The 139,850-nt window shown below is 55.6% G+C and overlaps 1 protein-coding gene and 1 long non-coding RNA gene across 5 annotated transcripts; both read left to right on the plus strand.

Annotated features, from left to right (window-relative positions):
• The first annotated feature begins 2,234 nt into the window (after positions 1-2,234).
• On the plus strand, positions 2,235-114,131 carry ZNF516 (zinc finger protein 516). 4 transcript variants are annotated; one of them, XM_032309158.1, is made up of 4 exons: positions 2,235-2,379; positions 47,931-49,862; positions 96,129-97,571; positions 110,107-114,131. In XM_032309158.1, the coding sequence occupies exons 2-4, from the start codon at positions 48,104-48,106 to the stop codon at positions 110,121-110,123; spliced, it is 3,219 nt and encodes a 1,072-aa protein (XP_032165049.1). In that variant the 5' UTR covers positions 2,235-2,379; positions 47,931-48,103; the 3' UTR covers positions 110,124-114,131. The 4 variants fall into 4 exon arrangements, with proteins under 4 accessions (XP_032165049.1, XP_032165050.1, XP_032165052.1 ...); XM_032309159.1 differs by lacking the exon at positions 2,235-2,379 and adding an exon at positions 2,801-2,887; XM_032309161.1 differs by lacking the exon at positions 2,235-2,379 and adding an exon at positions 5,862-6,015.
• LOC116571345 lies at positions 104,679-107,305 on the plus strand. The gene is made up of 2 exons (XR_004277849.1): positions 104,679-106,453; positions 106,505-107,305. It is a non-coding gene; the product is annotated as an uncharacterized LOC116571345 (long non-coding RNA).
• Positions 114,132-139,850: the final 25,719 nt, after the last annotated feature.

Here is a 139,850-nt window from a genome sequence, read left to right on the forward strand (position 1 = left end):
TATTTTATTTTTATACCTCCCCGTGCTCCCCCCACCCCCGCACAAGCTAAGAGTGCACTGACAAAGGGACCTCCGCCAGTGGCTTGGTGCACAAATAAAGTGAACACTATCTCCCCGGGCACTGTGGCACCCTCAGCAGCATCAAGACCTGCTGGCTGGCAAGCTGCTGTTTTTCCAGAATGTAACCCTGGCTTGTCTCTCGAATTACATTCTCAGATTCTGCATGCATTGTAGAGAAAGGGAGAAAGGAAATCTTTTAAAAGCACAGTATTATTGTAGAACTGGCTCTGCCCTGAGTGAAATCACATGTGGGTGATAAGCAGGCTACAGAAAGGAGGCGAGTCATGAAAATCACAATTATACGTGCAGGAGTTTGGAAGTTTTGCTGATCAACCGTCCCTTGATCTAACTCGTCAATTTTGAACACATGGAAGTTATGAGTGCAACACTGTAGTCTTAAATAGACCCAAGAATGCAGATTAACGAAGCGGGTTTTTACCATTGACTCAAATCCGTTCCCAAATATGACAAACACAATTATTAAAATTCCAAGTGTGCATATTATAATCTTTGGGTGTGCACACGTATAACACATGAGGATTTCTCTAAGTCTGTATACGCCATTTATATCCGTGGAATTAGTTCAGCTGGGGGGTACTTTCATTTGTGCATTGTCACAGGGTACTGTAATGAGTTGTGCTCCTTCAATACTTTTCTGTGAACCCGACTTAAATTTGATTAAGAATACAGGCCATTTAAGTACTTCCCCAAAACCTGCAACAATTGCCAAAGACCTTTACCTCTGTGCCTGCTATCCTAATTAATGCAGACCATTAATCACAAGGAGCTTATATTTTAGGATTCAAAGATCCTTCTCGCCAAGGTCCACCCCCTCTTGCTGCCCTCTTCCTCCACGGACACACACACACACACACACACACACGCACACGCACACATGTTCAGAATGGCCCCTGTGTCTGAGAGTCCAGCTTTGCAGGCACAAGCTCCTCCCTTTGGAGCTCGTCCTTAGTAGTTTCTGTTGTAAATGCCCTAAGTTGGAGAGGGCCCGAGCTGCATCAGCAGCCCAGTGTGAGCGAGTGCTGGGCGCCGAGAAATTGCCAGGGCGGACGGTGACGCCGGACTGCGGCGCTGATGGCGAAGCCCAGCTACGTCGGTGTCTTGGACGGAATCCATCTCCACTGCGGAGTTATCACGAGGAGAGCAGAACAATATGGCCAGGAGCCTGGTGGGAGAAGACAGCGCTCCCCTCCGCAGGCCAACTCCCTCGCTCTGCGTCACGCTGATTCAGGGGCGCGCCCCTTCTCTTTCTCCTTTCCCCTCTGCGCGTTCCTCCGCCCCTTCCCCGTCTGCGCCTCCCCCTCCCCCCGCCCCGTGTACCATGATTGCTTCTTGGAGTCAAATTGGGATTTCTATTCCCAGACTTAACTTGCTGCCATTAACTACGGCCCGCGGAGAGCAGCTGGGGTGAAGAAATGGGTTGAAAAACAGGAAAAAAAAATTAGAGTTGAACTTTCCAAGGATAAAAATAAAAATAAAAGCCCACGGTCGTTTCTAGATTGCCATACAGCACAGTCCTCGTTCTGAAGTCTCTCCCGATTGGGTCTGGACCCGGGACTTGATCTATCGAGCACCCCAACACCCTGAGCAGGAAGTTCAGTGAAACGCACACCCTGAGCCGTGTGGAATGCACACGCATCTGGGACCACCGCAGGGACACCCCGAAGAGGTCTGGACTCCTGGCTGGGTGCTCAGGTGCCCAGTCGGCTGAAAGCGCGTCCCGACACGTCTGCACGTATGGACGCGTGCGTGTGTGTCCGTGTGTGCGCGCGTAAACAGCTTCCCGTAACTGGGTCTGCGGCAGCGTCGGTCCTCGAGGAGAAGGGGCGACAACTAGCCGCTGGGATCGTGATTCAGTGCTATTAGGGGAAGGATTATCTGCGTCTGAGTCATCGCGAGCCTCCAGACTTTGCCCGCAGTGTGGTAGAACTTTGTGCTGATGAGACAATAGTGGAGCGTGTGCGTTTCCTACAGGGCAGACCATTCCGTGGCTGGGGGAAGCCTCGGGCCTGCGCCCGGCCGCGGGGTCCCGGCCCCCTCCCCCCGCCGCGCAGCCCCCCGAGCCCGGCCGGCGCCGGGGTCTCCGCGGGGCGGGCGCGTCCGGGGCGCGCGAGGGCGGCGCGGGGAGGGGGCCGGGCGCGTGGCGGGCCCCGCGCGCCCTCGCGCGTCCCCCGCGCCCGGGCGCAGCTGGCGCGGTCGATCTAGTGCAGCGCTCGGCTCCGCGCCTCGGGCGCTCGGCTTCACCTTCAGAGGCGCGGGGCGTGCGCGTCCTCTCCCCCCGGCCCGCCGCCTCCCGCCAAGGTAGGGGCCGAGGTGGGGTGGGGGCCGCCGCGGGGCCCGCAAGGGGCGGGGGCGCGGGGCCCGGGGCCTGGCGGTGCCCGGGACCCCGGTGTGCGCCGCGGGGGTGGGGGGCGGGGAGGGGCTCCGGGGCGCGGGGAGGGCGGCTTGGCTTCCCTGTGGGTAGTTGCTCGGCTCGGCGATTCCAGGAGAGGGAAGATGCAACTTCGGGCGGCGAGGCGAGCGCTGGGAGGTGGTTTTTACCGCAGTGGAGGGGCGGGGTGGGGGCCGGGTGGGAGCGCGGAAGAGGCTCTGGCTTTGTACACTTCGTCAAAGGCGACGCGGGAGGAGGGGAGCTCGGATGCGCTCTCCATCCATTAGGAGACAAAGAGCAAATTGCCTTACTTTAAAGTAAAACGCTCCGGCTAGTGAAGGTGGGTGATGGGGCTGCGGAGCCCGAGGAGCCGCTTCAATTATTAAGGGTTTGGCTGATGGGATCGATGCCTGTGGGCACGGAGCGCTGCTGCCTCGGGTACGTGTTGGCGTGTGTGTGTGTGGGGGGTTGCCTCCCCCTCCCCTGGCTGCATGCCCATTAGCTGGGGGCATATAAGTGACCCTAACATTAAAGAAGTGAGTGCGCCTGGAAGGGAAGTTAGGGCCGGGTGGGGGTGGGGGCGAAGGTTCTCTCAGTGACCGTGAGGGGTGGGGAGAGGGCCCAGGGTGGCAGGGGCTCCTCGCAGAGGCACCGAGCCTGGCGGGGGTCGGAGTGGGGGTTGGGGAGCCACCGATCGCGACATGTACCCGGGGATATAGGAGCAAAGGAGACTGCTGGGGGTGGGGGGTGTGTGGAAAAGCGCCTCGTCTGCCATTTCCAGGGAGAACTAACACACCGAATAGTTGCGATCAGTGTTTAGAATAAACCGCCTCGTCAAGTTTTAAAGAAACTTTGTATGAATAAGTTTGTTAAAAGCCAGTCGAGTTGGATATCGAAAACAGCGGTTTATGGAGGAGGTTGGTGTGGGCTGACAATCAGTGGTAGTGGGCAGGGAAGCCGCGGGAGCCTTGCAATTAGGGACCAGAGAGACCCAGCCTTTTACCCGAAAATGTGGGTCTGTAAGTCAGCCCCATTTATTATCCGCGTTAATAAGCTCCCCGCAGCAGACCGGGATCAGACCAGGACCTTCTGGGGTTTGTGTGTCTGCATCTTACTCATTCTGCTGGCTTACTGATAAAGAATTACTTGGTCTCCGGGTGTGCAAAGATCAACTTGCTCAGCCCTCTTTTTAAATATATTCATTCTGCGCCTTATTTAATCCAGATGCACAAAAAGCCATTTGCTGCTTCATTGTTGGTTTACATTTTTTGAAAAGGCGACTGGTGTAACCTGTGGAATTTGAAATGCAAATAGAAGCCTGTGGGAGTTGAGGCAGAACAAATCAGCATTTATAAAGTGAAAAAGATTTAATGTCTTTGAAATCATTGCAGAGGAAAAAAACTGGAGGGGGGGTGATTTTTCAGGGAGTGAATTGTGACGTCAGGTCTTTTTGGAAAAGATGTTATTTTTAAGGTCTGAAACCCGGGTATGTAAAGTGCTTACAGGAAAAACAGATTACAAGATTAACATCTGTTAACATGATCGTTTATCTCCAGCCAAAAATAGGTCAGTTCTTTCTTAAGGAAACACGATTGCTGGCGCAAGCTTAAATAATAAAATTAAAATAATGAGTGCATAAATTAGGACCGGCGTTTGTTACAATCTGATCTGTGAAAAACATTTTTTAATTTCGAGATCAATAAAGGTCAAAGTCTTTTTTGGGCGTTGAGAACAACTCTTCACTCCGCGTCCACCCCTCCGGATGACCCCCTCCTCCTCACTCCTAGCTCCTTCTCCGCCCCCACCCCGGATCGCTAATTTCCCTTTTCAGCCATTGTGGAAGAACAAAATATATTTAAATGGATATTGTCTGACGCCCACGTCGTTAAAGAAAGCAAACTCTCCGCGCAGATGGCTAACTTTCAGGGCTCTGCTGTTGTTTTACCATTAAATGAAACGGTAGGGAGGGAAGGGAAAAAGAAAAAAAAAAAGAAAAAAAAAAAAAGAAGGAAACAGCCTTGCGAAGTCTCCCTGCCCCCTGGGCGTGAGTGACGGCTCTGTCGGCCAATCCGCAGCGGCTTTCTCCATCCCGGAGGTAATTTGGAGTGTGCGTGAGCGCGCGCGCGTGCCCGCGCCCATGTGGACGCACCCGAGCCGCGCCGCCGGCCCCGCGCGCCCGCCGCTCCTGATGTGCACAGCCCCGTGCTGTAGACGTGGACACGCTGCTACCTGAGTCCGGGCACTAGATGGGCACGCGGCCGTCGCAGGGGGGCCTCGCCGCCGCCGAGGTCCTCCTGCGAAGATGGGCGTTCGAGAGCCGCTTTCGGATTCCAGTCGGAACCCGCAGAGCCGGCGGAAGACGGGACGGACGGGATCCCGCTTCCAGCGGCGGGGACCGCGCCGTGCGGCCCCCTCCGTCCCGTTCCCACGCGGCGGGCGCGGCCTCGCGCGCTCGGGGTCCGGGACGGAGCCCGCCCGCCAGGCGCAGAGCGCACGGAACGGGCGCCGGGCAAAGGGGTGCGAATCCGTGGCGAAGTGCGGACGCGGGCACCTCGCAACTTCTCGTGACGCGGTGGCGCTGGAAGTTCACCCCGAGGCCACGGCGGGTTCCGGAGCGCGGCTCGCGCGCGGTCGGGGGGCGCTGTGCTGCCCACCCGAGTCGGGAGCGCCGCGCGCCCGCCGGGTACCCCCCGCACAATGGGCACATTCACGGGCGGAGCGCGTCACGGGCCGCCCCACGCTTCGTGCCGGCCTGACCTGGCGCCAGCTCCCCCGGGGACGTCGGTCGCGGTGTGTGGACGCGTGCGGGCCGGACCCGGTCACGCAGCATCTCTGTCGCGAGGCGCCCGGTGCCGCGCGGCGTCGTGCGGGGCTGGGTGCCGCTGCCGCCGCGCGCCGGTCACGGACCCACGTGGGGCCCCTCCTGCCCCCGAGACCCCGCGAGGGAGGCCCCGAGGGGGGAATCCCGCGCCCCGCTCTCGTCCACGCGCGGGGTGCCCGTCTGCCCGGCCGCACCGGGGTTACCCCCGGGGCCCACGGGCGGCCCCAGGCGACCTCCGTCGTGCCCCCCTGCGAGAACCCAACTCAGTTACGAGGTAGTGTCCGACCCCATCCTCCCGCTCCGGCCATTTTCGGGCTCGAGTTCGACCCGACTCTGCTCCCCACCCCCGCCCCCACCCCGGTGAGCTCGCCGAGTGAGGAATGGGCAGCAGGGGGGAGGTGTGGCGGGATTAAATCATTCCTATTTATGTATCTCCCAGCGAGCGGCGCCGGGCCCGGGGCGCCGCTGGGGGGGCGGGGCGGGGGCGGGGCGGGGGCGGGGGGATTTACCTGCCCGCCCCGGGGGCGGGGGCGGCGGCCGCTTGTTGCTGGGCTGCCAGGGGGCGGGCTGTGGGCGGGGCGGGCAGAGCTGCGAGGTGGGGGAGGGCCCGGCCCGCGCCCCCGCCCCCCGGCGCCCGCCCCCCGCCCCCGTCATGTGGAGCGGACGTCACTCGCCTGCACTGTAACCCAAGAAGTGAAAGAGACGGGGACCCACGGCCCAACTTCGCACCGTAACAAAGGCGGGGGTCCGTGCGGGCCGGAGGGGGCCTAGCTGGGGCGGGAGCGGGCTGGAGGGAATGGGCCGGGGTGTGGGGGGGCCTGGCCGGGGCGGAGGTCTGCAGGGGGCGGGGGCGGGGAGTGGGGGGCCTGGCCCGGGGCGGGGGTCTCCGCTGGGCCCGACGGCCGGGGTCTTGGCGGGTGGGGGCGGGGAGAGGGGGGGTCTGGCCGGGGTGGGGGTGTGTGTGTGTGGGGGGGTGGGTCTCCGCGGGGCGTGGGGGGCCTGGCCGGCGCGGGGGGTGCTGCGCGGGCCGGGGGCGGGGATGAGGGGCCTGGCCCGGGCGGGGGGCGGTGGGGCGCGTGTCTCCGCGCAGCCGGGGGCGGGGGTCTGCGCGGCGGCGCGGGCCGCGCTCCGGGGGCCGAGGCGCGGCCGCGGCCAGGTAATTGGTTTCTATTTTAAACTTCACTTTGTTCTGGCGGAGGTGGGGCGCGGGCAAAGGCGTGGCCCCGAGGACGATTACATAAGTCTTCACACCTGATCCGGGCCGGCCGGCGCGCGGGTGGGCGGCGCGGGGGAGCCGCGGGCCCAGCGAGGGGCTGCGGCGCGTGGGTGTGGCGTCCTGCCTGCGTGGCCTCTGTCCGTCCCGCCGGCGCCGGCCCGCGTGGACGCGGGGGGCAGTTCCTGGAAGCCCAGATGTGCCCGAGGGCGTGGGGCCCGCCGGCGGGGTCCACTGCGTAACAAAGGGCAGGGGCTGCGGGACCCAACAGCAAGTCCCAAAAGGAACTTTAGAGGGTGGTGGTCTTCATGAAACATTAAACGTGCCCCGAAGGCCCCCCCCCCCCCCCCCCGTGAACCTGCCGTTAAGTCTGTGATCCTGATTCCAGATGATTCAGAAACGGGGGCTCCCGTCCTGTGGCCCTGTGGCCAAATGCACTGAAGCAGGGGCCGAGTGGGAGCAGGGCTGGCGACCCCCCAGCGGGATCCTGTCCAGATGATGCTCTAAGCCGCCCTATTAATATGAGGGAGTATTTTGGTTGAGGAATGTAAGGGCTACTTTAGGGACCGAGGCATGTGTGCTATGCGATAGGCTCCTGGTGCTGCCGCGTGGAGAGGCCGCCGGATCGCTTCTTCGCGGTGTGTTTCCTCCTCCTCTCCCTACATTCTCCGATTGTGGCCTCAAAACCGCCGCGCTGTCCTGCGGACGCCGACCCGCTGGAACTAAACCCACCGCAGGCCTCTGCCGCGCTCGGCTCGGAGCTTGCCCTCTCGGTGAGATCGGGCAGCGAGTGGCGCGAGCTGGCCCGGGCCTGGGTCTGGGCGCTGCTGACCCAGGAGGCCATCTTCAGTTTCCCTGCGCTCCGGGGCCTCTCGTGGGCCCCGCCAGAAGCAGCCAAGCCTCAGAGACTCGAGTCCTCCAGTTAGAATGGTGCCGGGCTGAGGCCCAAGCCTGTGGGTCCAGTCTAGTGTTTCTCTTAGTTCCTTAGGAGGACTTTGTTTCCTTCAGTTAGCGTCTTTGAATATACTGAAACATTCAGAGCATAGTAACATCCTAAAAAATATTCGCGGTCCCCAGGGATGTGTAGTAAAATGAGCAGGAAGAGTGGGAAAGCCTCCCTGGGAGGAAACAGAGCAATGCTTCAGAAGGCACGGTGCTCAGCAGTGCAGAGAGAGGGGAGTTTTGCTTGTTTTTATTTCTGGAAGTCTTCACCGGAGTCCTCTTCCAAATGGCCCGGGACCTGAAACGAACTAGAGCGGGAACTTGCCGTGTGTGCGGCTGTTCATCCTGGTGAGAAGAGCTGAGTACGTCGCCGTGTGTCCCGTTGTGACTGGTGAATGAAGGGGGCTGGACCCGCGCGGGATTCAGGGGTTCCTGGGCCTTTGAGGTCCTGTGTGTCTGACTCTGGAGGATGGCGACCCAGAGACTTTCAAGGAGGAAAGAGAGAGGTTTTTGAAAGCTGGTCAGTGGGGAAACCATGTTGTTTTCATGTCCATAACCTGAACTTTACTTTCATGGACCTTAGTTTCTCCTACATGGAGCTGTTTGAGTTTTATATTGATGAATTTGATGTGGATGTTGTGTCCCAACACTCACATGGAAAAGAAGAGAGACTTCTTTAGAGAATATTGGACAATGAGGTATGCTCTGTCTCCCAGACGGTGTTTTCAGTCTGACCAAATAGGGAAAAGTGGTAATGTGACCGGGGACGTGGAGTAGAGTTTCATCACGGACACTGTTCTTGAAAAACCAGCACTCAGTTAAAGGGGTTGTTGTGGATTTTTATGTATTCATTTTCCAGGATAGCTATTGGTCTTGTTTCTAGTGTACCAGAAGGAATCTTTTAAACAGGCATTTTGTGGGAGTGGCTGTAACTCTGGCAGGGCAGTGTGTGTAGAGTTTCAAGTGCATTATACCTTACTGTCCCAGGAACCGGACCCTGGAGTGGAGGCGGGTTACACTCAGAATGGAGGAGCTTGTCCGAAGGCCTGCGCTTGCCTTTTATAATGTGCTTGTGTTCAGTGTTCAAGACAGGGTGCTATTTTGGGTTTTATTCCATTTTCAACCTTGAAGAACAGGGCAGGTGTTAATTATATAATTAAAAGTGGTATTTTTGTTTGCAACTCGTTCTAACTGAATAAAGCATCTGTATTAAAGGTGCAGGAAACAGAGCTTTTTCGCTGGTGTCTGGAAGCCAAATTTAGCTGGAGACATCGAGACTTTTTCAAGGGCATGGATTGAAGCAGAAGTCAGGGACACAATGGAAGAAAGCAAAAGAAAGTTCCCTTGGTTTGATTACATATCCACGTTGTAGATATTTGAATATAGAAGTCACGTTCCTTCCTCGAAAGCGGTCTTCGGTGCTGGCAGTGTTTTTGCATCTCAGTGCTCCCGTGAGCTCTTCTCTCCTAAGTGCGTCTCTTCGCTGCCCTCAGCCCAACCCCTCAAAAGTTCTAGAGTCTGTGACAGAAGTTGAATTAGCTCCCCTCTTCCTGACCCAAGTCCAGAGAAAGCCAGGGCCGTGCCCCGCCCTCGCCGAGCCCAGCGTCCATGCCTTGCCCTGTCCCTTGGCGGACTCCTGCTCTGTACTTGAACTGACGGCCGAACCAGCAGCCAGTACTTGGACCTTCTGTGGGTTGCTTACCGCTTGGCTGCTTCGACCTGTGCTTCCAGAACTAGTGATGTGTAAACATGCACAGTGATTGTGTCGCCGGCTTCGGCTCCCAGACCGTGAATCTGTGGGTCGGGAAGGACGTGCCGTCTGGGTCTGCGTTTTTTAGGTGAAGTGCAGAGTTGGGGTGCAGGTGGTTCTGAGGCCTGAGCAGACGGCCTGCCTCTCCATGAATGTTTCGGGCTCCGGTGGCAGGCTGGGGCATCTAGAAGGCGGGGCGGGGGGATGTCGGCTGCAGGTGGGTCTTTGTGGGCTGCGCACCATTCAGTTTGCCCAGGACTTGGGGTACCAGCAATTTTTTGACTCCCTCTCTGTGTTTGACTTAGGGCTAACTGGTGGCCTGGGCCACCCGGTATGACAGAGACCCTCTTCTCCCTCCTGTCCTGTCCTGTCCTCCTCTGCGGCTGTCACCACCAACCTTTCCACCCAATGGCCAGCGGCCAGCAGTGTGTTGGCAGCAGCCTGTTACGGGTCTGAATGGGTCTCAGGGCCACGTGAGTTACAGCCTTTTTCAGATTCAAGCCTTGCCCTTAGTTCTCACTGGTCCCAGAAACAGGCGAGTTTGGGGTGGGACATGTGGGACATTTCTCTTTGATAGAGGGGTGACCTCTGCCTGAAGTGGGTTGAGACCTCCCCTCCCCACCTTTTAGGGTGGGTTGGGGTGGGTGGGGGTGCGGGACATCCTCTTCGTCATCGGGCTTTAGCCTGGCCTGTCTCAGAGTTCTCGGGAATATTGGTGGCTTGTCACAAACCCACTTCAAGGCAAGAATCACATCAAATGTTTAGGAAGAATTTACTAGTAAAAGTAACTTTAACTTTTGAAGAAGAATAAAGAAAAACATTCACTACGAATTAAAAATGTCTCATCCAGTTCTTGAAAGTGCATGTTTATTTTGAAATTAATTTTCTTCGACAGAGGACTATTTTTGGGGTGTGACTGTAACACCTGTGGGAGGATACATCTCCAGGCCCTATAAATGCGTCACTTAGATTTGGGATCTGTGCCCCCCACTGGGGATGTCAAGTATATTTTCGACGGACTGGTAAAAATGAGCAGTTGCAACTGTCCGTTTTGTGTATCCCTCCTCCCTTGCTTCTGGCTACACGTGATTTGAACAGCTGAAGCCTTTCTTTGCAAAGCTGGAGCTGGCTGTCATTATTTACGTCCAGAATGAGACGTGTCCCAGCGGCAGACATGCACAGTGTGAAGGAGTGTAATTTTGTGGCTCTCAACATTCCTTAAAAAAGCTCTGGCCTTTATTCTTCAGTTCCACTGGTGTGGAGCTCACAGAGCAGGAGTAATTAGAGATGCAACTACTTCGAGAATGTAAACATGTAAATATATGTAAAGTAATAAATAAGACACTGCACAGGGGAATAGAAAAGATAAATCATTTAGAGACTATATTGGGCTTAGATACATTTTGCTGTTTATTTCAAATGTGAGTTCGTTCTGGTAGACTTTTTTCTTTCTGGCTGTGTATGTGTATTTGGTCAAGAATTTAATCAAGTTGTTTAATCAAAATTTCAGGGATGGGTATTATATATGATTGTAAAGTTCAGACACTTCCTCAGTGGAGTGCGGAACGCAGGCAGAGATTTTTAATATATTTTATTTCAAGGCCAAATTAATCTGGCGTGTTATTCCTTCAGAAGCAGGTAGACCGGTCTCCCGAGGATCTGGCCCCCCCGGGGAGTTGCCGAGGGCCCCTCGGCCTTTGGATACAGCTGTCCTGTTATTTTCTTGCTCATTTAGGGGATGGTGAGCTTAGGCTAACATGTGGTGTTAGCTTTCAGGACATCGTTAAAGAGAGACGCTCAAAAATCGAGGTTCTCTGTTAAAACTCTAGTTTTCCCCAGATGGTTAAGGATTAAAATAGCTTTTGCAGCATTATTTAGTAACACTTGGAAACCCCTGTCTTCAGCTCTTCCCGTGTTGAAGTGAAGGATATTTGTTTAGGAATTTTCCCCTTTGTTTCAGAAAAGGGCAACATGTGTCTGCCTTTGCCATATGGCACTATTTAACCTATCTTGCTCGAGCTGACTTGGCATGGTGTTAGGCATTGATTGATTTCAGCGTTCCAGAATGTTCTTTGAAATTTAGTGCAGGGAAAGAATGCCTCCAGAGTGGGGGCGGGGCTGCTCGCGGCCGAGCCGCTTCCTGTTTCCCTGACGCTCCAGCGTCCTGAGCAAGCATCACTTGTCTCTTTCCTGCAGGAATTTTGGTGGGAAATAGTTTGATACTCAAGGTTGACTGATTGTGTTAATTCAGGGAACTACAGAGCCCAGTGCGAGTAGTTAAAACTTCTGTGGGTTGCGGATAGGCTGAGAGGCCCTGTTTAGCTCCCGATTATTTTAGTGATTTTAAGCTAGACCTGAAAAATGTGTTTTTTTCCCCCCCTTAAAGACTTGGCTGTTATTTTTTTTAAGTGAGCGGTCGAATCCCTGAGCAAACGCATGACCCCACCTCCCAGTTAAGCTTCGGTGGTGCTGTTCTGGAATTACGCAGAGGCGGAACAGAGATGCCCTCACGCAGTGACTTGTTTACACATACTGCTTTCGAATTTTTGGATGGTCTTGTGTGTAATTCACCAGAGTGGCTTCTTAGGCGACATCCCGGGAATTTACAAGCAGGGACCAGCACGGAGATGGCACTCCCATTGTTTGCGGCGGGAGCCAGGGCGTCTCCCCATACCCCTCGCGTTGATCTGCCTCTGTGGCTTCATCCTACCGGTTCTCCTGTTTTAACGGAAGAAGTAAACACATTTATACTCTGCGTGTGCGTGCACGCGCGTGTGTGCGGGGCATCTGTGGGCGGGAAGGCGGGCCTGGGTGTCTCATGGCATCGCAGCGATGTGCTCGAATGCCGCTCTTGGTGATGCATAATTTATATTGACATTATCAGTGACACGGAGAGAACGTTTTTATGCCACTTTGAGAAAATATCATCATTCACGTTGATAACCATATTCCCACCGGATTAGATTCATCATACCAAAGCTTTTCACGTCTTTAGCGTGACCATTAGCATAATGACGATAATTTGTGCCTTTGAGTAACACCCTGCGTAATTTACATTAGCGTTACTGTGCTGAGTACGGCCCAGCCCAGGTGTTCAGGGGCCGACCTGAGTCCAAAAAATGGCTTTTTACTTCTTAACGGAAGGGGCAAGGAAGAGGGTCTTATTCCTAAAGCCGACTTAAAAAACATGACTGGGAGTAAACGCGTGAATTCCTCACATAAAAGTCCTCGCCATAGCAACGTAAACTTGGGGACAGTTCTGTAGAGTCGTGGGATTAGTGGTTTAGCGGCAGGATTAAAATTGGCCTCAGTAAATTACCCTGGTGACAGAAAAGCAGAATCTGTTAATGGTTTTATGGGAAGATTGGCTCCTCCACTGGTTCTAGATTGACGACAGAGCACAGGCTGCGTAGACTCTGAAATTGTCAAAGGATGGTTAGTTTTTCTAACAGCTACCCAGTTTTCAGCATCTGGAGGAATTGGTTAAAAAAGGAGGTTCCTGCAGCTCGCATTTGGGCTGTGATTGGAGAAGAGGTACAGTCTGCGTTCGCTGTTCGGCTGCAGAGCGGCCGTCGTCCGCGTGTGCTTCCCGCTGTCCTCGTGTGAGGTCTGCCGACTGTCTCCTGTGGAAGGAAAGCCTCCAGCACACGCTAGAGGGGACGTTTTTACATTGGTTCTGATACTGGCTGTTTTTGTACAGGGTGTCACAACTGTTTTTTAACGTGAACAGTGTCTTCGGGTGTAGTCTTACAGCTGGTGATAGTGACTCTTGAAAGGTGGTTCTCGTGGGGAGGGTTTCAGAGAACCAGTGGGGTGAATGATAGCAGAGTCCAAAGCACCGAGACCTGGTTTTTTGAATCACCCTAAAAATGTGAACCAAGTGACTGCAGTACAGTTTCCCATTGTATTAGAAGTTTAACTTTTGTTACTAATGTCCTGTTATAGACCCGAATCCCCATTGGCGAAGGCCTGGATGAGCCCCACATAAGTAGCTCGTAAGTGCTCTGTCACCCCTTGTTTCCTTCCCACAGACATGGGTCCCACGCCCGTGGTGAGCACGGCAGTGCCCGCGTTCCGTATGGGTACCATTTGCTATTTCTAACCGTTAGGAGCTCGGGAGGCCTTTCTAGCCCCCCTGCCCCCGGGAGCATGCTGAGACCCATGCAGGGGACTTGGTCAAAGCCCTGTAGCTGGGCTCTCTATAGACCTCCTCTGGGCAGTCACCTTGAGTTTATGACCTTCCTCACGGTTGTTAGAAAGTGGAGTTAATGGGAGGGCCGGTCGGGGCACCTAGAGTTGAATCACCGTGCAGAGATCGTACTGTGGGGGACCCGTCTTCCCACTCTCCAAGCTCCTCTGCCTTTGCGATGGCTGGGGTCACCCAGGAGCCACCGCAGAGAAGCTGGGAGCCAGTGCACAGTCCCCTGAGTGGGAACCCATTGCCCGAGCCTTTGGGGGCTGGAATGTGCAGATGGTCCGTAGTCTTATCTCCTCTGAGGACAAGGATTCCGAGTCATCCATCAGGAAGGGTAAATGTAGAGGGTGGTCCAAGGATCTGAAGCAGGGGCCCTACGTTGGCCCCCAGCGGTCCGAGCCGGCTGGGGGGCTCGCCTCACCCTGGGCTCCTGGCCTTCCCCAGGAAGGTTTTGGAAAGGGAGGCGCCCCTGGAGCCCGAGGGGGATGGAGCCCACCCTCCCGAACTTTGGAAATGAGGGGTCTGTAGGGTCGGCGGGCTTTTTCTGTGAAGGGCCAGATACTAACCATTTCGGCCTCCGCGGGCCAGCCCTTTCTGTTGCAGCTGCTCTGCCTGACAGCACGGAAGCCGCCCGAGACAGCAAGTCAGCAAATAAAGCGGCTATATTTATGGACACCGAAACTTGAAATTCATAGAATTTTATGTGTCACAAAATGTTATTCTTTTTCTGTAATTTTTTTTCCAACCACTTAGGAATGTAAAACACATTCCTAGCTCCCAAGCCGTCCAGAGACAGGTGGTGGGCAGGGTTCGGCCCCCAGGCCGCCACGGCTCGGCCAGCTCTGCCCTGCGGAGTGTGAGCGCATCTGTCGCTTGAGTGTTCCCAGTGACCATGAGAGAAGGGCTAGAGAAATGGTTCAAGTCGTGTGAATTTCTTATGTAACCCAGTCTGCCCAAATTGTTACTCAGACATGTGAACGCCATAAACATTCTTACTGAGGTTTTGTTTTTGTTCTGCTTCTGCACCAGGTCTTGGAAATCGGGTGTGGATCTCACCCTTGCAGCGGGTCCCTGTTAGGCCACCACCTGGGCTGGGGCAGCTGTAGGGGCTTGAGGTGACACGCCCTAAACCAAGGCCGTCACCGAGGTGAGTCAGAGATCGTCCCTGGGAGAGCTCAGCTGTTTGCCGGCGAGGACGCTGCTCTGGGAATGTCTCTGCGGGACGCTGCTCTGGGAACGTCTCTGTGCGACGTTGGCAGCTGAACGGGAGGAGGAGGGGTGGTTGTCAGCACTTGCGAGACCTGGGCCCGGGACCGGTGCGGGCGGCCTGGGGGTGCCGGGGCTGAGCGGTGCGTCCCAGGGGAGGCAGCGAGGAAGGCCAGGAGGCGGGAGCCCGGCCCCACTGCGTGTGCCTCCGTCGTTCCCAGTGTGTCATTGAGTGTGCTCTGGGGGGACGATGTGCCGTGTGTGCGGATCGTCCCGTGTTCCTGCAGTTAGGACACCCCCACCCCCCGCCCCCGGGACCCAGCCCTCCTCATGCCGGCCAGTCTGGCATCACCGTTGTGGCGAAAGGAGTTTGAGTGTGAGGCAGTGAGGCCTCGCGTCCAGGATCCAGCAGTGACTTGGGGCCGGGACGGAGCCTGGGCGAGCCTTCACTGTGTCGTCTGGGAAGCGGGACGAGATGCCGGCCTTTCTGAGGGCCAGCGGGGCGCAGGCTCCGCTCCCGCGGCCGCTGGCCAGTCACAGAGGGACTGACTAGGGGATGAGCCCCGCTGACCCGGAGACTTCCGGTGACCGGAGGAGGATCGTGGCGGTTTGAGTTCCTTTTCGGTCTCATCGAGTGATAATTTGACATCCGACATAGAAGCTGTGTGAGCCACTTGGTGTCTCCTACTTTTCGTGCATTAAAAACATCATCCATTGTTTTTCCTTGCTTTCTTTTTTTTTTCCTAGGAAAGAGATAATTGTTTTTTTCCAATTAGGTAGATATTATTTGTATTGCCTTTCAGGAGTTAGGCCTGTCTTACCGCACTCTGCCCCATGTTAGTCTTGCTGGCCCCGCAGTTTAAAAGGCCGATGGACAGCGTGTGGCATGGACTCGCCCCTTGGGCCTCCAGGGCGTCGGGAGCGAGGCCCCGGGCGGAGCCCGTGTGTCGTGTTGCCCTTGACGGCCTGATGTCCCTTTCCTTCTCGCAGGCCCTGATGGGGGGGTCCGAGCGCTGGGGCCTGCACTGGAGCTTAGGAAACTGCGGTCAGGCGCCTCGTGAAGAGGCAGCAGCCTTTTCCTTTGGATCCGGGACAAGTATGTCTGATTAGTCCTTTTTAAACTGGTCATTTAAATATAGTAATGTGATGAATGAATGAATAATAATGAAGATGCATGTTTCCCCCTGAGATGGGTGACAGTGGCGGCTCCGCAGAGCTGTTCCTCAGAAGGAAGCTCGGCGGCGTCCTCTCGAAGCAAAGGAGCCTCGTCTCAGAGGATGCGGGTGAGACGCGGCGTCGGGAGTTTCTGGCCCGGCCTCCCCCCAGGGCCCTGGAGTCCGGTTGCTGGGCTGTGCCTGCGCCGAGAGGCCTGTCACGTCCCAGCCCTCAGGGACTGCACCGCGGGGGCATTGTGTGGGGCCTGGCAGGGCTGTTTTCGAGGGAGGGCAGAAGCGGGGGGGCTGACAAGCATATAGTTGCGGGGGGCAGTGGGCCTGCTCGTCATGGGCCACCTGTGTTGAGGAGAAGCCAGCCTTGTGTTGAGACAGAGCCAAGCCGGTCTTCATCCCCAGGTGTCCCAAGATGGCTGTTCGATCTGCGTCTTCAGTGTTGGTGCATTTTCAAGGGGACGCCTGGTTAGATGGCTTTGTCCTTCTGGGGCCGGTGCTGTTCTGTGTGGCTTACCTGCTGTCCTGCCTGGAAATCCAGACGTGCAGGTCAGCAAGTTCATTACTTGGACCGAGGGTCAAGTTCCATTTCTTGTCCCATCAGTCACAGAAATGCCTCTTCGACGGCTGAGTGTTGCTGACACACTGGGATTCTGTTCGCCGTCCTGCACGTGAATAGCAGCGTCTGAGTTAAGAAAACTCAGCACTTCAGGGCAGAGGACGCCTGCGGTCAGCGGGGTGACAGTCCGAGGTCGTGCCGTTGCACGGCAGTAGCGGCGCACTCTGCCTGTGCCCTGGGTCCACTTCCCGAGGCCCTGCAGCAGGGCCCTGCGGGCGGGCGCAGGTGCAGGCCAGGGGGCATCTCCGCTGGCCGGGGAAGTGTGGGCCGTCGCCGTCGGGGTCACCGCGTGCTCGTGTGCGCCGGAGACCCTCCACAGCGTTCGCGAACCCACGTGCGTCTCAGTGAGTTCCACTGTACAAGTGGGCCTTATTGGGAAAGGATTAAAGCCTCCATCGCTGGTCGCCCCCTCTTGGCCACACATCCGGGGGTGGGGGTCTCAGGAGCTTAGACACTTTCTGCCCAGCTACGTGGAATTTCGGGGCTTCACTTGCCTTAGGATCTGCTGGTTGGATGGAACCTCAGTGTCGCGGTAAAGCCTTCAGATTGAAACACCCTTTCACGGGTGAGCCGGGACTGCTTTTGGAGGCCAGGACTGTAGGCTCACATGGAGTCACTGAGGGCAGCGTTTCTTTCATATTTATTTGAAAGTCACTTTGTTTAATTCACTTTAAGAAGTCTGAGGTTAGAGCTAAGGATACGGGACTGCGTCCTTCCGGTCACTGGGCACCGTAGCGGCTGGGAACAGGTGCGGTTCCTTTCTCGAACCCTGGGATGGTGATAAGTTTCTACTGCAGAAGTTCCTTTGCTGGCCGTGCCTTGATCTGTCACTGTTCCAGGGAATTAATACAAAGCTACACAGGTTAATTATTTAATCACACAGAAATGTTGACAGCTGGTACCCAGTACCTTACACTGCCGATGTCTCTTGCATTAAGGGGTGAAGAGAGACGAAAGTGCTTTGCTTTCAAGAGATGCACAGAGATTTAAATAAATAAGTTACAGAGAAGTCCACAAAATGGCATGAAAATGCATACTTTCTCTTTAGTGCTGTGAAGGGGGCGTGGGGTGGGCGGTGTGGAATTCACAGCAGGTAACACATTACTTGATTTCTCACAACGTGTTTGAGCAATTTCGTTAGAGCCAAAAACGTAGGGTAGTGTTCTTGCCCAAATTAAACTATGTCTTTGAAGATAATTACCCAAAATGCATAGTTTGGAGACTACAGATTTTTCCTCATTTTTGCCTTTAGGATATTTACAACTTAAAGAGGAAATTGCATTTTGAGAAAAAAGAATATGTTAGACGTTTCACAACACACGTTAATTTTATCGCGTACGCCGGTTACTGTTTGTAGAGCGCCTTCTCTGTGCCCGTCGCAGTCTTAGGCATTGAAATACATGAGCTTAATAAATGTATTAAGATTTTTAATATGTAAACTTTAATTCAAAACATTAAAATGGGGCCATATGTGAGTTTTTCTGCAACTCATTTTTTTGGAGATGTATTTACTTAATTGAGAGAGAGAGTGAGAGCCCTTGTGTGCACAAGCTGGGGGAGGGGCAGAAGCAGACGGAGAGGGAGTCTTCGCGCAGACTCCCTGCTCAGCCCAGGGCCCGATGTGGGGCTCTGTCCCATGACCCTGAGATGATGACCTGAGCTGAAATCACGATTCCAACATGACCCGACTGAGTCACCCAGGCGCCCCTTCAGCTCATTTTGTGTGTGTGTGTGTGTGTGTGTGTGTGTGTGTGTAAAACATCACAACTTCTTCTTTTCAAGGGATGTGTAAAGTGCAGTTCTTTGCACACGCTGTAATGATTTCCCAAAGCCCAGCACCCAGTGCGGCCCAGCTCCGACCTGAGTGGGCTGTGGCCTGAGCAGCCAGTAGGGGCGGCCAGCACCCACCCGCTGGACGTCTGCCCCAGCAAGGTGCCCCCCTTCAACCTCTCCCTTCTTGCTGGACGTTTATGTCCCGCCCACTCCTTCCTCGGGGTGGCAAACCTCTCTGACACACAGTTCTCTGTACTTGGGGAAATATTTCTTTGGGAAGAGTTCCCTGAGGCGGAATTTTGGTCAAGAAGGGATATTTCATTTTTTTTTTTTTAAAGTAAGTTCTCTGACCACCTTGGGGCTTGAACTCACGACCCCAAGACCAAGAGTCGCGTGTTCTACTGAATGAACCAGCCAGGCACCCCAGGAAGGGGCGTTTGAACTGATGGATACGGCCAGATTTCTCAACAGCGGTATTGGAATGCCGTTTTCTGTCGGCGGGAGTGACGGCTCTCTCCGTCGGCGCTTGCTCTCATTGGTCCTTTAAGTCTTGGCCAGCGAATCAGGGAAATACTTTGTGTTAAATAATTTAAGCATTTCTTCATGTTTGCTGATCATTTCATTTCTCCTGTGACTTGCCTGCTTATTTTCTTGGTCAGTTTTCCACCCAGTTATCTGTACTTTGTTGCTTTCTTAGGACAGTGGCCTTGTGTTTGGTGCTGCAAGTATCTTTTTGTTTATCTCGTTTACAGCTTAAAATTTCTGTGAATTCCTTCGGTTCCGGCAGCGTTGAAATGGCTGCATCTGAGTCGTTTCTCAGAAGATGTGTGAGTTGGGTGGCTTTTTCGCATTGGACTCAGTCGCTGGAGGAATACAACAGATCTTCTGATTTCTTACGGGATTATTAGTCTGGTTACTTTTTCTGTCAATTCTGGAGTAAATGTTGAACCATTTATATTTTATTAGAAAATCCATCATTTCTTTCATCATTTCTTATCAAGTGTATTCAACCAGAGTTTGGAAAAACATTGCAGTATTTTAGTTTTCATTCTTTTGTTGGTCATTACACCTAATTCCCCCAAATCCTACCTTTTAAAAAATGTTTAAATTAGGCTGGCTAGTCTTTTAACTCCTTCATTGGGGCTTTCAAAGGGATAGTTAGCGATTTTATTTATCAGTTTTACTGTTTTTTTTTTTCTTATTTATTGCCACTTTTTAAAACGGATTTAAGAGGTTTCTTTGTTACTTTTTGAATTGAGTGTTTCATTTATGTTTTCTTTGTTTTTAATTGTTGGAGCTAACCTGCCAGCTCTCTTTGTGTCCTGTAGATTTTGACACAGATCAGTTGCAGGAGAGGTTTTGGGTTTGAGCTTTGATTGCGCCTGCCACAGGCGTTGCTACGGAGAATTTAACATTTTCCAAGTGGCTGAACTTCTGTGAGTTTTGGTTTTGTTCTTTCTTGCTAGCGTTTGCTGTCGTACTGTGTCATCATGGCGCTCATGGGCTCGGAGCTCCTTCTAGCCCTCTGTTATTTTTCCTTTTTGATCCGGGTTTTAGAGTGTTTCGCCATCTCTCCTGCATCTGTTTTCTCCCGCGGCTCTTCCCGTCCACTCACTGGGATGGGTGTTCTACATGTTTTGTTCTGTGTGGTTGGACATACAGCTTTAAGAACCACTGTTTTCTTTGTGATTTTTTTTTTTTTACCCTTAATAAATATGACTTTTGTGCCATGTAGTGCTTTTTAAACTGTGAATTAAACTTTTAATGATCTTTTCCTTTTCCCTGTTGCTTTTGTTTGCATTTTCCTGGTGTAGCTTGTCTCCGTGCCCGACTTTGTGCGTCCCTTAGCCTTCGGGGTCTCTTACAGGGAGCCCACAGCTAGACGTCTGTTTTTCCCCATCATGGAGTCTTCCTGGGTAAATTTGTACCTTTTGTAATTTTGCTGAAACAGATGTCCTCTTTCCTAATTAAAAATAAGTTTTATTTTCTTTACGCTTTCTTTCTTTTTCCCTTTATTTTCTGTTTATTGATCTATGGATTATGCTTCCTTTAAGTTTTGAAGTCAGAAGGTAGCCTGCGGAAAGTCCAGTGTTTTTAGTTATGCTGGTGGTTATATTTATAGCTTTTGCTTAAACTCGTGTTTCTCAATTTATCGGGTTCAGTAACCATATAATTCGACTTCCTCTTTGGGACCGGTGAAGAAATGAGTTACTTCTGTTACCTTCTTCGCTTTCTCCAGCTCCTCCCTCTCCCCGTGGCGCTCCTGCGATTCCTTTGTGGGAGGTTGTTTTCGTCTAGCGTACATTTATGATTTTTACGTTATATTTTACCGCAGGAAACACAAGCATTGCATGTTTATTTTCTGTGTAGATCGCGGGTGATTATATTTATACTTCTGTGCTTTCTGGGTGTAGTGATAATTGTCAGACTTCTTTCATTCTTGTTTTTTTCTGAGTTCTTTGAGTCATCTTTCACTTGGCCTAGTTGCCTTCCCGAGGAGATGGTAAAGGACCTGCTGGTGAGGGTGCTCCATCCCGGCGCAGGGAAGGGCGCTGGACAGGAACCACGCCTGGGAGAAGTTTGGTATTGCTGGAGCCTGGAGGTGTGCTTGTGTGTGCACCTGTGTGCATGCGTGTGTGTAAGCATGGGTGCACGCGCGTGTATGCATGTGCAAGCTTGGGTGCACACAGGTGTGTAAGCATGGGTGCATGTGTGTGTGTAAGCATGGGTGCGTGTGCGTGTGCAGGCATGTGTGATGGGCGGCAGGTAGCCGTTTCCGAGGTCATTGTGGGCAGTTAGTCATGACTCTGGATCGTCTGGAAGACTTTGGGCTCAGCGCGAAAGGCAGTGGAAGTTAGAGGCGCTGTCGCTGGTGAGTGGGACGTGCTCTGCATGACCCTCAGTGGCTGCGGCAGGGGGTTCCCCAGTGCGGAGACTGGAGGAGAGGCATGTTGAGGACCGATCCAAGGAGGCCGGTGCTTGGGGCTAGTCCAGAGGCTGCGAGGTGAGGGGAAGAGGGGTGAAAGCGAGTGGTTCCCATTGGAAGGTGAGGTTCTGGGGAGCTGGCCATGTGCTAGGTACTGTGAGGCTGGGGGAGGCCGGGTGGACCTCGGATCCCCACGTGTGTCTGTGGGGACAGTGATCCCCTCACCAGGTCGGTGGCCCTGTTGAAGGAGGCCACAGGCCGAGTTGTGGGCTCTGTAGGTGTGGTGAGTGTGGGGCTGGGAGACGCGGGCCTGGCATTCTGGGTTGGCCCCGGTGGAGGCCGTGCCTGGACGGGGGTGACGGTCCAGCCTCCAACACCTGGCAGGGGTGCCGGCTGCTGGACCAGCACTCGGGGAAGCCCTGGTGGACTTGGGGCTCTGCTTTGAACATCTGTCCAATGACAGAATTGAGGCCACGGAGCCGTTCCAGGAAGAGGCCTGGCGTGTGCCCCCAGCCCCCACGGAACGGGCTGTCCAGCCAGGGAAGCCCTTGCAGGCCTTTTGTTGCCAGGCGGTCACGTCCCCGCGGGAGCAGTACGGGCCTTGGATTCAGAGGACACGTCCGAGGCCATATGTCCAGTCCCAGGGTGTGGGAGTAAGGGCCCGGAGAGCTCCCGCCAGCCGTGACGGGAGAGATGCAGCTCGGCTCGTCGTGGCCCGGGCTGGCGGCCGGGGCTCCGTCCTTCCCAGTCCCGAGGGCTGAGGATTTGGTGAATGTGACAGTGTCTGCACGGACAATATGTCCTGTGTTCTGCTAACTTTTTCTTTAGTGAGAGTTTTTAATAGTGTTCTTTTTCCTCTTTCTTATTTCTTCTGGCCGATAGATTGATTAGGAATAATGTAAATCGTTATCTTTGTCATGGGTGGACACAGCTTTGGAAAGCTGTCTTTTCATTCACCAGCTTACAAAAATACTTTTAAAGAAGCACACTGCTCGGAAAAGTAAGGGTAGTAGAGGGAACTTCTGAAATCAGGTTTCTTGAGCTTTGCAGAAACACTTTCTGGGCAGAGTCGGCCTGGCAGTACGCAGGACTGATGGGAAATCATCGCTAAGACTTTCTTCATGTGACCTCAGTCAGAGCGGGAGCGCTTCTGGCCACGGTTGGCTGTGAAATATTTGTAGCAGAAAATGAAATGGATTAAAATTCTCCAAATCAGCTGGAAAGCACAGGATAGGATCCACATGGAATTTCTCGCAGGAAGAAGCGGGACGTTCCGAAGCCGCTCGAGAACAGGGCTCCTCGGGTCCGGAGGCCATGGAGCTGCTTAGACTCTGCATCTGAACTAACTTGGAATTTCCCAGCGGTGACAGCGGGTGTGGCACTGGGAACACACGTGGACGGGGAGACGCGCCCTCTCTGGAGCTCTCCTTTATGTTCTGTATGTGCGCCCTAGAACTGTGTCATGAGACTCCTGGCGTGTTCTAGAGCTCAGCTGCAAGTTGAGACACACAAAAAAAGCCATGGGTTTCTGTGAGCTTGCTGGCGCAGAGAGCCGACAGAGCACGTGCAGGGTGACGCGGCGCCCCCCAGACCGCCCGCTCCACATCTGGCGCACGAGAATTGACCTCGTGTAGGGAAAAAAATCTCATTTCAGGATTCTGGTGATGACCTCAGATGTCTACAGAGCTAATCATTTGGAATAATGGTGTTTCAAGATTAATATAATTCACGCACATATAACTGTAGATTACGTGCCTGTAAATAGTCTTCTGTTCTGTGTTGTGGTTTATTTTCTGGGAATAGAACATGAAGGCATTGTAGCTGACTTCAGGCTTATATGATCTCTGTGTTTTTATTTGTCACTTTTGATTGTGGCCAAGTAGATACGATGTAAAAATTGGCATTTGAGTGATGACTGAGTGTACACTTCAGTGCCTACATTGTTTTTTGTTTTGTTTTGTTTTGTTTTTAATAATTAATATCAGTTGAGAGAAACCTAAGTTGACCACGTCTGGTTTTCTGAGGACAGTGTGACTTAACCTGTCAGACTCGAGAGCTTTCAAGTGGAAGAAGATAAAATTAGGCCGTGAAGTCTCTGTGTCATCCCAACATTAAATTATGTTTTTAAAAACATTACGGTTTCTGGTCAGAAGACTCCCATCACCACCATTCCGTTTATCTGAAGAGTGAATGTCCTCCCTTGGCCCAGCCCGGTAATTTTTATTTAATTTCTTACTACCCTGAAAGAATGCACTTTTACCCTAAATGCAGTCGTGGAAACTATTACTAGGTTTTTGGTTATTTCAGTGTAGAAGGGAAAATATGTAACCAAAATTCATGAGTACTCTCTTGTAGCTGTCCACCGGGTACAATACACACATTCATAGATCTTTCCTGAAATTTATTTTTAAAGAACCCTCTAAATAGAACAGTGTTGCGCTCTCGGTCATACGAAAAGCAGGACGGCAGATCTGTAATAATGGGAAGTGGGGGTGTAGCTCTGGGCGAGTGACTTCGCCGGTCTGCATGGTCTCCTAATTTTACGTTTTGCTGGGAGAAGGCGGAGACGTTCTGCAGCACAGCCTGGAAGCGCCGCACAGCCGACGCAGACCACGTCCGGGATTTATACTCGGGCATCTAGGGCTGCACCTGTGGGAGCGCTCGGACCTCAGCGAGAACCCACGTTCAAGAGGGAGCTTCAGTGCCTCGGTGCGCGTTGTGGGAAGTGGGAGGCGATGTTCTCCCTCTGCGCCTCCGGTCGGCGTTGCCCTGTGGCTGCAGGACCCCCATGGCCGGGGAGACACCGGGATGCGTGATGGGGGTGGGGGGTGACCCGATCGGTTCAGCCAGGGAGGCTCATGGAGGACCACCCCAGAGAACTGGCCGGGGCGGGGGGTCCACGCGTTCCTTCCTCCCCTCGAGTGAGGGTCTCACTGCAGCGGGGGCTCCCAGGATGGCATTTCTTGCTCAGGGACCGCGGGCCTGCCCCACGTCCCAGACGCCGAAGGCCACTGCCAGTCTTCATCCTGCCGTCTCTTACTTCAGACAAACTTTGTTTCTGTGCAAGTTTCTGGACCTTTCTGCTTTCGGCCCGCCAGAGCGTTCTCCAGCCGGTCTCGTGGCTGCAGCGTCCCAGTGGTCCGAGGATGTGATGGCTGCCCTGTGGGGGACACAGGTGTGTCCGCATGGGCCCCCCGGCGGTGTGCGTCGGGCCCGCTGCTGCTGCCTCCGGGCCGGAGTTTGGGGTGCGCCGCCTGCCCGTCCTCTTGGGATGGCTGTCCGGCGCCGTGGGGCGAGTTCGAGATCTGCCCCTGCTGCCCGCCTTTCCTCCCTGAGGCCGCCTTGGGAGGCCGGGAGGCATGTGGTTCCTTCCTGCTTGGAAATGCATTTATCTGGTAACAGAAGAATCAGGAATTGAATGTACTTACAGTTGGAGCGTGTCTGCAAATGCAGGAAGTTGCCAAACTTCTGCTACAAAACCGAGGCTGCCCGGGCACGGTGCAGAAGGGCTTTGGGGCTCAGACTCTAAATTGATGCGATGAGCTGTGTCTTTCTCCAGATCATGGTGAGGGGTGCTCGAGACTTGGGCCATCACCCTGGGCTCCAGTTCCCAGCCTGTGTGTTGTGAGCCATGGGGTCACCTGCGGCCACCGGGGAGGACCCTGCTGTTCCTGCCCCTCTGGTGCTGACCGTCTCGGTGGGGCCAGGGAGGCAGTCACCTGACTGGGCCGTGGCCTCTCTCTTTTTGCCACCTTGCTGGTGCTCTGAGGCGGGAGGAGTGGGGTCAGCTGTCCTTAGGTTCGTCCCGGCTCTGAGCTTCGAGGAGATGGTCATCCCCAGACCCAGAGCTGCTGCTGGCTGACCACACATCCCGGGGCCCCGGCTCCAGGCCTCTGCCCAACGCCCCTGGTGTCAGGTGTCCCATGGGCCCTGAACTTAGTCTCTGTCCGTAATGCTTCCCTTGGAAGGGCCTGAGGTCCACGGCCCCGCCTCACGTCTCCCTGTCCCTGTCTTTGCTCTGGGGCTCTGGGGCAGGCTCTCTGGTTCTTTGTCACCTCCTCATGCCTAGACTTTGGGGGCTTCCCGTGTCATTTTGAGTCTGATGGCAGGCGGTCTCGGCAGTGATGGCCTTCCTCACGCTCACCTGGTTTGACTGTCCCCTAGCCTGTCTACCCGATCGTTCGTGACTCCGTTCTCCCTGTGTGCTTGGAGGGGTGGTGCGTGTCCCTGCAAGGAGACAAGGGACGCCGGCCCCGTCGCCCGGTTCAGAGTCCCCTCGGCCTTCCTGTGCTCTGCCTCTGCACTGGCCCCTCCCTGTCCCTGGATGTCCTGGAGCCCGCTCCAAGTGGATTGTCCTCTGCCTTTCCCCGGAACCCCGCGTGGGTGCACATGATCCCGATCGGTCCTCTGTGGGTGCTGCTGTGTGGCTGCGATGGGCGTTCTGAACCGTGTTCGTGTCCGGTACCTGCCCTCCCACGCTGGGACAGATCCCGGGCAGGAGAGAGGCCTCCACAGCGGACGCGGTCCCATGGGGCAGCCGGGCTGCACGACGGGCGACCTCCCTGGGAGCAGGTCACCGAACCCCGAGGGGATGAAGAGCCTGCGCGAACGTGCGCTTTTATGGCCTCCTGAAGTGACCCAGCAGCATCCGGGCAGGGGGAGGGCGGTGACACCTGCGACCTCTCCTGAGCCCTTGGGACTGAGCCGGCGTGTCCGCGGGGCCCTGATAGCTCAATGAGGACTAAAGGATCGTCGTCCTCGGGAAGACGGATTTCAGGAGCTGGAGTTAACATTCATTCCCACGGGACTTTGAGAGTTTCCGGCAGGGCTGGGTCAGCGGGACTGTGGAGAGCCAGAAGGGGAGTCGGTCCCCTGGGGACACGGGCTGGGGCGCAGGGCCTGGGCCCTCAGAGTTCCTGCCTGTGCCCCTCTTGGGTGGGAGTTGGGTGGTGCGGCGAGCAGAGGCGAGCGTGGGCCGAGGGAGGGGGCTTTGCATCTCTTCCTCCTCCTTGAGGACCCTGCGTTTCTGGTACGGCTCATCGTCCAGGGGCCTGTGCCTGCCGCTGGGTTTCCCCACTCTGCTCCATCCCCTCTGCAGGGTGGCGTCTGAAACGCCCGCATGCGGTGCGCCACCCTGCATCCTCCCTGGACAAGGGAGCCGTGCAAAAGCCCACCAGACTCCACATCATCGGTCAGAGGGGCTGAGCCCTAAACCCCGCTGCCCGGCCACCGGTGTGCTATGTGACATTCAGCAGTGCGTCTGCCCTCTCTGTGCCCGTTTCCTTGTTAGGAGGAGAGGGTGGGTGTGGTTCCTGCACCAGGGACGGGGCACGTTGAACGTGTGGCTCACAGATATGTGAGGGCACGCGGGGGGGCACCCTTCCCTGTGCGTCTGAGCCACAGCTGCCTGGAGGGGTGCCAGGGACTGCAGGGAATTCTGGAGGGAGGCCATCAGGGCCTGCATGTCCCCAGGCCAGGGACACCTCCATGTCTTTGTCTGGACGGCTCCACGGCATCACGTACCTTTGTTTGGGGACTGCTCTCTGCCCCTCACATGTTGGCCTTGTCTCTGTAGTTTTATTTCATTTACTTATTCTTTTCTTTTTTAGAGATTTTATTTATTTATTTATCTATCTATTTATTTATTTATTTTTGAGAGAGAGCGAGCACAAGTTGGGGGCAAAGGGAGAGGGAGAAGCAGGCTCCCCGATGAGCAGGGAGCTGGATGTGGGGCTGGATCCCAGGACCCTGAGATCACGACCTGAGCCGAAGGCAGATGCTCAACCGACTGAGCCACCCAGGCGCCCCTCGTTGACTTGTTCTTCACAGGCCAACACTGTTTTCTTTAAAGAAGGCAAAGAGGTCTTAGAGGAGCAGATCCCTGATGTCGTATTGTTTGGGTGATGCGGGGCTGTGTCCTTTCTCTGTAGTTTTGCAGTAAGTCTGCGTGGATGGAGTTCCCACAGCCCCTCGGCGCAGCGTCCCCTGCGCGAGCTGCGCGTTTGTCCGGTCTGGAAAGGTGGACATGTGTGCGGCAGCGTCTCTGCGCCCCAAGCCTTGCCTGTGTCCCTCCGCGCTTCTTGCTGTCCCGGGACCCAGACCCCCTCTGGCCGGGTGGTCCCCACAGACGTCCCTTGTTGTCCTTGCCCTGGAGGCGCGGCGGAGCCCCGGTCGGGTGTGCCGTGGTGCGTGTGTCTGTGGGAGGAAGGCGCGGACGTGAGCGGCTCTGCTCGCCGGCTCCGCCCGGCAGTTCTCGGGGTAACTGACCTGCGCGTTGGTCACTCCAGGTCCACTTCCTCCGTCTTTCGCGACTGCAGTGACGTCATGATGAGGAGGTGGGGGCGGCTCTCTCCGAGGCGCTGCCCTTGGGGTTCCGTCTCCTCTCGCATCTCACGGTTTGTTCTGGAACTTTTCTCCTGTGCGCCGTCTGGAAAGGGGCCCCATCAGAGCGTTTCTCTGATGGACGCGGGCTCCTTGGCCCACAGGGGATGGTAAATAGGGTTTTTCAAAGGCTTCTTTCTCCTCTGAGTTTCCTGCACTGAGGAACTGGTGCCAAAGAATAAAATCTTTTCTGTTTCTTCTTCCTCGTTCTGCCCGAGGTGTCCAGAGGCAGGAAATGGCCTCTCAGCGCCCTCACTGTGAAATGTCATTTCAGGCAAGGAAAAACTAAGTCAGAAAAAAATTAGTGCTTCAGTGAACAAACCCTAACGCGGGAGACCCGCGGTCGGCAGCAGTTTGCACGAGGTTGCCCAGGTTGTGCGTGGGGCTGTGGCGTCTGCCGGGAGCCTCGTGCCTGGAGGGCTCCAGGGCCGGGACTGTGCTGGGGTCACCTGACGCCTGTCCACCCCCGGCCCCGCCCCAGAGTCCCGAGGGATCCATGATGCAGTTCAGGCCTTAAACGACACATTGCTGAATAGTTTTTTAAAAATGGGAAAGAGAAAAGGAAATCTGTGAACCTTTCTGTAAGTGAAGTGACTGGGTGCGGAGTGCAGAAGAGGCCTTGCGTGCCCCAGCCCTGGCCCCGGGTCCCTGCTGGGACTCTGCACTCCTGGTCCCAGTGACCTGGTACCTCCTAGCCTTCCTCGAGAGCCCCCAGCTACCAGCATGAGACACGGCCAGGGGCTCCACGAACGTGCCGTAACGCCGGCAGGAGCTCTAGGTCCCGAGCCTGGACGTGAAGACATGTCGTGTGACCCCGTGGAGAAATCCAGCCTGAGCTCCGACTTGGGGGCAGCCCTGTCCGTGTCTTCCCGTTCTTAGAAAAATGCATGTCACTGGGGTGGAGAGGAAGGACCTCCATGCACTGTGTGTGGCTCGTGCTGCAGATGCGTTATATTTTAGGCTTGGAGAGATGTTTTAAGTGTCATTTTAAGTCTCACTGTCACCAGTATACGGATACCTTTCCGCTTGGATGATCACAGCGGCACCCGTGCTGAGTGCTCGAGAACCGAGGAAGCTGAGATTTAGATGATGGGCTTCCAGCGCTGGGCACGGCTGCTCCCGAGACGGGGGACCGGTCGGTCTGCTGGTCCCAGTCAGCCCTGATCCGAGGGTCTGTTCCGTGAATTCAGGCGGAGGTGGAGGTCCTGCTCCTCAGATCCATGGTCCAGGCAGAAGACAGAGCCGCCCATGGGGCCCGGCGCTCGGTGGCCAGCAGTGTGAGCCGTGGCAGAGCAGAGCACCGGCAGGAGAGCCCCGCGGCTGGTCTTCGGCGATGTGGCTGACCGGTGCCCAGGGCGGCCAGGCCCGCGGTTCGACGGCTGCTGTGAGAAGCCTCCCGTCCGTGCACCGGCGTCTCCCACGAGCTGCCCCGGGTGCCGTTGGGTCTCATGAAAACATCTGTGTCTGCATTTGCAGCAGTTAATTTTTTTCTAAAAAGCAATAGCAAACTTTTAAAAAAGTGTCACTTGAAAAAAAAACTTAATGAAAAACCAACAGTAAGTAAACTGGGGAAGAATAAACAATAACATCTCCAAGGGAAACGTGTGATCCGTTGAAACGGGCTTGCGGAGGGGTTTGGGCTCTGGGAGGGGCTGCGGGGGTTCGAGCTCCTTTCCTGGGGGGCTGTGGTGAGCGCGGTGCGCCGGGCGGGTCTGGTTGCTTCCCTGACTCCGTCTCAGCGAAGCCAGATTTGGGTCGACGCGGACACCTTCCTGTTCCATGCTCGGGACTTGTGTTTTGCAGACCTGGGGTTGAAAGTGCTTAAGAAAACAGTAGTTTCCCTCTGACCTCGGCGTTGGGTCGCTCTTCCTGCACAGCAGGGAGATGGTAACAGGCCTTTGAGGGCAAATTGGAAAGTAAGTGAACAAGAGCCCCGTTGGTCAGTAGACGGGGGTCAGGGCGAGGCAGAGCGCGAGCTCGCAAGACTTTTCCCGGCGCCCGGGCTGCGCGGGGCTTGTGGGGAGGACACTCTGCCGCGCCCTCCGGGCCTGTGATGCTCAGAGGATGCCGTGTGACGGGAGCGGGACGGACCGCTGCCCGCGCCTGCACTGCGTCCGCTGCGGGTGGTCGGGGCCGCGTGCTGGGGCCGGCGGGCGGCTGCGGGGCCCCTTCCGGGAGGCGCCGCTGTGGGCGTCGAGGACTCTGCGCTCGGTCCTTCCTTTCCTCCACCTCTTGCGGAGGAAGCAGCCGTCGGTGTCCGTGGGGGGCGATGTTTCCTTTTCCCTGGGCGGGTCTGCCATGCACCGCCCCGTCCCTGTCCTTGTCTGCCTGCCGTGGGTGGGACGTGCGTGGACTCCGGCCCCGCCGTGTCTGTGTTTTACCTACGGGACGTTCTGGAGGCGGGAGAGTGTTGGGCTCGCCTTCCTTATAAGGAGACGTGTGCAGCACAGACTCTTCTTTCCTTTTCTCCGGTGATCGTGTGGGTCGTCCTTTGGTTCACGTTGTGAAATGGTTTGATTTAAATTTGCTGGAAAGTGCCTCCAGGTTTGGAAAACTGAAGCCTGTGAGGTCCACCCCTGTGGGGACCCCAGGCCCACCACGGAAACACCAAAAGCTCTTCTGGGGCAAAAACACTTTGAAAATCACTTTAAAAGCCCGAAGAAAAATAGGAAATGTGATTTTAAGGTATTTTGATGCTACGTAGCGTAGAAAAAGAGCTCCGTAGGTTTTTATCTCTGGATCTGGGGAAAATCCTTTGGCCGGAGCGTCAGAGGAGGGATTTTCCTCAGCACCTCCACCCAGCGGGGTGAGGCCAGGCCCTCCCTGCGCAGCCGCCGGTGCCCAGGTCAGCGAGAGACCTGCCCAGCCGTGAGCAGCATGTGGGCCGCCCGGCCTGAGGGGGGCGCTTGGCGGTCATCTGCTGACCGTGTGCGGGACTGGACCTCGCATGAGGGCCTGGGACTCCCACGGCGGGGTTCCTTGTGGTCCCTGACATGACTACTGAATCTTGGAATTGGGGCCACACGGGGAAGGGACCCTCCCCTCGCTGAGTGCCCACCGGAGACCAGCACAGGCTTGAGGACTTTATGTACACTTTCTCACTCCGCGTTTGGAATGCAGGAAGGGGAAGCGTTCTCTGACTGCGTTTCTGACAACTGTAGAGACTGTGTGTGGCCAGTGACTCCCCCTAAATCTCCCATGGCCGCAAGAACATGGGGTGATCCAGGGCCCCTCAAACAGTGTGGTCACCAGGTGCCTTTGGCCCCCTTGGTGGTGAGGAGGCTGCGTGTGGTCTCGTCCGCTCGCCTCCGCGGATGTCCTGCTGGTGGTTTGCTGGGGCGCGGAGAGCCGGGACACGAAGGCAGACCCCGAGGATGCTGTCAGGGTTCGCCTGTTGCGTACAGAGATGGGGCCTGCTGGTGGTGGGGGCTATTGTCCTGCCGGGAAAGCTGCGTCTCCCTGGCTCTGTGCTTGTGGTGAGCCGTCACTGATGGTTCAGTGGGCTATAAAAATCGGTTCCTGTCCCTTCCAGAAAAATAAAGACAGAGAACCAGCCTCAGGAGCAGGTGTCTGGTTCCGCTTGCTGTCCTGAAGCCCCGGCCTCCAGCCCGAGTGTCCGGTGACCCATGCACGGGCCGTGGCCACCTCCGCCTCCAGAGGGTCCTTGGGGCTGGGGTCTCCGTGGGGAGCCCCTCTGTGAGAAGAGGCTCCTCAGGGCGCTGGCCTGTGCGGGTCAAGCCTCTGTGCCTGGAAGCTGGAGCGTGTCGCCCGTCTGTGCGCTGGTGGGAAAACCATGAACTTCTAGAAGAACGTGACTCAGGGGCTCTTCCTGCCAGTTTTTCCTCCCGAGAGGGCTTTTCTGGAAGAGCTCGGTCACGGCACGGCTGGGACCGCAAGCGGAGCTGAACGTGCGACGGTCCCATGCCCGCGGGAGGCCGCGGTGTGCGCCGGGCCGAGGCCAGCCCCCCGAGTGGGTGAGGAGCTTACCGTCCCGGAAGGACAGGGGTGTTTTCCACGTGTTTCCTCATGGAGCGGTGTTTTCAGAGTATGACCGGGGTGGGAATTACCCTGTTAGATGGCGAGACTCGATCCACAGGGCCTCTAGTGCAGGCCCCGAGTCAAAGCCTGTGTGTGCGTCTCTCCGGAAAGCAACACTGGCTCTTGGTCCTAGTTCCGAAGGGTCTCCCTTAGGAGATTTTAGAACTGGCTGGAGGAAGCTGTCGCTCCCTGAGAAAGCCCGTCCCGGTGTGCTGCTCTGAAATGCAGGCAGGTTCAGGTGAAGGAGGAAAAGACTAAGGCCGCAGACCAGTCTCCTGTGTGAGGACGTCCCGGGTGGGAGGTTAACACTCAAGCAACTCAGGCTGGTCTTTGTTCTCTGCCACACGCACGTGCTGGGACGCACGCTTACCTACACGGGCTTCCACGGAAGCATCATTTTGTTTGCCGTGTGTGCGGTCTTCCTGGCAGGGCCTCTGCGCGCGTCCCGCGAGCCCTGCCAGCGTCACTTGGTGCCGTGACGGAGGTGAAGCCCCGGGCGGCTGTTTTCCCTTGCTGTGGCTCGCGTCGCGGTAGTCCGCAGCCGGCACCACGGGCACCACCCGCCCAGCCTCCCTGCGCTGTGACCGGGCACCTTCCGGGCAACAGACCGAGTTTGGAAAAAATGTCAAAAACAAAACTCGGTGTAAATATAAGGAAATCAAAAGTAGTTTGCAGCGAGTGTGCGTTTGAGTGGCTCGGTCTGACTTGAAGCGCAGAGCGGAGAAACCGCATTTGTACTGAGGATTGGGGTCGCGCACCCCCTGCGGGGGATCAGTGGATGGTGCCTTTTCGTTGCAGCACACGGGCAAACCTGCGCGTTAGGGTTTGGTCGCGCGTCCGGCGACAATGTGCTGTGTGCACTTTCCTGGGCCGTGGGCCGTCCTCTGGAATTATGACGTCTGCTGACTACGTGGTGAGCGTTGAGAAGCTTCTGGTCAGTTCCCCTCTGCTGGGGGCGGTGCTGTCTCCGGAGGCACCAGGTGATGGGATTCTGCACTGGGAAGCTTGTTTGATTTTGTGCATGACCAGAATGTTCTCAGTTACCTGTGGGTCCAGAGAGGCGCGCTTTGGAGGGCTTTAGTCGAGGAAAGGCTCAGCTGTGCTCACTCCTTGGCCTGCGTTTCTCCAGCGGTAATCCAGGTTCCCCCCAGCGGTGCGGGTGCGTACCCCCTGGGTTCAGAAAGGCACAGAGGGTTGTGCATGCCCAGCGTCAGCGGCCCAGGGAGTGTGGTAGGCAGCAGAGCGAGAGTGAGCATCTGCTGTTTCCCGTGAGGGGAGAGGAGAGCCCGCTGTCCCTATCTGTGGGGACAGAGCGTGGGCTTTTCCGAGTACGTGCGTATCACGGCATCGCAGATGGATGGGCCCTGCCCTTCCTCCGGCAGGGAACGGTGGGCGCAGACAGGGTGGGGCCCTTCTGGGGGGAAGTCAGGGGATGCGGAGGTACAGGGGGCCTCTAGCCACTAACAGGGACCGTCCCGTGACGGGCTGGGAGCTCCTTCCAGTAGCTGAGTGGGAACATACTTCAGACCAGCTGTGTTTTGTTTTTGCAGGACGTGGTTGGTTGGGGGGTTCCGCTGTTCTCTCTCCCACGGAGGTCTGTGCTCACGAGAGACCCGGCCTGTGCACCGTCTTCCGGCATCTTGGCGACAGACTCCTGTAACCGTGGGTGTCGCGTGGCTGTTGGACAGTATGGTTACGTGTAACTGTTCCTTTCACCGAAGAGGCGTTTCTGGAGTTTGTCTCTGTAAACTCGGACTCCCGAGTGATGTTTGGGAACCAGCGGCCCCAGCTGGGATGTCACGGTCCCCAGAACTCCAGAGCAGCCCCCCAGGCCCTCGGTGCTCTAGCTCTGCCTGCTCCGAGCTATGCCCTGGGCTCCCACCTAGGCCCACGCAGCCCTTTGGAACCCTGGTCTGTCGCCTGGCCATTGCTGCCTGACCGCTCGCGGGCCTTGTGCTGAGCGCATGGAGGAGGCTTCTAGAGCTTTCTGCTGCCGTGTGCCGGGTGGCGGGAGGGACAGCGTTGACAGAATTAACACACACCTGATCGCACCAGCCCGCTGCCAGTTTGACTCTGGGTTTCGCTGTGTCTTTGCAGGAGGCTCTGGAGGTGGGCCCCGATTCCGCATCTGGGTCTCCTGGTTCTCGGACTCCGTTTGCAGCAGCCGGTGTGACTGCTGTGTCTCTGGGAGCCCGGGCAACGCTGCGCTCCTTCAGCAAAGCAGGAGGGCACTTCTGCATGCGCAGTCTCCCATCCCTCCCCGGGCCTGGGGGGCGGGCGCGGGGCCTGCGAGCTCTGAAACCCCAAAACCTGCTGTGTTGTATTTTGTGGTCACTTTCCCTCAGAGCTGTTGCCGGGTGAGACGTTTTGGCTTAGGAAACATCCCGCCCTCATTTCTGCGAGATCACTTACGATCGCTTCACATGCAGCGTTTCCCTGACTTTCGCCGCCGGATACACAATAACGTTCTTCCAGGGAGTGAGAGTGTGTTTATCCGTTTTTGTTCTTTGCAAGGAAGGTAGACGTGGTCTTTTATCTGCAGAAGTTAGGACTTGCAGGGATGTGTCATTAAGTGTGGTTGAAAATATATTTTTAGACAAGCAATGCGGGATAAATCCTGGGGCGATGTGACATCATGTTCTTGTCAAGAATTGCTCTTTGTAAACATTCTCTGATAGATCGCCCTCCGTAAGAGGCTGCAGCACCCAGCTGGCCTCGGAGGTGTTGTGTGCGCGAGTGGTAAACTAGGTCACGTTGCAGCAGTTACTGGCCGTAATGGGTCTGGAGCATTTAAACTGGTTATCCTGAATGTGCTGTAGATACGAAAGCATTTGGGGAAGATCTGTCCTTTTCTGATTTTGATCCTCTCAAAGTATTGATTGGTGTTTGTACAGGGGCCAAGAAAGTCTTCGATGATTTCTTACATGATATGCTTTTCAACTGTCCTGCCAAAATAAACTCCATTCAGGGTATCTTTACAGAAAATGTTTTGTGTGCAGTTACTTAGAATTCAGTAAAGTTGATCACCGAAGTTTATTTTTCCCGTGCGCTCTTAGTGAAGGGATTTTTGGGGGGCGGACTTCTGTGCTCAACAGTCCTACCTCGGAAGGTGACGTTTCACAGAATGTTTCATGGCTTGCCGCACAGAATCATCTCTCTTTGTATTCTTGGGCACAGTTCTTTATTTGAGCGTGGGGACTTCCAGGCTGTTCATGAAAAGCACAGAGGAAAGTGATAATGTCAGGTCTAGGTATTTACGGCCGTCTGTATTCTTACATGGGGAGAAATATATTTGTTTTAGGTAAAAGCCTGGAAAAGAGGTCACTGTTAGTGGTTTGGGGGGCAAATACTATCCTTTGTTCTTGGTTTACTTGGAGCAAAAGAGCTTATTTGTAGAAACGAATTTCTGTTGAAATATGTTTTACGATCAACTAATAAAATCTCAACAAGGTACGTCCAGTAGACCAGGGAGTGTGATGCAGCGAGAAAATGTGGCGAGTTTCTACACAGGGTTATTTTGTTTTCACTGTTGACAGTTTCTTTAAAAACACTGATATTAGGCACTGAATTGGTGATAATTTGCACACTCTGGAGGTCAAGCTGGATAAAAACTTACCAGCCACTTGTAAATGGGATTTCACCTGCACTTTATCTAGAGCCTTCGGATCTCCCATGTCTGTTTTAAAACTAGAAATTTATGAGTCTTGATTTTCCTTGGGGTTCTCCGGGTTTTCAGTATTTCTGGATTATTCGAAACTTAGGCTTTCCCCGTCTGGATGCAGCATGGGAAGACTGTCAGAGTGAAACCGGACGCTTTTGTGGCTCGTGGAATGAAGTGAGTGACTTGCTCTCTCTTTGTAAAACGCTGGGCAGCCTCTGGGGGCTGCAGACGTCACCCAGCGGCCCAGCTTGGGGGACGTGGGCTCTTAATGGAGATGTTGACTAGGTCATGAACTGTGCTGGCGGTTCCAGGGGCGCTGGGTGGACCCCCAGGCCCCCGCTCTTTGTGGCCGGCCGGGGGCCCCAGCAGGAAGTCTAGCCGCAGAACATTCCAGAGCAGCCTCTGACTTCTGTTCACTTTTCTTCTTTCCCCTCTTACCGTCTAATTCTTCTTCTTCTTTTTCCCCCCAGCTTAGAGAAGTTCACTTTTTTAGGAACAAAGAGCTTGATAACGTCACTTTGTAGTATAAGGCTTGGAAACGGTAAAGGGCCAGCAGGAGTGAGGCACTGATTTTGGAGAGCAAAGAAAGAAAAACTAGTGGCAGGACGCTGCTTTCCTGTGGATGGAAAACACCCGGCCCTGTTTGTTTGCACGTGGAGGCTTCTGGGTGAACGTCTCCAGGCCTACTTAGGATTTTTCTGGGTCTGTTACTAGTGACCGGGGAGGGAAAAGTCCCACGTCCTCCCTCGTCACTCCTGGTCGCTCCCGGATGTGACCGATAACGGGACGGCGCCTTCGTCTGCTTTGCTCATCCCCTGCAGGGGCAGGTTTGACTTCCCGCTCGTTCTGTTTTCGTCCCAGGACGTGCAGGCGGCTTTGATACTGATGTTAATTCATATTTTCTCTTGGAAATCCATCGACGTACGGTTGTTGCTGTTCGTCTGTTTCCGCCGTCTCTCTGGAGGTGAAAATGGAGGCTGTCCTTTCGGGGACCAGCAGCTCAGGCGCGCGTGTGGCAGAGCCTGGTCCGCAGCTCCCGCAGCGGCGCCTGCTCCCGTGGGCCCTCGGCCGTGGGTGGAGGCCAGACGGCAGCGGGTCTGCGCCAGCGCTGCCCGGAGACCGTGCCGTTCGCGCAGTGAAACCGTATTAGGCACAGTTGGTTACATTTGGGGTCCGTGAAAGTGGTGGCCCTCACTTGACGTTTTGGGCGTGGGGTGCTGAAGAACTTAAGGGAAACCTTTGCTGGAGAAAGTGGGATTTTGTCGCTGTTGCGTTGCTGTTTTTTTCTTCCACTTTGTGCTCTGAACAAAGCATTTTCGAGACTTTAAAGCGGGTGCCCTTGCACCATGGTCTGAGCACAGTGTTCCCGCTTGGAAATAGGGCCTGCTTCGCCCGTGGGCGGTTGTGTGCGCCTCCCTCCCTAGGATAGTGGGTTTCTGTGCTTTCTCCGCGCAGTGGGGCGGTGGGGTGGGGTTTCTTGTGAATGCTGCTGATTCTGGTGGCCTTTTATTCATGTCTTCTTATTAGAGTGGAAATGTAGTTTGCTCATAATGGATTATTGATTGGCCGGAGCCAGGCAGCCTCGAGGCCTTGTCAGCTTCGGTCCGCAACCGCCCAGCAGTGAAAGCATCAGTTCACAGAGTGACTCGGTGGCTGCGGACTATAAGCCTGGGATTGTTAATCTGGGGCAGATTGCTGTGTGCAGAGAGGAACTCCTCATTGTTGTTAGGAATTTCTCCCCGTTTGTTAAAAGAATAGGCTTTTTGTCTCCGCAGTAGATAAGCCTGTGCAGGATCTTAATGATGTATTTTAATTCAGGCCCATAATACTACAGTGTAACAAGCAAAGCCCATTTCATTGTCTGCAGGCGGACAGCCGGACAGTGACTGCGCCCCCGGGCCCAGCACCCACGGGGCCCGTGATCCTGGGCATGCCCTGTCGTGGGGGGGGGGCAGCCCCCTCTGCTCTGGGGACAAGCTTTCGGAAGTGTCCCACCAGGCCCTGCTGGAGAGTCAGTGTTTTTGTTCTGTGACTTGCCGGTTGGAGCCCTACCCCTCCCGTAATGCCCGAGCCTCCGTCCGCAGAGAGCTGAGGTCTCCTACGGGATTCTCCCGGCCTGCCAGACTCCAGATTCCGCAGATCTCCCATTGCCAGAGCCTTGCACAATAGGCAGGGGGAGCCCCTGCGGCTCCCTAGGAGGTGGCCAGGGGACACAGGAGGAGGCACCCCAGCTGCTGAGGAAAGCAGACCTACTTCTTGGTAGCGGGAGATGGTTAATGAATGAGCCAGAACTGCAAAAGTACCCCAGGGAGAGTTGTTTGACAGACAGGGCAGGCTTTAGCTTCTGCTTCCCTAAAACCGAAAGCTGGGCTCGGAGCAGGAAGTGCCCCCACCAGTGCTCCCGCAGCCCCGGGAGCCTGAGAGGCCGGGGCTCTCCCACTCTGGTTCGGGTCTGTTGGTTAGGCAAATTGCTCAAAATATTAGAGTTACTTCGGATTCCTTGTGCAGGAGCAGATGTCGATAGAGTGATCTTGGACCGTTTTGGGGAAAGGAGCAGAGTCGGCTTCTGCTCCGTGTCGGTTTCCTTCACAGAGCAGAAGACGGCGAGGTTTCCCGTAGATGCAGAGACAGGCCGACTGCTCAAACACGCAGGACGTTTTCCCCTTGGCGAGGCCGTATTTAACTGATTAGAAAATGATTGTTTGCAGTGTGGGAAAGAGACCTCAACTGCATGACCGCGTTTTTTTTTTCCCTTGGAAAGCCGCGGGTGGGGTCCCCGTGAGCCCCAGGAGCTAGCCCGGGCGGGCTCCTCTGGCTGGAGAAGGCCACTGCTGCCCGCGGCACGGCTGTGACCAAGCTCTGAGTGGATCCCGGGGCTTTTCTGCATTGAGCAGTCTCGTAAATACTGCTTCTCATGTGAACGGTTTACTAGTCAGATGATTTTTCTTTTTTCTTTTCTTTTCTGAATTTTGAAGACTGGAATTAACAAAAGATGATGTTCTTGAACCACATTCCTTGGAGCCTTCGGAGCTTCCTCCAGGCCTGGGAGGGGGGGAGGGGTTGGGAAGGGGGAGGTGGGGGGAGGGGCCCCCCAGGCCTCCCCAGAGCCCTGCTTTGAATTGTGTTCCTTCCTGAGGCTGCAGATGGGAGTTTTTTTGTTGTTGTTGTCGTTTGTTTTGTAAAAAGACTTCCAAAATCCATAAAAATTGGAAGAATGATAGACATACATACACTCACCATCTAGATTCAGCAACGAAGATTAAAAAATGTTGAGGTGTTTTATTTATATTAACTTATTTTTATTCACTTCCTTTTGACTGAATAACATACCAACATTCTGCTTTGTTTTTAATGAGGTGCACTTGGTACAGAACATTCTGCAGGCGTCAGGTGTGCAACAGTGTAATATGCCATCTGTATGCGCTACTGCGTGATCGCCACCAAAGACCAGACACCGCCTGTCCGCGCACAGGGACCCCCATTTCGCTCACCCTCTCCCCCTGGAGCAACCACTGATCTGTAGCTATGACTTTGTTTTAATACTGCTATTTTTTTTTTTTCCCAGATTCCACAGATGAGTGGAATCATACAGTACCTGCCTTCGTCTCTGTGACTGACTTCACTTGGCCTGATGCTGGCAGGGTCCCTCTGTGTCATCGCGTACGGCAAGATTCCGTTCTTCTTCGTGGCTGTGTAGTACTCCACCGCGTGTGTTTGTGTCTGCACACCTCGTCCTCTTGGCCTGTTCATCCTCTGGTGGACACTTAGGTTGCTTCCGTATCTTGATGAGTGTCAGGAGCGCTGCGTGAACGGGGGCGCGTGCAGGTCTCATTTGGAAATAGTGTTACAGTGTTTTTGTTTTCTTCAGGTAGATACCAGAAGTGGAATCAGGGGCATCGTATCGTGATTCGAGGAATCGCCGTACTGTTTTACATTCCATCAATGCTTGTTATTTCTTGTCTTTTTGATCATTGCTGTTCTGACTGGTGTGAGATGATCTCTTACTGTGCTTTGATTTATAATTATTAGTAATTTGTGATGTTGGGCACTGCTTCCCGCACTTGTTGTCCACATGGATGTCTTTGGAAAAATGCTGCTTCAGATCCTTCTCCCATTTTTTTAGTTGGGTGGCTTGTTTTTTTAATTGTCAAGCTGTAGGAGCTTCTATGTATTTTGGATATTAATAACCCCTTATTGGACATAGGATTTGCAAATATCTTCTCCTACTAGGTTACCTTTTTTGTTTTGATGGTGGTTTCCTTGACTGTGCAGAAGCTTCTTAGTTTGATGTAGTCCCATTGGTTTATTTTTGCTATTGTTTCCCTTGCCTTTTGAGTTGGGCTCAAACATACTGCTAAAACCGAGGACTCACAGGCTTTCTACCTACTTTTTCTTCTAAGAGTTTTATGGTTTCATGTCTCACACTCAAGTCTTTCATCCATTTTGAGTTAGTTTTGTGTATGGTAAGATAAGAGGCTTGTTCCATTCCCTTGCATGTGGCTGCCTAGTTTTCCCCACGTCATTTACTGAAGACACTGCTTTCACCATTGTGTGTTCTTGGCCCCTTTGTTGTAAATTAATGGTCTGTATACATGTGGGTTTATTATTAGACTCTCAGTTCTGTTCCTTTGATCAGTGTGTCTGTTTTTATGCCAACAGCATACTGTTTTGATGACTGTAGCTTTGTGGTACAGCCTGAAATCAGAGAGCCTGATGACTCCAGCCTAGTTCTTCTTGCTTTGGCTCTTTGGGGTCTTCCGGATGCCGTAGAGATTTTAGAGTTGTTTGTTCTAGTTCTGTGGAGAGTGCCACTGGATGTTGGGTAGGGATTGCGTTGAATCTGTAGGTTGCTTTCGGTAATATGGATGTTGTAGCAATACTAATTCTTGTAATGCGTGAGCACAGGATATCTTTTAATTTATTTGTGTCTAAACATTTGTAATTTTCAGTGTACAGGTCTTTCATCTTCTTGGTTCAGTGTATTCCTAGGTATTTTATTCTTTTTGATGCAATTACAAATGGCGTTGTTTTTTTTTTCTTTTTTTAAAGATACATTTATTTATGGAGCGCATGTGTGCGCATGCACAGATCGGGGGCAGAGGGAGAGAATCTCAAGTAGACTCTGTGGTGAGTGTGGGGCCCGACGTGGGGCTCGATCTCATGACCCGTGAGAGCGTGACCTGAGCCAAAACCAAGAGTTGGCCACCCGGGAGCCCCTGGGATTGCTTTCTCAGTTTAAATTCTGGTAGTTTGTTACTAATGTGTAGAGATGCCACAGATCTCTGTATGTTGATTTTGTATCCTTTGACGACTCCTGAATTTTTTTACTCTGTTTCTCGATGAGTGTTTAGGGTTTTCTGTATATGATATCATGTCATCTACAAATAGTGGTTTATTTTCTGTTTTTTTCTGTAACTGCTCTAACGAGGCCTTCCAGTAGTAGGTTGAATAAAGGTGTTGAGGCTGGATATCTTTGTCTTGTTCTTGATCTTAGGAGAAAAGCTCTTAGCTTTTTTCCCATTAAGTGTGATGTTGGTTGTGGGTTTGTCATATGTGACCTTTAATAAGTTGAAATACGGTCTCTCTATGGCTGCTCTGTTGTCTTATCATAAATGGATGTTGAATTTCGTCAAACCTTCTTTTTGCATCTGTTGAGATGATCATGTGATTTTTATCCTTCATTTGGTCTACATAGTGTACCACCCTGACTGCCTTGTGGACCTTGAGCCATCCTGGCGTTCCTGGGATAAATCCCACCTGATCACGGTGCAGGAACCTCTCAGGGTATCGTTGAATTCAGTTTGCTAATATCTTGAGGAAGAGTTGTGGGTCGCCGGTCGTCCAGGGTATTGGCTTGTAATTGTCTTTTTTTCGTGGCGTCCTTGTCTGGTTTTGGTATCAGACAAGCAAACACACCTGCATCTGCTGTCTACATCTAGCAGTCGTGGACATTTTGATATCTTTGCCTTTCCTTTTTTTTAAACCACCTCCAAATTACTTCATCCACATTTTCAAAAACTAAGACCATCCTCCTGTATTGCCAACCTAACAAAATAAGCAGTTCTCAAATATTAGTTAATATTTAGCCTGTGTTAAAGTTTAGTCTTTGTGAAGAGTTCGGGAGCTAGAATGTGTTTGAAGCACGTGTCCTGTGGAGGCTTGTAGCTGCTGAAGTCTTAATAGTTGTATTAAATGACCTTTTGTAGTAGTGAGGGCCCACGGAACGCACAAGGGTCCCTAGTGATTTCTCATTTAGTTTCCTAAACTTGTATTATTTTGTCCTTCTGAATTTATTTAACTAAATTACTGTCCCTCTCAGTGAGTAAGGTATCTTTGGGTCCTACACTGACCTTTCATTTACTTATTCAGCAGTTAATAATAATAATGTATAATGTCTTCAACATTTCCTGTGTGTTAAACATTGAACCTAGAATGCGTTACTTTAAACCTCACAGAATTACTCTACTGTAATTATCATAACCGTCATTTACATTTAAAAAGTGCAGTGGGCTGGGGACCAGAGAGGGGAAGATGGGTCACACAGCTGATCTGAGCCATGTGGCAGAACTTGGGTTTGATCTTGGGGAGTCTGACCTGGAAGCTTATGGGCCAGACCACCTCCCACAGCACCGTGATGCCCAACATGTGCTCGGCTCTGTGCTAGTGTGGAGACTCAGTGGGGAGAAGGCTTGTCCTCCAACACAGGAGGGGCAGGTGAAGAAGCCGTGCAGATGTGGGCTAGAGTGGGGCCATGGCCATGCGGAGAGCTGGCACAGCTCCTAGGGGTCAGCTGAGATGACAGGTGAGACCTCCTGTGTGTGGGTGGGGTGGGAACTGCTTGTGCGAGGCTCGAGATAAGAGTGAGTGTGTGTCTGCCTGGGCATGGAGCAGAGCTCACGGTCCTAGAGGGGGCCCGGGAGACTTGCCTGCAGCAGTGCGGGGGCTCAGGCGCTTGTAGGGGGAGTTTGGGCCTCATCTGCAGGGCACAGAGGCTGTGAAGGGTGGAAATCTCAGGCTGGCCCAGGTCTCTGTCTGGAATGCCCACTTCGGCTCGGGATAGGGGGTGCGTGGATTCAGGAGTGTATTGAGGGTGTGGGGGAAGGGGCTGGGTGTTGAGGAGGAGGGGAGAGTCGAGGGTGAGGCCGGCGGGATTTGTGGCTGGGTCTCCGCCCTCGGGGGAATCGCGCTCACCGAGGGTGCTGCCACATCCCCGTGTTCCGGACAGAGCCTCGAGCTCCCTAGAACACCGCGCCCGCTCTCGTCCATGAAGGTCACCACGTGCCTCCTTGTGCTTCTGGAAGCATCCTCCTGCTCTGCTGGTCCACTGCCAGGACATTGTTTTCTGTGTGTGGACGTGTTTCCCGTTGTGACTTCTGGGTGTCTCTAGCCCAAGCCTGCTTCGTTTCTTTGAGTTGTTAGGATCCAGTAAGTGGCCTGGTGCCCCATAAGCTCTCAGGAACTGGGATGAAACCTGTATTCAGTGGGACTCTGCTGGCCTGTGAGGCTGTCTGTGTGGTGCTCTCCCTGGCAGAGATGCAGGGGTGCACGTGGGTTCTTCTAGATCCCTTGGCTGTGCTCTCCCTTCCGGCTACCTGGCTGTCCAGCTGTCCGGCTGTCTAGCTGTCCGACTGACCAGCTGTCTGGCTTTCTGGCTGTCCGGCAGTCTGGTTCTCCATCCTGGGTGTTAGGTGTCCAGGTCTTGCCCCTACGGGACTCACTTAGGGCAGGAGGCTTGCACCCCCCTAGGTCCTCACAGGGAGCTGCTGCAGCAGGGCACGCTTCCGGAAGTGACTGTCCTGCTTTGTATGCGGTCACAGATGCAGACCCCAGGATCCTCACTTGGAGAAGGGATTTGTGAGTTGGAGCATTGACCCACAGAGTAAATTTGTCACAGATCCGGTAAGTTGTGGCATGCAGGCACAGGGAGTGTCTGAGAGGTGTGGCGGCAACCCCGCACCTCTGTGTTTACAGCTCGTGGGTCATTTATTTCTGTGTTCCCACGATTGCTTTGTAAAGTTTAGCTTCATACTATATTTTAGCAGCTTTTATATTGCCTCTTAAACCCTTCCCCACATCCCCTATAATGCATTTTGTACATTATGAATATGCGATTTTATTTTCTTAAAAACATTTTACCTTCACCACTTTTTTATCGATATGATCAAATTACCTTTTACAAAATCACATCTCAAAAAATGTAGAAGGCCTTTTTAAAGAGTAGCTTCAGACTGTTCTCTCTAGAGAAACACACACACATAGTGTTCCGTTGGAAATCTATTTTAAAACCCTCATCAGCAAGCCATTTTTATGCATAAACAATTAAATTATAATCTTGTCTGGCAAGTTCCCAGTTACAGCCTTGGACAAAGTTTGGGATACGGTGACAACAATACGGGTTCATTATGGGCAAACTGCGTTCAGATGGGGCCATCGTGTACGGATGTCCGTGGGGGTGGCGTGTTGTGCTGGGTCAGCAAAAGCACAGACGTGTGTTTGCTTTCCCCTCCACGCGCTGCCCGCTTCGTGCTCCTGCTGCTGGGACCCGACATGCTCTGGTCAGCACAAAGAGCTGACATTTATTCACACATTTTACAACACTAGTTATCTTTAGGTGGACGTGTTATTGTAGGGAAAGCTGGAGCAGCGAATCCCATGTGGTATGTGCTTGTCTGTCTGGGAGAGTCAAAGGCAGTTCGGGACAAAAGTGCATCTGCCTAGAGCAGAACAGTCTGTCGCCTTGTCCCACGGTGGTGTCCGCACGTGACCCGCTCCCCACTGGGGACCGAGAGGAGCGTGGAGAGACCGGCTGAGACCCTCTGGGCTCAGGGACGTGGGTGGGCGGAGGTTTTTCAAGGCGATTGCCAAGCCGGGGGGCCGGGGGGCCGCCCGCGGCTCCGCCAGCGGCTCTGCCAGCCTCCAACTGGGGCGGCCGCGTGGGGTGCATTTTTAAGTTCAGAGCTGCGATGACTGCATTCTTGTTCTTTTTTGGAAGAGAAGCAACGACCCTGTCTTAAATAGCAGTTTCTGCCTGCAGCTAAGAAGATCACAGAGCTCCGTGATGGGGCCGCAGATGGAGGAGGGCCAGTGGCTGGGACTCGCTCTCGGACCGTGGCTTTAGAGGTTCGCAGGAAACCCCGTTAGTGGACCGTGGGCGCCCAGAAGGGGCCGCTTCGTGGAACTTTCTCAAGTGGAGACCGTTTCGTTGACGCTAGGATTTCCTTAAGATAGCTGCGTTCAGGGCTTAAATAGTTACTACTGTTAGGGCATTTCCCCCGTTTCTGTGTTGATGTGTTTTCTCCTTGGTGATGGCTGTGCGGCTCTCCCCGGGACCTGGAGCAGGGCTGAGTTTTGAACGATGGGGCTGGGCGGAGAAGTGGAAAACAAAAGAGAAAGCGGAGCCTGTTCTGCTGACGGCAGCGCCTGTTCGCGTCCTGGCTTGCGAACTGCCCGGGCACGGCCGGGCCCTTTCGGCTTGGGTGAAGGCTTTCCGCTGGTTTCGGAGGGAGCCTGAGACGGAGACCTGTATGGTCTGGTTTTTGGGTTCTTGAGGGATGGCGCCCAGGCCTGCGCCCGGGCCGGGGGAGTGTGGGAACCGGGGCCCCCAGGAGTCCGGGTTGGGAGCAGGCACGCGGCCTGCTCAGCCGGCCCGGAGGGCTGCCTTGCTCGGTGTGCAGAGGCCGGAGCAGCCCCCGGAGAGAAAGGGGAGCGCGGTCCCCTCCCCGTGGACCGGCAGCCTCGCAGCCCGGCGCTCTGCGCACCCGGGACCCGCCGAACCCCTTCCTCCCGCCCGCGCTGGCGGCCCCGGCGGCGCACACGCCTGCTCCTCTCCGGGCAGCTCGCCGGGGCCCGCGGGCCACAGGGATGGCGCCGGCTGGTGTCCTGGACCGGGCAGCGGTTTGCGGTGTGCGGACGGCCGCACGGGTCTGGGGGCCGCTTCCCTGACCCTGGCCTCCTGGGTATGAGGAGAGGAGCCTGGGCTGGGAGGGTCGCCCCCCGAGAGCCACCTGGCTGGCTGACGGGGGACCAGGGCTCCTAATGGGGTGTCACCCCGGGCTCGTGCTGGGGCGCAGACCCCTGACCAGCCACGCCCCGCCCTCGGCGCCCGGGGGTGCTGAGCTCACGGTAGCGGAGCGCGAGGAGTGCAGCGGCCGCGGAGTGGGCACTGAGGGGGTCTGAACGAGTCTCCCCTGGAGGGGCTGCCTTCGTTTGCAGGTGACTGTGAGCTGCCACCTGCCGCCCCTACCTGGTGGAGCACCGGCGCTCCGTGGGCCCTTGCCTGTGTGGCGGCTTCGCGGCTGTCTCAGCCCCTCGGGCTGCAGAGCTGCCGACTCCGGTGGGCTTCGCCGACCGCCGGGAAGGCCAGTGGATGCTGTGGTTACTCAGAGCCTCCAATTTCCGGTGTTTTTTTCTTCGTAAAATTACTTATGATTCTTTGAACTCTAAGATCTTTATACCCAGATTAGATCCTTGAGCGAAATAGGAATACTAGGTTTCGTTCCGACTTCTCTACAGTGTTTCACATTCAGCGTCTTGCGGGGATGACATCAACCCGGGGTAGAGGGATGCACGCGGATCACTTGCCGTGTAACCCGTATATAGCAGCACATAGAGCCTTCCAGAGGTTGTGCCACGACCAAAACACCTTGAAAAGATGATTTAAATTATTTCAGTCGCCAGGAGGTGTTCTGGTTAACCTCATTTGTGCAATTTCACAGGCAGTTTTTATTTAGGCACTTTATTGGAGGCGTTGGTTTTGGGGGCTCTCTCGGCAGGGGATAACCCTGTGCCCCTGTTAGCCTCTAGAAGAAGGGTTACCTGCACATGGCTCTGCTTTCGGCCCGTTTCCAGACTTGGCTGCTCTGATCGTATTGGTTTCCTCCGGTGCCCTGTAACCCCACGACCACGGGGCTTTATCAAAAGGTGTTCCAAAATTTATAATTTTAAATAAGATTTCTACTAAACAAGATTTCTTCTAGATTTCTTTCTACTAAGCAAGATTTCTTCTTCTGTGGGAGGAGGTGTTTGGAGGAAGCAGGTGTGTCGTCTGTCCAGAGGGCATCTGTGACAGAGGGCTTCCGCACCCCTGCCTCTGAACCCCTCCTGGAGGGCAGGTTCTCCTGCGTTGTTCACTCTCCGTCCCGTTGTCAGCACCCTTCTCTGTGTCTCCTCCGGCGAAGGCATGTCAGGTTGCAGAACCCAGAGCAGACAAGGAGTTGCCGCCCAGGGTCTTTTGGGAGAGAACCTTTCATTTGGGAGCAGAAAATGTGTATTAGTACACTGCTTCAAAACCAGAAACCTATAGCTTCTTCATGTTTTATAAATTTTATAGTCCAGGTTCTTAATGTGTGTGAGGTTGTGAGTTTGTAAAAAGAGGGCTTCCTTTATATATGTCAGGGCTATTTTTAAAGAAAATCTGCCTATCTGGGTGCCTCTCGGTGCAAGTCTGAAGTCCTCCCCCCCTCCCCCCCAGGAAGACCCTCACAATCCCGGCTCCGTTTCTAATGCTCAGCGGTAAGAAGGCTCAGTAGACCATGTCCCAGGGAAGCTGTGGTGCCGCGTTGCTCCCTTTCTGACCCGCCGGAAGGCTGTTCTGGGAGATGCTCTCTCCCATCCTTTCTCATGGGCTCGCTGTTTTGCTTATTCTGCTTATCACAAGTCAGATGGAAATTCTTGTTTTTACTGCCAATAATTGCTTTCTGGTGTGTATCGTCTTGGGCCTCTCTGGCAGCTTCTAGGCATCGCGGTTGGCTTTCCCGACGCGTGGGTGATGGCTTGCCTGTGCCGGGCTCGGCGCTGGGCACCTCCCTTGTCCGGTTTGTCTCTGCCTGTGCACAGGGTGCCGGAAGCAGCCAGCCACCTGGAGGAGTGGCTCCGACAGGGCCCGCCCCTCGTCTCTGGAGCTGGGATGGGCATGAACCTGGCAGTGACGTGCATTGTGACGCCTGCTGTTGCCAGGGAGAGGTGTAGCCACCCTCCCTGGGAAGGCACCATGGGTATGTGACCTGTGCAGAGGGGTTGGGGGTGACTGCATGACACCCGGGGTCTAGAGGCTGTTCTGCCCTGGGACCCTCCAGCCGGAGCCGCGGTGCCCTTTGGGGGTTGGGCTGCGGTGGCGTTGCAGGAGCAAAAGCGTGGGACGGGGACGGGTGGTGGCGGGAGGGTCGGGCCTCTTCTAAGAGGTGGTGGTTCTGTGGCCCTGGGCACCGGCAGGCAGTGTCCGCAGGAGCCTCTGTGCTGGGCAGCCGGTCCTGAGCAGCGGGTTCCAGCCACAGACCTTGCACGAGCTTGGGGTGCGTCTGCCTCTGTCCCGAAGCCTTGTTTCCCCAACAGCTACACACGGCAGTATGTTTGCCAACTGCCTTTGGGGCTCACGTGTCCTGGGCACGGGCTGTGTCTCTGTGTCCCTTGCCACCCTCTCCCTGGTCCCTTCCCCGTGCTCCTCATTCGCACCCGCCCTCCGTGGTCTGTGCTGCTCACGCTGCCACAACCTCTTCTCCTCAGGGTCTCCCTACAGATGTGGGACCTTTCTGAGAAGAATGACTCTAGCATACGATCACATAAGGTTATTTATTGTAACGATTTAGCATACAGTTATCAATAATTGTTTAATTATCTCTCTTTCAGAGGAAAGCAGCTGCTGGTGTGCGTACTTGGATTTGTGTTGGTGTCTCCTTTGGGACTGGCTGGCTCTTTTTCAGGAGCGGGCCCGTCACTCTCCGTGGATGTTGCCGGGTCCCCGTGGGCACAGACAACCTCGTTCCTAAGATCTCTCGTGTCTTTTCTGTTCTAGGTGCTCTCCACTGCCTGCCATGGCTTCCAGGTAGGACATGCAGGTTGCCCTGGCAGGTGCATCTCTGCAGCTGGGAAGCAGAAGCCTCATCTGAAAATGGAGAGATAAGACAAGGTCCGGCCCGTGTGACAGAACGCCGCGCCTGCCCTGGCTGGGGAGCCCTGGTCCTGGAGATGGATCGCACTCGTGCGGCCGAGGTGGAGCTGAGAAGGGGCCCGAGCCCCACCGGGGCCAGCAGGAGCCCCGAGGTGGACGGAGACAAGGCCCTGAGCCACAGCTGCTGCATCTGTGGCAAGACCTTCCCCTTCCAGAGCTCCCTGTCACAGCACATGCGCAAGCACACGGGGGAGAAGCCCTACAAGTGTCCCTACTGTGACCACAGGGCTTCCCAGAAGGGCAACCTCAAGATCCACGTCCGCAGCCACCGCACGGGCTCCCTGACCCAGGGCCGCGAGCCTGAGGCCGGGGAGCTGCGTGCGTCCGAGGGCCTGGACGGCTGCACCAGCCCCACCAAGAGCACCTCCGCCTGCAACAAGATCCTCAACGGGGCCGCCCCGGTGGACGACAGCAAGATCCTGCTGCGCAGCAGCAAGAAGGAGGCTGAGGGGGCTGCCAGCGCCCCGGACGAGGGCAAGGCGGCCGCCCAGTGCTCCTTCTGCAAGTGCAAGTTTGAGCGCAAGAAGGACCTGGAGCAGCATGTGCACCAGGCCCACAAGCCCTTCCGGTGCCGGCTGTGCAGCTACATGACGTTGCGGGAGGAGTCCCTGCTGAGCCACATCGAGAAGGACCACATCACCGCGCAGGTGCCCAGCGGGGCCGAGGCCTACGTGGAGAACGGCAAGCCCGAGCTGACCCCCGGGGAGTTCCCCTGCGAGGTGTGCGGCCAGGCCTTCAGCCAGACCTGGTTCCTGAAGGCTCACATGAAGAAGCACAGGGGCTCCTTTGACCACGGCTGCCACATCTGTGGCCGGAGATTCAAGGAGCCGTGGTTCCTCAAGAACCACATGAAGGCGCACGGGCCCAAGACCGGGAGCAAGAGCAAACCCAGGAGCGAGCCGGACCCCATCGCCACCATCAACAACGTGGTGCAGGAGGAGATGATCGTGGCTGGCCTGTCCCTCTACGAAGTCTGCACCAAGTGCGGGAACCTGTTTACAAACCTGGACAGCTTGAACGCGCACAACGCCATCCACCGCAGGGTGGAAGCCGGCCGCTCGCGGGCCCCGGCAGGGGAGGGCGCGGTGCATGGCGGCGCCCCGGACCCCCAGCAGCTCTTCCTTCGGTGCCTCAACCTGCGGCCTGCGGTGGCCAGCGCGCCCGCCCGCGGGCAGGCGGGGCGGCGGGTGGCCGAGCTGGACCCGGTCAACAGCTACCAGGCCTGGCAGCTGGCCACGCGGGGCAAGGTGGCCGAGCCCGCCGAGTACCTCAAGTACGGGGCGTGGGACGAGGCGCTGGCAGGGGATGTGGCCTTCGACAAGGAGCGGCGCGAGTACATCCTGGTGAGCCAGGAGAAGCGCAAGCGCGAGCCGGAGCCGGGCGCGCAGGGGCCCCCACGCAAGCGGGCGGGTGTTCCCGGGGACCCCCTGCCCGGGCCCCTGGACCCCAGGCCGGCTGCCCGCCCCAGCCGCCGCGCCGCCGCCCCCGCGGGCCACGGCAAGTCGTCCGAGTGCTTCGAGTGCGGCAAGATCTTCCGCACGTATCACCAGATGGTCCTGCACTCGCGGGTGCACCGCCGCGCGCGCCGAGACCGCCACGGCCCTGGGGAGCGCGCGCCCCGTGCGCGCTGCGGCTCGCTCAGCGAGGGCGACTCGGCCTCGCAGCCCAGCAGCCCGGGCTCGGCCTGCGGGGCCGCCGCTGACTCCCCGGGCTCGGGCCTGGCCGACGAGGCTGCAGACGAGAGTGGAGAGGACGGGGCGGCGGACCCTGCGGCAGGTGAGCACGTGCACTGGGCTCAGAGAGTGAGGGCCCCAGGAGCTCCGTACCTGGGTGACCAGCGCCCAGGTAGCCCCGGCTCGGGAGCCCTGTGCCCAAGTGGTCCATGTCCGGATGTCCCGGAGCCCAGGGATCCCAGCCCCGGGAGCCCCACAACCAGGGAACACAGGTCCAGGTAGCTCTGTGCTCCCTTAGCCCTACCCAAAGTATCCCTGAACAGTGCCCAGGGAACCCGTGCCTACATAGGGGCCCTGGTGGCCCTCTGACCGGTAGCCCTCAGCCCAGGCGGCCCAGGCCCAGGAGACTCGCAGGGGGGTGGCCTTGGGTCCGGGTAGTACCCACATAACCCAGGCCCAGGCTCAGCCCTGCACCCTGGAGGTCTGGTTTCCCAGGCCCAGGTAGACCCTGCAGCCCGGGTGGCCCCCCGAGGTGTCAGGCAGCCGGTACATACTTCGAGCTCAGGCTGGTGGGTGCAGGCACAGGTGCCTGTCCACGCCACTTCACGTTCCTTTCTCGCTAATTTGCCCAGATGTGTTTGCATTAATTAACAACTTTGGTCTGCTGAATTCATGTTTTCTCTGGGATATCAGTCATTTCTGAGCAAAGAACAGGTGATGGGACACCAAGGCGTGCCCTCCTCTTTCTCCGCAGTCCCAGAGCCTGTGCCCTCCCCAGGCGGCACGCGCATGTGCGCATGCACACACACACACCCCCACACCCTTGCCTCTGCTCTTCTCCTTCGCACCAGGCAGCCGAGGAAAGGAGTAACTTCCAGTCGGTGTGCTCTTCTAATTAATCTCCTCGGGTTCAAGTAACCCTGTGGGTTTAGGGACGGCTCATTGGAACAGATGGCTTTCCAAACAGCAGCTCTGTAAATATTTAAAGATGCTTTGCTGACTTTGTTTTCGTCATTTTCCTACTTTTTAGACATCTTAAGCGTTTTGATATTTTAATTATTATTTTTTGTTTCGGGTAATTCTTTTTAGTAGAAAGGGTTGTTCCAGTGACAGAACTTGTGACTTTCCCTGCATCCCTGGGAGTGTTTTTCTCTTCTCCCTGGAGACCGGCTCGTGGGTGTTGCTTTTACCTGAAAGTCCTGTGGTGTAGAAACCCAGGAGCTTCAGGAGGGCTCTTTACAGTTGGTAGTGAAGAAAACAACACGCCTGCACTCCTCCAAAGCAAAATCTGCGTCCTTTTTTTCCTTCTGAGGGGCCGAGCCTGTTCTCTGGCACAGGGTTCATTATAGGTTTATCTGTGTGTCATGTGTGTCATATGAGAGTGTGCTGCTCAGATGTACCGAGTCAGTAACAGTGTGGAAGAGAGTTGTTTCTCGAGTCCTGTAGAGCAGCCCATGCCGACCCCTGCATACACCTCGTAAGGATCCGTCCGAGACGAGCAGTGGCACGCTGCACGCAGACCCTTGTTTCCCGTTTCATTTCTGACTAACCTGTGGGGAGGAGCAGAACACGCTCCTCTCTGAAAACAAACCACCGCTCCTTCTCCGAGTCGTCCTAAAACCTGGGCCACCCAGCTGCGACCTTTGGTTGGCGTTTTTGAAGATTAATTCTTGGTTTTTCTCTTTTAAAAGTTTTGAAAATAATGGATTCTACTGATGATATTCCAATAGCACTATAACTGTTTTTGGAGTGCGTTGGATGATACTAGGTTAGAACTAAGTCTTTTTTCTGGAGGTTGGTATTTTTAATATTTAAAAAAGCTCTTGAGCCTTTCCCTCATCTGTGGTGACGGTTACATGATTAATAATCTAATTCATTCGTCCTTTGAAAATGTTGGAAAGATTGAGTGATTTTCACTCGACATTGAAGTTCACTGTTTTCATCTTAGATTCATCAACTTTGAGATCATTGTTTCCCTCCTAATGACATTATATGTATTTTCTATATGTGATCTTTTTTTTTTTTTTTGAGAAACCTGATATATCAGATGTTTCTGTAACAAGTTCATGTGTTCATGTCCTAGTTCAACAAGTTGACAGTAGAATCAACAGAATGTTCTAGCTCCTTGAGAGACCAGAAACGGAAATTTAGGTCATGACAGTGGCATAAAGTGTTGAAGAACATTGTGGGTCTGCATGGGTACCTTTTGTGGCTCTGAGGAGCAGACTCTTTCCTCCAAAGACTACAGACTTGGCAAGCCCAGCAGGCCCTCAGTGGTCCAGTGTGGGCAGTAAACCACAGCTTCATGGGTGTTCTTTGAGGAGTGACACGTGCGTTACAGTCCACGTGAACCCCACAGACACTCCTGTTCTCGGGGTTTGGCTAAAGACTTCGGAAAAGCAAACGAGTATTTTGAATCCCGTTTCTCGATCTGCAGTGTGCCTTTGCTACTCCTAACAGAGGAATTACGTCTTACACATACAGGCACCGTACCATGCTTAAGAACTTCGGTGGGGTGGCCGGCCAAAATTGTTAGAGGAAATACATGGAGTGTGAGATCAGAGCCGCACACGGTAGGTCCCACAAGATGAATGTGCCTTCTGGTGGAAGCAAAGTCGACATTACGATTCTGTCTTCGTGACCCTTCGCAGCAAGCCCCCATTGTGCCGTAATTTTACCCAGAGATTTTTTTGACAACCAGGAATGGATTTGAATGCTGCTTTTGGCCCTGGAGAAACTGCATTATCAGATTAATTAAAAGAACTCCTCTCCCCATGAAAGCCATGTGCTTGTTTGAAAAGCTCTGTCACATTCCCTTTATTTCCATGGAAAACTGGGTCCTGGCAGCCCTCCTTACTGACCAAAAATGGTAGAAGAGCAACCTGTGAATAAAAATCAAGTATCAAATGTGTTCCTGAGCTGGATCTCAGCCCTCCACTGAGACAGTGACGTAGCCCTGGCAGAGAAGGGGCACTTTCGGAGCTCACGAAAAAAGGAAACCTTTGAGTTAGGGAAGAGAGAAGTGTTGAGACGGGAGGCAGTTCAGGTTTATAAAATGAGCGTTTCCAACACAAAGCAGAGTCCGGGCACTCTGAGGTCACTCTGGGGATGAGGAGTGCTGAACAAGACACCCAAGTGGGTTCTGCCCAAACAGCTTGGGGACAGCTCCAGAATGAGGGACCACTGTTGAGCGTGTCTTGGACAGGCTGGTTCACAGCCCGAGCCATCGTGAGGAGCACCTTTGGGTGGCCTCCCTTATCTGGGGCCATCACGGTGTGTCTTCCTGCCTTCGGGCAAAATGCCAAGGACCCCCATTCCCACCGTTTGCATATAGTTTCTGCGAAGACTTACGTGACTACCTACCTCTGTGTGGCCCACTTGGTGTTCTCCACACGGCTGTCACACCCAGCCCACCTTCTGGTGAGCCTGCCTCTCGGTACGTCTTCGCATACTCGGTGCAGCTGGACGGATGGCAAAACCACGCGTTCTAGATGAAGTCCTGTGAGATCGCACATCCTGGCTTCCGGCCCACTAAAGTGTCAGACCTGCTGCACGGAGAGAGGAACAGGGTCTTAGAACAAGGGCCACAGTGTGATGCGCAGTTCGGAGAATTGAGGAGAGCGTTCCCAGCACTGAGCGGTATCAGGGAATGGACAGACAGTTGAAAAAAGAACAGGATTTCCTTCCGGAAGCCCCGGTTGCCTGGCCCACTCTGCTGGTCGCCCCCCGCCCCCCGCAGGCCAACAGCCTCATGCATCGCGGCTCTGTCCTTTCCATCTTACGGCAGGAGGATGCCCCGTCTCTCCTGCACGCACGCCCCGACACTGTGCGACGGGCAGCCGCGGTGCTGCTGGGGCGGCGGAGGAGGCCCCCTGTGCTGGGGCAGAGGTCGGGGAGGAGGGCCCCCCTGTGCTCAGGGAGGGGCGGGGGAGGAGGGCCCCCCTGTGCTCGGGGAGGGGCGGGGGAGGAGGGCCCCCCTGTGCTCGGGGAGGGGCGGGGGAGGAGGGCCTGCTGTGCTGGGGCAGGGCCGCGGAGGTGCAGCAGGCGCTCTTTCCGCTTCTCAGAGCGCAGATGGTCCTCAGGACGGCTCGGGGAGAGCACGTTCTTGGCCGTCCACCCGTTGTCCCGGGGTTGCGGGAGAACCTAGCTAACCGGTGCTGGTCCGGGGCAGCTGGGCCTGCTGAGACGGGGAGCTCTGACGATCGCTTGTCTCAGGGTTTGCTTCAGTGCAGAGCAGAAGGAACTCACTGTGCTTCTGGCCAGATCCACTCGAGATGCGTGTCCTGAGCGGCGAAGCTGGGACCCGCGTTGCAGACCCCGCGTTTTCTGGCCACCACACGGACGGAGTGAGCGGGAGGGACCGTGGCATCGGCCCCACCCAGGGGCTGAGCGTGAGCCGGCGTGTCCGGGGTGGGGGTGTGGATGGGAAAAGGGAGAAAGGAGGGTGGACGGGAGCCCCAGGTACAGACCGGCGACAGGTTATTGTCTGCCTCTGCGGGGAGGGACAGCCAGTATGTCTGGGGATGCTTCCATCCTAGCATCACAGCCTTGCCGGACGGGGCTACAGCAGGTGGTCCTTCTGAGCGGGGGCCTGGCTGGTCGGCGCCCTCTGTCCTGGGTGAGCCCGCGGAACTGGTGACAGGACTCCTCCGGTCCAGCTCCTGAGCTGCGGGCAGGTCGCTCCGGTTTGCCTTGTCCAGGTTCTCTGCCGCTCCGGCGACCTAGGGGTTGCCATCAGCAGTACCAAATAAACGTCCACACGGGCCGATGCCCGGTCGGGAGGGCCCTGGGGCACGCCCCGCCGGGGGAGTCAGGTGCCAGGCCGGAAACCTGGGACGCGCTCTGCCGCGTGGCGGGTGCCGGGCCCTGTTCCCAGCAGTGCCGGGTCATTCCCTTCTCCCTGGAGCTGGAGACGATGGCAGAGCCGGGCTGTTGCGGGTTCCGGAAGAGCGTCCTGGAACGCCCGGCCGTTCCAGCTCCGTGGAGCAGAGGCAGCTCTCGTTGTTGGTGTCAGAGAACGGAGGTGGAGCTGGAAACCCTCCTCGTCATGTCTTGTCTGGTGGGAACACGCCGGGCAGGTCTTCGGAAAAGCGGCTCAGGTGTACTTGGCTGTTGGAAGCAGAGCGCCCTGTGGTCTCAGCCCGCGTCTTAGCGGCCAGGACCTGAGTGCATCAGCGCTGGTGACACGTCCACCCGCGAGGGGGCCTGTTCCCGCGCAGCCAGCACCCCGCTACGCGCTCCGAATTACTGGAGGACGTTGAGTTACGACGAGAGTACGGTTGTTGGTATTTTGATTTTTCCGATGTGGGTGTCTGCATGGCCTGTAGGCTGATGTCCGCTTGAGCAGAATGACGCGTCCCCTGACCTCCAGAGCGAATTTACTGCGGCGTGAACAGCGTCAGACTCTGGAGACGAGATGCTGGGGTTTTCTTCGTTTCACCGAGACACACATATGGGCACCCGGCCCCGGCGAACGTTTGGGTTTGCTGGCATCATTCACGCGCTTGGTTTCATCTCTCTCCTTTTACTTCGTCGTAGGAGACAGGATCGCAGGATTTTAGAGTCGGAAGGGAGTCTGTCCCGGTTTCGTCAGGGCAGGGACTGGGTTATAGGAATTATTCTGGTTTTCCAGAAGTGGGCAGCGTGTGTTGCGGAGGGCAGCCCGGTCGGCAGATGCCAGGTCGTGAGTCACCTTTGCACTCAGGGGCAGCGTGCTGTTCACTCTGGAGCTCCACAAGTGTCCAGTCCCCCAGTGGCCGTGGGGGGCCGCGATGTCCCCGCTCGGGCTGTCCTTGCCGCGCTCCTCGGGTGCCTGGCCTGTGGTCGGCGTCCTGTGGGCACGGCTCTTGTCGGCTCCTGATCCGAGCTGGGGCCTCAGCGTCCGGTTTCCAGCCTTGGAGAGGGTCCCTGTGCTGCCCTGTCGCTCGAGGCACAAGGTGGCCTGGACCCCATGCGGGGCTCTGGATCCCCAGTTCTGCCTGGAGGCTGGCTCCGAGGGTGGGGTGGGGTGGAGACCGGGCGTCTGTCACGCGGGAGCCTGTTTGGGGTGGGCACTCGGGGCGTCCTCTCCCGGCAGAATGATCTGCGTCCCTGCATTCTAATAAACATGGACGCGCTGGGTCTGTAGAGAGCCTTAGCTGATGTGTAACCACTTTTCCACCTCCTCTGCCTTTGGTTCACGTCCTGAATTCTGTTGTTTCAGTCCTTGTCCTGCGGGATGCAGTTTTTCTCGCTCTGCTGTAGGCATGATGCTGGCCGTGGTTTCTGGCACCATCCTGGGTTTCAGTGTCCTCTTTGTCATTTTGTCACGAAGAAGGGCTCTTGGTCTTCTCCGCTTCCGACTTGAGCTTGTTCCTCCTGACGTGAAGTGGAAGGGGCCCTCTTTATGGATTCTGTGCATCGACGGGATAGAAGTCCGTCCGGTTCTCCAACCCAGGCCCTGTGGGGGGTGGTCTGCGGGGAGGCCTGGGTCTCACCAGGTCTGGGAACATCCGCAGGGGGTCCGCGGGGAGGCCTGCATCGTGCCCAATCTGGGAGTGTCTGCCAAGCAGGCTGACCTGGTTTTGCTTCTGGACAATCCGCATTTGCTCATTGGGGTAAGGTAGTTCCAGGTCAGCTCTGTAGGAGGGGGTCACCCAGTCAGTGGGGGCGGCTTCTGCTGGCGTGGCATCGCCCTGAAGATGTTGCCTGTCGCAGGGCCGTCCTAGATGTGGGCCAGGCATTCCTGCTGCATCTGCACACCTGCCAGTTCCTTATCCTCTGAGGTGGTGATGTGGCACCTGTCACCGCGTCCCCTTCTTCACACGGTTTCCAGGTATTTGTTGGAGGCCGGGCGCCCGTCAGGTAGCTAGTGGAGGCACGCTGTTCTTGTGCAGGCCTTCTGGGACCACGGTCCGCTGTTGCTCCTTCGCCGCACCCCGCATGCCTCGTCCAGAACCCCCATGTGCCCTCTGTGTGGCCTGAGTGTGCCCTGGACCTGGGAAGCCCCTCTCGGCCCCCGTGGCCAGTCCTCCCGGAGCCCGCGTGCGTCACTCCCGCTCCGTACCAGGACCCTCCCGTACCCCGTGTCCTCTTTACCTCCCGTGCCTGCCGCTGTTGTGATCTCACTGAGGGTAAGGGTTTGCCTCGTTCAGCCCGGCTGCGCCATGGCCTGCACGACTCCAGCCGTGGCTGCCAGCCGCCCTGGACGGAGCAGGAGCGCCTCGGGTTTGCAGTGAGCGTCGCTGAGATCTGTCCCCCGTGGGGGAACGTGTGCTTGCCGGCTTCAAGAGGCCCGTGGCCCATGATGGTGGTGTGGACGGACAGTGGGGGTTCGGATGAGAGCGGATACTCATATCATCCTGTGCCTGAGCTTTGGAATCCTGTGCACATGGCCCAGCACACAGGCCTCTTGGCACGGCAGGAGTTGGCTGCTTCTGGGGCCACTTCCCAGCCAGTGCCAGACTTGGGATCAGCTTGGGACTTTGTGTCTCTCAGGACTCCCGGGAGTCGCTTGTATGCAGGGGAGCAGAAGTGGGCTGGGCCTGTCCCATCCCCAGTGCCGGAGGACACACAGCCCATGCTCCCCCAGACCCGGCATCTCAGGAAGCAGGGACTGAGGTCACCATGTGGTTCCCACCTCCCTGCTTGTGTCCCCAGCAGTTGCCAGTCAGCACAGTTGGTGGGCACAGCGCCCTTGGCCCGGCCCTTCCCGGGGCCATCCTGTGAGTGCAAGTGGTGACTCGTCAAAACACTGCTCACCCGTGTGGCCCGGGACAGGCAGGGCCCTCCCGTTCCCCCACGGTTCCACCAGGGAGCCACGGTTGTCTGGAAGGCCCCGGAAGAGGACGGCCCAGAGCCTGCGGCGGGGAGCCTGCCCGTGGGCCCTGGGTTCTCCCGTTCAGCCTTCTCCTTGGCAGTCTGAGCGCCCCGGGCAAGCTGAATTCCTCAGTGAGTTAGCCTCTCCTTCTCCAAGCACTTAGCCTTCATTTGGTGATTGTTTTGTATGCCCCTCTCTGGCACAGAATCATAATATTTCATTTATAAGTTTAGTTTTTTTCTTTCTTTTTGATGTTCCTTAATATCCTGTGTGCTGGACCTAATCTGAGGCCATTTCTGAGTGAAACCTTTGTGGGCTGCTGATAGCATCAGGATTTGCATAACCGATTTGCATAAGCCTTTGGGTCTTCAGGCAGACTGCGGTTTTAGATTTTTTTTTTTTTTTAAGATCTGTATTTTACTAGAATTAAAAAGTGAGGCATGGTCTTCTCCGGATGAAGGTCAGAAGGTCACAGTTTCCTTCCTGGGGTCCTACCTGATTCTGCGGGAGGCAAGGACAGTCCTTTCCATTTGCAGGATGTCTCTGCTCCAGTTGTATTTACAAAGGCAGGCTGTTGATTTGAGATGAGTATTTTCAGAGATTAGTAAGGCATTTGGAGTTCCAGTCTTGTAAAAGTGTGCCCCATCCGAGTCTTAATCGTGTTCTTTCTTCTGACTCAGAATACTTACTTCCAGCCCCGTCTGTGACCTCACCGGTTCTTCAGATCCCCGATGTAAAGGGGTCACTGAGTGGTCCCCTCTGAGGGGTCGGCCCTCCTCCCAGGATCTGGCGCGTGCGTGCCTGTGACACAGGCCCAGGGGCCGTCAGCTTCCTCCTGGGTCACAAGATGAGGCTGTTCGGCGCGTGAGCGGCGTGGGCATAGCTTGTTAATTGGATTGGACACCTGGAGAACGTTGTGATACGGAATGGATGATCATCTCCAGTCGTCCCTTCTGGTTACCGTAGTTCCTTTGATATAAGACTTGTTTAGGATATTGCTGGTTTTTGAAACACTGATGACAACACAGTCCATGGCATAGGACTTCTGCAGAGGGTTTTGGCCTCAGATTAGAAATTGATAGTGGGGTGGCTTGAACATTTCCACTTTAAGGAGACGTCAGGTACCGTGTTTTCAAAAATGATGCAGTGTGGTAGAAGGGTCGGCACTTGGAAACAAGGCGTAAACACTTAGGAGTCGTTTTTATCGCGAACCTCCTTCACGTGTGGTGAAGTTATCGGTGAGAGCCTCAGGGAGCAGTTCTGTGTGTCACCAAGAGACGACTCGCAGGGTTCCTGAAGTTTAGGTGTTAAGGGAATTGTGAAGTTCTGACAGCAGATTTTGGGAACTCTGAACAGGAAGGTTCTGGTTAGGTTCTCTGCAGAGTGTCTGCAGTTTCCATGGTGATAAGCCTACACACACAGCTTAGAAACAAATTCTTGATACTGTTTCGAAACCCAGTTATAAAAGGGCATCATGCTTGCAAGTTAGTTACGAACAGATAAAATTGCTTTTGCAGAACTGCCTGGCGAGCCCGCCACCCTTGGCAGACCTTAGAGTCTCGTACCTTCTCAGTAGCCTGTGCTCTGAACATTTCTTTTCCATTCTAGGTCAGGGTTGCATAGCCAACCTGCCTGCCTGCCTGCCTTGCTTCCTTCCTTCTCCCCCAATCTTGAGTTTAAGATTTTTTCCTTCGAATTTTGAGATCCAGTTTTAAGGGGGGGTGTTTGCTGTGGCACACCTGTGAGGGGCAGAGCACATCTGGGTGGGGTGGGGCCCTGGGGGGACCTTCCGTGGCCCACCAGCCCGCCGCTGCTGGTCTCCTTCCCTCGAGCTCTTTGCTCCTTTCCCCCTCCCCTTCCAGTCAGGCGGGTGAAGGGCCGTGTGGAAACCGGGCATCACATAACATCAAATAGGTGCCCCACACGGTGAGTCATGGTGCTGGGGAGCAGTGGACCCCGGGGCTGTGGGTCTGATCGCGGAGGACACCTGTGCTTGCCTTCTTTCTTCTGTCCCGGGGCTGAGACAGGATCCCAGGTTGCGGCCACTGGCCATAGAAACTCCAGGAATGGAGCGCCCTTTGAGCCTCCTCCTGGGAGAGCCCGTCCCTCTGCCCTGGATGCAAGATGAACTCCTCACGTCTCTGCTCCTCCTGGTGCCCTTGGTGGGGAGGAATATCTCTGGGGCAAGGTCAGGGACCCTGGACCTGGTTTTCTTGCCTTAGAACCGCTCACCCCACACTCCCCAGGCTCTCCCTCCTCCCGAGGCTGCCTCCCTGACCCTGTGTCCCTCCCGGGCCCAGCAGTGGGAGGTGGCGGAGGAGGAGCAAGCACACGGCCGGGGCCAGACCGTGCCAGGCCCATGCTGCTGAGTTTAAACTTCTGCCCCTCCTCCTCCTGAAAGTCGGCAGGTCTCACGAACGCTCGCCAAGTGCAGCTGATCCGCGGTGTCCGAACGTGCGCGTGAGAAACCGTCCTCCTCGACCGTCCTCCCTCGTGGGCTGGAGACACTTGGGTTCTTGTCCGCTTCAGACCCTTCAGGTGTGTTTACATGTGTCCGTAGATCCGCGTCTGTGCATGTTTCTTGTTTGGACACCTGATGAGATTATCCTGTTTGTTCTGTTCTGAAAGTTGCTTTTTCTATATAATGTCTCGGAAATCGTCCATGTGGATAAAGGAATCTGCTTCCCTCTCGAGCCATCTGAAAATGAAGTACGATCGTAATTCATTTGCCTGTTGACGGACCTTGACGTTGCTTCGTTACAAATAGCGTTGCTTGTAGCTGCCGGTAACAGGGACCGTTGAGAACGCTTGGGAGTTTGCCGAGACCTGTTTCGGTACCAGACGGCTGGTTTGGGGGTTTGCATGTGTTCTGTTTCTGTGGGTACCACCAGGCGGGCCCTGATTGTCCCCATGTCCACCGGCAGCTCGCGAGTATGGCCGTGGGCCCACGCCTTCCAGGGCGCCAGGATCATAAATCCCCTGCACTCGCCCAGCGGAAGGCAGAGAATGTTCTGCGTGTGTCTCTGCCGGACTTCACCTCTTCCCGGCTCCTGTGAGAGTGAGTGCGCTTGCAGGATCGCCGGCCGTTGGCATTTCTCGAGGGATTCACCTGTTCGTGCCCTTGGTCCATTTTTATAATGTGGTGTTTGTCCTTTTCTTATTAATTAACAGGAACTCGGTACATCGTGCGGATGAATCTTGTTTGGTTTACTTTCCTCTCACTTTGTGTTGGGCTGCGTGAAGTCTTCTGGCACACAAGCTCTAAAAAGTCAGAACTGTTCATTTTTCCATCATGGTTTTTACCCAGGACTTAGGCATTCCCGGCCCTACTGTTCGGATGTTCTCACCGAGTGAAGTGAGTTTGCTTTATTCCGTGTGCTTAGTCGATGTTGCATGAATCCACGTGGCACTTTCGGCAGATCCTGTGAGGTGTTTTTAATTTTTTCCGTTATTGCTATCCCGTTTCCCCAGCATCATTTTATTTCAGCGTCTTATTTCTGCTGATTTGAAGCAGCAGCCTCGCCACGTACAGGCCGTGGGCCAGCGTCTTCCCCCGGGCGCCGGAAGGCTGCAGATGTTCCTTTTCACATCCAGTCGAGGTTCCGAGGTTCCGAGGTTCAGGAGACTTTCATGCCGACAATCGTGTCAAAGCCAACCCGTGAGTCCTGGGTCAGTGCTGGTTCCGTTGCAGTGTTCGAGGGGGTCAGTGCTGGTTCCGTTGCAGTGTTCAGGAGGGGCAGTGCTGGTTCCGTTGCAGTGTTCAGGAGGGGCAGTGCTGGTTCCGTTGCAGTGTTCAGGTGGGTCAGTGCTGGTTCCGTTGCAGTGTTCGGGCGGGTCAGTGCTGGTTCCGTTGCAGTGTTCGGGAGGGTCAGTGCTGGTTCCGTTGCAGTGTTCGGGAGGGGCAGTGCTGGTTCCGTTGCAGTGTTCAGGCGGGTCAGTGCTGGTTCCGTTGCAGTGTTCGGGAGGGGCAGTGCTGGTTCCGTTGCAGTGTTCGGGAGGGGCAGTGCTGGTTCTCTTGCAGTGTTCGGGCGGGTCAGTGCTGGTTCCGTTGCAGTGTTCAGGAGGGGCAGTGCTGGTTCCGTTGCAGTGTTCGGGCGGGTCAGTGCTGGTTCCGTTGCAGTGTTCAGGAGGGGCAGTGCTGGTTCCATTGCAGTGTTCGGGCGGGTCAGTGCTGGTTCCGTTGCAGTGTTCAGGAGGGGCAGTGCTGGTTCCGTTGCAGTGTTCGGGCGGGTCAGTGCTGGTTCTGTTGCAGTGTTCAGGAGGGGCAGTGCTGGTTCCGTTGCAGTGTTCAGGAGGGGCAGTGCTGGTTCCGTTGCAGTGTTCAGGAGGGGCAGTGCTGGTTCCGTTGCAGTGTTCGGGCGGGTCAGTGCTGGTTCCGTTGCAGTGTTCGGGCGGGTCAGTGCTGGTTCCGTTGCAGTGTTCGGGCGGGGCAGGAAGCCGGGAGAGGAGAGGAGGAGAGAATGGGGCGTGCGCTGTGCACCCTCGAGCGGCGGCTGGGCTCTCTGGCGCCCGGGCAGTCCTGAGAAGTCCTGACCTTCCCCTTCATACCCACGCTGTGCTCCGGCTACTCCCCACCCTCACCCGCCTCAGGAGGGCCTCGAGCGGGGCTCAGGGAGGACCTCTCTGCAGCCTGCCCCGAGACGATGAAGGGAGCCCGGCCGGGTCCCGCAGGTGGACGGTTGCTCGCGTGCATGGGGCCTTCAGTGGCACAGGGTCCCAGAGGCCCCGTCCCGTGACCGCCTGCCATTATGGGCTTCTCCTGCATTGGCTGTGGAGAGTCTCCACTTGGCAGTGAATTAATGACGCTGCATATAAATGAAAAATAATTTTTCTCTCCGTGTGTGATGTTCACGTGTTCTTGCATCACTTACCTGTTCCAGGCCGGGGGTCTCACTCGCTCTGTGCTGCTTTTGAGGTAATTTATTCAGATCATGTGTTTCGCATAAGAGAATAAGTTGAGTCACTAGACTCGGTGAGTAAAAATAGGGGTCACCTGTTCGACATGCATTTGCGAGAAGCCGTGAATGGTACATTTTCGGTCTCCGTGTGTCCCGTGTAGTGCTGGAGACTCCCTTGTGCTAAGAATGACTTGTCGTGTATCTGAAGGAGGGTTACCTGATGCGCCGTGTTTCTCCTGGAGAGCGGCTCTGGGCTAAGTCTCCTGGGGCGGATGTCGCCCTCAGCACACGGGAGAAGTCCCGGCTCCCGGCCAGCGGGTCAGGCCGTTAGGCTGCGCCCCTGCTGCTGCCCTCGAGGCCCGGCCGCTGCTCACCCCCTCCATGTGCACCCAGGACTCACATGCTGCGGAAGAGAGGGGAGGCCCCCTCGGCGGGGTGTGCGCTCTCAACAGTTCCCGCTCGCCGGTGACTTCTCGTGTGTTCACACTCTTGAGGGTCACAGCAGTGCTTGCTGACAACGGGATTCGGGAGCAAATAAAACTACCTTCGTCTGTCGCTCGATGAACCGCACGGTCTCTGCCAAGCACGATTGTGTCAAGTTTCTCGAATCAGGACAGGCCCCCGCTTCCGAGTATGGCGTGTGGTGTGCTGGGATGTGGGGCTGCCCTGCAGGACCTGGTGTTGCCACCTCCCCCTCCCACACAGACATCCGTCCTCAGCTGGGAGGTTCTGACCTGTCGGGGACTTTGTAGGTGACATTTCGGAGCTGGGGCCCCACCGGCATACCTCGTGTCGGCACTGTTGTGGGGAATGTCAGGGTCCCTGGGGCAGCATACGCGCTGTAGCCTGTCCTGACTCAGGGTGTTGGCGAACCCTGTGCGGGGTGCATTGTTCCTGGAAGACCTGAGCCCTAAATGCTGAGCCTGAGGTCACATGGACGGGCTTCTCACATTAATTCAAAATAAAAAGAGACCCGAGAACCCCTTCCTTAGATCGTGCTTGACCCACGGAGGGCTGCTCTGTGGTCACAGCGGTCCCCACACTCTGGGCTGTGGTCTTCACAGTAGGGAATGACGGTCCAGGATCGACTCGCTGTCTCCCTGGTGTCGTCAGAGGACATCCGCACGCTCTGGCATTTTTAGGGTACATATTTCTTCTGGTTCTCAGTTGGTTTTATCTGTGTATGATCTGTCCTTTCTTAGTTTTGGTTTAATCAAACACTAAGTAAATATGTGTGGAAAAAAAAAATCTATGGCGAATCACTGTTCCCGTGGGAATTCCTTGTCCCTGGTTGAACTGTGACGAGTGACTGACACGAGCCGTGGGTTCCAGGGCACAGAGGCAACTTGGCGAAAACCAGGGGCTCCTCGTATGCCTCCAGCCTCTCAGGATATGCACAGAGATCTGGAGTTGGTTTTACAACGTTGGTCTGTCATTGAAATAGAAGGTGCTGGAAGCTGGTGTTCCTTTGAGATAAGGCCTGTGTGGGCTGGCGCCTGGTCCCTGTGTCACCTGAAGGCCCTTCCAGGCGAGCCGTCTTGCCTGTTGCCCTGTGTCCTGTCCCGCCGTGTCACACACGGGGGGTCCGAGGTCAGGTCCTTGCGCTTCGCACCCGTAGGGACTAGTGGAGACATGCGTGCCGTCCCGGCATTTGCTCTGGGCGACTTTTCCCTTTGGACCTTGTAAAAAAAAAATCCCACAGCTGCTTTCCTTCTGGGGACGTAGGCATCTCCTCCCTTGGAAAGACTGTGTGGAAATGCGGTCGCGGGCGTCGTGTTGTGACCGATCCCAGTCCCGTTGGTGCTGCGTGCTGGCGGGCACCTGCCACCCCCAGGATTCCCCGAGAGCCCCCGTGCTCGCGGCGGAAAGCAGGCTCCAGGCGGCTGGGCGGTGCGGCATATAGTGGTAGGAGTCAGTAGGATCGTGAGAGGACGTCTTGTCTTCTGCCAGTAGGTAAGACTCCGTGAACCAATCACAGGAATGAATTATCTTTGCTTTGTTAAAAGGATCCGCGCAGAGGAGAGTCGCTTTAGCTGGTTTTCTGACGTCTCTCAGTTCGTCACTTGGCGTGTATCACACGGCGAGCTTGCTTGTTCCCCTGCCCTGCCTGTGGCTGAAACCGCGTGGCTTGTCCCTTCCGCGGCGGAGCCGGGACCACGTCTCCTCTCTGCGCCCCGCGAGGTTGGTCCGCTCGTCCTTCTCGGCCCCCGGCCCCGCGCCCTCCACGTGTCTGGCTTGTCCACTGGGTATCCCTGCCCCGTGTGCCCCGGACGCCTGGAGCTCCTGCGGCCTTGGCCTGTCCCCCACTCATTACTTTAATTCGAGATTGTGTGTGCTTTAACCTTGCAGTGTCCTACACGTCTGGATCCTAGGTCTCCAAGAGAAGCGGCTCCCTGGCCATGCATTGTTGGGTCGGGCCCTGTTTCTGTGTGCTCCCCACTGTCTGAGGGCGTGGGCGGACGGTTGGGGCCCCACGAGCTGGGCCGGCCAGGGAGCACATGGCTTCACCCCTGCCTCCAGGGGAAGAGCTAGGACACAGCCCTGCAGGCAGAAGAGCGTCTTAGTGCAGCTGGGCCGAAGATGTGTCCGGCGCTCTGTCCTCATGTACCCCCAGGAGCAGCCCCCTCTGAGCCTCCTCTCGGGCACGCTCTGTGCGTCTCCAGTAAGTCACCGCGTTTGTGCCACTGAAGACCCACGTGGCTTTATTGGCACGTATAGTACGGCTGTGTTTTGCTTGCATTTTAGTATTTTGGCTGAATTTTGTTGGGATTTACTTTAAATTGCTCACGTAGTCTTAGCTTTACTTAAAATGACACCTATAATTGCTGACGGTCTGGTGTATTAACGAATTGTCACGATTCCAAAGGCCTCAAAGGGCCCGAGCGCTACAGTTTGACCCGTGTAGGACACAGAAAAGCCGTGGAACTCTCGTGTAACTAGATCCATGGGCATGTCTTGTCCTCGGAAACTCCTTCTTGCTCTGAAAGTGCAGCAGTCTGTGTGCGTTCTGACAGGGAGGGAAATAAGAGAAACGGGAAGTGTTGCCCCAACGTGAACAGTGTTTCACGCAGCTTCTTGTCGCTCCTCTGCCCGTGAGAAAGTGCGCTTGGGGGTCCCGGCAGCTCCAGGGAGGGTGTCGTTCGCCCCGTCCCGCGCTGGCCGGCCGGCGCTGTGGACACGTCGGCGGCATGGAGGGCGGGCCCGTGTGCCCACACACCCGTCTGGCCAACTGTTGGGCCGTCCGGCAGGTTCTTCTTGGGGCAGAGGTTTGCCGAGGGAGACCTTAGCTGGGGCTCAGGCTGCAGCCTGCCAGCCCAGGACAGAGTCCAGGGACACGTGACCTGCTTCTTACCACCCCCCAAAGTTCTGACCCAGGATGGACCAGCTTTGTCTCCACTGCCCGCAGGGGCCCCCGACTTTCTGCTTGGACGCAGGGACAGGTCATCTGTAGGGGTTGGCTGGGAGGGCCGCGACTGGCCAGAGCTGTCTTGTTGGCATGTCTGTGGCCCCCCTCTGTCATGTGGGGGTGACCTGAATGTCACCTCAGACTATAACTGCAGCTCCCTTTCCTGAGCTTTGTTCTTTTAAAGATGTTATTTATTTATCTTAGAGTGAGAGCAGGTTCGGAGTGGGGGGGAGATGGGAGAGGAGAGAATCTCAAGCAGACGCCTCGCCGAGTGCGGAGCCCAGTGCTGGCTGATCCCACCGCCCCGAGACCCCGACCGGAGCCAAAAGCGAGCGCTGGACGCTCCCCTGACCGAGTCCCCTGGGCGCCCCCTCCTGAGCTGCTTCTGACTCTCCTCCCTTCTGGAGCGTTTCTGCATCCGAGGTCGGCCCTGAATGTGGGTGGGGCCCGTGAGAAGAGCGGGGCCGATGCGTGCGGGTCCGGGGAAGGGGCACTGGGGGCGGTCAGATGCCCTCTGTGTCCTGCTGCTCCGGCCAGCGACGGACCGCTTGTGTAGTCTTGCCTCTTCGTTCTCGTCTGCGTATGGCACTTTGGGTCACCGGCGTGCACAACTTGTAAAACGAACCGTGTCGTGACCGTGACTGGGGTTTTCACAAGGTTGCCGTCTGTGGAGCTGTGGAGCCGTCTGTCGGTTTACTTTTGGGTGGTCACGTATCCGTCTGCGGACTTGTCTGGGAACTTAACGGCAGGGTATAAAATTTTCCGATAAAAAAACACATTTTTATTTTGCATAGCTAGCTTGTAAACGCTTTCTTGAGAAAAGAACGTAACGCGTTCGGGAGGCGCGACTACACGCACCTTCTGAGATGCTGTAAAGCCTGCGGAAGCAGAGACTTTGAAGGCGCAGGAGCTGACTTCGGGGCCGGGTTCTCGCCATCCTCTGTCAGGGACAGGACACTGCCGCAGGTGTCCGGATTTCCAGGATGTGATGGAACGCTCGTGCCCCGCCCCCCATCCAGTCCCCGCAGGGGTGCGTCCGCAGGTAAACTGAGAACCGCACGTGGCCGTGACGGGGCGGGTTCCTTCCGCAGGGGTCTGGCACTTTTCCGCCACTCAAGGCTCAGCAGGCTACCTTTCTGGAGCTCCGGCGTGTGGCCTGTGTCCTTCCAGCAGCGGGCGGGCCATGGTGCGGGGGCTCCAGCAGGAGCTCCGTGGCCGCTAAGGGGTGCCGCTGCTGACCTGCGTCCCCAGCACGTGTGCGGCAGCTCTAGCCCACCCATGCACATGTCAGGACGTGGGAGCAGGAACACTGACCACGGAGAAGCGGGGGCTGCACACATTCAGGGGTCGAACAGAGGAGGGAAGAGACCGTCGCAGCCCCTGGAGCCGGGTCGCGTCCCCGGTCCCCAGTCAGGCGGACCTTCACCGACAGCTCGGTTGTGCACCGGGCCTGGCGCCCAGCAGTGACGCCCCGGCATTGGGGTCAGGAACGACGGCGGACGGGTCAGGGTGTATGGGAGGACAGGCGGTTTTACCGTGCTTGCCCCATGGACGTCCCGTGACCCCGTAGTCGTGTGGGAGATGCGGATGAGGAAGGAGAAAGGCTTCCGCAGCTCAGAGATGATCGGGCTCGCTGCTCGGGTCCGGCTCTTCCTTCCCAGGCCTGTCCGTGGTCTGTCTCGTCCGCCTGTCGTGCGGCTTGTGTCTGCACTCACACCTGCGTGCATCTGGAGGGGGACGGTTTTACAGACCTTTCTCAAACTTGCTGCCTCACGAGCTTCTGTGCACAGCCCAGAGTGCAGCGCGGGACGCTGGCCCCCCGCGCTCTCGGGAAGCCGAGACGTCACTTGTCGGAGTGACAGAGTGGCGGCCGAGTTTGTGGGGCAGGATGGCGGCGACCGAGCGGCCACTTCTCCCAGAGGATGGCTGGGCTTTCATCGTGAGGCCCTGAGAGAGGCGCTTGGGTGGGGGCTGGGAAAGCGGGTGTCCGGGTCCCCACCATCCTCTGCCGCGCTCACATGCTTACAGTGTCCCTCGCCGGGAGGAAGGCACTTCCGTCCTCGCTCACCAGCAAACGGTCTGCCATTGCTTGGTCACTTTGGGCTCCCCAGCTGGTGTCTTTGTCTTGCTCAGCCCGTGCTGTAGGTTTCCAAGGGGAAAGCCGAGACAGATTACATCCAGACGAAGCTGTTGCTCCAAGATTTGTGTTTCCATCTTGGTTTTGTTCCACATACAAGGTGCATCCGGGAAACATAATCTTGTTCTGCTTTTCTTTTCGTATCTGAATTTAGTTTATTTTAATCCACGATCAGGGTGAGTTATTATTAGTGAAAGACCACATGCCCTGTGCTGAAATACTGGGGACAACCCTCTCCCAAAAGCACTGAGAAGAGAAATTTTAAAATACTGTATTTTACTGATACATTTATTTTACCAAGAAACTGTCTATAATTTGATTTTAAGAATTCACAGTCATAATTGACTGTTAGGCTGATTTGCATCTTGATAGCTAGCAAAACTGTAGGATTTCACATTTAATAGGTGACCACGCTTTTGTCTTTTGTGTATTTATATGTCACTGCTTCTCAGAGGTTGAGCTGGTGCACATTCTGACCAAGGAGTTTTTGATACTTCTGCAGAAAATCAGTGACATCAGTAATTCCATAAAAGGAACTGTGAACTTTTTTTAGGGCTAATAAATTGTTTAATGCAGTAGTCTCTCTAATTGAAGGTTATCAAGTTAATATAATTAGTTATATCAAAAAAAACAGTCATTTCCAGTTTTATTACTTCTTGGCTGAAAGCATCAAAAAAATCCAGTGATAAACCTTGAGGTAACAGAATGCAGCTAACCTCGGGTGATTGCTGAAGATAATGAAATCATCATCCTCTTACGCACGTATTTAAACTATTTGGACAAAGAACGTGGTGGAGAAATTGATACATTTTGCCGGCAGATCTGCTTGGCGACAACAAAAAGTCATGACTGTTTTCAGACTTTTGTGAAGACAGTTTTCAGAGTTTGAAAGTTTTTTGAGGTGCCTGGAGTCACCCTATGGCTCTGGTCTCCGTGTTTTCACAGGTTAATGAGACGTTGAAAGGGCTGGAAGCGTCACGTTAAAGGTTTAGGGCTAAATTTGTGACCCCTGACTGGTGCCCTTCGGGGACAAGGAGAGCCTGCTCTTTGACATTGGGGACGGGGACCAGACGACCCACACGGTCCTTGTTCCACGGGGGCGCATCCCGAGATCCAAGGCGCCTCGCAGAGAGCACGTCCCAAGTCCCGCCAAATGGTTTCCGCTGAGCAATGCTGGGAGAATCTGTGTGTTTCTCTGTATCACAGACTGTGCCGAGCCTGTATTCTCTGAGTTATTTATGGGGTCTTTCGGGCTGTTGGCTAAGCATGAAAAGGGCTGGAGGTTTCCTGGCAGCCGTAACTGAGATGGCAGCCCACCCCGCCTTACTCTGGAGACGGGGGCGTGGAGGAGCGAAGGGTGACGCCTGGGGTCCCCGTACGTGTGTTTGCAGGCAACCCAGGAAGGAGGCAGGATTTGAGAAAAGGAGGGAAACGCGTGTTTGCAAAGGTCCCCCACTCCCCCAACGATAAAGTTCTAGTTCATATGAGACTTTAAACCTCCTTCTCGGTTACAGTAGAGGTTCAGGTGTGTGGTTATGGCTTATTAAAGACAGCTTCCTGTTTACCGCTCAGGTGTGGGGATGTTTCAGGTGACATCTGTGAGGTCCACATTCGGGAACGCTCGGTTTCTCTTTCTTGAGGTCTACAGGAGAACTAATGTGCCGTGTTCTCACCTGGCATTGGGGCTTGGTTATGTTTGAGGATTTGAAACAGGATTGAATATTGGACTAAAACCCCAAAGCCTGCAAGCAGGAAGTTTGGATAATGGACAGTTCTGGTCTGTGGTCTTCGAGAGGGAAGTTTATGGCTCCTGACGTCACGTAAAACACAGCCCTCCACAATGGCTGTGCCCAGGGAACCCTGCGATGGCTGTGCCCGGGGAACCCCGTGACAGCCGTGCCCAGGGAACCCCGCGATGGCCGTGCCCAGGGATGGACGCACCGACCCGTGACCATGGATCTGGGTCAGCACATAGCTTTGCCCAAACAGAGAAGCAGTGGCGTGGTTCTTTTCTAAGGTGTGATCCGCGAGAACATGTTATTCCTGGGAAACCGGCCGCCTCTGCGTGACTCGGGTGCGGCTTCCTACTGTGACATTTTTGCTGCTTCCGCGGAAGGTCGTCCTGCAGAGCTGCCTTTCACTCTCCTGCATTGACGTTTGTCTTTTTCCAGAGTGTGTCCTTCCCTTTCGGGAAGGAGTAGCGGTTCAGTGTGCAACGCTAGAAGGTGACCTTTATTCAGAATAATCCCACATTGACTGGGGAAGGCTGTCGCGTGGGAAGGAGTCTGTTCTGTTCGTATAAATCGGTGAATTTAATTCACGGTTCTGGAAGAGGGTTGCTGCCGGTGTGTTACTGACTCGTTTGCAAGCTGACCCGGTTGATGGTTGGTCCCCAAACGGATGCTAAAAGCATACCTTCTCGGGCGGAAGGATGCTGGCTTTCCCAGAAGCGCTTTTGCTCAAGGATCCAGGTTCCGCTTCAGGTGTGGAGGCCGAGTCAGGAGAGTCTAGGCCGAGTCAGCGACTCTGAAGTGAACTTGGTCTTTGGGACAGAGAATGGATGTTCCCATGGCCCTTTCGGCCAGGTTCTCTGTGCAGTTGAAACGAGAGAAGTACGCTCCCGATACGCCCCCCTGAGGTGTTCCTTCCCGGGCGGGTGGTGGTCCCTGGCTCCAAGGGTCCGGAAGACTCTTCCTTTCACAGCGACTTTTCCTGACCAGCCTGACTCCTGCCACGGAAACCTTCCTCCGAGTCTGAGACCTCAGGAGCCGCGGCGCAGGACCCAGGGGACCCTCCGCAGACAGGTTTGCTGTCATCAGGGAGGCAGTGAGCATGGGGTGCGCCGGCCCCGCCCTCCCAGCTCAGACTCCTGCCTTTACCACCCGGGGCCAGTTTTGCTGTGTCCAAGTTCCACGTAGCTAAGCTCAAGTGCGTGTGGTCCTCGGTCACCAACGTGGTCCATGGTGGTGAAGCGTTTCAGAGCCTGTGTGTGTGTGTGTGTGCGTGTGTGTGTGTTAGAGCCTGTGTGTGTTAGCCTGTGTGTGTGTGTGTGTCAGCCTGTGTGTGTGAGAGAGCCTGTGTGTGTGTGAGCCTGTGTGTGTGAGAGCCTGTGTGTGTGTGCTTGTGTGTATGCGTGAGCCTGTGTGTGTGAACCTGTGTGTGTGTGAGAGCCTGTGTATGTGCATGTGCAGCAGGTGAGGATGATCATGATTATCTGTCCATATAAGTGTATATGTATCTGTCCATATACGTGTGTACGCAGGTTTGTACATGTGTGTGTGTGTACGTGTCATTTCACTTGAAGACTGAATTGAGGGCCTGACGCGTGGTGTGGTTCAGCACAGAATATTTGCTGGGAACGCCAAGAGTCCCGTGGTTCCCAGCGTCCTGTTCATCACACGTCGGCGAAAAATTAACGTGATTTAAAAGCAGACGTAGACTTCACTCCCTCCTCTGACCTTTCACGTAAGTACCCTGAGTAAGCCAGTTCGGCAAGAGGAAAGTCCTTCAGATGCTTCGGTGCTGTGAAGTAGGTGACCCTTCTCAGGTGAGACAAGTCGGAGAAGCCCCAGGGGCAGCTTTGTCGGTGAGACTCGGTCAGTCTGGGCCATCGGGACTCGGTCAGTCTGGGCTGTCGGGTGCGGCTCAAGCCCTGTGCCCTCTCGAGGTCACCAGATCACGAAGGCGGATGGTGCGCTTCCCCCGGGCCTCTGCTCTGCCGTCCGCAGGTAGACAGGGCGGGAGAGGGTGGGCTCTGGGATCAGCCAACTTTTAAAACCTTTCTTAAACTTTAAAAAAAATTCCCCAAGTGAGGAAAATCACTGTAGTGTGCTAGTATTCAAATCAGGTGATTTTTCAGTGAAATCTCACTTAAGTACGTGCTAGTGCGCGATCCCAGAAAGAGGCACGACAGCTGGTTTCAGAACAAGTAGGATTTTCACAGCAGGTTGGAAGCCACCGATCGGTAGTGCTGGCAGCCGGACAGCAGGGAATGAATGATTTACCTTCTTTAATTTAAATATTTAGCAATATGTGTCGACGTGCACGTGAGTCTTTACAACGCTGGGAGAAATAATTTTAAAGCGAATTTGTTCGGAGGAAAGGCAAGGGTAATATGGTTTTGACGGCATCGGGAGTTTCTCAAAAAAAACTTCGGTTTCAGTGTTTCATGTTTTCAGAAATAAAAGTTGATGTGAACTTCTTTAAGCGATTTGGTAGTTCTGTAAACTTCAATATTTTATCAGTCTGAGAAACCAGGTAATGAAGCCTTGTGAACAGCCCGACTCCCGTGGTTCCCAGTACATCAAGATTGTGTCGGAACATTTCTGTTCCCAGGGTTCCCGGACGCCTCGTGCTTGCGCACCGGTACCATGTGCTTGGGTCCTTCTTTAAAGACCGTTTCGGTTCTGGCTTTATCCGGTCACATGGACCTCATGCCAGAAGTGGGTCAGGTTGGGGAAGCGTTTTCTCTCTGGGCATAAAACCAGTCTGGGGGCGGCAGGGTGGGGACGGGGGACGTGGGTGGGTGGGTGGAGTATTTGAGTGGGTAAATCACACTCGCGTCACACGGAAGGATAAATAACCTGGAATGCCTCCAAAATGGTAGGAAATACAGGAAATCTCAAGGCAGTTAGAAATTACCGTCATAAATACAAAAAAAAAAAAAAAAAAAAAAAAAGAAAAGAAAAGAAAAAAAAAGAAAAAAGAAATTCCCGTCATCCTACAGTTCGGGTTTTTAGAAACTTGCCCTGTGTCTTGTTCACACAACCCTGAAAAGTGAGCTTAGCTCACCAGTGCCCGTGTGGTTGTGTGGAAAAGGGACTTTTCTCTTAACCCTGGTCCTAGGGTCTGCCTCTCAGTCCGTGGACGGATTGATCGCAGCCACCCCTCACCGGCCTTGGTGCTCTTTTAGGGTTCTAGCTGCTCTTCTGGCTTTGGCTCCTGAAAGCTCGTGTTCGCCGGAAGCCGTGTGCTCCGCTGGCTGATCCGCTGGGAGGGCCGGGAGTACAGCTGGACAGTGGCCTGAGCGCGGCCAGGCGGGCGGGAGGGAGCTGGCGCGGGGTGTCTGGGCGCCGGCCTGCTGCGTGGGTGTGAGCCCCGCACCGTCGCTGTCGGCGGGCGCTGAGCGAGCCTGTCCCGGAGCCCTGGGGGGAGAACCCCTCCTCACGGCCCGTCCTGACTCACACGGCCCAGGTGAGTGACTGCCGCGGCCGGGAGTGGGAGAGCTTCCCTTCTCTCCAAGCGAGCTGGAGCTTCCCGAGGCCTCGGGCTTTCCCTCCCCTGCGGACGAGGCGGTTTTAGCTGCCCGGCTTCGGGCCCCAGGAGCCGCCGTCCGTGTCTCAGGCAGGACACACGGAGAGCAGGGCTTATGGAATCCTTGGGGGGCCCGGCCGGGCTTCCTGGGGTGGCCCTCGGAACATTTCAGAATTGTCTCCCTGCAGAAAGAAGCCAGCATCCCCAGTCCTAAAACTGCTTTTGAAACCCTGGACGCAGGAGAATGGGTGCCTGGATCTGAGAGCGGGGGACTCTGGCCCTGTGGCCACTCCGGAGACAGCCAAGGGGCCGGCTGGGGGGCCCACGCGCCACGTCCTCACCGGCCGGCCTGCCCACGGAGCCGGCCACATGCTGTCTGTCCAGACCCAGGCGGGGCCCCTGACTGGAGGACGGGGGGCTCACACCGGCCCCACCGCTGGGCTGCCTGGGTGTTCCCGGAGTGGACGGAGGCTGAGCCCTGCTCCCCGTACAGCCAGCAGCAGGTGTCTCTGCCCCGCGGGGAGCAGCTGTGTCCTCCTGTCCCTGTCATGAATTCTGGGGCATGAATGCAGCGTTCCTGCTGGCACAGTCATCTTTCCTAAGGTGAAATTCAGGCGCCTCGTGTTTTGTTTCTTAGAATTAGCTTTGACTGTTTGCTTCAAAATAGTCTTCTTCGTTTTTTCCTTTTAAATTTCACTTGGTAGAAGTGTTGCGTGGGCAGTACGATTTCCTGCGGTCTTTTGGGCACAAGTTGAAGGTCGTAGGATTTTATTAATTTTGATAATGAAATATTCATCATTAATTAAATTTGACAGTGGAATGTTGGTCTTCCAAGGGTTTTATTCTGGGATTTCTGACCTTACAAAAATAGGGTTTTCATGGATTTACAGTACATACTCCTGCAGGGAACAAACACGGTAAGGACGGCGTTATTTTCGTGGACTCGTTTTTCTGGGCTGCCGTCTCCTGGCCGTGTGTGTGTGTGCGTGTGCATGCGTGTGCGTGTGTGTGTGCGCGTGTGTGTGTTGGGAGCGTGTATGTGTACACACGTCCACTGGCTGTATGCGTCCCGCAGATGATACCTTCTGTCAGCTTCACGTCACGCAGCTCTCTCTCCCGTCTGAAGTGAGGTGGGCCTGGTGTGTTGAGCTCGTGGGTTTGGCTTTGGCCAGTGGCCGGGAGGTGAGCCCTCTCTGAGCAGGGCTCTGTCTGGTGTCTCCGGGCCCACAGTTTTGTTGGGGTTTGTGAGCAGCTCCGCATCTGGCCTGGGGCTTGAACTCATGACCCCGAGATGGAGGGTCGCACATGCCACGGACTGAGCTGGCCCGGCGCCCTGGAGGCCCAGAGCTTAGGCTGACGTCGCTTCAAAGCATTGTAGATGTCGGCCCTACACCTGTCAGGAACGTTTGCACTGCTGGTGCCTCACGGGAAATCCCGGTGCGGCGTGCGGTGGCTTCCTGGGAGTGAGAGAGAACAGAGAACAGTCCCCACGGACTCCCGTGCATTTGCTAGTCTCGAAAGGCCCTGCTTCCACGTCCTGTGTGTCCTGACCCCGCTGTCTCGCTCTCCCGGAGTCACGGGGGCACCGCTGGGCACACCCTGGGGGGCAGCGTGCCGCCGCTTCCTGCTTGTGCCCAGGAGCGGGCGCGCTTCCCGCTGTGGGGTGTCCCGCGGGTCGGCTCCTTGCTGCCGGGGCTGCGCTCGGACTCTCGGTTGTCCCTGGCGGCGGGTGGCACGCACAATGACGGGTCCCAGGATGTGCATTGGTGTGGACCAGGGTCGAGGGGACGCGCTGCTTTGCCCCTGGCTCGGCCGCTGGCGCCTGCCTGACCCGAGCGGGGTCTCAGGAGTGCTCCCTCAGAGGACTTTGACTCTGCTTTGGTTTCATTTTCTGCGCCCACCCATGCTTTGTTTCACCGTCCAGAGGCCGCAAGTGTGAAGGGGGCACAGCCGCCGGCCTGGGGTGCCCTTTCCTGCCCGACGGCGGTATTCACGGGGCCGGGCTGTGTGCGGGGCTGGCAGTCCGGCGCTCTGTTGCGTTTTACTCTTGACGCAGCAGAGCGGGCTGTAACCTGTCTGGAGGGGCTCAGAGTTCACTAACCCGCCCTCCTCGCTTGCCCCGAGAGCACCAGGGTTCTGGCGGGTGTGTCTGCAGCTGGGAGACCCCCACCGCCGGCTTCTGCACCCGAGCCTGCGCCGGGCAGGTGCGAGACCCGGAACCCGTTTGCACACTCCCAGGTGTGCGCTGTGCCTCCGTCTCTAAGACGGAGACCCCGTTTGTTCCTGGATCATCAGTGAAACTGTTGGGACTCGCGTGAAGGGGAATGTGACTGTCTCCTGGGAATTAGCCCGTCTCGTGGGTATATGGAAAGCTGCTGGCCGACCCTGAGCCCTGACGGATGCAGGCGGGTTGGCAAAGCCGAGAAGGGTCATGTCGGAAGGGAAAGGCCAGCCAAGCCGGGAGAGCCGTCTGCACAGGCTTCTGGCGTGCCTTGGAGGCTTCGGAGGATGCAACAGCTTCGAGTTAGGTGGCGGCGGCGACGGCATCCGCGGGCACGGACGCTGTCACCATTCCTGCACATGTGCAGGTGATGCCTGCCCCGACAGAGGGGCCAGCACAGAGGGACAGGAGTGTCCTGCATCGGGTAGGCTTGCGCTAGAGGTGACCTCTCACTGGCTGCTTCTCACAGGACTGGGCTGCTAAGCAGATTCCAGTGCGTGATGCTGTCCAGCTCGAGTGGACACCACTCATCCGGATGGACCCCAAGCCCATCAGACGGACACGGCCCTCCACTGCCCGTCCCCCGCTGGGATTACAGCTGGGCATCCAAACCACGAGCCGTTGTCCTGTGAGCCTAGCTGAGCGGGGAGAGGGTCCACCATCATCCCCTGCCCCGGTGAGGACGAGGCACTGAAGTAAGACATGCGTGAGTCACACACCAACACGGGATTTCTGTGAAAACACAAGGGGTTTATGCCTGGGCTTGTCTGTGTTACCGAGGAAGCCTTCCCCGTGGTTTTAAATCCACTTTGTGCAGACCCAGACCTGCTGTTGGATCATCATAACATGCCTGAGTGTCCGGAAGATAAAAGGGGACCGAGAGCCCGTGGACGTCAGGCTGTCCCGGCTCCTCTAGCCGACCCCGCCCCACGCGTCGGGACACCTCGCCTGCCCTGCTCTCAGTGCGGCTGCCGGCCTCCTCGGTCCTCACGCCTCCCCTCCTGGTCTCCACGCCTCCGGGGACTGTCCCCTTCTGGTCCGCTGTTGGCCCACCCTCTTGGATGCTTGGAGAGTGTCTCACCACTCTTGGAGGCCTCGTGGGCCCCCTGTCCCCCATCAGCAGGCCAGCCTGCCTAGGACCACTTGAGCCTTTGCTGGGGCTCCTGTTCCGCAGGGAGTGCTGGGGCTGCCCAGGCGCTGGCCGGGGGATCTGGGCTCCAACTGAGGGCTTCTTAGCCTCATGCTGTTGACTTCTGAGCTGGTGGCTGTCCTGGGCTCTGAGGGGTGTTCTGCAGTGTCTCTGGTCTCCAACCCTAGAGGCCAGCAGCCCTCAATCCCAAAGACAACCCAGACTGTCTCCAGACGTTGCCAGATGGCTCCTGGGGGCTGGGTCATCTTCGAGACCCACCATGTGTGTATAGTAGCTTAAGACAGACCGCGCGGCAAGAGGTGGAGTAAAGGGACGCTGTGCTGTGCTCTTTCTTCCCTTGGAAGGTATCTCATTTGCCGCTTTGTAGACTCTTCGAGCACTTCGTAGTTTTACCCAAACCCCAGAGTGTCCCGTGGTTAGGCAGCGCCCATGCGCACACACTCTTTCAACAGATGAAGTGAGCCTTTTGGTCGCTGCTCACGTTTCAGCAGCACCGAGACCCCGTTGGAACGTGCTGAAAGGCTGTCCGGCAGGTGGGGGTCGGGCCTTGTGGTGTCCTTTGGCCTGTCGTGCCTCTGCAGACCCTGTTCTGTGGGACCCTTGTCCCCTGGGAGCTGCTGGCTTGTGTTGTGCCGTGGTGCAGGGAAGCCACTTCATGAGGTGCTTTCAAGGAAAGTTAGGATTGTTGATCCTGTTTCCTGCCCTGGATCCCCAAGCATCCAGGAACCTTCCAACCTGAGTGTGGAACCTTTGCAGGGCCCAGTGTGTTTCCTGGCTGCACAGAGGACTGGGATTTGCCGCCCGGGCACTGGGAGGGTGGGTGCAGCGTTCCCCGTGGCTCACCAGACTGTGCTCTGCTGGACGCCGTCATGTCTGTGCGCGGACACCCCCCGCCATGCACACGCACACACACACGCGCACACGCACGCATGCACGCACACTCACTCCGGTGATCAAAGACACGGGCTCGGTGGTGTTTGGAGGGAGGTGAGTCCGGACGGGGGGCCCGGCCCCCCCCAGACTGTGTTCCTCGCTCTTGGCTCTGTGGTGACGGAGGAGGGCGGCTTGCCTCAGTGGCCCTTACCTCGCTCCCTGCATCTGCTCAGCTGCTGTTCAGTAACTTACCTTCAGCGCCGAAAATTGGTATCTGGCCCCTGGGTGCTTTGCAGAAGCCCCTGGGGGGGTGGTGGCGTGGAAGGCCAAGGCCCTCGTTAATGTGACCACAGAGTGGAAACGTTGTGATTTCTGTCCCAGGGCTGGTGAGCTCCTGTGTGGGAACTTGCGAGCCGTTGGCCAGTCAGCCCCGCGGAGTGGAAGCCATCCAGGGAGGGCGCAGAGGGCCGCTCGGGACCCGTCTGGATGCCGGCCGGTTGGAGCTGTGGTTTTAAAGCAACAGGACAATTGCATGTGACTAGTAGAGTTTTAGCCAGATGCTAAAAATAAGCATTTCATTTTTTGCAGTTGCGTGTTTTAGTTGTGGTGTGGTGTGTTCTGTAAAACATTAAGTGGACAGAAGTCTGTGAACGAAGGTGGGAAGAGGCGACCTTGTATTTGGGGCCCTTAGGTCCTGGTGGCGCTGAAGGTCAGTCTCCTGATGGCCTTAAGGGGCTGGATTGATGATCTCAGTTTTTTAAAAAATGGCTTCAACACACGTTTTCTCCTTTTAAAGAATGGTGGGGTTTTCAGTTTTGGACTTTGTAATTGTGGGGACATGGCCACGTTCGCAGGACTCAGGGTCGCAGGTGTAATTATCAGGTTGGGTAGTTGCTGACCCCTGTGGTCCTCCTGACCTGGGCACGCTGTGGTTCTGCCGTGGAAAGTCGTGTGTGTGTGTGTGTGTGTGTGTGCGTGCGCGTGCGGTGTGCGAGTCGCCCTGTGACCGTGTGTGTGGGGAGCTCAGGGTGAGGACAGACAGGCAGACGCAGACACCGTGGGCAGAGGTCGGCTCCGGCTGGGCCTCGCAGAGCCTGGAGATCTCCAGGGTAGCGAAGGGATGACTCAGCAGGCCTGCGGGTAATTAACCTCCGTGAACACAGTCTATTTTTAGATGTGGCTTATGGCTCTCAACCCTATGGCTTCAACTCTGCCACCACGACCAGTGGATCTTTTTCGGGCCTGCATGGAACAGTGAGCTGCCAGCATTTTGAAAGAGAAGGAGCTTATAAATGGGGTGGGGGCATGGTAGCCAGAGAAAGGTGTTTTCCAGGCCAGGGAGACACAGCGGCTGACGGGGTGGGAGCTCGCTGTTCTCGGGGGACCTACAGCGGGATGGGGATGCTCGCATCCGTTCGCATTTGCAGTTGGCAGCTCGCCGTGCCCTGGGGAGGGTCTGCTTCTGCTGCATCTGTGGCCCCGTGGGGGCATCGGGGGTCACTTGGGACCCTGACCATGGGTCATAGACGTCATGGGACAGGTGAAGTGCAGGGAGCTGGTAGAACCTTCCATGCTCTGGAGGGCCACTCAGAGAGATCACGGCCGATCAAGGCAGCGTCTACGCTGCTAGTTCCCGTTTGTTCCGATCAGCTCCCATTGCCTGTGTAGGGACAGTGGTGTGTGCTTGGCTCACTCCTGAGTCCGTGGGGGATCTCCGGCGAGTCCCGAGCTGCTTATTTAAAGAGCAGATAAATTAGTTACTTAGTATTGACTTCCACGGTGTCTCTAGCAAATGGGAGCACGCGGCTGAGGGGTGACCCGTGCCCACAATGGATGTCCTCGGAGAAGCCCCCGGTTGCCCTTCTGCTCCCATGCGTGCACACAACACACACATGCACGTGCACCTGCACGCGTGCCGTGGACGATGTCTGGAAATTGCCTGCACAGAGGCAGGGCTCCAAAATACTGCTTTTCTGGGCGCCCGTGCAGAGCTGGCCGCGTTCCTGAATGTGGGAGCAGCTCGGTGGCGGTGTGCTGTTGACTGGGTGAGAAGCGGAGCCTGTTCTGTGTCTTGGCCTGCTTGCCCCTCCCCTTGGTCCCAGTAGCAGGCGTCCGCGCTGGGCCACGGTCTGGGCTGGCCCCCATGTGAGCCTGCCGCTGCGGGGCCTTCTCTGCGGGGGGACGCCAGGCAGAGTGGGGGACAGGCAGAGCTCAGGGCCTGTCCTTTTGGGTTCAGCCAGCAGAATTTGATGGCAAAGCTTTCCTTAGCTTTAAGAAAGTCTTAATTCATGGATTCGGGCCGCTGGCTTAGTCACCCAGCTCCTAGTAAACAATCTCAGAAATCCTATTTTGCAACTTCTTCTCAAAATAGCAGTAGGACTGAAATGGTAGAGGAAAATACATGGAGTGATCGGGGCTTTTCCGAGATCCTCTGAGCGGCGTTGCTCCCTCGAGCTTGGGACTCCGTCTTGACTCAAAAACTGTGCAGGTTGGCGAGAGCCGCCATTCGGGAGCGAAACTGAAGAGCCATAGGAGGGGGCGTAGTTCCCGCCTGTCACCAGAAACGAGAAAACACGAAAAGTCGGGGATGCAGAAGTTGAGGAAGGAGGAATGTGCATGAGCTCTTTTGTTCCTTTTTGCATTTTAACGAAGAACATTCTCCTGACGACCCCATGGTCACGACTCATCACGGGGCTTCGGCGGCCTGCCTGAGACCCCAGAAAACTTCAGTGACGGACTTGGGGAAGAGTTGCTTAAATCATGAAGTGAAACACGAAACAGTTCTGGCCACGAAGTATCTTTGGTGAAGTGAGACTGTTGACATGCAGTATTTACGTAACGGTTGGAGCTCTCGGGGTGAGCTAGAACCACTGTATGTGTTTCGCTGTCAGGTATGCATTTGTAACCATGAACGGCTTTGGGTCACAGGCTGAGCGTCCCCATGTGGACGAGACCGCCGGCCACACAGGCTCTGGCCGGTTTGTTAACTTTCCTGGCGGCCGCCTCGCTGCTCCTGGCGTGTGGGTCTTGCTTCGTCCTCGGCAGCGGCTGTCCGTGTCGGGAATCCACTCAAGCCGTGAGAGAAGGAATGCTTGATACTTAGTTTATATATTTACCTTCACGAGTAGTGACATTTGAACTTGGTGGGCATTTTGAGGGCGAATCCTGGCAAGTGCTCGGAAGAAGCCGTGCCCAGGTCTCATTGGCGCATCTTGTCAGAAGATACGTAGGACATCACTCAAAGAAGGGAGTGATTTTAATTTAGACATGAGATTCTGTTTGTGGAAGGACATAGGAGGTCCCGCCACGCCACGCATCCCGGGGACCATGCTGTCCTTTGAAGTGTTTCCGTCTTACCAGGTGCCTATGGCAGGTGCCCCCCCACCCCCGCCCCAGGCCAGTCCCCGGAACCTGGCCTTGCATGCGCTGCCCACACGGCCCTCCTGCTGCTGGAAAGTGAGTGTGGGTGGGGAAAGGCCAGAAAGGTGGCAGCTTGGCTCCGGTCCCACATGGCACGGGGTGCGGTCACGGTTCTCCCGGGTGCTCCGTGGTGGTCACCTGAGCAGGTGCAGGAAAGCCCCATTGGGGGACCCGACTAGGACGAAGCAGCTGTAGAAATGCTTCCAGTTCATCACCTCCCTTCTGCACACAGTGTTAAATGATGATTCCTGCTTCTCCGGCTCGCAGCCCCGGTAGCTTGTGTCCAGCACGGAGCAGACTGTGGGACACGGACAGGTGTGCAGACCTTACCTGCTGAACGAGGTCGGTGGCCCGAGTGGGCTCCCACTGCATGAGGAAACATTCTTTCGGAGACGCCGTGATCCTGCAACTAGAGCTCGGCCTTCAGACTTGAGTCTAGAGGGTCGTGACTCAGCCCCTCCCCCCTTCTTAGACGATCTGGCACTTGCACCCCTAGAAACTGCTTCTGTTTTAACTTGGAAAGGAACTGCTTCAAAGTCAGGGTGAAAATATCTGTGGATGAAGATTTTCAAGTCATTTTCTTAAGGACCCAAGTCGTTCAAATCAGCCACTAGATTAAGTTCCAGCAAGTTGGACATTTACAGGTCCAGTCCCCCAGGGTCCAAGGCAGAGAAAAACGTTACTTGGTCTGACTTCGCGTTTGCCAGATCGTTCGAGTGCATCAGCAGGTGAAAGCCCTCCGCATTCTGACTGCCGCCCGTCCTGATGAGCAAACACACCCACAGACGGAAGATGCTTGAAGACCTTTTGATGAACTACTTCCAAATGCTGATGAGGCCCTTTCAGAAGAAACAGGCACGATTATGTTGACCAGACTTGAAAGCGCGCTCCTGGTGTGCATCTGTTGCTAATAAATGGCGTTGTTCAGAGGTCTCTATCTCTAGGTCCCATTTCTGGGCTCCGGGGACCACCCAGGGAGCCGGCAGGAGCCTGGGCGCATCGGTTGTGAGCAGCCGCCATCTAGTGGCGGGCGGCCCGCATAGCGCCTGCCTCCCCCGGTCTGTGTGTAGGTCTGAAGACGATGCCAGTAGATAATCTGATTTTTTAAAAACAAGATCATTATAATTTCTTTGGAAATACCCAGCATTTGGGTTTTATGTTTTTGGGGTAAGGAAGCAGGGGGAAGCTTCTAAACCGCGTGCCTGCGAGCTTGTGCGTGTCGTCCCGCTTCTCGTGCAGGAGCTGTGCAGCGCCACCGCCTTCTCAGGGCTCCCCGCTTCCCGAGTCCGGAAACACTTGGTGTGAGACGGCGCAGGGGAGCTCAGGAGCGTGTTCTCGGTCGCCCCCGACAGCGACTCTAGGTCGCTGTCCCGTGAGCAAGTTCGGGACCACCCGAGGGGGCGGGGAAGGGCGCCCGGTGCTGAGCTGTCCTGTGCCTTTCCGTCCCCGCTCCTCCCGTGGTGACATTCCCAAACCCAGACGTGCTAGAAGGACCTTCTTTCCGGCAGTTCCTTTGACCGTTTGTGGAAGATTCGATTTACTTTGCCGCTGGTTGTGCCGGGTGAGAATGTTCGTTGCTGCTCAGAGCACGGTTTGCAAATCTTGGTTTCATGATTTCTTCTTGAATTTGTTTGTGCTTTTTCAAATGGGTGAGTTGTCCTTTGCAGTTAGGTTTTGGGAGTGAAGGGGGGTGTGTTAAATGGATCGCCGCTATGAAAACAGACCCGGGTTCTGTTCACTCCAGCAGCAGTGGGGTTTTTGTTAAATACACAGCAGCCACCGGGGAGTTGTGTTTCATGGTTGAGTCAAGAAGCAGTTCCTGAGTTCGAGATTTCGAGAACGCAGTTGTGTTCACGGCGGGACAGATTGCGGGTGAGTGGCTGAAGCTCCGTGGAGACTCAAGGTGTCTGACTAGCCTTTGTAGTTGAGGAGTAGGAAAACTTTTGAAAAAGTTCTTTTCCGGATATTAAGCTTTAGGTTTTCTCGTATGAGCTGGTTAATTTGTTCAGTCAGAAAGCCAGTATTTAACTTGTAACCCTTTTTCTTCAGAAATCAAAGTACAGCTTAACTGTTTTTCTATTAATGCAAATCAGTTAGTTTTGCAGTTTGTTTATGTTAATAGATCAGTTGTTTAAAATGAAAACTTGGGGGCACCCAGGTGGCTCAGTTGATTAAGCATCTGCCTTTGGCTCCGGTCATGATCCCAGGGTGCTGGGATCAAGCCCCATATCGGGCTCCCTGCTCAGCGGGGAGTCTGCTTCTCCCTCTTCCTCTGCCCATCCCCTCGGCTGTGCAATCTTTCTCAGTCACTCAGATAAAATCTTAAAAAAAAAAAAATGAAAACGTATATTGTACTCACACAGAAAAAGTAGCCGATCAACCTGACATGTTCTTTGTAAGAATTGGAAAATATGATTAGCTGTTACCCATTATTTTAGCTACTGGCACTTTCCTTATCTTTTACGCTTTCTTCTTCTTTTTGTAGTTTATGTTGTGGGTGTAATGACCTTCATGAGAGAGTTTAGAACGCTTAGGAGAAGTTTTCTGGCCCCTGGACTGAACCTGCTAGACGGCAGACTGAGGTCTCAGGGTGAGTGGAGGGACCCCGCTGGTGCTCTCTGCTCAGTCCCGGGCCCAGGGTCCTGGATGGCCTCACAGCGTCCATGTTCGGTCCTGCCCCGTCTCCGCAGCGTCCGTGTTCGGTCCTGCCCCGTCTCCGCAGCGTCCGTGATCGGTCCTGCCCCGTCTCCACAGCGTCCGTGTTCGGTCCTGCCCCGTCTCCGCAGCGTCCGTGATCGGTCCTGCCCCGTCTCCGCAGCGTCCGTGATCGGTCCTGCCCCGTCTCCGCAGCGTCCGTGTTCGGTCCTGCCCCGTCTCCGCAGCGTCCGTGTTCGGTCCTGCCCCGTCTCCACAGCGTCCGTGTTCGGTCCTGCCCCGTCTCCGCAGCGTCCGTGTTCGGTCCTGCCCCGTCTCCGCAGCGTCCGTGTTCGGTCCTGCCCCGTCTCCGCAGCGTCCGTGATCGGTCCTGCCCCGTCTCCGCAGCGTCCGTGTTCGGTCCTGCCCCGTCTCCGGCAGCCCCGCTGCTCCTCCCTCCTGCCTCCCTCTGCCGACCGCACATTCCAGCTCTGTCTCGGGCTCCTGGTTATTTTCCCGCTTTCTGGAAGGTGAGCTTCTGGGGTAAACCAGCCCGTGGCAGTGTTTTCCTGCCTTCCCTCGGCTTCGCTGGCACAGGACGCCGGAGTTGTGTGTTTTAACGGTAAAGCCCCATGGGGAATGGAGCTGAAAGCCATCTTGCGCGTCCTGTAGGTCTGACCTAAAACCTTCGACGGCCATAAAGCTTTTAGCTCTTAGACCTCCTCTCAGGCCCAGTGCCAGATCGTCGTTACGTCACCACGTTTCACGGAGAATCAGTGGTCTGTGTCAGAGCTTTTTCTCGTGGAAACATCTTTCCAGGGCACTTTTTTTTTTTTTTTTTTTTTTGCAGACACCATGCTGTTTGCGTGTCAGTTGTCAAGGAAGTCCCAGGCTTCGGCGAGACCCCCATGTCTGGTGGTTCCCCAGACCTGTTACCTTCCCTCTGGCCTGGTTTTGGCGACCAGCTGTCCTGTTGTAAGACACGTAAAAAGAAGATAAGAGAAGAATCTGCCGAGAAACGTTTACGAACTTCAATGTTCTCGCTGTCACATCAAGGTTTTTATAACTGGTGATGTTTATTATAAAAGTTACTAGAAACTCATGAATACTAAAATGAACTGCTGATACGTTAGACTTATTTTTCTTTTTTTTTCCTTTTTTAAAAAAAGATTTTGTTACACACACACACACAGGAGCCCACGGGTTGAGGGAGCCGTGCCAAGGGAAAAGCAGGCTTCCCCTGAGTAGGGAGCCAGATTTGGGGCTCGATCCCTTGGGAACCGAAGGCAGACGCTTCACTGACTGAGCCCCAGGCGCCCCTAAACTTACTTCTCATCCAGTAGTTGTCAGTAGACTGCTTCAGGCTCACAGCGCTTGGGATGTCCTCGGAGGAGGGCCGTGTGCCTTAGAAAAGCTCACATCACAGTACAGTTTAGGATAGAAGCTATTTCTGTCTCAAGTGACCAACCTTCTCCCATGTGCCCCCTAATTCCTCCATATGTGGAATTAGTTTGCAGATCTTTTCAGGAAAGAGGAGCAAATAGGAGAGATGTGAAGCTCTCCCAAGTCACAGCCGCTGGGACGGGCCAGCTGGGCACCTGCGAGTGCGCTTGCCGTCCGCCCCAGCGCAGCCGCCGGTGGGTCCTCCCTGCAGATGGTACGTCTGGATTTTAACGAAGGGCGTGGGGCTGCTGATCGGATCCCATGCCCGGGTGGCACAGGGCTCCCCGCGGGTCCTGGAGAAGCTGCCTCTTCCTGCTTTCCGGGCCGCCTGGCGCAGACCCCGGGGGTTGCTGGGGAGGTGCTGGCTGTCGTGGGGCCTTGTCACTGCAGCTCGCCGACCCTAGGAGGCCCGCTGGGCCGCCCCCGCCGTTTGCGGCAGCCGCCCAGGCTGGGGCTGTCGCGGCTGACCTGCGTTTCCGTGTGATCACTGTTAGTTCTCCTGGACCGCCCTGTGCTCAGGCTGCCTGTCTTGGAGACAAAGTTCCTCTCCTAGAATCACGTGGCTGGAGAGCATCTGGGTTCCGTGTAGACAGCGGTGGAGGTTCGCTGCTCGTGTGAGGCCCGTGCTTTGCCCTCAGTGCACCCGGCCTGGATGGGTCCCTTCCCAGGAGAAGGACGCCGAGCTGTCCCCACGTGGCGTCTCTCTGCTGCTCCTCCAGCAGGTGCACAGCCACAGCGAGGAGGCAGCCGGGGACGCCCTGCCGCGTCGTCTGAGCGCGGCCCGGTCCCGCACGCCGCTCTGCGGGCTGCGCACCTGCCCTCGGCCGCTGTCGGACGCAGGAAACAGACGATTCTTGCTCCGTCATCCGCGTTCAGCTCACGTTCCCTGCAGAAATGGTGTTTATTTTTCCGAAGAGGCGGCCTTGGGGACCAGCAGAGGCACAGGCAGTGGCTTGCTCAGCAGTTGGCCCTCGGAGCTGGGGGGCGGCTGGGGCGGCCCCGTGCCCTCTCGCCGCCCGAGGAGGACGCTGACGGAGTTCGCGGTGGGACCGGCCCGAGGCGAGTGGCGGCCCGTGGTACAAGCGAGGGTTCCCGTCTCGGGGCTGTGGGAACCGGGCGGTGGGAGGCGGCGGCAATAATGGGACGTTCTCACGCTTTAGCGAGAGTGAGACGGAGGGCGTTGCCCCAGCCGGGCCTGTCCTGCCAGCGTCCGAGCGGGCGTCTGATTTCACTCGTGGGCCGAGGAGTCCAGAGCGCGGGTCCCCTCGGAGCTCTTCAGGTCTGAGCAGCGCGGGGACCCCGTCACTGTGAGCCGTGTCAGCGCCGTGCCTGCCCCCGCTCCCGTGACTGGGCACTCACGGCGGTCGCCGCAGTTCCAGCACCCGCGCTGGGTAACTGGTTGCTTCTGAGGTGGGTAACTGGGTTGGCGGTTCTGCATGGTGCGGGCACCGCAGGGCCTCGTGACCGCCCGCACAGCCTTCGCTTTCGGTCCCTCCAAGCCCATGAGCAGCATCTGCTGAACTGACCGGGTCATAATTCACCTCACACTTTTTGGGGTGCTTTCCTGTGCTCCGTCTTGTACACATGACCCGTGCACGTTGAATGACTTGTCTTACTTGTTTCTTAATTTGGTGTGTGTCCGTGGAACGTCTGCCCCGTGCCAGATGTGCCAGACGCTGGCGAGAACAGCGTCTGGTTACTGTGTGTTTTGGGAGCTCAGAGGCTTTGGGGAGAGGCAGGGAGGACGCGCCCCCACACACAGCACCGAAGCAGACAGAGCAAGAGGTGGGAACGGATGTGTGAGGGGGTGTTATTTTATGGAGGGTGGTCAGGGAGGTGCTCCTCGGGGAGGGGGTGGAGCCTGGCCTGGGGGGACAGTGGCTGTGGGCGTGTGGGAAGCCCACGCCGCCGGGTGGTGGACGTGCCGGATGAGAGCTTCACTCCTACGGTCAAATGCTTGTTCTAGTATGGCCCAAGGAGGTGTTCTACAGACCGTCTCAGTGACTTTGTTACGTACTTTCTAAAATATTCCTGCCATGCCTTAGGTGACTGGGCACTTGTTCACATATTTTTTTAGGGCAGAAACGTGTTAAACGGAGGGAGGGAGGCTTTCAGACACACAAACGTGGAATAGAGTCTCAGTTCCCCCAAATGGCCCGTAGCTCTGTTGGGGGAAAGCGTGGCGGTGGGACCGTGGGAAGGTGTGGATCAGCACTCCCTCCGGACCCCGGTGGCTCTCTGCTCAGAGCTGCAGGCTCCCCCTGTGCTCCACGGCCCCCAGGGGAGCTTGCTTTCCCCAGAGCCCACTTTGAACCCGTTGAAGCCGGCTTCTGCGTGAAGAGCCCTGGGTCCCCCCAGAGTCTTGCTGACCAAGAGATTCGAGACCTTTTCCCCATGGACTGCAATTTTGTCTCCTCTCGACCTGGGAGTTCCTCACCCTCTGCTTCTCTGTCCTGCTCCTCGTTCCTGGGGACAAAGAGCAAAGGATCACACACGGTCTGCCATGAGGTAGAGTGTCCCTGTCATGTCCCTGTCGTGGCACCGCCCACTTCCTGCGCCGTTAGTCCTGTTCCCGAGGGCAGCGTGGCTGGGGGGCCGTGAGGAGCTGACCTGGCTGCCAGTGGTTCCCCGACACGGGTGACGTGGCTTCGCGGAAAGGCTGCTGATGCAGGACGGTGATGTGGTACATGGACAGAGGAGCCACACTGCCACTTGTGGGCTTCTGTTATGGATGGTGGTAGCTGGTAATGTCCAGTGAGATCCACTGGTGTTGGGCTCCGAGCCAGTCCTCCGGGTTCATGGCCGAGCTCCCTCGGGTGAGGCACAGGGGAGACTGTGGATCATGGGGGCCGGTCAGTGTGCAGGAGATCTGCCAAGGCCCTCAGCACACAGCTGCTTGCGGGGCCCAGAGCATCACCAGGAAGGGTCCGTCAGGGCTGTTTTGTGCAGAGGGAGGCCAACCATCAGCGGGAGTTTTCCTGGGTTTGTGCTTAGTGAAAGTTTCTATTTTGTTTGAACCAGAAGAGTGGGAACGTAAGAAATTATGAAGAAAACAAAACTGGGGCATCGTGTTACCTGATTTCAAGCTTTACTACAAAGCTGTGATCACCAAGACAGCATGGTACTGGCATAAAAACAGACGCACAGACCAGTGGAACAGAGTAGAGAGCCCAGATATGGACCCTCAACTCTATGGTCAAATAATCTTCAACAAAACAGGAAAAAATATACAGTGGAAAAAGACAGTCTTTTCAATAAATGGTGCTGGGAAAACTGGACAGCTATATGTAGAAGAATGAAACTCGACCATTTGCTTACACTGTACACAAAGATAAACTTGAAATGGATAAAAGATCTCAACGTGAGACAGGAATCCATCAGAATCCTAGAGGAGAACATAGGCAGTAACCTCTTTGATATCAGCCACAGCAACTTCTTTCAAGATATGTCTCCAAAGGCAAAGGAAACAAAAGCGAAAATGAACTTTTGGGACTTCACCAAGATCAAAAGCTTCTGCACAGCAAAGGAAACAGTCAACAAAACAAAGAGGCAACCCACGGAATGGGAGAAGATATTTGCAAATGACAGTACAGACAAAAGGTTGATATCCAGGATCTATAAAGAACTTCTCAAACTCAACACACACAAAACAGACAATCATATCAAAAAATGGGCAGAAGATATGAACAGACACTTCTCCAGTGAAGACATACAAATGGCTATCAGACACATGAAAAAATGTTCATCGTCACTAGCCATCAGGGAGATTCAAATTAAAACCACATTGAGATACCACCTTACACCAGTTAGAATGGCCAAAATTAGCAAGACAGGAAACATGTGTTGGAGAGGATGTGGAGAAAGGGGAACCCTCTTCCACTGTTGGTGGGAATGCAAGTTAGTGCAGCCACTTTGGAGAACAATGTGGAGATTCCTCAAGAAATTAAAAATAGAGCTCCCCTATGACCCTGCAGTTGCACTATGGGTATTTACCCCAAAGATTCAGATGTAGTGAAAAGAAGGGCCATCTGTACCCAATGTTCATAGCAGCAATGGCCACAGTTGCCAAACTGTGGAAAGAACCAAGATGTCCTTCAACGGACGAATGGATAAGGAAGATGTGGTCCATGTACACTATGGAGTATTATGTCTCCATCAGAAAGGACGAATACCCAACTTTTGTAGCAACATGGACAGGACTGGAAGAGATTATGCTGAATGAAATAAGTCAAGCAGAGAGAGTCAATTATCATATGGTTTCACTTATTTGTGGAGCATAACACATAGCATGGAGGACAAGGGGTGTTAGAGAGGAGAAGGGAGTTGGGGGAAATTGGAAGGTGAGATGAACCATGAGAGACTATGGACTCTGAAAAACAATCTGAGGGTTTTGAAGGGGCGGGGGTGGGAGGTCGGGGTACCAGGTGGTGGGTATTAAGGAGGGCACTGATCGCATGGAGCATTGGGTGTGATGCATATGCTGAAAATAAATAAATAAATAAATAAATAAATAAAGAAGGAAGGAAGGAAGGAAGGAATAGGTAGGTAGGTAGAGATGATGAAGAACCTGCAAGGAAGCACAGAGCCAGAGTCCTGTAGCAGACAGCGGAGTGTGCCGCGGCCCGAGCTCACGAGTCAGCCACTAGGAGAACTTGGGGGCTAGAAGTCGGGGCTGTCACGGCTCTGTCCCACCCAGACGCCGCGTCCCCCTGTCACTCAGCCGTCCCCGAGTGCACGCTGCCGAGCTGCTCTGGGAGAAATCATCACGCGCCGGGGTTCAGGTTGCAGCTCACACAGTGACAAGCTTTTTTTAAAAGGTGGGGCTCTGTCCTGAACCTCGCTGACACTTAGTGTGCAGAAAAGGGGCTCATTCAGAGGAACGGGGGTGCCGGAGAAGCACGGGACACCAGCAGCTTGTGGTCCCCTGTCACTGGGTCCCATAGAGCCTCGGGGTTGGGTGCAGGTCACTGGGTGCGGTCACCTGGCCTCGCACAGACACTCGGTCACTCGGTTCCTGGGAGCCGACTTGGGCTTCCGCTGTCCCCAGGAGGAGTGGCTGTATGTCCGCCTTGGCCTCCCTGGCCGCCAGGTCCTCTGTGACTCCAAGTGTCCCAGGTCCTCTGTGACTCCCAGGTGTTCGTCCTGTGTTGACTCTTCTGCTCCCTGGTCTTGGCCACAGTTTGAATCACCCCAAGGGTTTTGGAGAAAAGGCTGAGGGTAGGCCCCTCCCCTGAAAGACTGGCTCTTGGTCCAGGCTTGGGAATTTCTCACCCGTGATGGTTCGCATGTTTCTGGGTGATTCTAGGGTGTAGACAGAACCTGCCCTTGATGAGGAAGTCATCCCCCCGTTCATCCCACACTGAGTGAAGGAATGTCCGAGGTATACAGCCGCCAGTCCCCTTGTCTAGGTAGAGGAGTCCAAGATCCTGCAAGTCTTTTTCATATGGCTTGGTTTCCAGAAGCTTCTCCCCAGGAGGCCTATTCTGGACGTGCTCCCATTCATCTTCTTTGCTCTTGGTGTGTGGCTCAGAGCCGGGGCTGGGCTCTTCCAGCTAGATGTCTGCCTGAGGACGCTTTCTTGATCTAACATACTGGGCTTGTGGTCCCCTAGGACCCTGGAGTCTTTTTCACAACACAGCTCTTAAGCCAGACCTTTCACTTTCTGTGCTTTCTGTTTTTCCTCATGGGATTTCCCGTTATTTTTCAGCCTTTGTTATATCTTATTGAAAACTTTTGAGTCTTTGTTTTGTTACTGAAGGTTTTGGCTGTTTCTCCTAGCTGAGTGTCAGTCTCGGATCTGATAAACTTGTCTAGTCCCATTTCTTCATCGAGGGCCCTGGTGGAAATGACGGTGGGAGCACAGACACTGAACACGCTTCAGAGGCCTTCCTTCCTGTTGGTCCTGGGCACGGGCGCTGTTTCAGCCCACCCTGCCTCTCTGAGACCTCCATGCAGCCTCATTCCGTCCAGTCCCTGGACTGTCAGCGAGTCAGGCCCATGTGCCACTCTGTCCCCTGAGTGACCAGTGTTGAAAGCCTTGTCGCAGAGGGAATTGTGCTGGACCATCTGTGGGCTGTTACAGTGCTGGGTGTTTTTTGTTTTGTTTTTTTTTCCCGTCAAACCTAGGATAAAATATTTTGAAATGCATCCTATTTTATAAACCCAAACACCAAGGCACATAGAATTTACTGCCTCTGTCTTTGGTCATCATGGAGGCCTGGAGGAGGACACGTTTCTTTACGGATGAGGCCAAGCTGAGTGCACTGCACAGTGTGGGTCCTGCCACATCTCCTCTGGCCCTGCAGGTGCCCCGGACACCCCACCCAGAGCAGAGCCGCCCCGCAGACCCCCTTCCCTCCCAGGAGCTGGGCTGTGTGAGCGGCAGAAGGCAGGTCCCCTCCAGCGCACAGCCTGGGTGGGAAGCCGGATGAGAATCCCACGGCCCAGCCGCCCTGGGCACTGAGTCCTCCTCCGTTGTGGGGACAGAAGGGCGTTGACGCCTGGGCAGGGCAGCCGTGAGCTCCGGCTGCTCAAGGCGGGAGAGGTGGAAGGTGTTGGTGTCAATACAGCGTCCCACGGGGGCGAGGGTGATGGTTTGCAGGGACTGACAGCGGGAAACAGGAAGAGATTCAACTTCAGATTCATCTGTTAAGAAGGAAACTACAGCGCTAATGGGTCGGAAAAAACTAAAGTCCTTGCAAGAGACTGCAGTGCAGTTGCTGAGTGAGCTCTTGGTGGTGCTTCTGGTGAAGCCGTCCCGGGCTGGGCAGAGGACAGGTCTGTTTCCAAGATGCCCTGGAATTAGGGCTGCGCCACCAACTTTTTTTTTAAGAGAATCCCAGCGGTGGGCCTCAGATTTTCTTCCTCGTGTAATTTGCACAGCTTGGAAGTTTTACTCTTTGTTAACGTTTGAGAGAGGCCCCCTCGTTCTCCCGTCAGCCCCGGGTACCACAGGCTGACGCGGAATGCCGGTTTGTAGTTGTCTGTGTTGTGCACTTGCTGTGGGGGGAGCCCAGCCCGTGAGGTGGCGAACGTGGCTGCACGTGGGTCCACGGCTCCTGCGCACGTGCCGGTCGCTGGGTCCCGGCAGCCCTGCCCTGCGTGTCACCAGGCTGGACCTGCAGGGACTCTTGAGTCCTGGGGAGACGGGGTGGCAAGGGAAGCCCTGACGTGGGCGGGTGCACGCGTTATCGCGGTCACTCCCAGGATCGGTAATGACCGTGATGAAGCCAGTGCTGGGGGTGGGGTGGAAGCATCCTGCCCTGAGCCCGTGGGCCGGGCTCCCAGTCAGACAGGCACCTCGTGGAGGGAACGCGAGCAGCTGTGCATTGGGGTGTGAGCTGGAGAGCCCGTGTGCAGGAGTGGGGTGCGCCACGGCCCAGGCGAGCACCCCTGTGTCGGGGCACGGACGGCACCCCAGTCCGAGGCACCATGGGGCCTGTCCACGGCCTGCTCGACTCTGAGACGTAACAGCACACAGGCCTGCTTTTCGGTTGTGGGTTGGAGCAGGGTGGGAAAGAGGCAGTAATAGGCACAGAGAATTCAGTGCCGTAAAGTGGGTGTAAAAGTGAAAACAGGGGTGTGTGGTGAAAACCAGATCCGTCATCAGGGTGGAAGCGGACACTCGGGATGGTGAAACGGTCGATCTGTTGTGACGGCGGTCTTACCGCAGTAAAAACTGAGAAAGAAAGTCAAAGGGGAGTGATTCTTACCGAGTGCCCTTCCACTGTGTCCTGTTTCGGGGTAGTTGTGTGTGTGCGTGTGTGCATGTGTGTGTAACGGGGTTGCTGCGGAGATTTCCGACGGTGACGTCCCCTCCTCCACTGACCTTCTGGGGCGGCTGGGGGTCTGCAGGGCGCTGTGTGCGCATGCGTGTGTGTGCGGACGGCACGTGTGCATGCACAGTGACCTGGGCAGTTGCAGATGTGGGGCCCGTGTCAGAGCTGCAGAAACTGGTCAACACGGCACGGCTCCCAGCGCTGCCAGGACGGTCCTGATGAGGGAGAAACAGATTTCACACACATTGTCCTTCAGGCCAAGGAGAGGCAGGCCATGGAAAACGTGTGTGCCCACATATGTGTGCACTCACGTGCATGGTTCCATATGCACACACACGTTCATGTGCTCACATGCACGTGCAGGTATGTTTTTACACGCACACACCTCCTCACACGCATACACTGTGCACACACACGTCCATGTGTGCACACATGTTCCAGTGCACACAGGTGTCCATGTGTGTACACATGATTCCAGTGCACACACGTGTTTGCACCCACACACCTGTGCATGCACACATGTATGCACGCTTCCTGTGTGTGCATGTGTCCACATGTATGTTCCAGTGCACACACATGTGCATGTTTTCGTGTGCATACATGTGTGTTCCCATGTGCACGCCCATGTGCACACACGCACATGTGTGTGGTGGTGATCACCCTGTTGGATGTGCAGATGTGGGGTGGTGACTGAGCTGTGGTTCCCAGGGCCGTGCGGGTCTGGCTGCTCTGCACCAGGCATGGGCTCCGGGATAGGGGCTGTGGCTAGACGGCATGGCTGCTGCTTCCCGCAGGGACGCTGACTTACTGTGCCTCTCGGAGCCCGTGTCTCATCTGCAGACACTTAGCCTTGTGGCCAGGGTCACCCACACTTGTTGCTGGAGAGTAACTCAGGCCCCAAACTCAGTGTTGGGTTTAAGCAACCCCTTTGTTGAAGCCTCATCAGTTGCTGGGAATGAGCTCCCCATGTGCTCATGGAGCAGGTGGCTAGGGGAAGCGCCCCAGAAGTCCACCCCATGGGTGACTTACAAAGTTGGAAATGGCACTCAAGAACCCAGGAGCATCGGGCCCCCGGGCGGCCCCTCCGCACCTGCTTTGGCCTGCTTGCCCTGAAGCTTGGCAGCCTCGAGTGAGCCCCCTGGCTTCGTGGGACGGGCTGGAGGTGCTTCTCTGCAGTGAACTGGAGTTCCTCAGACCCGTAGTAGGGAACCTCTCAAGGAAAGGGCTCCAGGGCGTGAGAGCTGTAGGCTCTGGGTTTGAAGAAGCACCTGGTTCCTCAGCAGCTCCCCCGTCCCACCTAATGGTGGATTGTTGGCATCCCCTCCTGAGCTGTCCTCCAGGAGTCAGGCGGCTGCTGGGAAGGAGTGCCTCCTTTTTCTCCCAGCCAGCTTCCTGTGACCCCAGCTCTGCTGTGCCCCCATCGATGGCTCTGATGACCCCGTAGCACGTCTCATCTTGTGATTTAGTGTCGTGGTCAGGGGTATTGGAAGTCCCGCTGTGATGTTTTAAAATCCTTTCTGGGAGCATAAGATGTGGGGCCTTGGACAGATTGCTTTGAAACCTCCACAGATGTGCAGTGTCAGGTTACGCGGTTCTCTCTTTCAATTTTGGAATTCGACTCCTAGTCTCTGGCATGTGTTTTCATAAATCCATATTTCTTTAGTACAGGAAAGACGAGGCCCCCAGCCCCCGGTGTTTCTCTCTCTGGATAGTTTAAAAGTGACTATGACATTCTAAGCATCAGTGGGAATTGAACAAAGGCCACGAGGTTTCCACATGTTTAGTCCCAGGTCAGGTACCCTCTTGTCAGCAGAGGTTCCCAGGGTTGCTCAGTGTGCCTTCCGGGGAACAGGACATGGTACTTAGGACAGGCACATACCCCAGAGTGGCTCACATGTCAGCATTTGGTGCGGACAGGAATAGTTATCCTTCCTGCGCCGCCTTCTCTCTTCACCCATCCTCCCTATCAGTGCATGCTGGTCGCGTATCATGTGAGTCACAAGCCCTTAAAATTGCGTGGGAGCGGCTCACTGCCTACTAATGGAAACTGCACATTTGTTACTGTGCTCCTTCTGATCTCTGTCAAACCCGTTCTCTGAAGGATGCTCTCCGGCCTTCATGGAGATCCCTTTGGAATACGTTAAAAAAAATACCCATTTGATGGGATTTCTGAGACTTAACCCCCCAAAATATACTTAGAATAATTTTAAAGAACATTTTTTTATAAATAGATACTTACGTTTCACTGCAGATATTTAAGGGTGTGAATATCCTTAAAGACCAGCAGTCCTGGGCCTTGCCGTCAGTGGGCACCCAGCAGCGGTCGCAGGGGCGTCCGGCGGGTGTTCACGATGAAGAACCTGTGTTGGAAAGTTCTGAGACATCCAGAAAGGATCGCACACCTTCCCGCTGTTGGGCTCGCTGCACCCGAGCTCATCAGTGCGAGTGTGAAGTGGACTTTCTCTCAGGTTGTGCTCATCCCCTTGGGGTGTGGTCTGGCCTGGCTGCGGAGGCTTTCACCTGTCGGGCCTGAAGGGCAGGGAGCCCCGCTCCCACCGGCCACTGACCACTCCACGCAGCGTGGCTGGGCAGAGGCCGGCCTCCCTGGGGCAGGGCCTCCGGGCGCACCCGGGTGTCTCTTGCAGGAGCACTGCGGGTGGGAACCGCAGGGGCAGCGTTCAGGGTCCCCGTCCCGGACACCCCTCTGGGGAAGGGCGGGGAGGCGTGGCCTCACTTACCTCCCGTGCCTCTGAAGGGAATCTTCCCATGTCAAGGCTTTGGACCAGAGGAGTGGACCTTGAGACAGAGTGTCACTCGGGACCCTTTCTGGATCAGTCTGAAGCTGACCTGTAGCCCAGACACTTCTGCGGCAGCCACGGGATCACCTGGGCAAAGTGAGCCATTTTCAGGCCCAGCCTCTGTGTGACCACGGGCTGCGTGTCACGGTCCTGGGGTCCTCTTGGCTTACGTCCCCGGGGTCCCTAACTGTGACTGCATTTAGAGAGTTCTCAGAAAGGCATGGGGAGCTTGTGCTAGTACGGAGCAGGTGTTTCTTGGTGTCTGATACAACTAGTTACCCTCTGTTCACGAGTAACCGCAGGGTTGCAGGCAGCTAGATTTTATTTCTCCCGACAGTCTGTTGAGTTAATCAACCGAAGAAAGAAACCCCACCCCAAATACCATCCTTTTGCCCTTAAAGCTGGCCCGCTTTTGAGAGTGTTGTGGCGACACCCCGTTGTTTCCCGAGGACCTGTGCACCCTCTGCGCGCGAGGACCACAGTGCCTTGGGGTGTGCTGCTGTGCCTCTTCTGTTCTGATGAGAAGTGGTAACTTCACGTTTTACGTTCTGACCCTCCAGGGGGAAAGCCTCTCCACTTCCGCTTTTCTGAAGAGGCAGCCTCGACCGCGCTCACCAGCGGAGACCAGGGTCGCGCGCCCCGGACTGCCGCGTCACTCACCGACACCGGGGAGCCCGCAGTGGGGAGCGCAGCCTCTGCGTCCGCACTCGGAAGCAGGAGCCGAGACGCTTCCAAGAGAGCAGAGCAGCCCCGGTTTTCCGTGGGCGTCAAAATGCCGGCGTTTCACCCGAAGCAGGAGGTTGCGGTCTCCAGGGACGCCGCCGACTTCCCTTTCCATTCAGATCAGACTTTCCCCGAAGGAGCCGACCTGCCGCTCTTGTCCACGAGCCCGGCTCAGCCCCTGAAGGAGAAGCCATCTGACTTGCCTATGAAGGAGCACGCTGCAGGGGGCCGGAGGGGGCCGGCCCCAGACCTGGCCCCCCTGGACCTCAGCGAGAGGTCGAGCCGGGACGGCCCCAGCCACAGGGAGCTGGCTTCGTCCCTGCAGGCTGCGCTGGCCGTTCACCCGTGTCCGTACTGCAACCACAAGACCTACTACCCCGAGGTCCTGTGGATGCACGAGCGAGTCTGGCACAGGGTCAGCTGCAGCTCCGTGGCCCCCCAGTGGATCCAGCCCAACGGCTACAGGAGCATCAGGAACAACTTGGTTTTCCTTGCCCGGAGCGGACGCACGGGCCCCCCGCCTGCCCTTGGGGGCAAAGAGTGCCAGCCGCTGCCCATCGCCCGGTTCACACGCACTCAGGTGCCAGGTGGGGTGCCGGGGCCCAAAGGCGGCCCCTCGCCCCTGGGCGTGGCCACGAAAGCCGCCAGCCTGCCTAAGAGCAAGGACAGCCACTCCGGGGGCCCTTGTGCGCTTTGGGTGGCCGGCCCTGACGGGCCCCGACAGGCTAAAGCCGGCCACGGCCCCGAGCCACACGGTGCCCCCGCGCCGCCGTCCCTGCCGAAGCCCAGGCAGGAGGCTGGCCCGAGAGCGGGGCCCGCGGCAGGCGGCGCTGGCTTCAGCCGATGTGCCACCCCCACGCCCCCCGTCATCGCCCGAGCAGGAGCCCAGCCCCCCACAGGTAGCAGGCCGGGGGACAAGTATGTCATCCCTCCCACGGGGGCCAGCCTCGGCCCCCCACAGAAGCACAGTGCCCCAGACCCTCCAAAAGCCAAATTCAGCCCTCAGCCTCAGGGTCCGCCGCATGGGAAAGGCGATGGGGGCCCCCCTCTACCTCCCCGCGAGCCCCACTCCAAGGCCGGCCAGGAGCTGCGGCCGCCCACCAGCTGCGGAGCGGGCCCCAGGGGGAGCTCGGCCGTGCAGGCCAGCAAGCCGGAGCCCGCAGCGGATGGCCGCGAGAAACGCCTGGACATCCTCAGTGTCTTTAAGACGTACATTCCAAAGGACTTCGCTTCTCTCTACCAGAGCTGGGGTGCCAGTGGCCCTGCACTCGAGCACAGAGGTAAGACGGGCGGCCCCCACCCTGCCCTGCGAGCGCCGGCACAAAGGTCCTCTGCAGGCCCCACGAGCAGCCTCTCCCCACGGGGTGGGGCAGCTGCCGGCGGCCGGCTGTGCCTCTGAGCACCAAGCGGAGAACGCGGGGCCCGTGCACCCTCCTGCCCCCCAGCTTTGCCTGCCAGGGTTCGGGTGCCCAGGGTTGGGCCCCGGGCGGGAGCCTGCTGGCCCCACAGGCCTTCCCTCCTGGGGCTGTTAATTCGGGAATGCTAACATCACTGGAGCGGGCAGCCTGGACGCCCCTCACGTCCTTTGTTTTTTTATGTTTTTTAATTTTTTTTTAATTTTTTAGGTAAGTTCTTTGCCCAGCATAGGGGTCAAACTCATGCCCCAAGATCAGGAGTCACACGCTCTCCTGACGGAGCCAGCTGGGTGCGCTTTCCTTTGTCATTTTAAACATAGAATCAGTAGATGTTCGTGGTCCCTTTTCTCTCAATAGGTGGGAACGTCCATTTGAAGAAGCAAGTGTTTGTTTCTGTACGTATGTAATCGAAAAGCGCGTAGTTCGGTGGTGGTAGTGAGCAAGCCCTGCAGAGTATGGATGTACCATAGGATGTCTGGGGACTGGCTTGTGCCGCGATTTGAGAAAAGACACACCTTAGTGGCCGTTTGCCTTTTCTGCCGGTGTCTGGGTACTGACTCCTTGTTGTGAGGACCCGCGAGGGAAGGCACACGCCGGATAGGATGCCCTCCTCCTTGGGCGTGAATTGTGGGGGGCTCTCCCTTAACAGAGCACGAGGAGAGTGAAGGATTTGCTGTTAAAACCAAAGATCAAGCAGCTGGAGGCCCCGCGGTGCTCTCTCTGTCCGTGGCCCTTCTCTGATCTCAAGTGTTCGCACACCTGTTGTTAGAGCAGGTCACCGTCAACAGTGACCTTTGCGATCGGGCCCCTCAAATTCCAGCAAGGTGGAGGCACTTTTGGAGAACGTGGTTCATGGTTTGGTGGCATTGGGGTGAACGGCGAGGCGTCCCACACCCACGGTGTGGCTGCGGGTGCCTCGCCGAGAAGGCGGGTCTCGGCCGACGTTCGCAGGGACTTCGGAACCTGCCGGCTCCTTGGGCACGCTGGAGCCGTCCTGGCGTGGCTCGTGGTGCCTTTGGCTCCCGGGAACACTAAGGTGGGAAACACTCGGGGTCCCACAGTCTCGGAGGTTTTGCCAGTGGGGTCTTCATTCGAGGCTGGCGTCTGTTCCTTTTTGCTCAGAGCCCGCGCTTCCTGGGAACTTTCTAGAATGAAGCTAAAGGCACGGAAGCCCAGAGGTCGCTGAGACGTGCCATCACCAAGGTGCTGGGAGGCAAGGCTGGAAGGCCCTGTGTCCGCGACGCCTCCCCTCGGGTCAGGGGCGCGACACCAGGCTGTGGCGGGTTGTAGAAGGCAGCCGGCCTGTGGCCTGGTGTGTTCACATATTCAGGTTTCAGTTAGTTCAGTGAGTTTTGCACGTCCCAGGGACGTTTCCAGGCATGCAGATTATTTGCTGGGAGACGAGTCACAGTGCATGGGCGCCCTTTAGACCTGGGGGCAGCCCCATTGCTCTAGGTTTGGTTTCCGTGGGTCTCAAAGCTGAGAAGTCATAGGCCGCTGACAGTGGGCAAGTTTCCGTGGGTACCCGTGTGCCCAGCAGCTGTGACCCGCTGTCCACTCCTTCCGGTGACTGTGGCCTCGGGTGCCCAGACCGGGGAAGCCTGTCCCTGTGTCAGTGGCTTCTGCTTAGCGTCACAGTGCGACCCTCCTCTGTACCGGCCCGTCGTGCTGCCTGTCGCGCTGCCCGTCCGACGGTGCTGTTGTTGCTTTTCCCCCCAAAAGTAGAAGTCAGTTTCAAGTTCAGGTTTTGAGAATGTCACGTGGCAGCTTGGAAGTATGCAGTAGCCAGAAATGTTCTCCTTTTCCTTAAGAATTGTAAATGGTTCTCGGGGTTTAGTGTGCGTGTATGCGTGTGTGCGCACGCGCGTGTGTGTGTGCGTGGTTTAAGAGAGGTTCCACACTTCAGAAATGCTGAATCGTGCCTCACACGCACGTGCTTCTCTTGGGTCCTCTGCCCGTGTACACATGGACATAACAGCTCCGTGGATTAAGAGCGTTTAGGGCGTTTAAATTCACGCTGACGTGGGTTCCTTAAGGGCAGATCCTAAACTTTTCAGCTGTAATATACTAAGTGTGTTTCTGGAACCATGGTTTCCTGGCTTTAGGGAAGAGCAGAGATCGGTTTCTCTCTGTCACTTGGCTGGTGTCTGTGTGATGGCCGTGCACTTGGACGGGACGCCCCCTGCATGGCCCTCCCCTCTGTGGCCCCCCTTGGGCTCTGGGCTCAACTTTGGGGCCAGGTCTGGGCTGTCCCATGGGAACGCCTGTGGACTCCTCGAACTCCTCGGCTTGTCCGCGCCCTGCCCACGTGTCCTGTCTGTGGCCGCCCCTCCGGGGCCTTTGCTGGTTCCTTTCTCCTTCTTGGGATGTTTCTGGATGGCCCTTGAGGTGTTGCATAGGAAGGAGACGTGGCAGTCGTGGCCTGGCCGAGAGGTGAGTGGGGGGCTGACGGTTCTTGTAGGGAGGCCCCCTGCCATTGTGCTGCCGGCAGGTGCGAGTGGCCCCTAGATCACCGCCCTGACGCATTTCTGAAGGTGCCACTGACGCAGATTCCTGAGGTTTTTGTCTTCCGCTGGCCAGGCGTCCGTGGCTTTGGTGTGCTACGCAGTTGAATTTCACATCATGAATCTAGAAAATTAAGTTCTTTCGGTTCCAAGTCATCTTTCTGGCCTGCGCCACTGATGGGTCGGCCCGTGCTGGTCGGCTCCCATTCCGTGGTCAGATCCACCTCCTCGGTGGATCGGATGCGAGCCTCCTCTCGGGAGTGTCCCTGTAGAGTAAAGGTCTCAACTCCTCCACGCAGGCCGCGGGAACGCACCTCCCGGCCTCGCGCTGTTGTGGGGGAGGCAGAGGCTGCCGAAGGGAACCTTCTGAGAAGAGCGGCCGTCTGTGCCACGTGCAGTGTTTGTGGGGGCCAGTGTGACTCTGTCAGGTCTCGTGTTCTGCTCACACAGAGGCCCTGCCGTCGGGCGGTGCCTCGGAGACATTGGGTCCTTCCAGACATCGGGGCGGAGAGTTCTCCGAGGCCGTCTCCCCACGTGTTGCGACGGAATGATGTTTGCGGGGAGGCCCTGCCAGGGGAGGAAGGATGCTCTGTGGCGTGACGACTGTCGCTTCCTGGAGGGACCCCGACCACCACCCTTGAAGCCTGAAACACAGGGTCTGCTCTGTGGCTGGCGAGTCTGGAAACTTCATCCGTAGAGTAGGACTGTTCTGTTGACGGAATAGAAAAATAATACATTATCTGGGTTTTCACGCTTCGTGGCCAGCCTGTGTTAGGTGAGAATAGGGACTTTAGAATGAAACTTGAGGGTAACAGGACAAGATGATTTTAGATAGAATGAGATGTAAGGTCTCTGTTGTTGGGACTTGACAGAGTCCCTTGTCCGAGGACAAGCCCGAGACTTGTCTAGGGCCGTGCGGGGGAGTGCCCCGTCCAGCCCCGTCGCCACACAGACACTTGATGTGACGGTGATGCGAGGTGTGTGCTTCCTTCACCGGGCTCCGTGAGGGGTCCCCGCAGGCCTCCAGGCTCCCCTTCCCCTTGCGGACGGGCACGTGTGTTTGATCAGGTCACGTTAGCGTGCGGGGCTGGGGAGCGTCTGCGCCTGCCTCGGGGAGGCCCCTGCCCTTCACCGGGCCTCCTTGCTGCGCAACTCTAGTGTCCAGGTCAGAGTGTTAGAGCGCTTGTCCCCAGCCAGTCTTCGGATCAAATGGAGTCTATAACCTTCATGTTGGGCTCCGAATTCCGGGGTAGCTCGGGCACGACATTATTGACCATGAAGGGCAGCGGTCTTTTCTCAGAGAGGAAAGAGAAAACGATGCGGCAAAGTGCACAGGAGAACGCGTGTGTCTGTGTGTCCGTGCGTGTGCGTGCCGGCGCATACTTGATCTAGGCCGTGCGGTCGGCTGAACGGAAGTGCTGCGTTTTTCTGCTGCCGCTTTGGATGGGCAACAGGCCGCTGAAGGAGCTCCCTACGAAACGACCGAAACGACGGAGTGTGTGAGGACGCAAGGGCCGTGTTTCCTCAGGGTCCTTAGCAGGTGTCCCGCGTAGGCCCCTCTAGAATCCACGTGGGCGAGCCGTCCCGACCCCCGGGAGAACCCGCACGGCCCAGGCGATCGCCAGGGAGGTTCTCGTAGGATGAGCCTGGGTTGTGCTTCAGCAGGCAACAGAAACGCTTTAGAAGCTGAGATCTTCCCGGGTCAGACTCAGAGGAAGGAAAGATATTCCTTAAAGACGTGATTAGGTGGCTCTTGGCAGAAGCTGCCACGCTGGGAATGTGTGCTCGGAACCAGGAGGTGTGGGGCCCGTGCCGTGCGCAGCCGTCGTGGCCAGGCTGCTAGGCTTCCTGTCCCTGCAGTGCTTGGGGACGCACGTGGCGGCGGTGAGAGGCCCGCACCAAGGACACTGGCTGAGTGTGCCTTCCCTGTTCAGTGCCTGGGCACTCTGCCCGCCTCAGTCCCGCTGTCTCATCGGGGACAGTGGCGCGCGCGGGTTAGAACGGGTCTTGCTTATCCTCAGTGCTCCTGAATGAGACGGTGGGAAATGCAGGGCCTTGTGGGTGAGTTCTGCGGTTTCTCTAAGATGCGCGTTTGGGTTTCGCCCGGTGAGGATTCGGACGAGTTCTGCCGTCCGTCACATGCGTGTTTCGGATGATTGTGTCCATACGCTGTCTGCAGTGTCGAAGCAATTGTATATTCTTTCCATCTGTGAACGTATGCAGAATTCGGACAAGAATTGGGTTTCAGCGACTTTGACAGAGACTTTGTCATCCTTTCTATTTGCCGTTTACACTCGAGGACCCGATGTTAGGGACACACTCAGTCCCGTGAGCCTCACTTAAGTGCGCTGCTCCAGGCAGAACTTGCTCTGGTTGATGTTTCTGTGCTGTGTTTCCGCTGAGTTACAGTTGTGCCCAGCAGTGAGAGTGGGGCTCGGGAGGCCTCTGGAGCTGCTCCCCAGATGTGGACCTTAGCCTTTCTTCAGAAGGACTCCCCAGAGCAGGCCGGGTGCGGGTGGGTGAGGGCCATCTGCCCCGCCATTCTCACCGAAGCGAACACGGGGAGGGCCTTCAACCTGGCCCGACTCCCCCGTCTCCCGTCTGTGCCCAAGAGGGTGCGCGGGCACACAGGTAAGGAGCCAGGTACCTGGGCGGTGTTGGGGGCGTGGTGGGGACTGGTGGCCAGGCCGCGGCCTCCCTGCCCCTGCACCTGGCTGTCCCCACAGAGCCACCCCCACCCGGGCCGTGGCGCGGGTTTCAGGTCACTGTGGTTCACACTCCCTCGCCATCTCACGTGTGCCGGCTGTTGGCAGAGCCTGGGGGGAGGGGTCCTGGTCGCCCCCCAGGCCTGCAGGTGCTCCCGTCACCCCACTAGACACAGGACGTTTTCCTCTCGCCCCCGCCCTGCCGCTTCCCACCTGCACACCACCCATGGCCACCGCTGCCCAGGGCCGCTCTGGACGCAGGCCCGCCGAGGAGACCCCTTGTGTGTGGAGCGTGGGAAATGCTTGCACCAGCCCCCACGCGTGCACGAGCGCCCACACAGGTACCGCGCCCGCCGCTGCGCCTGGGCCAGCCGAGGACCCGGGGGGTGCTGTGGAGCTGAGCCGCCTTTGCCTGGGCTGCGTCTCCAGCCGCGGGCTTGTGAGTCCCCGAGAGGCACTGCGCCGCAGACGCCCCCAGCCCCCAGAGTGGTCTTCCCTGCGCGTCCGAGGGCCGTGGGCTTTAATCTGAGACAGGCCTGTTTGCAAATGCCACATTTCATTTAGCGTCCGGTCCTCCGCAGCGGACGTGCTAATGAGCCCTGCCGCCGCCAGAGCGTGTCCCAGTCACCGTGCCCCATCTGCATGACACGCTGCGGGGCTGTCCTCGTGGACGCTGACTGGCCATGGTCCCCGGGGCCCCCCGCACTGGTCTGTGCCAGTGGCAGAAGCCCTTGGCCTGTGTGTGCCGAGCTCGCCCGTGACGGTGCGGGCCGAGAGCCGTGCGCGGGGCGCGGCGGGGTGGGGGTGGCGGGGGCTCCGTGTGGGCACGGGAGCATGCGTGCGGCGGCCGGCGGGACGCACAGCGACAAAGGCCACACGGTAGTAACGCGGGAGGAGGGTCCCTGCACACGGATGCCGGTAATTAACGCTGCCAGCGACGGCTTTCTTCAGCAGCGCAGTCTTGGCTGCTGCGTGGCCCCGGGCGGGTAGAAGTCGTGGCCCCGGGCGGCTCCCCCCGCCCCATCCCTTACAGTAAGTGTGGGTGGAAATTGGTATTTTCCGGCCACAGGCTCGGCGGTGGCATCTTTTTTGTGCAAGTGCTTTGTCTGTAATGGCCTTGCTCGGCGCGGGGTCGTGTCGGGGCTGCTCACGCCTGCACTAGTGCACCCTGTGTTCCCACAGTGGTGCTGGAGTCGTGACCCCCGAGGTGCTGAACGAACCCACGCCCCCTCCGCAGACGCCCGGAACAAGCAGGTCTTCCGGTTAACTGGACGTCGGGCTTTAATGTGGCACTGGGAAGAGGCGCGCCGTGGCGCTCAGCACGACAGCCCCCGGCGGTTTTCCGTTCCCCAGACGCATAGAGAACTGCATTGCTTTGATGGGGAGCCGCCCCTCAGGTCAGTCTGGGGCACTCGACAAAGCCTGATGGCCGTCGTGGCCCTGAGCGACAAGGGGGCGGCGGGCAGGTGTGGCCGCGGCTCTGGCTCCTGCTGGGGTCTGGGCGTGGCCACGCCTCCCCAGGCCAGAGACGCCTGCTCTGCCCCCCGGGCTGTTCTTGCACAGGTTTGTTCGGGAGCGAGTTCTGCCATCTTTGTCCTGGCGTGTTGGTCCTCCTCCGTGAGAAGCACCAGGCGGGCTGTGGCGCGGGTGGCTGTGTTTGCGCCAGGATCTGGTTCCCTGCCTGGCACCCTCGCTGGCACGGCCACCGTGCACGGGCACCGTGGGCACGTGCGCCTGACGTGTGTGGCCGGTGCGTGTGGCCTCCGTGTGTTCACCACTCAGCATCCCCACGGCATGCCGCGCCGTCGGAGGGGTTCAGTGTGAGCTCCTGTCGCCGGGCACGCACCGTCCTCAGTGGCCTTGTGGGTCGTCCTGGGCTAAGGGCTCTCCCCACTCCTGTCCCCGCACAGAACATCCCTGTGCCCTCTCCTCCCACAGCACTTTCCGCTGACATTCTCGCTTTCTGACGGGATTCTGTAGCTGCTCGCTGTCCCCTTTGTAAAGGGAGTGGCGTCTCGGCAGCCGGGGCAAGTGTCCGGGCCCTGTCACGGGGTCCGCGCACGCTCGTGGGTCCCGTCTGACCAGCGTAACCGTCCCCGGGACTCTGGACTGCCAAGGGTGGGGACGGTGACGGCGGCCTCCCGGTGTGTGTCTCAAGAAGGGAAGCTTCGCCGCAAAGCTGTCAGGGGAGCGGCCACTGCCACACAGGGTGGACCTTCGCCGGGAGTGGCCTGTCCTGCACTTGGTGCTTGTGTCTTACTACGATTTTAGAACGTTTGCCGGTTGCTAAAAAGCCTGTTCTTCATGTCACCGACTGAACACCCTGTTGTGTGGCAGCGTTTTCCAGTCAGCGGTTTCTGTCTGTCCATGAAATGGGCTGTTTTAGCATAGAAAGAACGTACTTGGCGGTGCTGGGACCGTTTCGGACGTAACTAATGTCTCTCCGGATGCGGAGTTAACAGATCCCCACCCAGACGTGGCCTGGGCGCCGCTGTTTCCCACGGGTGTAGACGCCCTCACGGCGGGACTCGCCACGGCGTGTTTGCGGGACGTGGTAACGCGGTCACACTGGGGCTGGAGAGTGCGCTGGAGGTCACAGCTGGCGTCAGGTCACGGGCAGAGTGTCCGTGGCCCGCAGGCGACCCGTTGCATCTCCCTAGGGCGTGGCTTTCCGCGGAGAGTGTTGGGTGTCGCGGCCGAGGCCCGGCGGACCCACCAGGAGCTTGGCGAGGTTCTTCGGGGTCGCGCGTCCGGTGTTGGCGCCGCGCTCCTTCCGCCCCGCCTCCTGTCACGGGTGCCCCTGTCGCAGCGACACGCGGGTCAGCGAGCCTCGTCACAGGCTGTGTCTTACGCTGTGTCTTTGTTGCGGTACTCAGTTGGGGTTTCGTAACGGTTGGTACCCATGCTGGACTGTGACCAAGAAAAGATGGTTTATGTTTCTCCGGGCTTGTGGACTCAAGTTCTGCAGTTTTGTACTTAACCGACTGACCTGTGGGCTTCCTGTCCACAGGGATGCACGTTACGTGCTCTAAGCCGCCGTTCCCTCTCAGAGCCAGGCCCTCTGTGGGTCAGCTGTCCTTCTGTCCAACCGTGGGACACGTTCACTCAGACCTGTGACCCTGGCCTTGTGCTGGATTACCTGCCCCTCCCACTGGAGCTGCTGGTTTGCTTAATTCCTAGGTGGAGGTCATGGCCCCTGGTTGTGCTTCTTGTCCTTTGTTACATTTAAAGTAGCTTTTTTTTTTTTTTTTAAGTTTTATTTATTTGAGAGAGCGAGCGAGGTCCGCTTTTGAACTGTTGAGACCCTGGGGTCCTGAGTAGGAAGCTGCCCTGCCCCCCGCCCTGCCTGGGGCGTGGGACTTTGTGCCGGTGCCCGTGTCTGTGGTAACCCCAGGAGCACGTCGTACCCTCGCCGTGAAGACACCGTGGGCCGCATACGCGTTCTGGGATGGGTCTGCCGCCTCCCGCCATGACCGCTGGGATCCAGGTGTGTTCTGGGATGGGTCTGCCGCTGCCCGCCGTGACCGCTGGGATCCAGGTGTGTTCTGGGATGGGTCTGCCGCTGCCCGCCGTGACCGCTGGGATCCAGGCACATGCGGAGGCAGGACGCTGCTCCCAGACTGAATGAGCCAACCAGCCCCGATGGCGGTTCTTTTTTCTGGACATCCTGGTGCTGCCAGAGCCCGGCACTGTGCCTTTTGTTGCCAAGACCTGGGGCCCCAGTTCTCTGCCGTGTCACACCGGCGACCATGCAGCAGCCCCCTGACTTGCCGAATTAGCATCCAGAGTCTGTGTGTTAGCTAATTCGGACAGATCATGATGTCCCCGGTCTCCGAGTGAGGCACAGGGTCCAGGCCCAGAGCCAAAATGGATCTGCTTCTGTTAGGTCAGAATGAAAGAAACTTGGGGAAGTGAAATGATTCTCTTCGGTTGTGTGCTTTGGCAGCGTGCTCTTCTCCGTACGTGCGCTGGTCAGCAGGCATTCCTCCCACAGCTGGAGTGGACAGGGTCCCTGAACCCTTACAAGTTACAGGCGTGGATTTAGTGGTCGAGCTTCTAGAAGGAGACTCGTGGTCACGGTGTCTGTTCTGCAGTGTCTGCTCTCGCAGGACGTGGGTGCTGGAGGGGAGGAGTGTCGTCCCGCGTGAGGCCTGGCCACGGCTCTGGGCGAACTGTCCCCACCCTCAGGAATGAAGGCCCCACTTTTGTGCTTCTCGTAAGCGCACCCAAGTCCAGTTGTGAGGGTAGCTGATGCTCGAAGCTAAATTCTAAATGAAAGGAGGGCTTCCTGCATGTCGTCATTTCCAAGATGCTTTGTCATAGATTCAGCAGGACTGAGTAAATGTTTAGTTCCTAGTAATCACCAGTATTCATCATCAGCAAGATTTTTTAAAAATAATAGGCTGACGTATGGGTATCGTTGTCCTAGTGGTGTTGGGGGGGAGAATTCTAGGTGGCTTTGTCTGTGTGTTGTGAAGAAATTGTCTTTTCTGTTATGTGGTTAAACATTAGAAATTGAAATGGTTTTAGAACCAAGAAGAATGGACCCTCTCTCCCTGCCGTAGCCTGGCTTTTGGATTTAAAAGACCAGCCTGACTTTTGCTGAAATAGGAAATCTGGTGTTCCCAGTGTGTTTGGATTCCTTGCCAAAATTTAAAGACTATGATTAATAGTTTATTTCTTTTTATTCTAAATGTTATTTTAAAGTAGTTAAGCCAGAGAAATAATTCCATTAATCAAAATAAGGGGAAATGAAAAAGTAACTGGGGGCCTGGTTTAGCTCTGGATATTATGACGCAGGTGCTGGAGACTCGTGGAACCGCCCAGTCCGGTTTCCGGTCACTGTTGGGGTCTCAGCGTCACACGTCGGATTTCAAAGTCCCGCTTAGGTCTCCAAGCAGCTACCGTATTGGTAAAACCAAACAGACACCTCAAAACACGTTCTCCACCTTTCTCTTGAGTCGAACGTACTATGAAAAGCTGTGAACAGGATGCGTGGTTTGTCTAAAGTGACACGCGGTCCTGAGAGCCTCCCCTCGCCTGCGGCGCGGTGAGTGAAGGTCGCGGTCAGGAAGGTGCTGCGTGTGACCTCATCCGGCCTAGAGCACCACAGCGCGTGTGTCAGACGCTGGTCGCGTCCCCTTCCCTCTGAAGGCCGACAGGTTCGCGTGTGTCCTGGGAGGGTGTTTGTGTCCTCACCCCCTCCCCACAGGAGTACACGTACATCCCCTTACCTTATAAAGCCAAAAGGGAGAAAAAGTAGACCTCATGAAGTTCCAGAAGTCAGTGTCCATCCCTAGAACATTGAAGTGCATTAAGGAAGAAAATTATTTTCTTTAGTGTTACTGTTACTGAAAAGCCCACAATTCACAGAGCAGCAGAAAACCCACAGATTTTCTAAAAACATGTTTCTTGTCTTCTGAGTATTCTGTCTCATAGCGGGAGAAAGCAGCATGTGTGCACTCAAAATCCTAGGTGTGCACGTGCGTATTTCTGTGACTCCTTTCTTCCCGGGCTGCATTTCCCATGTGCCGAATTCTCAAATGAATTTCTTTCATTTCCTAAAAAGCCTGTAGGTCGCTGTATTGAGGAATAAAATGTTGATGACTCCCTTAAAGAATGAGATGCTGTCTGAACATATTGCTTCAGTTCCAAAGCAAAAATAGGCCTTACTGTGTCTAGATTTATGGACTAAATTTAACAACCTGGTGGTTAGGGTTACCAGATTTTGCAGTCCTTCCGAATCATTTTTAAAACTTCCTGAGCTTCGTAGTTCAAAACTTCTGTCCTTCACGGAGGGAGGCGCGTCGTCCTGTTCCCTCTCTAATCTGCCCTGTGCAAGCTGCTGTATTCTGGCCCCAAGGAAACAAGGTGCGGGCGGCGGTCAGGGGCGCCGTCGCTGTCGCGTGTGCAGAGTGGACACTGTTCAGAATCGCCGGCGAGTTCACTTGCTACATATCGTCATCCTGGGGAGACTTCCAGGCCATTCACCTAAGCACTGACAATAACTCATTTTTCTCTTGGCAAACACAAAGGCCATTTTCCTTTCTTGAATGTATCTAGAAGCAGTTTGTAAAGTGCCCTGTTATGAATCTCCGTGGTGTGAGGTCGCTGTGCAAAAATGTAAAACCTCGCGCCCGCTCGCTGCAGGGAATGCGCCGTCTACCTGGGGACGTGGAGTTACTCTTACGCGTCGGATAAGTTCCTGCCTGTGCCACTGTGCCCGCCCCAGCCCCCCCAGAACTTTTGTCCTGGGCCTCCTTCAGTGTTGACTGATGGACGTCATGAACGTGGGGCTGGTTTTAAGTAGGAGCTTTCAGAAACTTGACTAAAGAGAAGCGCTTAATGCACGGTGTCAGCTAGCCCCTCCCCCCAGGATTTCTGGGGTTCCCGGAGGCACGGCTGGAAACCAGTGAGAACGGCGCGGGAGTGCTGTGGCGTCCGTGTGCGTGTTAATGTCAAGTGATCGGTCTCTCTCCGTCAGGACGTCAGCTGGAGGTTCATGCAGTTCAGTAAGATTAATCTCGCCCTGTTGTTTTTGTCCTCGGATGGTAAACTCCATTGTTCAAACAGCGATGCTTCGAATGTCACTGGAGAGCCTTCTCTGAAAGCCGCAGGCTCACTTGTTTTCCCATTTTTATCTCGCCGTGCACTTGACTTTAGAGAACCCCTTCTGTTTTCCCGACGTGATTATGTACGGGAATCGGTGGAAGCACTCTCGGTTCCGTCGGACCGATGTGAGAGCTGTCCTTTTTTGACTGTCTGTATGGCCCCCAAATTCAGCCTTCTTGTGGAGCTGTCACTCACCTGTAAATCCGCGTCGTGCTACAAAATTCTCCTTTTTTTGGGAATCCTCCCCCAATTCCATCTTGCCACCTTTCACCTCCAGGGCTGGTCTGGATGCTTGTTCGCCTTCTTGGATGTGAAACGGAGGCGGCCGGCCATCCTCTCTGCATCCTTGCGAAGGATTGTCTGAAGCTGCCCCCGCAGAGCAGGAAGGCCCATTTAAAATCTCTTCTGCTCGAGCAGAGTGATTTCCTGCAGCAGTCAGGGGTCTCCACCCACCTGACGGGGTTGCTGCCTCAAGGTCGCCCTGCTCTTGGGTGTTGATAAGAAAATTAATAGGGAAAATGCACTTAGATACCAAAAGGCAGAAATGAGCTTCTCTGTTGTCTGCTTTTTCTCATCTAGGGGAGAGACCGTTCTAACCCCAATCCCGTCCAGCAGTGCCTCTCAGAAAGGGAACCTAGAGACTCGTGCCCGGCGTACCCTGGTGCCCCGTGACAGCCGTTCGCAGCCCCGCATGGACGTCCCGGCAGTGACCCCGACCCCCGTGGAGGAGAAGCTGCAGGAGCCCCGACCGGATGGCCCGACCCTGGCCCGACCCGGGCGCGGCCGTGCTGGAGCGCAGGCCAAAGGGAGATGCTTCTGCGCCTTGGGAAACGGTTCGGAGCACACGAAGATGGTCTCCTCCAGGATCCCGTGTACATACTCTGGGCAGCTCTGGGCTCATCGACCGCCGCCCCCTATTTTCTTACCATAAACAGTGCTGTTGGCAGGTACGCTCAGAGCACAGGCCTCTGTGTTGCTGGACACACGTTTGAGACACTGGAGAGAGATTCTTGTGCGTGTCAGAGAGACGGAAGAGCCGGGCGCCGGCGGGAGCTGCTGACGCTCAGAGGACAGTCGGGTAGCGCCAGGACACGTGGTGGGGCGGCTGGTGGAGCGTTAGTGCCACAGCCCGGCTGTGTCGTAGCGGGTGTGTAAAGTCGTCCACGAGAGAGGAAGGAGGAGCGCTGGGCACTGCGGAAAGCAGGCCCGGTGGCTTGGGGCCACGGTGTGGTCCTAACTGGTGGCCTTTGGGGGCCGCGGGTGTTTCCCGTTTGCTCTGCCCGTCCTTCCCGTCCTTGTGCTCGGCGAGCCTGCAGGGGACACGCTCCCACGGGAGTGCGAGTATTTGCTTCGGGAAAGAGCTAGTTGAACACTAAGACAAGCAGGCTTCTTTGTTTATTCTCAGGACCTTTTTGTAACAGGGCTACACTCTGCGGACTGCTCCCCAAGGAAGACTGCCCGTAAGTTCTCTAGCCACTGAAACTCCCTGCCCCGGTCTAGACCCGTTTCAGTGATGGCGGGAGCATCCCTGAGCAGAGCCGGGGGCCCTGGTGCTCTGGAAACCTGTGCTCCTCTCCCTCCCAGCTGCCCTCGCCCGGCCCAGCTAGTAGGTGTCGTGTCTTCTCGGGCCCGGGGACCTCCATGGGATGAGTCCCTTCATTCCCGGAGCGTGGAGGTCCCCTGGCCCCTGGGTGGGGACAGCTTCATATACCTCTTCCTCAGTCCCGCAAATGCAAGTTTTTGTGGTGGGGGGGTTAAGGCCCAAAACAAAGGATCTTAAACCGTGCAGTGTACGCAGCTAAAATTGTATTCCACAGATAGAAATATTTTCTTTTCCTGTTACCGTGGCACTGTGTGCGATGGTAATATTTCTGAGAGTTTCAGATTTTTGCACATATGATTTTATGCATTATCAAAAGTTGCTGCCTTGAATGACAATGTTCTGTGAAATTTTTTGCAAAAGCTTTACTAGGTTTTTTTTAATCGTGACATTTTGTAAAGGCAGGAAACAGATTAAAAACAAGCATGCTAAATATATTTTTCAAAAAAGCAATAATTTTACCTGTACAGAAATTATCCTAACCTTTAATACTGGTGAGAGCAACAGTTTACTTAATACAGTCATGGATCAGCGCAGTTTTTTGTAGAAAATGGGCTTCTGATACAAAGATATGTTTAAACTCGTGCGCGCGCACAGACACAAACCCTGAAGTGTGGTTTTCCTGTTCTAATGATTTGTTGAATTATTATATTATTATTATTGTTGATGTTGTTATTAGTTAATGTTTGGTTCTGGATTCTACTTGTTACTGAATTTAAATTACTTGAGGTTCCGGTTACTTTGCAACACTTGGAAACAGTGGGATGTAACTGGGTACTCTTTAGGTATGGATGTACACATGCGTATGCCTGTGCGCGCGATGTTTTCACTCACTTTTTCCTGATCCTCGTACACCAGGTTTGTACCGGAACGATCTGTTGTGTTGGCGTAATTAGGAACATTGACGCCGATTGTATCGAGCAGCTGTGATCGACTGTTTCTGTATTTTGAGCAAAGTTGCAGAGACACATTCCTCTGTTAGAAATCAGAATGCCTTTCTCTTGACTTCTGTTTGATCATTTCGATAGTTTCCCCACAGTGATAAGTTCCGGCTTTCATTTTCTCGGCTGAAAGTGAACAGTGACAGGTCAGGGCGCACAGGGGCTCCAGACCCAGTCCTGTCTTTCTCTGTGTTCTAGCGATTAAAAGCAGTTCTGTCCCCAAAGTGACACGGAGCTGTCCTGTCCATTCTTCCTGTTTTGGAAGCTCCCCCCACGCCCCCCCGACCCCAGAGCCCCGCCAGCGGCCGGAATGGCCTGATGGCGAGAGGGGTGCACCCCGGGTCCCGTGGGCAAAGCACGCAGTCCAAGTCCGCTTGTGGGAGCGCGTGCCTGGCCCAGCGCAGAAGGCGGCGTCCCCAGGACGGAGCAGGGGAGGAGGCCGCCCTCGAAGCCACGCTGTCTGGGGCCGGACTGTGGCTTCCTTCCCTCACTGGCCAGCAGTATGGTTGGGTCTGCTCATGCGTTGTTGTCTGTTTGACCATAGTATTTAATATGAGTTGTGTTTTCTTATTTATTTAGCCAATGTTTTGATTTGCTTTTTTTCGAACGATAATTTCCACGTGATCCCTCCTGTAAGTCATCTTCTGACTGTTACAGACTCTTTCTACTACCTCTACCGACCTGCTGTTTCCTTGTTTCCTAACAGGACTTTTACAGTGTTGGCGTCTGATGTAACTTAGACAATAAAGGGTTTGGTTGTCGACACCGCAGCTTCTCCGTGTGTCTCCCCGCCCCGCCGGCGCCCTCGCTGCCCCGGGGCGGCTGTCGGTCCGGCTGTCCACGCCCCCTCCCCTCCCCGCTCATGTCTTTCCTCCTTGTCCCCGTCCGGTCACACAGAATGACGATGAGCTGAGGAGCGTTTCAGGTCACTCACTCACACTCCTTAACTCGAAGAAGGCAGCATCCGTTCTCCGCAGCGTCCGCCGCCGGCCCCTTCCAGGACGCAGCCCGCCTCGGCCGCTCCGCCGCCTGCTCCGGGAGGGTCCCTCGGCCTCTCCGAAGGCTCCGTCTCCCACAGGTCCGAACGCAGCACAGACCTGCAGGGCTCGGCGATTTTGCCTTTCTAGTTTCGAAAAGTATGAAATACTCGGAGCAGTTCCTCTGATACTCATTTATTTTCGAAATCAAGAAAGACACCAGTTTCCCAAGAAGCGCGCCCGGGAAGCTGCTCGCGGTAGTCCTGGCCCGTGGCCGCTGCGCAGGGTGAGGGACGTGGCTCTTGCCCTCTGTGTCCGGAGCCACGTTCAGACGTGGCCGCTCTGTCACAGGTCACGTAATATTCCGGAAACATCCAGAACAAGGGCCCGCGCACAGCAGTTGGTAAGCGAGCCCCGCTTTCGGATGGGCGCAGTCTCGAGTGCGGCGCGGACGGGGAGCCGCCGGCTGAGAGCACGACAGCCAGAGCGCTCGGAGCCCGCGGGACGGGTGTCGCCTCAATCCCGCAGTGACGACCTGTGTCGGTCTGTGCCCCAGAGACACTGTGCCTCCGAGATTCTCGTGCCCAGATTCCCTTTACCAGCCTCTGCTTTAAAGCCAACATGCTGACTCCCAAGCCCTGAGGGTGTCAGTGGCGCCGAGCGAGCGCGGCCGTGTTTGTCTCTGGTCGCTGAGTTCCGGGTGTGGAGCCTTCTGTCCCCGGAGTGAAAGGGAACCAGGGCCAGGGCTCCCGGAGGTGGTTTCGGTGCGGGCCGGGCTCCTGCACACCCGTGGGACGGAACCGAGGGGCTCCACTCTAAGTCCACTGCGCTGATCACACTCTGAAGCAGTCAAATGCAAAAGACCATAGAGTTTGTATTTCTTTTTTTTTTAAAATACAGTTTATAACATTATATTTTGTACTCTTTATATTAGATTTGTAACTAGATGGATGTATTTAACTCTATTTCTGAAAAAATAATTCAGTGTTTCAGTTATGTGAAAAAATATTTAGATAAAACATATTCATTCTATTGGACTTTGAAATCAATAAAAAGATCTTGGAGTTGCTGAGACTCGTTAAGACCTTCTTCGCCGGTCCCAGGAGGTGCCTAACCTTCGTCTCAGTCTGTGGTTTCCTGTTTTCGTCGGCTGAACACAAAGCCAAGTGTAGAGTTCTTTCTAGAAGCAGAAGGGTTTTAGCGTGACTCACAAGATAACTCATCTAACACCATGTCAGGATGGCCAGAGTGTTTTCTTTTTGTTTTTGTTTTTTTATTTTTTTGCAGACTCCAGGGCATGCACACTGTTTCTTTTTTTGGAAGGTGACCATACAGCGCTCGTTTTCTCCCGCGGCGCCCCTCGCTGTTCCCTCACCAAACGCACACACCGTCCCTACTCTGGCCGCCCGAGCCACGCGGCGTGCGCAGGACAGACGCAGAGCGAGCCCGGGTCACGTGAAGTGACGGGGTCAAGAACATGGGGGCCCGAGGCCCTCAGGGGACTTCAGCTTAAAAAGCTGAGAAGTGGTTTGAAGTGAGAAGGTATAACTGTGTCTCCACTGGCAGTAAAGAGAGGTGGGAACGGACAGTCCTGCTGGTGCCCGGCAGAAACCCTGGCCCAGACCTCCCTGTGCCCCGAGGCAGGGACTTCCTTCCACAGGACAGGGGCGTGGGAGCTCCTAACTTCACGCCCAGACAGACACCTTCCCCGGCCCTGGGCTTTCTCCAGGTGGCCACAGTCCTTTCTCCAGGAAGGTGCTTTCCTTCTGTCTCCCTGCTGGTCACCAGACAGCAGACAGCCGCGGGCTGGGGGCTCCTTGGCCACTGGGAGAAGATGGCGTAAGATGGCCACTGACTGTTTCCTGCGCTCTCGTCGGCCACGGAGCACCTTGGAGGCAGGGACTGGGCGTGGCCATGCTTCACACACACGCGTGCACGCACGCACACACACCCCCACCACACAGAACACACACGCTTGAGAAACAAATCCCGCTGTTTGTGACGGCACCTTCTTGCCCTGCATCTGATTTCTTGCCGTTTGAAAACGACGTGCGTCTCATCTGGGCTGTTCGTGTTCCCCGCCTGAACTTTGAAAAGGTGAGTTCTCGTTCAAGAGATGAGCAGAATAATAGAAGGAGAATGGGACGTGCTCTGGTCTCGGCCCATGTGATGAGTTCTTGGAGAGTCCCTGCCTGTGGACACACGAGGCTGTGGCAGGGCTTTGTGGCTGGGGAAGGGCCACGGGGACCTGGCAGCAGGGAACATCAGGTGGCACACCCTCTGGGTTCCTCTGAGGGAAGAGGAAAGAGTGAAATAAAGATCGTAATGAGAATGCCATCTTTTTTCCCTTTTTCCAACGGAAGAAGCTAGTATGGGAGTCTCTTCCCAAGGAGGCCTCCTGACGGGAGGCCGGGTCTCTGCAGGGGGGCTCAGACTGACCCCCGAGCGCGTGGCCAACATTCTGAGTTTCAGAGGGGACAAGGAAGCTCACCTTTCTTTGGACCCGGATTTGTCAGTGGAGGATGCGTGTTCAGGGCAGGAGAAATGTCCCCACCTGACCTGCGGCTTCACTTTGTCTCCTGATGGGCTCATTTCAGTTCGGGAAATGACCTTTTAAAGCGTGGTGAACTCGAACATGTGCAGGACAGGGGACAAGGAATCGAAAACAGAGGGAGCGTCTTTTAAGAAGAAAACCTTCACGCAGCTCAGGTGAGTGGTTGTGAGGTCTTGGAGATGTACAGGAGAAGGAGCAAGTGAAGACCTATGGGGACTTCGCCCCTCGGAGCCGCTCTCAGTGGCGGGAGGCACGGCGAAGCAAATTGGAACCAGAAGAGCGTGCCCGTCTCATCCAAAGAGTTCAGACTGTCCGGGGGTAATGGGGGTCTCAGAGCTCTGGAAAGCGGGAACAGGTCTCGCAGAGATCATCACTGTTACTCACCCAGCTTCCTTAGGGGTGGGAGGCAGAACACGCCGAGGCAGAAAACACCGAGGCAGAACAACAGTAGCTGGCGAGCCCACGGGCCCGGGCCCAATTGTAGAAATGGTACGGCACGTTTCTGACTTTATAAATCCATGCCCCAAGTCCGGGGCCCCTGCCACGGCACAGCGCAGCCCCAGGTGCTGGGTGGGAGGGCCCGGCGACGCGAGCCTGCCCTTGGCTGCGTCCCACAGGGGGACAGGGGGACATCCTGGAGCTGACCTGATGCTGGCATGTCAGGGCTGCGGGGCGTGGGCGGAGGAGGCAGGAGCCCGCTGGGCGGGGCAGGAGGGACCAGGATCTTCTGAACCAGCCAAACGCTTCTGTGTTACCACGACCTGAAACTTCAGAAACAATTTTATAAAACGGTGGGGGTGATGACTTAGAGTTAAAATGGGCATCTGATCTCAAACCTTCGTGGACCTGGGTAGCCTCCAAGCAGATTTCGATGCGGGAGAGAAGGGTGACCCGGGGATTTCAGTGACGACAATCCAGAGAGGAGTATTCCGGGAAATACCCACTGCACCTTCAGAACGTACTTCGAGTTGTCAGATTGCATCGAGGACAGGGGCCGACGACACGGCTGGGGTCGCTGGAGACAGTAACTCCAAGTGAGCCGTCGGGCAGAGAGAGCAGGGGTCTCCGTGGGCAAGATGCTGGGACAGGCCAGCAACAGTGCGCATCTGTGCCGAGTCACTGATGGGCCACCGCGCGGGTTTGAGGAACCGGAGAAGCCAGCGGTTGACGGAGGGAGGCCTTAGCCCGAGGCAGAACAGGGTTGAGAAGGACCTGGGTCAGCACTTTGGCACTGTGACTGGTCTCAGTGGGATCTGGTTCGGTCTGGAGAGGTAGATTCAGAACCAAAGAACAGCAGACGTTCAAGAGGACAGGCTCTGGGGCTGGGAAAGTCCATTCCTTATGGCAAGTCTCCCTGCACCTTCAAAGCCGGCATCATTAAGTCTAGTTTAAGGGCAAAAACACAGAAGGTTCTGGAAGGGCACCGTGCTCAAAGTGACACAAGCAGTAGCTTGCGGACACACCGCTGGGGTCCGGGCCCGTGGGCTTGCCAGCTACTGCCTCGGTGTTTTCTGCCTTGGCGTGTTCTGCCTCCCACCCCTAAGGAAGCTGGGTGAGTAACAGTGATGATCTCTGCGAGACCTGTTCCCGCTTTCCGGAGCTCTGAGACCCCCATTACCCCGCGGACCACGGTGGCGATCCTGCAACTAAGGGTGCAGACAGTAGCCCCTGGGTCCAGCAGGCGGGCAGGCGACCACCGGGTCAGAACCAGATGCTCCGGACTCCTGAGCTCTTCTTTCCGGGTCGAAGAGTCTCTTGAAGGACTTCCCGGAAGTTACGAACACGGAGGGAGAACAACACCGACTGGGATTTCTGAGAGCCTGGGTAGGACATGCGGTACGTCCCAGGTGGAACACAGGCATCCATTGGCCAGTTTCTCCCAGATTTGGTCTTTCCTTCTCTATTGGCTCTTTCCTTCATGATCGAGACATCCCAGTCCCCACCCCCGCTCCCCAAACCCCAGCACCTTTGGTCCTCTGGTCCTCTGCTTCCTTCCCCTCCCGTACTCCCCGTCCTGCCTTTTAAGGCCGGTCTTCCAAACAAGGTGCTTCGCGGTCCCTCTGCCGCTCCCCAGTCTAGCTTTGAAGATCATCACCTACTTCACTTACTTCATTGCATTGTCTCCTGTTAAGATCATGAAGGACCTTTCTGGTTAGAATCATGATTTTTTTCCCCTTTCATTCTACGTGTTATTCAAATGTCCTTTGAAAAACACACATGTACATTTTTCATAAAACGTACGTTTTGCCAAGTTTGTTGCTACACCTTACTTTGTTATTATGGCTGTTTTCTCTTGGAATATTTCAGGACATTCCCAGACATCCCGATACTTGCACTGTGAATACTTGATCTCCGAGTGATGTGTTTTCAACAAACGAAACAGGAGTGTTGTGTTCCTTGCCCTGCGTGATGCTTCCGTGGGATTTCCTCTTCCATCGATCCCCTCCAGCCCCGCCCTTGGTTTCCCGACCTGGCGACCCTGGTCTTCCTGGCAGCATCCTGCTCCTGCTTGCGTCTCTTACCCTGGACCCACCGAGGGTTGGGACACAGGCCTCCTGCCTGGGCAGTGAAGGTGAGCGTCGTGCCCTGGGAGCCTCAGCCACCCTGGGCTCAGCCGGCAGTGGGGTGCCGGGACTTCACAGGCTCCCCTTCTCCCCTCAGCCCTTCCTCCTACAAATCCGTCTCAGTAAATGGCATAGCCACCTGCCGGCTGGTCACCGTGCCCAAAGTAAGGGGGTTGTCCTGACTTTTCTCTCTCTCTGTCACACACCTGTCGAATCCACAGACCGTCTCCCCCACACTATTCTCTGAGCTCTGGGGACGATGACCTTGGTCTTTCTGCCTTGGATCACCTCCCCTCCAATTTACTCTCCCTCTGTGGCCACCATAGGAATCTTCTGGAATCCACGTTAGATCTTTCTACTCTCCTGATTGAATTCACCAGTAATTTTCTATATCCTTGAGAAAGAGGCTGAATCCCTTTGTGTGCCATCAGGCAACGCCTCCTGTAATACCAAGTGACTAGCGTTTCCTGAAGGTGCCGGCTCTTGCGCACATTCTTTGCGCTTTCCTCCAAGACCTCCTCCCACCCCTGAGGAAGCCTGTGCAGGGCCCACCCTGTCGTCCTGTACCTCCCGTCCCCTCCCCCGGCGGGGCACCTGCTTCTCCTCCGGGTCCCCTGCAGCATGCTGGGATCCGCTCACCGCGGGTAGCGTGACGTCTGGGAGTCAGTAGGTCCCCTCCGCCTCTCCCCATGAGCCGAGTTGCTGGCAGGCAGAGAAGTTGGGCTGCCTTAAAGCCAGGTCCCCTGGTGGAGCCCCAGTGGCCAGTTCTTCAGCCCGTACACAACAGGGCGTGCCTCAGTTCCCACAGCTGTGCAGGGTGACCCGTCTCAGTGTCTCAGTCCCGTCTCCCTCCTACTCCTGCCGCGTCAAATGGCGTGACGGCTGCATGCTCTAGCCTCTCATGTGACTCATAAACACGCGCCAGAATTACTTCCAAGCAATTTACATAGCAGTGTGTTCCAGTTCTGTAAGATCGTCATTAAGTAACATGGTCTCTGTGAACCAGCTTTTCAAAAAAAACTGGTATTGCCCTTGTGAATCAGGAAATTTCCACTGCTTATTTGACACACTTAAAAGTGGGTCACTTTCCCGCGCTCACAAAGTTTTTTGACCAGCGAAAGATAGCTGGATTCCTTGTAGCGACAAAGGTTAACACCAGTGAAAGCGAGCTGATCACACTCTTAATGAAACAATGTATTCTATTAGTAACATTCGGAAATGATAATAAAGGAAGAGCTGATTGTGCTCTCTGTAGACAGAAACCACTCCACGAACACCCAGTGAACAGTCTCGGGGCTTCGATCTGTGTTTTAGGGCCGCCGGGCCGCCATCCGGTCCATTGCTGTGGGGCAGTCCGTCATCAGGCCCTTCACAGGGCTGCTCAAGGGAGAAGGTTAACTAATTTCTGCATATTTCACATGGAAGTGAGCTAGCTCTTACGAGGGCTTGTATGTTAACCAAACCACTTCGGATGGTTCTTGGTCATTCAGCAACAGTGGTAGATGCTGGGAAAAGGCTTCTTTGTTCGTTATCAAGGACGGGAAGGGCTGGGCCATCCCAGGGGAGACTGGGTGCAGCCCCCGGGGGACTCTGTGCACATGGCTGTGGAGCATCAGGTATGGCTGTTTTCTGGATGTGCCTCTGCTTGGGGGTGGGCTGTGGAGAGAGCAGCGGCTGTGGGGCGAGATGGGCCGTACAAGCTGACGCGGGCTGTCGAGGGGCCGAGGGGGCGAGGGTGCCCCAGCGACCTTGGGGGCTGTGTTCATGCCCTCGGAGGCTTTGAGTGCCGGCCATCCAGGGATCCTGTAGGAGTTGGCCCTGCTTTGTGGCTCCAGCACCAGGACATAGGTGAGCAATCGCCCAGCTTTGAGAGCGTGGGCCTGGGCATGCGGGGGAAGGGCAGGCAGCTCAGAATCCCCACTGCCTCCTGCTAAGTTCCCAAAGAATAAAAATGGTGCGTGTCCCATGGTGGTCCTTGTGGCCTGAAGTCTGGTAGATTCCTGGGATTTACGAACGAACAGGCGGGTGGGTCATTGCGGAAAGTGCTTCTCCGCGTCTGTCTGATGCAATGTGGCGGCCACCTTGCGCGGCCCGGCCCGCCTTTGTGCGGGAAGGCTCGCCGCCCTTCACCTGCCAGCCCTGCTCGCGGACACCCACCGCCCGGATCCCCATGTGTTTCCAGCTTTGCTGAAGCTCTGTTAGGTCTTCACGAAGCTCGGTGCAGGCTGGCACGTTCCTGAACTGTGTCCCACCTCGTCCCCGTCACCACCCTCCGGTTTGGGATGGTCCCTAGAGCAAGAAAGCATTTATTCAAGGATGCTGTGAAAAGCCGAATGAGGCTACATTCAGGTTTGGGTTGGGGAGTTGCCTGAAGTTAATTTAAAATAAGAGTCTTAAAGAACTTGAAGGTTGAAAAACCTCTTAGTTCCTGTGTTGTCCAAAGTTCTTGTTTATCCTGCTGGAGAGCGGTCTGGAGGGGTTGCGGACTGCCAGCCGTGGGGGTCTGCCGTCTTATTGGGTTTTGTGATCTTAGGCAGTAAGTGTTGTGTTGGTCTTTCTGGCTTCATGCTTCGGGGGTCTTTGTCATTTCTACTGCCTTTCACCCTGCCTCTCCCCTCAGATTTGCATTGCTCACTCTTCTCGGTTTATTTTAACTTCCCCCGAGTGATCTCGGGGTGTCCTGAGGCCATTGGAAACACAGCATTCCTGTGTTCTCCAGTTAAAGCTTCTGTGCGGTTCTGATCTCTGATGACGTCAGAAGCCACATGCAAGTCCCTGGACTGTCACTCTAACGTATCCGACGTCCCGCGAACACGCGGACGGCCCCGGAAGCTCTCATCCATGTGGCTCGCGGGGCTTTCGGACCCACTCGGCTGGCCTTTGCTCTCCCTCAGTCACAGGTAGGGTGCAGCTCTGGGGTCGAACCCCGGAGTCTGAATTGATGTGGTCACAGAGCAAGTGCTGGAACCCCCCCAGCCCTTCCCCAGTGGCCACAGCCCTGCCTCCATCCTCTCCCTGGTGCTTCTGCAGAAGCACGTCGCCCTGAAGTTGCCCTCTCCCACCACTAGATGGTGGATGGTGGTCAGACATGAACGTGAAATAATCCCCATTTCAGAGCCATCCCTTCTTCAACGTGGTTTGCAGCAAACGTGTACTGTGCGGAGCGCGGGCGGGCTGCTGGCCGGGCAGCTCCGACGTCAGGGCAGGTGAAGGGGCTCGGGCTGCGTGGTCCTTGGCCGTGAGCAGGGATGGCGTTCCTTCCTGCCTTCGTCTGACATGAGCGCCCGCTGCGTGTCTCGCTTGGGTCTAGGCTCCCGGGCTGCAGGGGCACATCAGAGGCTTAGCTCCCGTCCCTTTGGGGCTTTTACGTTCTTCTGGGGAAACACAGTCGCCAAAGGCGTGCATACCCCAGAAGGAGAGGACAGCCACGAGCAGAGAAAGGCCAGGAGTCGGGAGGAGGAGAACAGAGGAGGGTTGTCAGGGCCTCGGTTTCCCCCAGTCTGGGAGGATGGCGTCCATGAGAAGACATCAGACGGGCCCCGCGAAGGGGGTCAAGGCTGAGGGAGAGAAGGACCAAGGGCTGGAGGGGCAGCCAGTTGGGGAGAGCTCGGCCGCTCAGTCCCGCTGGTGGGGAAGGCAGGCAAAGGTCCCAAGTACAGTCACAGTTGGGGTGAGACCTTCTGACCCAGGGGCGGCGCGGGAAATGGCGGGAGGCGGAAGCAGCGGCCCTCACTTCCCTGCAGTCGGCCTCCTGAGGACCAGCTCTGCCAAAGGCTCTTGGTGCCTTACGAAGGGGGATGTGAGGACCTGCGGCGGCCAGGTGAGGGCGCCTTTGACCGAATGCAGAGTTGACACAGGTGGCCGTGGCCGGGCCTGTCTTCATGGGTTGTCTTCAAGGTGGAAGTTGAGAACCAGCCATGGAGGACAAGTGATCGCAAAGAGGAGCAGGCACCTGGCTGGGGGCTCGGGGCCTCACGTCGTCGGCTCTTCTTGCCAGGCAAGGGTCGTGACGCTCCCTCCGCCAGCTCTGTGCCCTCGGCTCTGCCGACACCCAGGATCCTGGCCGGGGCAGCCTGCTGTAACCCAACACAAATCCTCCATTTTCCATATCCTCGTCAGTAAACATGCAACATCATCTGTACCCTGGGAAGTATGTTACCTGTTTGTGGTGGATAAACATTATCCTTGACGAAACATTTGTGCTTCTGGAAACTTCTTTCCTTAGATCTTTCTCAGCATGTGTCCTCACGTCAGTCAGCTCCTGGCCTGATGCCCCCTTCAGAGGCACTCCCACGAGAGAGCGGTCCTGGTGGTACCCCCACCCTCGCCATCACCGTCACCACCATCCTCATTATCTTCACCATCGTCATCACCACGCTCACCCCTGCCACTGTCAGTATCCACTACCGCCCTCACCACCGTCCTGATCATCACCATTGTCATTGCCGTCACTGCCATCACCACCATCATCACGATCACGTTCATCACCACCGTCACCATCGTCATCTCTATTACCGTCACCACTATCTGTCATCCCTGTTGCCCTGTTATCATCACCATCATCATCAACATCATCACCACCACCACCATTATCATCATACGTCTACCACCATCACCATATCACCACCACCATCACCACCATCACCATATCACCACCACCATCACCACCATCACCGCCATCACCATATCACCACCACCATCACCACCATCACCACCATCACCATATCACCACCACCATCACCACCATCACCACCATCACCATATCACCACCACCATCATCACCATCACCACCATCACCATATCACCACCACCATCACCACCATTATCATCATCACCATCATCACCACCATGGCCATCATCACCAACAACACCGTCACCATATCACCGTCGTCACCATGACCATCATCATTCTCATCACTGCCGTCATCCTTCTATGTAAACGAGTGTCCTAAAATAAAATAAAATAGCTGGAACATTAGAACTCAGATTCAGGGAGGAGGTAAGATTGAAACTAAAGCTTTGTGTGTGAGTCCTCACGGCTGAGGCCAGGAAAGTGTGGGAGCTCCCTAAGGAAAAAGACAAAAGTAAAAAAGTGGTCAAAGTATCCGTAGGTGTCGATTCTCCTACAGGAGTGAAGGAAGGCAGCCGGCAACAGGTTCCGACAGAGCTGCCGGGGAGGGGAGCATTACCTGCTGAACTGAGACCCGAACAAACATCCACTCCCATGACGCCCTGCTGCTTTCAAGGAGACCCATCTGCATCGATGTGAGGGTGGGGATCGTGCGGGCCAGTGGGGACCGAGCCCTTAGGTGGAGCGCAGCTACTGCAGCCCAGATGTGGTAGAATGTCCTCCACGCAACTGCCTTTGTGCCTCCGTGCAGTGCCTGGACATCAGGCCCTCGGCGGGACGTCTGAGAGCTTGTAATGAACCGAAGTAAGGAGCCCCTTCTGCAATGTTTGCTGGAAACTTAGAATGTAAACCTGTGCGGTTAAAGGGATGCATTTAGAGCCACTTAAATCAGTTCTGTGATTTGTAAATGGTCTCTTGGCAGTGTGTTGCCATCGGAGATTTCCAGATTCTTTTCTCAGAGTACGTACTACTTTAGGAAATGACCCAGAAACATCTGTTACAGTGTAAGATTGCAGGGGGCGTATGACCTCATTGCAAGAACCAGAGGCGAACCTGGGAGATACTGTCACAGACTGCTGCAGTCAAGTGAATATTGCAATAAAATGAGTCCCATTAACTTTCTGGTTTCCCAGTACTTATAAAAGTTACTTTTACAGTATACTAGTCTACTAGTATACTGTCCAACAGCATCGTGTCTAAAAAATAGTATGTATACCTTAATTAAAACTACTTTGTTACTAAAAAAGTGCTAACCATCATCCTCGCTTTCTGTGGGTCATACCATTCATTACACATATAATGGTATGAATGGGGCGCCTGGGTGGCTCAGTGGGCTGAGCCTCTGCCTTCGGCCCAGGTCATGATCTTAGGGTCCTGGGATGGAGCCCGTGTCTGGCTCTCTGCTCTGCGGGGAGCCTGCTTCCCTCTCTCTCTCTACCTGCTTCTCTGCCTACTTGTGATCTCTTTCTGTCAAATAAATAATTAATTAATTAATTAAAAAAAGAAAACGTTTGAAATATTGCAAGAATTACCAAACTGTGACACAGAGACACCAAGTGAGCAAGCGCTCTTAGAAACTGAGGCGCCAGTAGACTTGCTCAGTGCACGGTTGCCACAAACCTTCAGTTTGTGGAAAAACACACTGTCTGTCCAGCGCAATAAAGCAAGGGACAATGTACCCTGCTGTGCTGCGGTGATTTTATATTGTCGCTGAAAGATGTCACTGAAATCATTGCAAGGCAAGTAGGTGAGTGGTTGTAATATAAAATGGCCGGCATTGATAAGCTTGTTTATTATTTGTGGATAAATTACAGGTTATAGGACCATGAGCTAGTATGGCGGGAAAAGCTTCTGGAGGGCAGGGCCGTGTGTGTCTGATACGTCACAGCAGACGCACTCTCTGGTGAAGGATGGAGGAGTTGGGGGGCGGGAGGGAAGGAGGGAAAATGAAATTGTCGTTTCTCGAAGATGTTTGAAATGTGCCTACGTGCCCTACACCAGCTGGATTCCGTCTGGAGACGCGGGAACACCCTGCTGACCAGAGTACTGTCGGTGATCTCAGCGGGGTGGGGAAAATTGAGGAAGTACCAGGAAAGGGATCAATGTTGCTCCAGGTTTTCAAAAATAATGAGGAAGGAGATCCACACTGAGCACACACTTGAGTCGCCTTCTGGAAGACGGAATTAAAGAAATGGCGTGTGAGCCCGAGACAGGAGGCAGTTTGCGAGGAGCGACGTCACAGCCCTCCATTTCTCCGCCTCGCCGCTGGAGCCGCCCGATGACCGGGATTCTGGACACGGCTGATGAGTAACTAAAACTGTTGAAACAAGCATCGTGAGTCTAACTGCTTTTCCCCCTTTGAAAACTTAAAAAATTAATCAAGGGAGAATGGTGAGGAATTATATATCGGGACGGCAGGAAGGCATCTGGCCCCTCTGAGCTGGACGTGAGGAGGACTGAGACCTCTTCGTGTGTTACATATTTGTTCATACAGAATAGGCTTTTTTTTTTTTAAGATTTTATTTATTTATTTGACACACAGAGAGATCACAAGCCGGCAGAGAGGCAGAGAGAGAGGAGGAAGCAGGCTCCCCGCTGAGCAGAGAGCCCGATGCGGGGCTCGATCCCAGGATCCTGGGATCATGACCTGAGCCGAAGGCAGCGGCTTAATCCACTGAGCCACACAGGCGCCCTATGGTTTTGTTTTTTTAATGATTTTATTCTTTTAAAGCAATCTCTGTACCCAACGTGGGGCTTGAACCCACCACCCCAGAGTCAAGAGTCTCATGCTCTATTCACTGAGCCAGCCAGGCACCCCCAAAAGGTATTTCAGGAGCACCTCTGCACACACACTTTCGAAACGGGGCCCCTGATTCAGCGGAGGAGGAACCCTTCCCTGAAGGCGTGTGGCAGCTGAGCCCGGAAGCGTACGTCGGGCCCGGGAAGAGCACTCGAGAGGGAGGAAAGGAAGGGCTGCGTGTGCGGGGGAGAAGAGGGAGGTCGAGTCAGACATGGAGACACCAGAAACACGGTGGTCGTCAAGGCCAGGACTGCTGGTCTTCACGCTAAGTGAAAACACGAGACACAGATGCTGTTTGTTTGTTTGTTTTTGTTTTTGTTTGGTTTTTAACAGCCGATTATGACATAATCTGAATGACATTTTTCAAAAGCTCATCGTGCTGCTTGCTGGGCGGAGGTGGGTTGGAAGGAGCAGAGCCCTGAGTATGGGGGAGGGGCACGGCACGTTAGCGTAAGACGAGACTGAAGGAGCAGGAGGCGGCCAGTGTGGCCATGCGGTCGGGAGGCGGATACGGCAAGATTCTGTAACGGATGGGACGAGGTGGGGACCTGGCTGAGGGACATGTGAGGCTGACTCCTCAAAGGGCCACTTTCTGAGCAGGGGGTCCCCGAAGGAGGAAGCTGCCGGGTGCGCCTCAGCCGGGGTGCGCAGGGGGTGGGCGGACAGTGACACTGGGCTCTCCTGGGCTCTGTGTTCTTATGTAAAGACACGGAAGTCAGATTTTTAGGCAGCAAATGTTCAAAGAAATGCAAAAGATCCCAACGGCAAGCACCTGGAGGACAAGCACCTTGCTCCTGGCGCAGCCGGTTCATTCCTGCCTGCAGGTTCCAGCCCACGAATGTCACCGTGCCAATATGCCATTTCCCCTGGGATTCCAGGGTGGGCTGGGAGGCTCCGCCCGCATCTGGGGCCTTACAGACGCCGGGGCAGAGAGACTCCGGGAGGAGGGAGTCGTCTGCAGTCTGCAGCCCCCACCCGGAAGCGGACACGTGTCCACCTGCGGTTAGGGCTCAGGTCGCCCTCTACCCACAGATATGCTCTCCCCTGTGCCTCCGCAGGGAGGGAGATGGCACGCCATAGAAAGCGATGTTGTCCAGAAGCCGTTGCATGATGTCTGCAATTCTTTTGAGATAGTGTGTCCTTCCTTGTGAGGCATTCACCGATACACTCTAGATCAGTAAAAAGTCAGGGGTAAAGCAATGGATACAACCCCTCTGCGCTCTGTATTGGAGGGTACGTGCCCGTTACATGATGTCCTAAGTTGCGTGGTGTTTGTTTCTCTGCATGAAAAAGGTTTGATGCCATGTTTGTGGCAGGAACAGTGCCTGGCGTGAAGGTCGGGAGGAAGCCAGGCCAATTCTTCCAGGGGTGCTGGGGGTGCTGGCTAACGTGCATGAGAGCACAGGCAGGTTGTACAGAGTGACACAGGGACGTGTATCTGCACAACCAGTGTGTAAGGCGAGAGCCGACCCCCAGCCCAGCGGTTGGAGCGGGTGCCTGCTTCCAGGGACCTCACCCAGGAACACAGCCGAGTCCCTGCTACATCCATTCAAGTCCTTTCTCTCTTGAAAAATGATCCTTTTATAGGTTTGTCTTGGCAGCAACACCAAAACCATGCAAGTGATTTGGAAAAAAAAATAAAAGGACATTTGCAGGAATCCGGTGCCGAAAGCACCGCCACACCCGCCTGCTCTCAGGGGACTTGATCCACGGAGAAATGAGGTCAATGAAAGAAATCCTTTTTGCGGGGAGAAATGTCTTGGAAATGGCCCTCACACTGATGGGGTCCAACAGTGACCAGAGGAAGCTTGGCCGGCAGGCGAGGTGTCCCTGGGGTGGCCTCTGTCTCTGGGCCGGCGGGCTCTGAGCCTCTGCTGTTCCTCCCAAGATGCCACCAGGTCCCTGGGAGATGGGCACCCTGCGTCTTTGGAGAGGCCACCATCGCAAGTGCCTCCCTGTCACCCCGTGCCACAGAAGTGACTCAGTGTCCCTCTGACACTGAGCTGTCTGGCCTCCGGTACCAGGACATCCCCCGGGTCGGCCAGCAGCCGTCTTGTAGACGTGTGGCCGCCTTCACGCCACTCCTCCATGCCCCTGGTTATTTCAGGACACGTCACCACAGCCAGTGCCCGTGGGGCCAGTGAGTAACTCCAGTCCAGGTGGTGTCGCCTCCCAGTGTAGACGGAGTAACAGTATTCTCCTAGATGAGCTGGTGGGAACAAGATAACCAGTGGGTGGAGTATTACGTATGCTCTGTCCCCGGCCAACGATGAACTCTGAAAGCCTTGCGATGCGCTTCCCAAAGCCAGGCATGTTCTCCCGTCCCCCAGCGGCTGATGGACAGACAGACAGACAGGCTTTTTTCTGTTTGGTTCAGGAATGGAGCTCACCGTCAGGCTCTGGAAACGAGTGGACCGGGGCCATCCCAGGCTGACGAGGACGGCCCGCTTGAGCGACCCCCGCGGCCTACCTGCCTCTTACCTCCTCTGCTGTGTGCTGGGGGTTGGCTGGTTTGGTTTTTTCTGCTTCTGCTTCTGCTTATTTTTTCAGCTTTCACTACTAGCAACCAGTTGTCTTTTTCTTTCTTTTTTAAAAAACTTAATTTAATTTTTTTTTCAGTGTCCAGTTTTCCTTTCCAGTTTACTTTTTATTCCAAATGGCTTCCCTTTCGTATCAGGCTAAACGGTTACTGTTTAAAAAAACGAGAAAAGACAGGTAAGGCAGAGAAAAGGTAACAGCCCGAGAGCCCCTACTGAAGCCGATAGCATTTCCAGCCGCGTGACTCTGGGTGCTGTTTGTGTGTGATGTGGTAACTACTGCAGTGGGATATAACATACTGTGTTCTCCGAAAGGAGACATTTTACATACAGGTTTACAACCTGTTTATTTCATCTATTATGTCAACGTCTTCACGCTTAGAGATTTTTCTCTACAGGATCGTTTTTGGTCGTGGCAAAGCTGTTTGTGTCGTGGATCTATTATCCACGCACCCACTTCTGTTTTGAAGGGCCTCGAGATTGAATCCGACTTAAAATGATTAATCTCAGCAGAGCCCCGAGGAGAACCTACGCTCTCCTATCCGAGCACCATTCTGTCCTCTCTCTGGGAGGTTCCCTGGGTACAAAACGGCGACCTTGTTTTTAAAGTGCTGCCGAAACATCCTGTCAGGTGGTCCATCAGCAAGGCTCTCCCGTGCCCCGTCTGCTTGGGTCGGGTGTCTCGGGCCCACCCGGATGTCTGCGCCTTCTCTCTCCCCAAACACCGTCATTCGTGTCCGCCCTTTGACATTGGGGTTTTATTGACCACGACAAGTACTAATTGCCGCCCTGGTTTAGGGCCAGTTCTCTCATCGTTGGTTGAAACGTAGAAGGCACCAGCTCAAATGTTCTAGCAACGTCTGCATTCTAGTGACCGAGTGAATCCAGCCCAACAATCTGACAGTTAGCCCCCTTCCCTTTTCTTTGCCACCCGGGGCCTGGACATTTCTTCCGAGGCTCTGCCCAGAGTCATTGGCCATCCGAGCTGCAAATTGTGTGCTGATGGTCTGTGCCACTCCAGATGTCCCAACTGTACGGGAGCGTGTGGCATGGGCTACCCTCTCGCAAAACCTCGTCTCCCTGATCAAGACTTTCGTTTGCATTCAATTCATTTTCAGTCAAATTCCTAGAAGTTTCCGCTGTTTGTCTCCAGGCATTAAATGCTGATAGTGTGGTAGACACCCGCCTCTACCCCATGATTTGTTTTAGTGCTTTGTGCAACAGAGTTCAGTAAAGGAAAGTTTATTTGTTTTGACAGGTCCGGGTGCCACCATCACACTGTGGCACGAACGCGTCACAATATAAAACGGTCCCTGCAATTAGCTCGGAGGTACTACGATGTCGCGACGGCTACCTTGTCATCTCGGAGAATTCGGAACTCAACCCGAGTGCTCCCTATAAACACTCTCCTTTATGACATCGATATTTTCAGGTTTCAGCACAGGCAGGAGCCGAGATCAGTCGCCAGTGTCCGTCCGCAGTGGGCTGTGGAGGTGGCGGCCTCGCAGAGGGGACAATGGGTCCGACAGGACAGCACCCAAGGTCCGCGAGGGCCCACGGGGTCGCCTGGCCAAGGCGGGTCGGGGGACCCGTCCTCCCATGGGCTCAGCGGGGAGCAAGGCTTTGAGGCTCTGCACCCACCATACGTTGGCCACGACTTGGCTTTATATCCGCACTATACACTTACTCGCATTTCTACCAAATTCTTCCAGAATAGTAATTCTTTTTCCTATTTGTTGACATTTTAGTTGCAGTATTGTTTTTGAAGTAATGGGACGAAGGTTCAGCTAACCACAAGTCTCCCTACCCGCTTCGCCCCCCACAGGCTCCGGGTCTTCGGAGGGGTGTGGAAACTCACCGACTTGGCGGACACACACCCACGGCACGCGAACAGCAGGAATTGGGCTCTTCATTGGCTTTAAAGCGCCATCGAAACACCGGACTCGGCCAGACCATCGGGAGGCTTGTTTTATGTCTTTGAAATTGTTAAGTAAAAATAGAGACCATATTATTGTCTGTGTTTGGTAGAATGTCTTACTCAGTTAACATGCTTTATAAATAATAACATTAATAATAGTGCAGTTAGATCACTAAACGTCTTCTGATATTTTTTTTTCTCACCAAGTTCGGAGTTGGCTTTTCATTCTGTCCTCTTCCCACTCACCCGTGCTGCTTGTGGCATTTTAATGAGCTATTTTGGTCTTAAACATGTTGTTGTGCACTTCGTATACCCATCTTGCTTTTATCTACCTCTTGAGCATGATTTTATTACTTACACTTAGGAGATTCAGAGATTCTAGCATCACCACTCTGAGGTTTAGAGAGGTTAGCAAATGTGCCAAAATTTACCCAGTTTAACAAGGGGCAGAAACAGAACTTGAACTTGGGTCTGTCTGAATTGTCTTCACGGAAGCACTGTGCAGCTGTGACGCTCCGGGTGCCCCAGGCTGGACAAGAGCTTAGAGACCTCGGTCTTGCCAGTGTGGTAGGGTGCCTGGCTGCTCACAGGGAACCGTCACCAACAATGTGAGTATTGCTTTTTTGGAAATCAAAGGCGTTGTTAATCACTGCAACCAACATTAGCCTTGTCACTTTACTGTCCGTTTTACTGGTGGGCTCTGTGCACCTGCCACCCACTCCATGCGGAGCGTCACGTGGACACAGGGCGTCGGGTACGTGCCGGTGGCCTCAGCATCCCGTAAGATGCCGGCACAGAGACAAGACAGCTGTGGCTTCTGACTCGAGCCCAGAGCCCAGAGCAGTAGGGACAGGCGGACCTGTCCTTCGTCCAGGCCGTGACCCTGCAATGGTTGGGAAGGTAGAAGGTGCAGGGGAGGGAAGCCTGCCTAACGGGGCTTCCCGAGAAGTGGTCCCGGAAAGCTGGGTGCGAGGGGTCCTGACGAAGTTGGGCAGAGCAGGACCAGAGGAAGGGTTCCGTATGGGGCTTTCCAGCTCTTTCCGACTAGCTCCATAATTTCGGAAAACCATAAAAACAGAAAAAGGAAAGAAGAGAAAATGAGGGTCACCTTGTAGAACCTACCCCTCCCAAAAGGAGGGTCTGAGCATCTGATGGGGCATTTTCTGAAAATCCTAAGCCAGTGCACAAATGCAAAATCATTTACTTATATTATTAAATGTAGCCACTTATAAGCTTTAAATCATTCTACTTCGAGTAGGACTGGATAACTGAGAGGTCCAACGGTTTGAATCTTTAGAAAATATCAACAGAAGTATTTGAGCAAAGGTTGAGACCTGATTTGTGGCCCAGAATGGGATCTATTTTGGAGAATGTTCTGTGTGCTCCCGAGAAGAGCTGTGCTCTGTTGCTTTAGGAGGAAATGCTCTGCATGTGTCTGTGCGGTCCCCTGGCCCGACGCGTCCCCCAGAGCCCTTGCTTGCTTGCTGACCTTCTGCTGGGATGATCTGTCTGGTGCAGGGGGTAGGGTCTTCAAGTCCCCTGCTGTTTTCGTGCCATTATCAATGAGTTGCTTCAATTTTGTTATTAATCGATTTATGCATTTGGCTGCTCCCGAGTTAGGGGATAGTATGCAAAGTTCTGAGTCCACGTCTGTCTTTGTCTGGTGGACCGAAGGCTCCTCTTCAACAAGGGAGCCCTGGGAATACACTCTTCGTCAAGCCCACGTATTTCTTGGTGCTGTGGTCAAAACTCTGGCATTAATATAGGATCCTTGAGCTGGCTCCATCCTGGTTACCCTTTTCCCATAATAGTAAGAGAAGAGTTCTCCACTGGCAAAACTTTAGGGTGTAAAACACAGACGTACAGCCTTCCGAACAATTTTCAAGTAAGGCCGCTGTGCGGATGTTTTGCTGCCCTGGGTCAGGTTCGATCCCCGCTGGTTACCCTTCGATCCTGAGTGTGCAGTGGGAGGCAAATGCTTGCCTCGGAGCTCACACTTCCTACCGTCACCCCAACAGGAGAAAGACGCCTGTCTTGAGGGGTGATGTGGACCGCTCCGGCATGACCTCGTCAAAACAAAATACGACAGAGAAAAGGCGAGGGGGTCGCATACCATCTTTTAATTCCAGTGTTGGATTTTCACGAGGCTCTGGGCATGAGTCCCGTGAGGCTGCCTGGGTTTCCTTTAAGTTCTAGTCAGGTGAATGAGAGAACTTGAATTATCAAGGTAATAAATCACACTCAAAATCTATCATTTGCACCTGAAATGAGGGTCAACGTGTCCAGCTGCTGATGTGAATTTCGTCGCATAGACTTGACCGTGGCTGCGTGTCTGCGCTGTGTGTTATGGGGCGAACAGTCCAACAGGCCGTTCCTGGCCCGTCGCTGGGCCTACTTTCCTTCTGAAACGGTCCCAGGAAACGTAACGTGACCCAAGCAGCCCCAAGGTGGGTGTGCTTAGTGTCGGACAGATTTCTGCGGGATCGTCTCTTTACTAGGCTGCCACTGTGGCCGCAGATGCCTAAAGCTTGCAGCCAACAGAGCATCGGCCCACGCCTGCGTACAGCCTGCGTCTGCGTCTCTGTCTGCACGGGGACTTGTTCTTGTGTCTGGACCTGAGCCTGTGTCACTCTGTATCCATGGGACACAGATACGGAACGTACGTTTGACAATTGAAGAAAATGAGGAGAAAAGTAACAAGATGGTTAGGACGCATCCGAAAGGGAAGGTACATTGTCACATTTCCCTTTTATTGGATTCAGGATTGACGACTGTGAGCTCTGGATGTTCTGTGAATTCTGGGTGTGGAAGACCTCTGCGATTCTCTGTCTGCATCGTCCCGTGGCCCAGCCCTGCTCCTTCCTGAGGTGATGGCAAGCAGGACTTCTCAGTGCCTTCATCCAAGTGAACCAAGGGCCGCCACCCTGTGATAACACAGCTCCGCTTACTTCTTGGGGCCTGTCCCTGCCAAGCCTGAAGCTTGTGCCACATCGTAAGCTCCTGGGAGATGTGGGGTCGCAGGACCCTGTTTCGTTTTCGGTTTTTATTCCTGCGCTGGAGAATGAAACAGGCAGGGCCACGGCAGCCGCAACAAATGGCTTTACATTATTTATGGGGATAAAATACAACTCTCGGCTTTTCTCCGATGCCACAGACAGGACACGACGCACATCCCTGCGGCGGGCCAGACAGCGCTGAGGCCCGTTCAGCGTGGAGTGTCTTTGCTCCGTCGGGGGAAGGCAGAATTTCCTCTTGTGTTTATTGTATTTTTTTTATACTTAACATACAAGAATTTGACAAAGCACTATGGTATAATCATCTAATATCCATTTTACTCCATAAAGTTATTATATCCCATCTTAAATGTTAAATATGTCACGATTATAAGAGATTAACATAAAACTCAGTTTATAATATTAAAACTCAGAATGTGACACAATGTTATCAATCACTTTCCCTATAATATTCAACTTTCCTCATTTTTCTTTAATTCTCCATTTTCCTTGTAACAAATGGGGATCAAATCGGCAGCTTTTGTCTGTGATCTCGCGGCAGTGTGTGGCGGAAGAGTCACGAGGCGCACGAGGACAGCAGAGTCGCTCGGCCCTGACCCGGAGCACTGTTGCAGGTGGCGAACGCGCTTCGCGGCTGGGGCCGGAGTCGGAACCGCTCCGGGGGGCGGCGGTGCTTCCAGAGCCCGAGCACCAGCCGCTGCGAGTCCATGTGGGCGGCTGGGAAAGGGCCTGAATTCGATCGCCTGACTTGGAAGAAACAGAGAGATTCCTCGTGGAAGGTTTTGGGGTTCTCTCCGTGGGTTTTTATGAACTCCCTGAGTCTTTAAAGGCCGAGTAACCTGTCAGACTCGGAATCATGTGTTAAACAAGCATGCTGACACAGCCAACACGTCCCACGACGGCCGCCTTGCGTGCCTCCTGTGGGAACGTTTAAGGGACAAAAGTGTTTTCCTGCGAGGGTTTACACACATCGCTGTGGGCTCACTCCTCACGTTTCTTTGGAAAACGGAGCTGTAGAAAATTGCTTTAAAACAAACAGTCAAACAAACTAGTAAGGAGGAGAATGTGTTTTAGAATCTTTGCGGCTTTTCTTGAGTGGAGGACTGGGAGATACTGAAGTTTTAAGAAACATATGAGGTAAGGGAGCCAGTCTCCGCTGGCCCCTCGCAGGTGCCGGTTCTCTGTGGGGAACGTTCCACTGTGTGGCCCACTCTCCACGCCAAGCCGGCGCCTCGGTTTGCAGACTCTGCTGTGTCAGCCTCTGGTAACCCCAGCTGCTCAAGGAATGTTCCTTGTGTGGAGGCCTCGGGGCCCGGCTGTGGGGGCCCGGCTGTGCGGTCTGGCTGTGGGGGCCCGGCTGGAGATTTTTCCACTCCTTGACCTGATTTGCTCGCTTGGCACACGGATGTGCGCTCTCCACACAGAAGAACTCCATGCCGACCGTGATTTTTGTCGCGTGCCGTCTGCACCCATCACCCGAATGGCATGCTCCGACGTGGGTCTTTAAAATTTCTTTCTTTCTTTTTTTTTTTTTGTTTTTTTTTTTTTGACCAAATTTTTTTTAAAAGCTATTTTGTGGTCTTTAAAATTTCTATCCCCAGTTTGCAGCTGAGAGTTGTGTCGACCGAGGAGCAGAGGAGCGGACGGCTGCGCTATGGGAGAGCCTGCTGGTGTCTCCTTGTCCTGCTCATCGGCGCCCAGGGAAAGCCTCGCTCCGTGCACAGAAGAGTGAGGATTGGTTGCATAGAGCTACATACTGAAATTTGCCAAGAATGTGGCAGCTAACTAATCCAAATGACCGGGGGCCAAGACAAAGTCTTCTGCTCCCTTTCCAGAAAAGGTGACCCCTGGTTATCCGTCTTAGGGCCCAAAGGATGCGAGGGGTCTTCGCTGGTATTTACGGAGCACCTTGTAGGTATGAGTCGTGCCGTACCTGCAGCAATGGGGGTGACGAAGAAGTGGCCACCGTCACATAATCTGCACGCGCTCTCCGTCCGCGGGGGCATGCTGCGGAGGGGAGTTTTGCCTTTGGCGATGGGAGAAGTGAGGGAGGCTTTATAGGGGAGACGTAGGGGTTGGCACAACGGTCACGGATGGGATGAAGCTGGGTGTGGGAACAGTGACCTTGTCAAAGTGTCAGGATGTCAGGGAGCAGGCGCCCCTGATTTCACCCCTGACCTCCCTGCTGCACTGGTCACGTTTCGTGAGAAGCACCCCCAACTGCGTGACGTTGGGACCGGGACGCCCATTGTTTGGAAGAAACCCCAGCTTCCTGCCTGAATCAGGAGTGTGGCTGCCTCTGGGACGCCACCCAGGTCCTCCTGGCCCCAAAGAGAAATCTAGAATGGGATCTGATGGGCTGAGATGATGCATAAAGCACAATTTTAAATACAACTTCCGGCCTCTTCTGCGTTGTGCTAATACAACTGAGTTGGGTGAAGGATTTGTTAAACTGGGTTTATCTCCTACGTAGGAGGAACATGTAGGGAAGAAATGGTCCAAAAGGCAACAGGAACCCCCTCTGCATCGTACTTCTACCTAAAAGTTCTAGCACACGTACCCCGTCCCTGCTGCTGCTGCAGCAGATGAACACGCTGTACTTGCGGAGGTCAGAAGTCTGTCACGGAGCTCCGGCTCAAGCAAGGAGCCTGCTTTCCCGCCGCCCAGCCCGCAGGCCCCTCCTCTCTCTGGCAAGGGGCCCTTGTGGCATCTTCTCGGCCGGCTGCACGCTATCTTCAGGCCTCCGACGTCCGACCCTGTCCCCACGTCTTGCCCCTCCCGCTGCTTCTCACCCGTAGCAGGCCCTTGTGATGCTGTCGGCCCCACTAGGACAGTCCAGGGCCATCTTCCCACGCTAAGGTCCTTGATGTTATCACGTCAGCAGAGTCCATTTTGCCATGGAAGGTGACATGGTCGAAGGTTCTGGGAATTAGGTTGTGGGCACCTGTGGGGGTGCACCATTCTGTCTACCACAAGGTATACAGATACGTCTACGTGACGACAGCGTACGTAAGCGTAATTCATGCGTGTCACCGTGTGTATTAATGTACCTCTTACACACACACTGACTCCTGTTGATTAGCTATGATTTTATTGTCCTTAAAATTTTGACTTAAGACACTTTTTGTAAAATGTTGTAAAGGCCTTCCAGCTTTTTGTTAGGACACAGCTTTGGTACGTTGTGGGGAGGGGAATAAGGGGCTGCTGCCTGCTGTTCATTGTTTTGGGCAAACCACGGCTCTTTTGGTCTTGCTTTTTTTTTTTTTTAAGATTTTATTTATTTATTTGACAGACAGAGATCACAAGTAGGCAGAGAGGCAGGCAGAGATGGAGAGGGGGAGGCAGGCTTCCTGCTGAGCAGAGAGCCCGATGCAGGGCTCCATCCCAGGACCCTGGGATCATGACTTGAGTCGAAGGCAGAGGCTTTAACCCACTGAGCCACCCAGGCACCCCAGGTCTTGCTTTTTTGAAGGTAGAAAGAGGGCATTGGGTCAAGATCAGTTCACGGTCTCCCGTAATTCTGATTTTCTAGATCGGTGCAGCATTTCTGTTCACGATCTAATCACAAAGCCCCCAGACTTCAGTGAAGGGTTTGCAGTTATGTCCCTGGTTCAGACTGTTGGTGTCCTAACGGTGGTCTGTTCCTGTTCTTACCAGTCTCGGATTCGGTCTCTCATTGCAACTTACAATCGCGTGCCCCCACTCCTCTCAAAGCTTATGCATCGGTGTGCCCAAGAGCCCCTTCACCTGCACATCCACCGTGCGCTCCAAGATGCGACCGAGCGGTCCTCCAAGCCTGACCTCCTGGGCCTCTCATGGTGCCGTTCCTCCCTGTTTTCTTGCCCACATGCTCTGTGACTGACAACAAACACCCATCGATAAGAAAGCTGTCTGGTATAAGGTGAGCTGCTGGTGGCTACAAAGAATTCAAAGTTCATTGGTCAATGTGGCAGGGCCCCCTCATGGTCAACTCAAGATAACAGGTCCAGATCAATAGGCCAAGACACGGCTACTCGTCTAGGCTAGAAATTCACTTTGGGCATAAAAGTTATTTTCATGCCTCTCATCGTGCATTTCACGAGCTGTGGGAGCATTAAGTAGAGTTATTTTGTGGAACTCTTAAAGGTCCATTTTATGTCTTCTATGCACAAAAGGGCAATGAGAGAGGGACAAAGTATTGGGAGAATAGACAGTATTTATATAATCTTTTCGAACTTCGACACCATGGTGACTCTTACTGGGTGTGTGTGTTTTTGAGGGGCAGGGGAGAAGGCAGATGTGTGGGGAAAAGGGTGCACTTGGGTACCATCATGTTACTGTTAGCTCTGGGTACCTTTGCTCAGCAGACATCCGGGGCATGTAGGAGGAGACGGGGGTGGGGGGTGGGGGTGGGGGGGTCGGGGGGGCTGCCCCTCCACTTGCTTGTTTAGCTCATAGCCACCACATACATAAAATAATGTTGATTTGCACTTACTTTTTAAAATCAGTGAGGCACATGTGTCCAGGGCAGGGTAATTTCTGCGTTGGCACCCCGGCCCCCACCCCAGGGACTTGGGGTCTGGTCTTGGATGGGAAATATTTTGAACGGGAGACAAAGTATTGGTATAAAATGTAAGTCTGTATACAAGAGTTCTTCCAGCGCCTCCGCCAAAGCTAGGCTAAATCATCTTAATGAGTCAAGTGTGGGCTTTGTGTGGGCTTTTGTTTTCTTAAGCGGATGCATTTGTATTTGGTTCTGCAACTGGCAGAGATCAGTCAAGCACATATTCCCGCCGAAGAGAAAAACACGGGCCTCAGCCTCGCCTGCCCTGATTCCTGCCTGTGGCGAGCGGGGTTTTGTCCCGGAGCCGCGGGGCTGGATTTGTATCTGAGTGTGGTCCGGCGCCGGAGCTCTGGCGGGTGGGTGAGATCCACGCGCCCCCCTTGCTCCCTCGGCTCACAGGCGCCTTTAGCGGAGCGCAGACGCCCCCCCGAAGGAGCCCCTCTTCCTCGGACAGCGAGAGGATGCGGGGAGGGCGGGGAGGGCGGCGGCTCTGCCGGGGTCTCTGCTGCTGGAGGAGAAGGGGGCGGGCCGCGCGAGCACCAGGGGCGGCCCGGCGCCCGAGCCCCGCAGGCCGAGAGCGCCCAGGCCGGGCTTCGCGGGGGACGGGGCCACGCGGCCACCACGCGGCCGCCGATTCCTCCGGGCGCCCCTGCCCCGCAGCCCCTGCGCACGGCGGCTTCTCTCTGGCTCTCTGCAGCCTCTCGGGTCACACGGACGTCACCGGCCGAGCCGGAGCGAGCGCCTTCCGCGGAGGCGGGGCAGGACGCCCGCTTCCTTCTCGCGGTGACTTACAGTTCCACTGTGTGCGCACAACACGGGAACCAAGTAACAGGTCCGTGCGCGCTGAGCAGGCGCGGGACTTGCCGTCCACGCTCGAGGTCGGGTTCGCGCCTCCCGAAGTCCTGTTTACACCCTTCACGGGGCGGGCGGCTCCTCCAGGCCTCCAGGTCGCTGGTCCGGCTGCTGCGACCCACTCGCGCGGTGCGGGACCCGGGGCGTCTGCGCGCGCTTCCTGTCCCCGGCGACGCGCGCTTCCCGACCCGCCGACGCGCCCATCCCGACCCGACGACGCGCGCTTCCCGACTCGGCGACGCGCGCTCAGCTACGATTCTCCCCGACGCCCGAGTTCTTCAGGGAAGGGTCGCAGCTGCTCCCCGGCGCGCACGTGCGCGGGAGATGCTCGGGCGGGGGCGGGAGCAGCGTCCATTCTGCGGGATCTTGGTTTCTCGTTGGGTCGGATAGTTACTGTTTCTCCTTGTAGGAAAATCGGACTTCGGCCGATGCTGTGACCCCCGCGGTAATAAAAATGTGCCTTGGGGCAGGTAATCCCAGACGCCGGCTCACCCTCCACGCATTGTAGCTGCTTTGGGAATGCGCATCTGGACCACATTTTCAGGACGAGGACCGAACCCGGGCCACAAAGCTGACGATGGCCGGGCTCTTCCTGAAAGCCCCGTGAATAGAGCTTTTTCATTTTATTTGCTCATCCAGACACGATTTACTGCCCCTTTCAAGCCTGGGGCAGCTTTAGACTCCTTTGGTTCAGCTCTTTCTCGGAACAAGCGGTCCACCACGAGGCCGTCACCTCGGCCCGTCCATCGCAGCTGCGTGCAGGGCAGGAAACACATGGAGAGAGAGGACGGACACATCTGGAATAAGCTCGTGGTCAAGAGCGTGAGGTCAGACCCATGTTCGAATCCCTTTCTTGCTACCTCCAACCTCCCCGCGATTTTAGACAAGTTAATTTCTCTCTCAGAAGCTCAGGTCCGTAAGTGAGAACAAAATCCCAGCCCCGGGGAGGTAATCGGAGGGAACAGTAATAATATGGTGCACGTTCCTTGGGCGCCCCAATACCGACATGGAGTGCGTAAAGGCTTGCCAGTGACAGCGGCTGACATTACTTGGCAAACCAGGCAAACCAGCTTCCTGACTGCAGCAGAGTCGCATCGCAGGCGTCGGAAGAAGAAGTCTGAATGCTTCTTATTCCAAAGTGAAGATTCGTTTCCAAGGACATTTGTATTACTTTAGCCATACTTGTTTCTCTAAGCAAGCTAACAAGTAGCATATTTTCCTAGAGGCTGGGGTGCATGGCCTACTTTTTAAAATATTCTTTTGTCTAATAAATTGCAGAGACGACATTCTTTCTCTTTCGACAGGTTGAAGTGTAATATTGGTATTTGCTGTCACAGCTGTTTTGAAAATGTGTGTCGTTAGATACCTGTCAATTTTACAAGGTTTGGGGTGG

This window comes from Mustela erminea, chromosome 13 (genome assembly GCF_009829155.1).
Source record: "Mustela erminea isolate mMusErm1 chromosome 13, mMusErm1.Pri, whole genome shotgun sequence".
NCBI classification, from domain to species: domain Eukaryota; kingdom Metazoa; phylum Chordata; class Mammalia; order Carnivora; family Mustelidae; genus Mustela; species Mustela erminea.

Bases quoted from the DNA above. Each gene is read 5' to 3' on its own strand.
- ZNF516 (XM_032309158.1), top strand. From the start codon at position 48,104: ATGGATCGCACTCGTGCGGCCGAGGTGGAGCTGAGAAGGGGCCCGAGC. The intron at 49,863-96,128 runs GTGAGCACGTGC...CTGACCCTCCAG, and splicing joins GGCGGCGGACCCTGCGGCAG to GGGGAAAGCCTCTCCACTTC.